Source organism: Ciconia boyciana, chromosome 1 (genome assembly GCF_034638445.1).
Source record: "Ciconia boyciana chromosome 1, ASM3463844v1, whole genome shotgun sequence".
In the NCBI taxonomy this organism is placed as follows: Eukaryota; Metazoa; Chordata; class Aves; order Ciconiiformes; family Ciconiidae; genus Ciconia; species Ciconia boyciana.
The window spans coordinates 145031438-145133636 of record NC_132934.1 but is presented as its reverse complement, the minus strand read 5'-3'; the positions used below and the strand labels follow the sequence as shown (position 1 = coordinate 145133636).

The window sequence follows — 102199 nt, the reverse complement described above, 5'->3', positions numbered from 1 at the left end:
CTAGAATGTTTATAACACATTCTGCTGAAAGACAGAAAGGGAAGAAAAGGCAAAACAAATGGAATCCTGTGTTTGTTTACTTTAACAGCAGGATTTTTTTTACAGTTAACACTGAATATTAAAATGTGTAGTTTAGATCTGATTCACTGGCTCACTACGGTGCTGAGTAAGTTTGAAAAAAATCTTGACTTATGTGAGGATTGTTCAGGGTTACATATCCTGTGTGATTCTCTACAGTTAATGGAGGCAGAGTCCAGCACTGCTGCAGCCCTTGAGTATATTTTGCCAGGATTCCACCAAGGTCCAGATAAGTGACTTCTACGTCTTTGCTGGAGATCCCACTTTTCTCACTTTTTGCCAGTCTCCCTGGGAGCATCAGGCAGCCACTGTTCTCACCCACAAGGACAATGTGCATGGCAGGCTGGCACCATAGATAAAGCCACCCCACAAAATTAACATTAAGAGCTTGAATTTGGAAGAGCATCCATAGACCGTGCAACAATGTGAAATAAGACTTCATACAGACAAATTCTGATGAATCGTGCGATAGCAAATTAACATGTTGCTACCCCCAACTACCTGGCTTTGATGGTCTGCTGCACCAGAATTAGGAGGACAATGTCTACCCCAGGCCTCAGCAATCCCTCTCCTGTGCCACAGCAGCAGCTCTAACCAACAGTGAAAGAGGGTTGATACTGTGTCAACACTAAGCAAGAAAAAAAGCCAGAGAACCTCTATCCTTCTACAGTCAAAAAGTTATCTAGGCTCTAAAAATGGCAACGTAGTAAGTGATAAGAGCAAGCAACCTTTTCTCACTGCATTCTTGGCTTTTCTTTTCCACATTAAGAGTGTGACAGAGTGAAACTTTCTAAGAGCCCACCTTTGGAACAGTGCTCCACTGAGCACCCCAACGTTAGGTGCTAGAGGCTGGGATAAAGGATAAAGAGATGTAGCTGGATGCAGATGCTGGCAGATGATCTTGTCAATTTTAACTAGGATACAGAGGGAACTGGAGTGCCCCTTTAGAACAAAAAAAGTCCTATAAGCTTAGGGAAGAAAGTAAGGGCTGCTGGGCTATGATGCAGCAAGCTGTTAAAGCTCATCTTAATTTTAACTATGTGCCTAACTCTTTGCTCTTGCTTAAATCCTACTGAAATCTGTAGGTTTTAGCATGTGCATACGGGCCTTGCTGAATCAGCACTGTAGCTTGTTATCGGAATTGCTGCCCTATTAAACATAAACTGCAAAAGATACACTCCATAAACTTTATTGTCATTACATTGCATTTTCATTTAACATTAAACTGAAGAGTCTGCCTGCCTCAGCTAGAGGCTCAGGTGGAACACAAGCTTTCCTGGCAAAGTGAATGTTGGGCAACACCCTGGTTATGGCAGTTCTCTTCATATCACGAAAAAGGATCTCGGATCTAGACTCTTGCGTAAGATCTATGAACCTGTAATTGCTAGACAAGAATATGCTTTATAGCTGAAAACTTAATTGTGCTCTGTTTGAGTAAGTGTGGTCACTACATTAGCAGCCCTTAAGTAGATTGTGACCCTCTCAGCTGCAGAATTTCTGTCAGAGATGGCTTGCGGCAAAGTTCAGAATTAATATGGGTTTTGTATTATACATTATGCTGTCCATTTTGCTTATATTAGGATATATACTTCAACTATATAGGATAAAATATATTATGGTCTACTTTCAAATGATTCTTTCATTCATTTGGCCAACAATATTTAATTTATGCCTTTTAAAAATTGTTGACTATTTAGATCTTCAGTAAAAAACTTCTGAAATGACTTGCAGTTCTGTGTAGTGCCTTTTAGGAGTGATTTTAAATGGTATGCTCTCTGTCTGTGTCTCATGTACTGCATACAACTCTGCTCATTTTTGTCCCAAACACCAGCGACAGAAAAAGATTTGTAGACATGATGTAATTTCTTACAGGGAAGGTAATTTACATGGGGAATATGTGGAAGGTCATTTCTGAACAAACAAGTTAGTGAATGTGACCTATTCAGTTTTGCTGTTTGTGCTTTTCCCTGTCATAGCATGTAAGTTCACAGTAACCTGGGGCACAGCCATACCTGTCCCTCGTTCCCACTTAAATAACCCCAACATTAAAGATTTATATCACAGTTAGCAGACTCTTTGCTGAGGATAGCTACAAAAAAATGCATTCCCTTGTTGACCAGCAGCAACTTTGTGGTTCAGCAAAGTTACTGGTGACCAGAGCTAAATTTTATATGCAAGAAGATGCTGGAAAGCCATATGTTGCTTGAAAAACAGGAGGACATTAGTCCAAAATCACCAACAGCAATGCAAAATAGATTCTAGTCCATTTTATCACAAAATTAGCCATATTATTTGTTCCGCCTGGTCTCAAGTTCCAGACTAGCTTATGTTGGTATTCAATCTGGCAAGAGTCTCCAGTAGTAGAGAATCTGCTAGAGGGACCAAAAAAAAGGCCAGTGTGATCTGAGTATGTGATGACTGCTGTGTGAAAATACTATTCAGTATATTTGTCATCTGCTTCTGCAAAAAAAGAGTGTCTGTATGAGACTCAAATGCACAGATGTCTAATTGAAATGGTTGTTTTTCACATTCATCAGTTCCTCAACACAGTTTACTACATGTCTGTACAAACATTTGTGCTGTCCCACTGCATAGGTGGTTGGGGATTTAAATAAGCAGCTGGAGGCAAGGGATGCCTTCTGTAACATTTCTGTCTTAAACATGTATCAGAACACAGCCTCAGAGAGTGAACGCAGCAGTAAAGTACCCTTCCCTTCCTTTCTGTTGAATACTACGTAAGCAATTGCCGCTCTCAGGTGTAATTTGTCTCATCGGTAATTCACAATTTCATATTAATATAGGTGATCTAATCTTAACTGGGAATCCTTTTCAACGCTTTATACCAATTCTAGATAAGTTGCCAGGATCTCAAGTGTATAACTTTTCCTGATAGAAAACATGAAATGAGCTTTTAGAAAGTAGTAGTATTTAAGTTCTTTTGTTTGGTCTTCTTGATTTTCATGTTGTAGAGGTGATATTTTCAAGGTCTTCTCTAAAACAGGATTAAAAACCTGCTTTAAACAAGACACCCTTCAGATTTTGTCACAAATATATGATTTCAAGAGCTTTAAGAGACACACATACAGAATACAATGAATCCCATTAAGAAGAAGATTGTGAAAATTTGGCTTTGTGCATTTTGGCGAGCTTCCAACAGCACAGAGCCAACCTGATTCTGCCCGGTGTTTAGAGACGTGTGGATGTGTACACAGTGAGCTCTTGCTTCCTTACACTACCTGTTCAAGATCTGGGCAGATTTCCAGGTCCTGATGTTTCCTGAGAACAACTGTCTCCCTGTGCCTTTGGGTGATGCACAAGAATGTCAAACAAGAGAAGGAAGAAAGGGAGTTAGGATCTTCTCACCTCCAGGTAAGCAGGCACTACAGAACTATGTGGGGATAAAAGCCAGCCCATACAGAGACACAGCCCATGCACACACTTTGCCTGTCTGCCTGAGGGGGACTTCTCTCTTGCTGAAACAGAATCACTGCCCTCCTGGGAAGGACAGTGGAGGTCTGAAAGGCTCCTTGCAAAGATGCATGTGCCCAGAAGGTATGGATATGGCAAGTCTCTTTTACCAAATCCTTCATAATATAACCTTTACAATGAAAATGTTTTATTTTTCAGTTACCTAGAAACTACTACCTGGGGATCACAAAGCTCTGTATTAGACTGTAATTAGATATATTTCACAACATCCCCACGAGGGAAATCACTAATTACAGCAGTTTGTTGAAATTAAAGTAAGTATAATAATGGTTGGTAGTGACTATGATATTATTGCAATTGTGTATTACTACACTTCAGGCTATGATTGTATCAAATCTCAGAAGCCAAGAGGGTTGGGTCTGGCTGGTATATGAATAGAGAATGAAGAACTGAACTAGGGATTTGCAATTTCTTAAGAAGTCATGTGCTTATAAATCACAAATCATATTATTTTGGTCTGGAATAAATATTCTGGTGCTTTGGTGTTGGGAAACACCCTGGAGCTTGGGAGGCTATGTTGTGACAGAGAGATAAAACCCACGGCCTGTCCTGATCAGCTGTAGCCATATAAAAATCCTGTATTTTTATGGGACTGATAATTTTGCAAGACAGGTATGTTGGTCATGGCAGCATGGAAAAATCCCAACTCAGAAACTTGCATTTGCCTTGCATCTGCTCATTAGAGATGTAAAAGTTACTTTCTTCTCTTGCATTTAAATACCTTTGTGAAGCATTACTGACATCAGTGATGAAGTATTTCCGTTGTAGAGCTGTCTGCATCTCAGTAGGGGAAGAAGTCTCTTTACACACACAGACTATGAAGTCCTAGGACTGTTATGACAGATAATCCATTAATGTGAGGTAACAATGTTCTGGTAATGTAGTTTTAGGTTTTGCATAGATTAGTTAAATGGTATTTTAGCTTTTAACAAAAACGTATCGATGTTATTTTTATTCCTTCTATCAATTTTTTTTTTTTTTAATGGATGTACAGAAAGAGGAGCCTGGTTGCCAAAAGATTGCAGAACTTTGCTAATCTGTGTAAAATATACACTGGTCTGGGAGGACTGTTAGACTTCAAGAGAGTGAGCTAGAAGAGGTGAGGGTGTATCAGACTCCCTGCAGTTGCAAACTGTCTCCAACTGGCCTAGCTGGACCCAGTGTGGAAAGAGCTGGTGCACAGAGGACTCAATGAAAGACCAGGATCCAGCCAGCCAGTGCCCAAGAAACCCATACGACTGGCTCATAGAGTAAATCTGCATTGTAGCTGAGATGTAAAACTGTACTTTGTGTTGTCGTTGGTAGGACTGGCTGAGCTGTTGACTTGAACTGTAGCATTAAAAGCTCAGAGCAGGCTTCACACGTGCCCAGGCATAAGGTTTTGCAGTACAGCTGACGCCAAAAAGGGTGTCATTCACCCTCCTCCTTAGCAACCATTTCTGGCCGATTGGTCTTGCTTCCTCCTTTCTGCTGTCCCCAGGGCCCTGAGCTGGGCGAGCCTTTCAGCCTGCTCAACTGGCAGAGCACTCCTCTGCTACTTTTCTGGGGCTTCTCCTCACTTCTTCCTCTTCTGCTCCTACAGCAGGAATGTCATCCTTTCTTTTACATAAAATATCTCTAAAGTTTTGTAAGTGGCTATGTATTGGGTGTAGGCGGCCAGGTTTTGGTAGCAGGAGGCTGCAGGAGTGGCCTCTGTGAGGAGAGGCCAGGGACTGCCCCGTGCCAAACACAGCCACTTGCAGACATCTCCCATGTCCAATGGATCCACGACAGGGCACAGCTGAGCCCTCAGCGACACCAGCGGCACCTCTGGGAAAACATATTTAAGAAAGGGCAAGAACGCTGCATAGCAGCGTAAGAGAGAGGAATGAGGAAGGAGAAACAGCAGTGTGAACACCAAGGTGAGAGAAGAAGGAAGGGGACGGAAGTGCTACAGGTGCTAGAGCAGGGATTTCCCTGCAGCCCATGGAGGGGACCATGCCGGAGCAGATAGCCACACTGCAGTCCATGGAGGACCCCACGATGGAGCAGGTGGATATGCCCTGAAAGAACTGTGGCCCGTGGAGAGCCCATGCCGGAGTAGTTCTTGAAGGACTGCAGTCCATGGAAGGACCCACACTGGAACAAAGTGTGAGGAGGAAGGAGCAGCAAAGAGGAGCTGTTACGGACTGACTGCAACCCCCATTCCCCAACTCCTCTGCACTGCTTCGGGGGTGGGGGTGGGGAGGTAGAGGAGTTGGGAATGGAGGGGTGAAGTTGATCCAGGGAAAGTGGTGTGGGGGGAGAGGTGTTGCTTTCATTTTGTCTTTGTTTCTCACCATCCAACTCTATTTTTAATTGGCAAAAAATTAAATTAATTTTCCCCAAGTTGAGTCTGTTTTGCCCATGACAATAATTGGTAAGTGATCTCCCTGTCTTTGTCTCGACCCACAAGCTTTTCCATCTTTTCTCTCCCTGTCCCATTGAGGAGGGGCAGTGAGCGAGCAGCTGGGTGGGCAGCTGGCCAAGGTCAACCCACCCCTGGGTAACAAAGCATCAGAGACAATTCTGAAGTCTCCCCCTCTACCCCCAGGAATCAAATCTGTAAAATCTTGGGGAAAATGTCTTTGGATGGTTGGCCAGTCTGATAAAAATTGTGATTTTTTTTTTCTCTGGGGGAAAAAAACCCCAAACAACAAACCACAACCCACATAAAAAGCCAGCCTATTTGCAAAGGAAGGCACAAAGCAGTAGGACACTGTGGGTTCTCACGCTGCCGCTTGCTGCTGGTGCTCTGACACACTTGGAAGAAGCCAAGGCAGTTCAAGAAGCAAAGCTTCTGGTGCAGTCCTCTCAGCAGCGTGAGCCCGGCATCCACACCTGCGGGGTCACACATCCAGAAGGGTGACGTGGTTGCCTACAATGCAGGTTGGTCGCATCGACAGAAAATGACTAGATGCAGGATTAGCCGGTTTGTGTTTACATGCCGCACCTGACATTTTACCTCCGACTTCTGCAGCTGAACCCGCGTACGGCTTCAGGCGGGACACGGGCTCCCACAGGCGGCAGCCGTTTCGCCCGTTAGGGTTGGTTCACGAGCAGTTACCGTGTCCTCCGACCCGCTGCGGAAGGGTCGCGCCCGGTGCCGGGGCAGCCCGGGGCCCGCTCCTGCGGGACGGCTGTGGGGACACCCTCACGGCGGGGGCGGTGGCAGTCACTGACAAACCGCTTCTTCCCGCTTCCCCCCGGTCCCCTCAGCCCTGGGAGTGCGCTGCCGGCCCCTCCCGCCTCCGGCTGGGCCTCTCCCCGTGTCAGACAGGGCCCCGTCCCCCCCGCCGGCGGCGGCGGCAGACGCCTCCCGGCCCGCCCGGTGACGGTTGGGGCGAGGCGGGACGGGGCGGGGTAGGGGGAAGTGTCGCGGTCGCTACGGGAGACGGGGGGAAACCGGAAGCGGGCGGGGCGGGGCGGGGCGGCGAGGCGCTGCGCTGGCGCGCGCTCCCAGGCTCTCCCCGCGGGCCGGCCGGGCGGCGGCGGTGCCGGTGTCGGTGCCATGGGCTGCTTCTTCTCCCGCCGCAGGAAGCCGGCCCAGGGCGGCCAGCAGCAGAAGCAGGCGGCGGCGGCGGCGGGGGGAGCCGGCCAAGACGCAGCGGCCGGCGAGGAGAAGGCGCCGCAGTACAGCTGGGACCAGCGAGCCAAGGTACCCCCCCGGCCGTTGTCCCCCCCGGCCGCGGGCAGCTGCCGCCGGGGCGGGCTGGGTCTGGGCGGGGGTATCGGCTGTCTTGGCGGGCAGCGCCTCGCCCTCTTCTGCCGCCCGGGCTTTGCGGGGCTGTAGCCGTGGCAGGGCCCCTGCGCCGGGCGGCGGCCGCTCGCCACGGGGGCGAGGGTGCGCCCCGGCAGGGAGCTCGCCTGCCCCGGTACCGCTGTTACGGCTCGGTCCGCGCAGTTCAGTGCGTTTATTTTAAAAGTAAAAAAGTATTTAGCCGAAGGATTTTACCAGGCAGTCTCAAACTGTGCCAGCGGAGAGGGCGGCACACGGGATCCTGTGGCTGCCGCCCGTGCGAGCAGCGGTGCCCGGTCAGGCCGTGGCCCGGCGGCGTCTGCTGCCGCTTCACCGTGGGGACAGGGCGGTGGCCGCCAGCTTGGCTGTGACAGCCACGGCGGGTGGGGGGGGAGCTCACGTCTGTCCGTCTGCCGTCGGGATTTCGGATGCAGCTTGGAGCCCCGTGGGTGCGTGCTTCACCGCAGCACCCCAGTGTAACGGCGGCTGGTGGGCAGCTGGGTGGCTGTTCGTGCCTCTCTGAGCTCACGTCCCGCGCCTGGTATTTCAGTGGAGGCACAAAACTTGTGTCTTATGTCCTGAGTGTCAATAACATTTATTCTTCCCGCTTGGCTGTTTGGGTTGTTTGGGTTTTTTTGTTGTTTAGGTTGTGTTTTTTGGGTGGGTTTTTGTTTTGTTTTTAAAGCTAGGGGAACTAGAACTAGCCTGTCAGTCCCTGAAGTGACAGCTGAAGACAGCTCCTTCCCAGTGCTGTTTCCTGACCTGTTGAAGGCAATCACAAAGTCTCAAGCAGGACAGCACTTAGGTGCAGGATTACATGTATTTCTTCCTACCCTCGTTTCAAGTTTCACTTCCTAAATACATCATGACATCATAGCCCTGCTAGGTCTCGCCTCCTCTCCAGCTGCCTTTGGGTGGGGGAAGGAGAAAATGGGGCAGGCCATAAACTTAATTGATGTGGTTTTAACAAACAAAATCATCAAACCTTTAGGCCATATTTTACAAGTGTAGAAAAGAAAATGTGTGAACTTATTTGAATGCTTAGGTTGCTTGTTTTTTAAACTTGGCCAGGTGCTTTAGGGTGTCCCTTAAGTCTTCCAAGTAGATTAAGACAAGCTCAGATGGAAATGAGCTAGAGAGCGTGCACATGGCCCGGAGGAATCAATTCCTTGAGGATAAAGACGATTGATCTGTGTTGTGCTTGTTGCTTTGACTTGCTAGTGGATAGTTGCAGTGCAGCGTTGGAGAGAGAAGGGGAGAATAGCAGCCTCTTACTTGTACAGAGGCTGCTCTCACAGGAGAGGGCTGTACCAAAAGTGTATTTTAGAGTAGCAGAACAAATCTTAGCTCTGTGCAAAAGTACATTACTAAATGAGCATTTGAAATCATATGATTTAATCTTAGAGCAAATTCATCAGCTGCAGCTCAACTTACATGAGACGTTTTACTCCATCTGCTTATATGGTCCTAACTTCTAAAACTAACAGGAGGAAAGTCAGGATGTAGAAACACTTGATTCAGAGAACAGCCAACCTTGTTACTAAGGAGATGGCTGTTGTTAACATGCTGGAAGTAGGTTCCAGCTAACAGACGAGGCTATTACAGCACCAACAATCTATCTCTGTGGAGGAAAAAAAAGCATGTGATGTATTGCATGTACAACAGCTTCCCCCTTTTCTATAAAAGACTGTGAGAAACCAGAAGAATCGGTGAGGTTGGGTTGTGCTACTGAACTGCGGAAGCTGTCAAATTAACCGCTTAATTTTGTACTGTACAGCTCAAGAACGGCTATTTAACATTTAAGCCCATTTCTCTTGCTCTTTGCAGCCATATCTTTCATTGGGCTTTTGGGTGTATGCTTAGTACGTTAAACCAGGAAAGCAGTACTGAGACACCTGGTCTGAGGTAAAGGAATACTGAGCCCTTAGTGTGCTAAACTTGTTGATTCCAGTTTGCATTAAGTGATACTAAGTCAGTGCTAATGTAGTAGCTTTAAGTATTGTTTCTGATACATTATCTTGTTGTCTATTGCTTTCTCATTTCTGATGCATCACATGTATTATACTTACTCATTTCACAATTTGCATTTGTACACAAAGTTAGGTTGAAGTCAGTCGGAAAACTTGTGGCATCAAGACTCCTTTTTGTTCATCAAGTGCATTGAATTGTATTCTGAACCCAGAAGACCTCAACTGTGTCAACAGATGTGCTAGTGGTCTTTTGATGTTCATTTCCCGTTACTTTTAATAATGTGTCAACGCACCATTTAGGTTGGGGATGTGTTTCTAATTCTAGGCTCTCCTACTCGTGATGCAGTTTTGGTTATATAGTGCAGTTCTGCAAACAGGTTTGGCAATTGCCTACAGTTCTTGTAAGCTATCCTCTGTACATTCTTACAGGTGTGTAAGTCTTGCTGCTCACAGACTCCAGCTGTCTTCCTGTAAACTAATGCCATGCTGATACTCTTACTGTAGGCAGAAGAATGTAGGCATGCTCATGTGCATGCTTGTCTGATTAGGGGTGTGAAAAGAGGTGCTAGCTGACAGCTGTGCTGGAAGAAGCTCTGAACCTGAGGAGTTCCTCCAGTAAAACTATTTCTTCTGCTTCTGAAGGACAGCATTGTTAGTGTAGTCTATTTTAATTGTGCTCTGGTGGCAAAAGATTATTAGTATTGGTACTGTCTGCTGGTGTAGACCTAGCCAAAGAGTAATATGACAATATCCTGGTGACCATGTAACTCCTGTGTAACAGTCCTGAAAATGGACTGTGTGGTAGAAAACTCCAAATACAAAGTATTACAAGATGGTGATAGTTGAATTGAAATTAAGGAAAGTATATGAATTTGAGGGGCCTTTTCAGATTTCTACATGACCTCATTTAAGTGAGGTCAGAAGTCTGTGTTTTTAAGGTAGGCAAAAATTAATGACATTTAGATTGCATCATAAGTCTGCTGGGATCTCTAATGCTTGCTGACCCTTGGGTCCAGAGAACTGTGTGAAGATGGTGCAATAGAAGAATCAAAGGATCGGCTTGTCTTGAAAACAGAAGAGAAAAGGATGAGTGTTCAGTTTCTTGCTGCTCTGGGATTCTTAGTCTGGGAGAATAAGTAGAGCACAGTTTATTACAGAGTCTGTTATTGCTGCACTGCATCCTGGGGACTTGTCATGTCTTGATGTCATTGGGCTGTCATGAGAGTCCCCTTCTGACCAAGTGTGGGAGAGGAACTTGGTGGTGCTTGGCCCTCCTCAGCCTTCCTCAGCTCGGTTTCCACCTGGAATGTAAGATTGTATTTCTGCTCCTGGTCTCCCTTTTCCTTTCCTACCTTACTACCTTCTGGGTGACTAATGTTGTTTACATGTGTGACCAGAGTGATAAGTACAGCAGTACCTGAATATGGCTACATATGGACAGGAACTGGGGTTTTGTGTCTTGTGATGGCAGATACACCCACTTGCTTTGACCTCCTCTGCGGGAGAAGAAACACAAAAACCTGCATCATCTTTTTTGCTGTTGTCTCATGTTTAAAGAAGTAGGATTAGATTAATTATGATCGCAACGGCATTTAAAGCTTACAGGGACTTTCCTTCCCATATGGTTTTTCCTTCTAGAAGGAACAAGTAAGGTTTTGTTTTATGTCAGCTGACTTGCAACTTAACTGTTTTAGTTGACAGGAAACATGCAGCTATTGTTGCTATATCAGGCTGTGATGGCTGTATTCAAACAGTTTAAAAAAAACCTCAGAGGTGTAGCTGTCTACGTAAATCATAGATAGTCTTTTGTTAGTTACCTTACATTTGAGGATTCTGCTAGAATGGTCTGAGCTGACGTGGACATCCTGAACTATCTAGATCTCATTTAAGTAGCCACTTTATATTTTATTTTGGAATATAAATAAAATCACTTTCATCTTTTTCTTTTCTTTTTTGTCTAACTAGGCAGTGAAATATTTTGTCCTTAAATCCAGTGCATCTCCCTTAGGCTTCCCAGTGCTCCAGAAGAACTACTGCTGTATTTCTCAAAACGTAGTCTATGAACTGAGAAACAGTCAGCAAGTTCATATTAAACAACATTTCCACTTAAGTCAGATATAGGCATGTAGTACCTTCCTTTCTTCTTCCTCTTCTCCTATCTGCAGTATTTGGCAATGGTTTGTTGCTCAGAAAGGTATGAGAATGACTGTTTTATGCTATTACGGGTACTCTGGAAGAGGGGGAAGATTACAAAGAATAGAATGAAATGTGCATTCTGACTGTTGTATTGGCCACATTTAAAGCCAAGGTGTACAGGAGATGCTCCAAGATGAAAAACTGTATGCTAGTCACTGGAACCTGTACATGTTGTCCCTCTTTCCACCTTTTCTTGTTGCCTAAGAATCTAGAAATCTACCAGGGGTGAGTAACTTCAACAAACAGTCTCCAGAGAATGTTGCAACTCAGTGCTTAAGGGCACCAATCCCATGAAAGTATCAATATGCAGAAGTGTCTAGGCCTGGGAATGCACTTTTCCTGCTTATTTCCTTTCTGTTAATTCCCCTACTGATAAAAATAGCACATAAAGCCTCTTAAGTTTGTGTGCCTACCCTATAGCTGCAGCTTTTAATGTTACTGGGTCAGCAGCCAATTCTTGTATGTCATCGACTGTATATAAGTCCATAGCTGACCCACCATCTGTTGTGATTTAGAGAGATAGGGAATGATTTTTTTGAGAATGATATTTAAAAGAGAAGACCTTAGTGTAAGTGGTTGAGAAAGACTTTACAAATTATTGTTTGCTCAGCAGGCTAGACCCAGGTACCTAGGGGAGAACCGTAATCCATTAAGAACAGCAGTACCTTCTCATATTTGTGGTGGCATATAATTGCTGACTAAAACTCCTTTCCTGATAGAACTGGTGAAAAAGTCTTAGGACATAAACTCATGCCAGAAAGAGTTCAAGAAGCTGCTGGGATCCTTGGTGATTCTAGGCACAGTTACCACTAAAAACTGTGAGGGTCTGGTACTTCTAAGTCTTCTTCCAAATGGGAGCTGCCTAGTCTTGGTGCCAGTTAACTGGATAATGGTGGCTGAAGAGATGTACGTCATCTGCAGCCTTCACATCTGGCCTCTGACCTCCTTGCAAGACAAGCGTTTGCAGGAAGGAAAGCTGCTTAATACACCTTCCACTTGTTGCAGCAGAACTTCCTAGAGTTCAAAGCAACCATGACAAACTTCTGTTTGCCTTCACTTCTCTCCTTTCTTTGTTCTTTAAAATCCCTGTTCCTTACAATTTGTCCTCCAGTCCCTTGTAACAGAGTTATCACCAATGTCACCACTGATAACCGAAGATGAGACTTCTGTACCTCTGTTGAGGTGAAAGAATATTGTGTAAGCAGGGATTACTGTTTCGTCACTGGATCTGGTTATTTTAGCTTACTCTATGGAGTAATTCCTTAACCTGTGCATAGCACTTCTGTTAGAAGGTTTCAACTCTTGAGCTGTGCCCATAGCTATTAATGCACGACTCGTATGTACTCCAAAAACTCTTTAAATTCAGCTGAAAGCATTAAAAGTTGCCTCTATAAATACTGTCATCATTTGGACTTATACCAGCCTGAGGGGGAAAAAAGACATTTAAAAATGTATTAAGGGATGGAGAGTAAAGCATCTGTCTGGGTGAGATGGGTGGATTTGGACAAAGTTCTTTGAAGCTTTATCCAAATGCAAAGGATAAATAGATGAGTTATCAAGCAGTTGATTTTTGCTGACCTGCCACATACTTAAGATTTTACAGCAAAAGTTGCACCAGATGAACAGGCAGAGAAATCTACATAGCCCTGGTTATGGTTGTATGAGGCTGCAGATGTTACCTTCTTCTGTTGCTTTTGGTTTTCCTAGCCTGCTTTTTTGCTATGTTGCTGAGACAGAGCTTAAGAAGCAGTTAGTGCTGACTGTCAGGGGAAGGAAGGTGGACGCAGTGATTTTAATATTAACCTGTTGATGATAGCTGCAGAATTCAGAGCTGGTAAGCATGAAACTCTGCAATGAGCATATTAGCAGCTGTTGGATGCATCCTCAAAATTATAGTTCTGCCTTCACATTATTTTCTCTGGCCTGTTTCTTTTACCCAGGGGAAGTGAAACATTCAGATCCGCTACAGTCTCTTGGGTTACACCCCCCCCCCCCCCCGCTAGGGCAATAACCCAGTGTGGGGAGAGAGTGTTAAATTGATTTCATTCAGTCCCTCCAGTCTGTACGGCAGTGTTAGTTAATAAATACTCTTGGTCTGTAAAAATAAAACTGCACAGTGAAATTAAATTAAATTGGCAAACTCCCTAGCATGGTGAACAAACTGAGAAGTAAGAGTTGTGTCAGTGCAGAACTCTTAATTCATGTCAGGGAAATAAAATTGAGCTCCTGAATCTGGTAACAAGCTGACTTTTTTTATCATTAAACTGAAGTACCACTCTTTCTCAAGCGCTCTCATTTGAAACGGTCTTTAAGCTGTGGGTTAGCTGACTAACCAGTGTTTTTCACCTAGGCCTAAATAAAATTGCAAGGTGAAGTTGAAGTTTCACACATCTCTGTAATGGCCGTGGTGTACGATGAGCTAGTGCTGCTTCAGAAGCTTTTTAGAGCAGAGCAATTTAGAAGGACACGCTTAGGTGCCAACTTTCAAAAAAGCTGTAAGTTCCGGAAACTTTGAACTTCTCCTTCCTAAGAGAAGTAACTGTACCTCTGTACCCTGTTTTGAAAGCGGTAAGCCTGTCTCCCAAGGTTATTAAAAAAAAAACAAAAAAACCCCAAACAAACAAACAAAAACGCCCAAAAACCCCAACCTCAACATTATATATACATAAATGTTCTAGGAGATGCCTGGGAAGGATGTGTCCAAAAGCAATTTTGATACTTACATTCTCAAGTATGAGAGAATATGTGTATAAATATCTTATATGTGAATCAAATATGTAACATTACATGAGACTTAAGACCTTGGAGGGTTTGAATCCTAATCATACTGTGTGGCTGAGTCTCCATGCTGTATCCCTTATCATTTGAGCCTCCCAATTTTATTTGTAACTCTTCCAGCTAACTTTCCTGGATGTGTATGACTGGTATTAAATATGATTGAGGGGAGATTTCTAGGAAGCCATCTTTATTGTCTCAACTTGCATTTTATTTGGAAGATTCATCAGCTGCAAACCTCCTTTCCTGTCCGGAGGTCAGATGTGTTGTCTGTAAAGGAGTATGTTTTATTGGTTGGTAGAGACTTTTAGCTTCCATTAGCTGTTCTAGACAAAAGCTACCTAGGCTGAGCTGGTTTAGTGACTGTCTGGCACTACCCCATCCTGGTTTATGCCTTTTTCTGGTCTCTAAATCTCATGTAAATGTTTGAACTGCTGAAGAGGAAGGGCAGGAGGAGGAGTTTCTTACAAATTGGGCTATCCAGAAACTGTTGTAATGCATTAACACTGATTACAGTGCAGCAAGCTTTAGGGACCTCGGGCTGATAATCAGATAGCAGGTTTGTGAGGTGGTCTTGTGTTAGGCTAGTTCAGGTACTTGTATACTTCTGAGTGCTATTTTAATAAGCTTTCACAAGAGGGCAGAGTCGAATTTGCTCTGGGAAGCGTAATTGTCTTGACTTATGTATATCTAGAAATTACCCAGCTCAGATTCCTTTGGCGTTACGACGGCACCGCCTGTATTATTCGTGCTGTCCACCTGTATCACATACCATCCTGCGTGCTGCGTGGCTCTTCAGTCTCTGCTCCCCAGCGGAGAGTCCCAGGGAAAACCACAGCCTCTCTCAAGTGACCCTCCCTGGCGTGGGGATGCTGGAGTGTGGAGGAGGAGAGGTCTGTAACCAGCACTACCAGCGTTTGCTTGTTGGTCGGAGCTAAAACAATCACGTAGCTGTCGTTAGCACACAAAAATCTTGTAGTCGTTAGCACAAGATAATGCTGTGGCACAGATAAGCAAGCTCTTTGTAGTTTGCAAACGTAATAAAGGAGATACCGCTTGAAAGCAGCAAGGTTTCCTTGCAATGTGTTGAGGTGTGGTAAAATATGACCAAGAAAGCTACTTGAAAAGGAAATACTGTGTATCTCTAGCTTTATGACTCTTCAAGTATGTTGGCCAATTCATTTATTACAGTTATTACAATAATACCCAGGACCATCATCCTTGTTGAAACAGTTCAGAGTCCACAGAGAAAACTAGCTCCCCCTGCCCCCTTTCTTTACTAGAGAACAAACTGAGTTAGGTTATTTTTTCTTGGAGCATCTCAGAAGTGTAGTTTCAATTCTTTGTTGTACCTCAATACTGTGCATTCCAGTAGTTTAGCTAAAAGAGCTTCTTCTGAGCTTTCATCACTCTTTGAAGAGTTTTCTGGCAGGTTATCCTGTACAATTCAGTGCTACCTCAATTAATGCAAGTGAATTGACATTTAGCATTATAATATTCTCTGTATGTGAAGACTTTAATGTTCCTTTTTTTTTTTTTCTTCCTCCTTCAGATTGACCCCAAAGATTACACTTTTTCCGGACTTAAAGACGAAACTGTGGGTCGACTGCCTGGAAAAGTAGCAGGGCAACAATTTGTCATTCAGGACTGTGAGAACTGTAATATCTACATATTTGATCATTCTGCTACAATCACTATTGATGACTGTGTAAACTGCCAAATCTTTTTAGGACCAATAAAAGGCAGCGTGTTTTTCCGTGACTGCAAAGATTGTAAATGCATAGTGGCCTGCCAACAGTTTCGCACTCGGGACTGCAGAAAGCTGGAGGTATTCTTGTGCTGTGCTACGCAGCCCATTATTGAGTCCTCCACAGGTATGAAATTCGGATGTTTCCAGTACTATTATCCTGAGCTTGCTTTACAATTTAAAGATGCTGGACTGAGCATCTTCAATAACACATGGAGCAACATCCATGACTTTACCCCTGTGTCAGGAGAAAATAACTGGGGCCTTTTGCCCGAGAATGCTCTAGTCCAAGATTATGTTCCTCTGCCCAGCTCTGAGGAGCTGAAAGCTGTCAGAATTTCTACCGATGCTACGAGGAGCATAATACCAATAACTCGAGGGCAGAGACAGAAAAGCAGCGATGAATCGTGTTTGGTCGTGTTTTTTGCTGGTGACTACACAACTGCAAATGCCAGGAAGTTAATTGATGAGGTAAGCAACCTTTGTCTGCATTCAGCTTTTTGAATTTCTAATTGGACTTTCCTCTTGGTAGCCTCCGGTGCTCCCTGAAGGGAGAACACAGAGGCTCTGCATGTCTGCTAACCATACCAAGCTTTCTGCACTGTTTAAAACCTTAAAGCAAGGTAAGAGACCGGAGCTCGTCTGATCAGACAGTTGTTTTACAGCTGACATCCTGTGACTGGCACATCTATCCTCTAATAGTTCCAGTGTACTTTTCCACCACGTCACACCAAAGCTACGTTCTGAAGAAAATGCGTAGTTGATGTGATGAACTTGGCCAAATGTAGAGTAAGTCATTGGCAATGCTTGTGAAAGGGATATAGCTAATTAACTTGTTAGCTTATTGCCCTGAAAATCACAGCTAACAAAACAGTCTGTCCTGAAAGTGTTTCCAATACTAACAGAGACTTTAAAAAAATAACATGTTAAATTGTATATCCCCCCCCGCCACCCAGTATTGGAATTTTTTTTCTGGAAGAGGCAGTGAGTATTTGTCATGGCTGGTCAAATGTCTTCAATTACTTAAATAGCTGGTGCTTTTTTTTTTTTTTCCTGTGAGGCAGCATCTCCCAAGCTTGGCTGAGTTTGGGCTTTCCTGGGACTAAAATCTAGAAGTGGCTGTCTGCTTTTAGCACCCTGGAGTGGCAGGGATGACAGAGCAGAGTCAGTAACCATGAGCTACAGCTTCTGAGAGAGGTATCTGCAAAAGCTGCCGATCGCAGTGTTGTGTGATCAACAAAACAATCTATGGAGCTCCTTCCCTTGGGCTTTCAACTGCAAGGAAAGAAAGCTGTAGGGTGTTCCCATGCTGCCCCCCCCACTGCCCAGTTGAATTTTTATGGAACTGAGTTACTAACACCTACTTGAGTGAAGGGAGGTAATGATACTTAGAGGTTGGGTTTTTTTCCTGCAGAACGAATAGCTACAGTAAAAAGGATCATAGATATGCTCTCCTGTGTTAGTATTTCTTTAGAAATTAGAGTTAAGAAGATGCTAAATGACTAGTTAGTGAGATTCTGTGGAAATCTTACTGCTCTGTAGATTAATGGATGCTTTGGAAGTACAAATACAGTTGCTCCTTCTCCACATGCTTTTAGTTTCATAGTAGATTGGAAGTAAAAAGCCGTGTGTGTTTGAAAGTTTATAACTTTTTTTCCCCAAAATGGAAAACTTCAGCAGTGGATAGATGAGAGTTTGAGCTAACGCTTGACTGAACTATTGCAGACTAATGAGAACTAACTGCTTGGCTCCAGATGCTGAATGCTTTTAACTCCCATTAGTTTCAGCTTGTGAGGGATTGTGGGGAAAAAACCACAACCCTAGGCCATAATATAAAACAAAAATGTTCACATTTACTCCTCTAGGTGCACCAGGGCAGAGGAGAAAATCTGGATGAATGGAATGAAAATAAACAGAAATGTAGAAAAAGCAAATGGTCTTTGAAAAGAGCAAAAAGGGTCCCTTTGCTCTGTGGCTTAATGTGTATGGGGAAAATGGGTCTATTCCAGTGTAGTCTGGATACTTGAGCTGAACTCTATGCCTTAGAAGCATTTTTAACATGAATTCTTTCTCTGTTAACAGATGACTGGCAAAGGCTTTCAGCTGGTACAGACTAAGGAAGTCTCCATGAAGGCAGAGGATGCTCACAGAGTTTTCCAGCAGTGTGCATCAGAATTCATTCCACTGCTTGAAAAAGGTGAGTTTGTGTTGTTTTCTTTCTCTTCTGGATATAGAAATCTAGCTGTCACTGGAGAGTTCTGGAGAAGAAAGAGGAATGAAGGAGAAATTTCTGTTTCAAGGGCATAGTGTAAAGCCAGTTAAGATAAGTTTTGGAAGCCTCAATCAGGCCCTAAATCAGCCAAAACTCCTGAAGGCATGAGAAAAGAGCTATTCCACATGTATTTTGCAGCTCTGCCCCCCCCTCTAGTGGTCCAACCGCATAGCTGAGGAGCAGTAGCACATGCAGATCTGAGGTGGTCAAAAGAAGCTCATGCTTTTAGACTATTTCTAACTTGTCACCGTTGCTGCTCAGCCACCTAGATGTTCAGTGTTTTTGTATACATATTTAAGCAAATCAGTATAGATATGTATAAAGCAGGTAAGTGTTAAATTTCTGTTTATAACTAGCGTACTGTCAGAGTATTTCACAAGCCTTTTTATTGATCTGACTGTAATTGGTTTTTGTCTCTTCCTGCAGAAGCACTGACATCTTGGCATCCGTTATGTGCTAAAGCTCAATACACGCTCCCAAACTTAGTAGCAACATGTAGTTTTTTCATAATAACGTAAGAGGTCTGGGATGCTCATTGCAAGAATAGGGCAAAAGTTTTTGTATTTATCAGATGACAGTCTAGTTTAAGGGCTATTTTGCACCCGTGTGGGAAGAAATAACATGTTCAGAATGAAACCAGAGAAAGGGGATCTGCAAATAGTGGGTGAGAACACGTCTAAAAATCAGGCAGTTTGCTATCTTGGGACTGAGGCAAAAACGCCTGAATGACTCAGTCCTACTCCAGATGTCTGTGAAATGGCTCACTATTTGAGCAGTATAGTCTGACTCACTTCCATGATGCCCTGTGCTCCTTAGCATTTTTGTGCCATTGCTGCCTTTCAAGAAGTAAAACTGGAATCCTGCCAGAGTCTCTGCAAAAATGAGCATGGAATTGCAGATATTTTCTTCTCAGATAACACTGTACTTTGAAGCTATGGTTAAGTGTTTTTAGTTCTTTATCTGCATTATGGCTGCTCAAGCAAAAACCATGAAATGCTGCTTGCAAGCTTCACAATCCCCTATGGGTTGAGAAATCTACTGTTTTGATGCCAAGCTTAAAAGTAATATTGATTCTGGATGAAACTGTCTTCTAGGTCCAGTGGTTGCTTTGGAGTTCAATGGAGATGGTGCTGTGGAAGGATGTCGAAGCACTATAAATGATGTTTTTAGTGGGACCAAGGTAAGCTGGTGTATTGCTTTATTGGCAGAAGATGTTACAGAACGCCTAGGATACTCCATGATCAAGCTGTAGTGTTGACATACTGCACAATCTTTTTAGGTTTCTGAATAGTAAAATCTGAATATCCTATTTTTTTTGTTGTTGTTTTGGTTTTTGTACTCAAAACTGAAGTTGCTTGTTGGAGACAAAAATTGCCCTAGGAAAGAGAGTACTAAATCCCCATATCTATTGAAGAATAGAAGATTTCCACTTAAAACTGTTATTTCACATAATAGTGGAAACAAGTTATGTAAATATAGTAGGGAAAAGCTCTGCTCCAAGTCTTGTACTGAAGTCTGCTTTGTGATGTCCTAGTCTATTAAACCCTGACGAAGATAGTATGATGGGATTTCTACTTTTTTCAAGGTTTACTTTTGCTGTGTAGGATATTGCAGAATGCCTTCCTTCAAAGGCACTTCTCTTTTTTCTTTTGTCAGCTTGTTTTGTTGTAGCTTCTTCACACCATACCTCCTCTTTGCTTGCTGGACCCATTTATCTGAATTGCAATGGTTTTGAGAAAGTTTCTGGAAACAATTAGAGCACTCCTGGTAATGAGAAAGTGACAAACCCTTTGCTTTCAAGCAGCTGTTCAAAGAAGACTAGAATGTCTTTGGGACATAGTGTCCATACAGCTCCTTGCTGTCTTTCAGTTCCTTTTGAAAGAGTTACTTGGAACTAGACTGCCCAGTTTCTGGAAAACAGTCATCTTGTTACAAGTCATCTCAAATGCAGCTAATGTTTGTTTTTTTTGTTTGCTATTGCACCAGCAAAAACCTGATGTGTAGTGGGCCTTAATTTGGTGCTCTCAGTCTGGAGAATACCAGAACTACAGTCTGGGCAGTGTTGTGATATTACTGATTCTTTCTTGTGACCCAAAAGTCATCACTGCAAATTTTACCATAAAAATGGCCTCTTTAAGCAGGCGGTTACAGTTACTTTTTTTAGTGTGGTTAGCCTATTTTTTTCCATACAGAACAAAGCTGATACTGGGCAGGTAATTCACTGGTTCTAGATCTTCTTCTCTATTGAAAGACTGAAGTGATATTAATTATTAGAACAAATTTTTTTATTTTCCTCACTAAAATGACTAGCGTCTGTTTTTATAACACTATGAATGCCCTGATCTGAGATGCATCCAGAAACCTCAGACTGTGCGCTTCATGCTGTGAAGTAAGCATTGTTCTTGAAGGTGATCTGTAGTGTTTGGGTTCTGTTCCAAAGGTGAAATTGCTTACTGCATCTGGATTTAAAACTTCTGTTTACAGCCTGGTTCCATAGTAAAATCTACCTCACTTATTAAATACTTGCTGTACTGAATTAAGCAGCAGAACTGTGGGCTTCCTGAGAAGTATATATGTTTATTTAGATAAAATGTAACTCCAAAACTTCTGATAAACACTGAGTTTGTGCTCAGATCCCTAGATAATTGAATATCATGAGTATGTATTTTTTAGAAAATGTATTTCTTTCTTGGGACATAATTTAGAAGTAATTTAGGGAGTAACAAACTTCAGACTTATTCCTACTGGAAGGTTCAGGAATGCTCTATAAAATAGTTTCACCTCATTGTTGGCTGCCCTTATCGTGTTTGAGAGCTGTTATAGTGCTCAGAAAGAATTGTAGGTATCCTTGATCAAGAAACAATGACAAAAGCTCTTAGGAAGACACGTATCCTGTAAGACTTTGCAGGAGATTAATCTGCTTTTAAGCAGGTGGCTACATTTGCATTTGAAAACCACAGTTAAAAATTATTAAATTCATCCGTTAATAACATTAATCTCACCAAGTTTTTGTTTCTGAAATAAATCCAGTAAACAACTCTAGATACTCTAGTAAGGGTAGAGAAGTTCTTCAGCAATAGCACCACCAGAGTTTTTTGAGCTGTTTGGTAGAAACAACGTGTTACAAGCAGGGCTCTATGCTGTGCACTTAAGTGGGCTTCCTATTTGTGTGGACTAGGTATGTCTGACATTCTTTCTGGTGTGACCTTCTGCACTTTTTTGGCATGCTTTCTAGTATTGTTCTTCCGTCTCATCACTTATTCATAAAATACTCTGCAAAGTGTAAATCGTAATATCCTGGTAGGGAAGGATGCTGAAAGAAGGTGTTGAACTGTTGTGACCATGGTAGCAATCGCTGGTGCACCAAACAACTGCCAAATAATTAGTAGATGTTCTCAAGTCCCTTCAAACAGAAGTCTACCATGCATCCAAGCAACAGTCTAGGAAACTACTTGCTTTGTGATTTATTTTTTTTAATCAGAAATTTACTGGACAACAGGATTTTAATCTTAAAACATAGTTTAAGTAAACCAATTCAAGGAACTGTCATAGTTTACATTCACGTGGTATTCTGAGTTGAAGCAGAGAAGTGGTGACTGTAGGAGCATAGTCATCTGGAATAACTCATTCCTACAGTCCCAGTGCACTTCAGAACAGCTCAGCTGGCTCTGCCAACACTGATGTGTTAAGACAGCGATGATTTCCTCTTGAGGTATAGAAAATATAGTAAGAATTCAATTTAAGTGTTTGATCGAGGCTATCACTTGCATGTTGAGATTGATGAACAGCCACAACACTTTGTCTGTTACGCTGAGCTATTTGGGCATTGCCTAAGGCATTTGTAGTTGATTTGCTGAAAGCTTTCAAAGATGACTGTCCTAGAACTTGGACTTTCACATGCATTGATCAATTTTGCAAAATGCAAATGTAATTGAAGTTATTTTTAAAAAATCATCTGATGAAGAAGCAACTAAGTTTTTTGGGGGGAATATAGTGCAGGGGAGTCTTTCTTACAAACTCTGCCTTTCTGTTAAAGGAAAGCTTAATGGTAGTCTAAGGTTTTTGTGTGTTTGTTCCCCCCCCTGCCCCAGACAGAATTTGACTTTACCAAGAAAAATACATCTAACTGGACACTAGCTGAAGCTGTGACCCCTGCATAATTGAGCCCCAAACTTTTAATCCCCATCAGTGGAAAGCTAGGATTACTGCAGCTAGCATGTCCACTAGGAACAGGTTACAGTAACAAAGGGTGCGTCAGGGCTGAGAGAATTTTAGGACTATTCTAACACACAGTGGAAACCAACAGAGTTTTGCCTCTCATGAAATACAAAAATAAAAATAACCATTACTGGCTCTGAATGAGCAAAGACTACTTGAACCTCTCTATTAGGGATGCATAACTATTTCCTTGTTCAATAAAACAGGTTTTTGTATCGGAGAGCAAGGCGTCAGCGTCTCAAGATGTAGACAGTTTCTACAACTTTGCTGACATGCAGATGGGAATGTGAAGTTTAACATGAAGGTGTTCACGTATGTTTTGTCTCAGCACTTGGATGTCACGTGGCTTGAATATGGCAGTAGTATCTGAGAAGTTTTGTTGTTTGGTTTTGTATTTATCCTATATCCCTTTTATAAAGCTATCGGTGGTTTTAATACCATGTTACCTGAACTGGAGTAAATGGCATAGTTCCCCACATGTGTTGTGTTTGAAACTTATATTTCGACTCCAGAAACAATGGAGGTTTTCTACTAACTTTTTACAGTGATTTCTAAACTTCTATTGACACTTGAATGTTTCTTGTCAACATCTAATGGTAAGACATATTTGAAAAGTGCAATGCTGCTCCAAATTTGATGCAGTAGTAAGCATTATCTTTAACTCAGACACATTGTTTAGAAAATGCATTTATGTGAAACTCGCTGTTCAAAACTTTCCCACATGCAAATTTGTCTTCACTGGGGGCCAGGGAGGAAGCTGTAGTCGTTGACTTTTTCTGAAAGCCTCGTCTGAAATGAATTCTCCTTATAGCATGCTTTCAGAAGCAGTGTGGCATCTGGCTTATTCTGCTTCAACATCTTTTTTTGAATAAAGTTGGTTGCAGCGGCATTTATGCTGAGAGTTGTCATAACAGCATTCTGGTAAGTGAGCACTCACCAGGCTCTGCTGCTCTGAGGTGAATGCTGAGTGGAGTGCTCTGCTGAAGATGCTCCAAGGTCCACTCACAGGGTCTCTGGCAATAAAGCTGCCTCTGGTATTCCCAAGTCATGTATGGGATATACATGAGGTTCCCTTGGACTTCGAACAATGAGTCTCTGGCACTGTTTTTGTTTGCTAGAAGGGACGTACAGCAACCAGGAGTCAGAGAAAGGCTCTGATGGCATTAAAAAATCTCTTCCTCGCTAGGCCCCAGAAGGATTTTACACTCAGTAGTAGTACTGAAAATTTGGCTGTAAAGTACTACATGCTGCTGTAGGGTTTATTTTGGATTAATTCTAAAAACAGACTGAAGAAGTGCTACTAGCATTTTGCGAGATGCATTTGAATAGTGATCAGTAAGGATGCTTATTGCTATATAGTGCATATTAGAGTGCAAATCTGTATGGATATTAAATACATGACTGATTTATTTTTTCATACTACATCCTTACTGATTTTTCTACGTGAATGTAAAGCGTATGTCCAGGTTTACAAGCCCTCTGTAATACTTGAACAGATTGTGCGTGCAGACGCACAAAACCAAATTTCTTAATTAAAATTGTGGCTTGCCAATTTATGTAGCCTTTACAATCTATTGAATGTACTGGGGCTGTGTTGAGGTGCTAAAGCAATTATTTCCTCATTATGGTCATCTGTCAAAAGGGAAGATCTTGTGCGTCTTAACTGAAAATGAGTCTCGATTAATCAGATTCACAGCTCTGGAGCTCCAAAAGTGGGTGGCTAAAAACACATCTCTTTCTAATTTTTTAGAATTAGCACATGAAAGAATCTGTTCTCCTGAAATTCACAATTCTGTCATGCCCGAGAGATGTTCTGAGCTGTCACTTTGTTGCTACTAGGCAAATGCTTGCCCTTAGTTTAAACTATGTATCAAGAATATGTCCTTAGGAGCTCTTATTAAAGTAGATTAAATAAGGAAGAGTATCTCCTGAAGTCAATAAACCATTGGCATACTGAAGGTAAGAAAAATGTCACTTTTGTGAAATGTTTTTTTGTTTGACAAAGTGAAATAAAATCATACTGCCACCAGAATCTGACTGGTAGTGGAAATTACCACTTATTTGCACTTAGCCAGCCAGGATTTTTTTTTTTATATAACGTGTGAGGAGAGGCTGTGAAAACAGCTAAAAATCTTAGATCAGTCTCCAAAGTACTAGCGCAACTTGCCAATGAACATTTGCAGGAATTATTCTAGATGCATACAGTAAATGTATTTTTCTGGTATGGACAGTACATTAAAACTGTTTAATGTACTTCAGAACCGTCATTGTGTAATTTATCTAAGCAGTGCATATATTGGACCATCTTGATCTCTAAACTTTTACATATAATATTTCCAAACTTATACGCTGACACATGATTATATGTATGTTTATAGTTTATTTTTTGCATCATCAACCTGCTCTGGAAACAAAGTGCTAAATTGATTTTTGTGACTACTTTTGCTGAAGGACGGGATGACTGATTGAAAATTAATCTAGGCTTGAAACAGTGGAAAAACTTTTCTACATGGAAAAAGCAGAGTGTTGCTTTTTTTTTCCACACTGATAGCCTGCTTACCAACCTAAAGAGTTTTTAATAAAAAACCCCTAAATAATGAAGGAGTTTCTCAATCCAATTATTTATCTTTTTACTTCAATTTCTTGCTAACAGGTGTTAAGAACACTTCTAGCCTATGCATCAGGTATTGTATGCGTTACAGAATGGTACGTGCTTCATGTAGTCTTTGTACGTTTGTTGTATAGCTTTTTATGTAATTTGTATTGTACTGTGAATGTGATTCATAATAAACATTGAAAATCTAAACTCTGGATTCTGGAAAACTTTTTAAAATTATAAAATATTGCAAAACATAATTATGTTACATTAAGTATAAAAACTGAACTCCATGTTTAAATGGGGACTTTAAATAAATACTCACAGCTAATTGAAAATAAGCATTAACTCTGCAGTCATCCATCCTCCAAAAAAGGTGAATTTTTGACAGCAGGCTTTTTTCCCCCAAGTCACTGAAGATATGATTAACTTTACATTGCAATTTTCCTAGTAAAATATGGAAGAAGGTATTCTTATATCAAGCTGTAGAAATACAAGTACAGAGATTCCTGGATGGAGACTGTTAAAGCACTTCCCCCTGATCCGTGTGTGGATTTGGTTGTTCCTTTTTGTTTTGTTTTTCAACTTGTAAAAGTTTTGTGCTTTTTAACTGTACTTACCTGTACTTTTAACTGTACTTTGGGCACTAGATGCATGCTAGTGATGTGCTCAGAGCAAAACCAGATTGTGGTGGTTATACTAGTAGAATTGTTCATTTAGAAATCAATTCCTTTGTATATACCATTTAACATCTAAAGGCTCCTGGGAACAGGTAAACATTTAATACATTTCCAAACTCAGCTTTAAACTGGTCAGAAATGAGAATCTTCCAACTAGAGATGGTCTAGGGCAACTTTCATGAAGTGTAAATGTTTGCCAAGAACGTGAAGTACTATATCAATAGAATTTTTGTTGAATATTTTCAGTTAAATTGTGAAGCTGTAGAGAATCAAAGCTTTTGGTTTACACTTAGCTATTATTGTACAATTTTACAGTCTTAAAAAAAATCTTGTACCCCAATTGGATCTGAGTTGCCTAGTAATCTTTTTTACATAGTATCTAAGTCATAGCAAAGCTGCCCTTAAGTATTTTCACAATTTTTACCAATCACATCCTCAAATACTAACATGCAGAAGCTTTGTATCTGTGCCTTAGTTGCTAGGAAGTCACCCACTTTCTTTTGTCATATCTAAATAGTCATGCATAAAATGCATGGATTTAAAAGTAATCCACATACCAGGCTGCACTTATGTAACTGGGACAGATTTTTTTTTTTTTGCAATTCCAAAAAGCAGCCTGAAACTTTTTATTACAAAATGTGTTTCAGTCATTCTGACTAATAGGGGCAAAAATGAGTTTTACTGACTTAAGCGTGAGCGAGAGCTCTGTAGCTGAATATCTTATTCTCTTAAATGCTGGTTTTTAAAATTTAGGCTCTATTCATACAGCATTCGGCTTTCTGTGCATATTTAAATTAGTGTTGTTGATAATATCTTCTAGAAGGTGTCGATTCCTCAGGCTTTTTTCCTAAAGATTCGATAAAATCTGCTGTGAAATGAATCTTTTAAGACCTAGTAGCAGCCCAGGTGCCTGCCTGAGTAGTCCCTAAACTCTAGGATTTTTGCTGTCAAGTTCTTTGTTGATTCCTTTGGACCTTTGTGCCTTTTTTTTTTTTCCCAATTAATGAGTAAGCCTTCTGAATCCATAAGTGTGACATAGGTCTTTGGAGGTCTGCAGGAGCAGCTCTTCCAAAGCATGTTTAAACGTAATCTAAAACATCTAAATTCTAGTCCAACAGTATTATAAAGCTATGAATAAGTGCCAGTTGTAAGTATTGTCTCTAGCATGCATGGATTTGAGTGGGATGGTGCAAGCGGGCTGTAGCACTTCATTACGTTGTGTGCTGTGGTACCGCGTTCTTGCTCCAATATATGTTGGAAGGCAGCTCTGTGGTGGTCCACCCCGTTCCCTGGACGTTGCAGAGCTCACGGTATGAGCTATACCAATTTGCTGAGGATAACAATTTCTGAAAAATAACAACTTGCTGTATTGCCAGCCTGGAAGTTTTTCTTAAAGCTGTCTAGTCTGAGCTCTGTCTCTCAACACAACCATCTATAGATGGGAAAACTTTACGAGCTGCAAACCTGGTAAAAGCAGGATGTACAGGCGGCTTCACTGAATGATTGGGAGTCACGGTGTGTGTAAACAGGCCAGATATTAATATCTTGGTGTCCAGTTTGATAGAATGCTTTTTACTGGTTTTACTGCTTTCATCTCTTCAGAATGCCTGGTTGCCATAAGACTGTTGCTGGTAATGTTCGTGGTCATGCAGTCTTCCTGATGCGCCTGTAGTCATCACTGGTTCTGAGTAAGAGAGAAGAAAAGGAGGGGGAAGCGAGAAGCTTTTAAAAAAGCTCTGAAGTTTTCTGAGTGCACAAAGAAAAATGTGCAACTGCTCATTCCTTTATTTTTTTTATGCATCTAGTGATAATCCCCAGCTATGTACAATTTCATGGCTAGAGTATGTGAGTACCTTCCCAGAATGTATTAAGCAACGTGACCAGCATCTGTCAAGTATGAGTCATCCTCTTTCCAGTTGCACAAGGCTTTAAAATTGCCAGTGTTGTCAAGGGTCTAATGAGATCTTCCAAATACATGTGGATTTCCCTCACATCCTTCTGTGAAAACCACTATAGAAAGCTTGTCCTTAAAAGCATCAGGTAAAGTTGATAGATAGGAAATGATGGTGAGGTTAAGAGGCTCTTGAACAGTGTTTAAATGAGTGTCCGACGTTCCCAAATTGCAGAGGCTAAAAGCAATGTGCTATTACAATTTCTACCCAAATGACGAGGCTAAATTTAAGGCTAGGCACCTCTTCAGTACTAGGAGCTCAAAGGATTCGGTGCCTGGATGACAGCGGTATGTATCTCTCTGCTTTTCCAACTTCGTTTTATCACTAGTAGGTAAAGTCCCAGTTCACAGCGTCATGTGAGAATCTCCACTTTCATTTTTAGGTACCTTTGTCCTTGTCATAGTGAAGAAAACTTGAAAAGTGGTGGTTTTGGTTTTTTTTTTTTCCTGTTTGAGCCATTAAACTTTTGTGTCTCAAAAATAAAAAAATTGAAACAAACATTTTGGGAGGGTGGAGAAGGGTGGAGTGACTGTTGACTTGTGATTTCTGAGCACTGAAGGGAGCAGCAGCCTTACTTCATCCTACTTACATGGATGCTGACTGCTGTAGGGAGATTCCCCCAAACTGCACATACAGCACCGTAGAGGCAGCCAACTTTCCAACTCTTTTAGGCAAAATACACAATTTGTTTTCTCGCTAATACACCATAAGATGTATTCTTTAATTCTTTTTTGTTAGGTACTTGCATGTGTTTAAGGTACAGAGACATAATACAGGTAGGTTTTGAAAGCTGCTGGCAGTCCTCTCCATTCTGTGTTACTGTCTTAGAAGAAGAAAGATAAATCAAAGATTTCCCTAAGCACAAAACTTTGAACTTGTCAGATCCTGGGAAGTGAAGCTGGCACATTTTGCTCTAAAAAGAGTAAATGCTTCATGATTGTGGAAGTACTTTTTTTTTTTTGTCTGAATGTGCTGATCTCTTTACAAGGGGAGACCTTCCCCCCCATTTCTCAAGTCCCTCCATAAAAAAAACACTTCAGGGGCTTTTTTTTAAACGGTTCTGGAGATTAAATGGAAGGGCTGTGCTATGACCTGAGGGCATCTTTTGATAGCTGTCCCAACAGGTGCTAAAGGATTGGATTCAGTGTTAGAGGTAAAGACAATCTTTTGAAGCTCTGAGTGCTCTTTGCTTCTATTTCTAATAGTGAGTATCAGAAACATTTTTAGTCACAAGAGGGTTTAAAGACAGCTAGCCATCCTTAGATGAGATTCTGCTTTGCATTTTTTTCCACAGAAGAAACTAAGTTACTCCACGGCGATAATTAACTCTCTTGTTTGCAGGTGGGTGTTTGTGCTTTATGGTAACACTTCAATAATTTTGCTCATTGTGAAAAGAAAATAAGAGAGTTAAGCTCTTCTGTCTCTCGCCAGTAGCTGCCAATGCTTGCTCTGGTTTCAAGGACGTTGTATCAAGGTTTCATCAATGGTAGCTGATCTACTGAAGAAGCGAGTTTGATGCAGCGTCGACACATTTCAAAGAAAGGTGGTATACCAGGCTTTGGTATCTGTGTATTTCTTTTCTTATCAGAGTCAACTAGGATCGCTGCCCATGGAGGCTTCTACATGCAGGCTGGGAATGCTGCAAAGACTTGGAGGTAAGGGGTAGGAATTAACCTCCCAGGCCTTTCTAGTCCTTACTTCCCCCCACTACTCCTCCATGATACTATGGTGTGTTTGTTGTCTTTTACTTCTCTGGCATCTGATCAGAGATAGCAGATTTTGTAGAAAAAATACTTTTTTATTGAAATTCACTGAAATACTTCTAGGTATTTCAATTAGAGATGCTTCTTTTGTGGTTCCAGTCCACGTTAAACTCTGCGTGACCCTACTTCTCAGATGTTAAACATTACTTCAGTGTAACTTTCTTAATACCCTAGTATACTATGGGCAGCCTTTGTACAGCTGAATAATGACTTGGTTCAACTTGAGTATGGTATACATGTATACATTATTTTATCCTGACCATATCTCTTATACTTCTAGTTTCCAGAGCTTTCCTCCCTTAGGAAGACTTCATGTTTGTCCTATATTTTATCAACATGTTAACATCTGGCTTTGTAAATTCTTTATACTCTCTAGGTGCATAAGAGCATCTGTAGTTCATCCTTTCTCGAGAAAATGTGGAAACTGTGTTGCATATGTCTTTAAAAAGAACAACAGTGTACAATCTGCTTCCTATTTATTCATCTTGCTCGGTGTTCCTATAGAAATGCATAGCGAATGTAAATGCAGTGCTGTGTAAATTCTTACCAAACGGTAAATAGTTTGCTAGAAGTTACACAGGATGAGATAATGAAAAATTTATTTGCACACAAAAGCATTCATTGAAATTAGTAGCCCCACGGACTTTCTGCCACAGGTTTTCCCATGTCACCTATCTTTTGGCCCTGAGCCCACCATGTACAGCTGTGGATTTACTGTAGAACTAGAGGTTTGGACGTTGTCTTCTCCTGACATGTGACAGCCAGTGCAGGGGGGTCTGTGTGATTCCAGGCATGGGAAATGAAGATAGCTGTGCAACACCTTTCCCGGGTTGGGCTGCATCTGCTCCTGATGAAGTCATTCATATATAAAGTAATCTGGCAGGAAACTTCTCATAGGAATGTTTCCTTCATTGATGGGAATATACGTTTTTCATTGTCCTTCAGAATGATGGATACTTTAAACACTATATATATATATACACTCTACTAAGCACGTTTCATGGACACACAAAAAATAGAAATTGTTTTAAAATCCAAATGAAGATATTGGTACTTGAAAATGGTTTCTGTTTAGTTTAACTCAATCGGACTTTAAATTCCTTTTATGACTAGAAAACAGGTCTTTTTCTGTAGCGCATGGACTTGGTTTTATCACTCTGAATTATCTTCATTTTGGACTTCAAATCTCTTGTCTAAAAATCAGTATTGCCTGCCGTGCTGCCTGGACCACCTGGTTTGATATAGAGGATTCCACAAGTGGTGGTGGTGGGGGGAGCATTCTTGGTATTTTACTTGATGTTGTGGTTTTCTGAAGCTGCTCAGAGTGTTTTCCTGGCAAGTATATATTAATGAACAGAAGGCAAATGAGGTGGTCGCTGGTGCATGAAGGAAGTCATACGCGTCAGCATTGCTGCTTGGTTGCGGTCTAACTGCATTTGTAGAAAGCTACACTTCATATTACACGCAGGAATATTACCCAGCTATTCAAAAGAAAAAAGCTTGTTGTTTTTTTTTTTTGCATGGAAGTCCTTGCCAGCAGTGATTTCCAGTCAGAAGCCTACGTGGATTCAGTGAAAGCTGACTTGGACAAGTACTTGGAGAAGTGATCTGTTGAGGGTTACTACACAGATGTGTGACATCCTGCTTGGGAAATCTGAGTAATAAGTAGTTGGAGGCTTGCAGAGTACTTGGGGGAAGTATCTTACTGTGGGTGCCCACTTGGGCCAGGAGGAAGTCGATGTGGGGGGCCCGTGACTTGGTAGAGCAGGTGGGAGGCTGTTGAGCTTAGACAGAACATTTGGCCTGAAACAGTGCCTCCTTTCTTACGATACGTTTCACCTCATCTTTCGACTGCTGTCTGGAAACGCTGCAGAAGTGCAGCTGAGGCATGCCAAACTATCCCTGCCATGCTTGCTGGTCATCTCTTCATTCCTTTTCCTTTGTACTCCTCGTTGTTATATTCTTGCTGTTTCTTCTCTGGGCCTGGCCTAGAGAGAAGGGCTGTATCCCAGATTTGAGACCCCAGGTTTGATTTCCTTCTCTGCCGAGTTTCTGTAGCCTTTCCATGCCTGTGTGCATGGAGAATGGGGCTGCAGCAGCTGAAGGGTGTTCTCCAGATCAATCTCTTTGCAGCAGTCCTTCTGGTAAGGAAGGCAAAAGGGGTTTGCAGTGTGTTTGATGCCAAGGGATACTTGGTAATAGCAGTATGGGAAAGGGGTGTGGGCCTAATAACAGAGGCGCTTTGCCAGATTTTTGCCCTTGTTTCCTTTATTCTACCTGGTGCTGCCCACATCTATCAAATGTTGTTTCGGTGGGGAACTCTGTCACGGGCCGAACAATTAACACCGATAGCTGGCTAAAAGCTGCTGTGAGGTGGACTCCATGCCCATCATTTCACAACCTGGGCCGCTTGTGTAAAACGTTCCCCGTTTAGTGCTGGAGCGGGCGGGGATGGGCGTGCGGTGCCCTCGGAAGCTGCAGGAAGGCAGGCGGGATGCGGCGAGGGGGCCGGTCCCCGCTGCCCGTCGCTCAGCCCGAAGCTGGGTCTCGGTAGCCCGTGGCTTCGGGCGCGTGGGCTGGGCGCTGCCGCTCGCTCTTCATCGGCCCGGGGCACCTTGAAGCGAGAAGCCGCCTCTCGCCCCGCTCCGGGCACGGTTGGCTCCCCTCAGCCCTGACGCCCGCCTGAGGGGCCCGGGGCTGAGGCCTTCTCCTCCGGCCCCTTCCCGCCCGCTCGCCCGGACGGGCCGGCTCTGCCGGCGCAGCGGGCAGGAAGGCCCGGCCCGGCCCGGCGCGGCGCGGTCAGGGGGAGAAGGGAAGGGAAGGGGAAGAGGCGGGGCCTGGAGCCCAGCAGTGTCAATAATACAATAGGGCTCTTGTGCGGCCGCCGCCGCCGGAGGAGGAGGAGGAGGAGCGGGGCGGGCGCGGGGCCGGGGCCTGGCTGCGGGCGCGCCGAGCGGCCGGCACGCAGGGCGGGAGCCGCCGGCGGCTACGGGCCCGGGCGGGCGGGCGGAGGCGATGCGCGCCGGCGCGGGACGGCACCAGCAGCCGCCGCAGGAGCAGCAGCCGCGGCGGGAGCGCCAGCCCCAGCCCTGACGGCCGCGGCCGCCCACGCCGGCGAGCAGGGGAGGAGGCGGCGGCGGCGGCGCGCCGGGCCGGGCCGTGCCGTGCCGCGCCGGCGGCGGGAGGTGAGCGCGGCCCGGGCTGCCCGCATGGAGGCGGGGCGGGGGGCGGGCGCCGGGCCGCCGGGGCCGCCGCGCCGGGCCTGTGCGCGGGGGAGGCGCCGGGCCTGCGGCGGGCGGGAGGCGGCGGCGGCGTTTGGCGCCAAGGCCGGGCAGGAGGAGGAGGAAGCAGCGGCGAGCGGGGGCAGGCGGCGGGTCCTGCGGGTACGTGGGGCGCCGGGGGGGGCGCGGAGCCGGGCGGGGGGTGGCAGCCGTGCTGTGCCGCGCCGTGCCTGTGCCGCGCCGGGCGGGCAGCGTCCCCCGGGCGTCCCGGCGGGCCGCCCGTCCGGCGTGGGTGCTGCGGCCCCGGCCGCGTCCGGAGGGAAAAGTTGCGGCGGTTCCCCCGCCCCGCCGGAGTCGGGCCGCCGCTCCGCCCCCGCCCTCGCCGGGCTGTGCCCGCGGGGGGCGGCAGGGGCTGGGCGGCGGCAGCGGCCCCCGGCGAAGCGCCCTTTTGTTCGCCGCAGCCCGGAGAGGCGGCGACCCGCCGGTCCCCGAGCCGGCGGGGCCCTGCGGAGCGCGGCTGGGCGTGGCGGCAGGGCGGGCGGGCGGGCGGGCGAACAGAGAGACGGCCGGGCAGACAGACAGACAGCCGGGCGCTTGTCCGCTGCCGAGCACCGCTCCGCCAGTATGTCGAGGAACTTGCTAGAACTGAGTTTGACAATGAAGCGCTAGCGCAGCCCTCCCGCCGGCCCGGCCCGGCCCGGCCCGGCCCGCCGCCAAGGTAAGTTTTATCCCGGGCAGCGGGCGCGGGTAGAGCCCCAGTGCCCCCGGTGCCTGCAGGGGTAGGAGCGGGAAGGACCCGGCTCCGCTTCTCCACATCGAACCTTCCTCCCTCGCCCGCTGTTTGCTCTGATGCTACTCATCTTTCCGCAAAGGCACGGCTTCGTTTTAGGGAGGTAGCGGCCGGGGATGGAGCAAAAGTAGCACTTGCCAATATTTCTGTCATGATTAACGGGAGAGTTGGGTACAGGGTGTCTTAAAATACGTCTTAATGGGAAGAGTAAAGGCTGCTTTTTCTGGTTTTTAACTGCGGATCTTTTATGGAAAGCATTTATAGTTATTGGAAGAGTTCAGCTATTGTTCACAAATTGTTTTAATGAGTGGCTATGTACTTTAATTAAAATATCACTAAATTAGTGCTATACTTTAAAGCCGTATTTTTTTTCACGTTCAGGAGAAGAGGATGCTGGAGACGGCATCCCGTTGTGATTAAAATACACGAGAAACTTGAAAGCCATTGTGCCTCTGTTAACGTAAAAGAGCCTTTGCAGTAAAACTGAAAGATTAAGAGAACTGTATTTTGTCTTGGTGCATGCAAAATGTTTTATCTGCAGCCAACTTTTTACGTCATGTTGGTGCTTGTTGTGGGCTGTTCTGTAGAGCATCTCGAGCACACCTGCTAATCTCTACAAAGCGAGACCGTATCTTAGCGATGGTTAGAGCTAACCTGAAAATGCGAGAGCCGGTGGGTTTAGAGAGGAAAGGGTGACCTGGATGAAGCCACATTAGCATAACTATCAAGCCTGCCACAGAGTTCCTTAGCAGGACATCAGAAAAGCCTTCACCTGCCCTTACTGAAGGGAGAAAATGCAATTTGAAGTCGTTTTAGTTAAGAAAGTGCTTTTTCAAATTAAAAGCAAGTTAGTGCTGTTAGGATCCAAAGTTTTGGGGGGTTTTTTTGATTGAACTTCTGACCTCTTTCCACACTAGATGTGACATGCCCTGTTTTTAATGCCAAAGAAGAGCAGAAGAAAGCTGTCTTCTGCAAAAGTTGGGCTTTGTATGCAGTAAAAGTCATCACAATAACGAGAGCTGTTTCTATTACCTGTCCTTCATTTGATGTTTCCTCTTTCTAGGTTCCTTTTACAGAACAGGCCTCCCTCCCCCTGCAGGAAAATTCCCCTGAGTTATGTCAGTCAGTGCAACTATGGGGGTTTTTTTAATTTGTTTTATTTACATTATGTACCTGTAGCAGGTACCCACAAAGATCTGCTAGAGAGCTGATGCAGGAGCACATGCAGTGGCGTTTATTGGCAAGGATGTGCGTTCATTTGAGATCTTGTTAAAATCATGAAAATCCGCTGTGAATGTAAAACTCTGGGCTAGGGGATCTCGGTGTAGTGTTAGAATAAACCCAGCTTTTTCCTTCTCTGCGGTTCTGTGGACTTCCTCTCTGTGGCAGAAAATCAGGAAGTTTGCATCTGGGATTTATTGGGATACCTGAGATTGTTGTGGGTTTATTGTTTTGGTTTTTAAAATATGCACAGTTTTCATAGAGCTGGGTGGTTCGCTTACAGAGGAGACTTTACAAATGCTGCTTGGCTACAGCTGAGTATAATTTTTACCTGTACAGCTTTATATATGTACACATAGGCATGCATGCGTGCGGTCGCTGAAGTAGCTACCATGTGCTGAGTGCTGTGGAGCATTTATCCCGAAGAGCTTGCTGCAGCTGGCCTGTGGAGTGTCTTGACTGGTGACCTGAACTCTTGACGGCAGGTGTCTGAGGCCACGGTGACAACGGCTGGGTTTGTAAGACCTGCTGGTGAGAAGTGAAGTTAAACCCTGTATGAGCTGCCTTGAGTTTGAGTTCGAAATCGATACTCCTGCGATGTTCCCCGTGGTCTATTTAGGTAGTTTATTTCCGTCTTTGAAATTAATTTCTGACCATCGTGCCCCAGAGGGTAAGGAGCACAGCATGGTGTCTGTACATTTTCTGTTAGCTTGGCGAGACCTGGGATATATCTGGAGTAGGAATGTGTACCCATTTTTGTAGCACGCCTTTTATGGTCCACGGATGAAAATGTTATATAAACCTCTGTTTCTGTGGTGTGTCTTTCTCCTTTAGTGCCTAGAAGTCTCCTTTAGAAGTTGGTATGTGGATTTGGGGGCTCTTACCTGAACAGGTTTGGTAGTGTAGCATTATGCCCACCCTTCAGAAAATACAGGGCAATCTCATAACAAAGGATGTTGTATTCAACTGAAATTTAAAAGTCAATATTTTGTTAAGTGGGTGTCATTCTCTTGATGCATTTTATAACCAAAAACTTGCTGTTTTGCCTAGATCAGTGGTGGTGTTGCTTTTTGGTTGGTGAATTCTTGCATTATAGACAGAAATGGACTTAGCCAAAAGTTGCCATTTGATCGTGCCAGCTTAATCTCTGCCCCACTCCCACAATTTTTGTGGGAGCTACAGCTAAGGGGACTCAGGGGCTTTAGAATTTCTGGAGAGGGGAACCCTTCCTCTGAAATTGTGTGGCATTTCTCTTTTCTGAAGGTTTGAAGTGCTTGTAACACTTGAGGCTTCATGTAATTGGAGACATAAATGCAATTTTGACATACTTTACTTAAAATGGAAACCAACAAGTTAATAATAGCTCTTATCGGGGATATTTAAGCAATGGAAGCCAACAGATGCTATTTGCATCTTGAAGAGCTGATGTATAAAATCTTATGTCAGGGCTCTGGCAGGTTTTATGCTGGCGGAGGCTGGGTCAGGTGGGAGTGGGAGATGCCAGAGATCTGTAGGGCTTGATGGCACCTCTGAACAGTGAGATAACTAGATGAAATTTTGCATTTTAGCACATAGCTGATTTTAATTTAATGCTGCTAATTAAAATAAAAGAGGGGGAGAGGTGATTTCTTTTATATTTATCCACGTTAAATGTTAAATTACACTGTCACTTTAAAATGAGTTTTCTTTATACTATGTTCTAGCTACGACTGCACATCTGATGTTCAGAACCCCTAAAAAGTGTGTTTATAGATACTATTTTTATTGGTACTTCAATTTATTTCAGCTATAAGGTGGTATATGGCAAAGAAGTTTCAGAAGTGTAATGTGACAGCGCAGGTGTTGACTTCTATGGAGAGATGTCAGACCCACACGTTGCTGGCTCTGCCTTTCCACGTCTGTGTAATTACTAACCACTCCCTGTTTCCCTGGGCTGTTCGCTCTTCCATATTTATTTACTTCCAAGTCGCCCTTCTCTAGATGGCATCCGAACTTTTCCAGCATTTAAGATCTTATTTCAGTGTGTAGGATACCAAGAATTTGGGGATTAGAGCAGTCTGGGACGTGTGATCTTGGGCCTAGTGAAAGCTCCTGCATTTGTAGAGCTGTAATACAAGCTTTACTTGAATTTAAAGAAATGGAAGAGACCCCGAGCTGCGAGCACGGCTGCGGAGGCTCCACTGGCAGGTGTTAAGTCGCCCTGTTCGGAGGAGCAGGAGAAGGTGGGAGGATAAGCTCATGACTGCTGATGCTATGCGTTATAACTTTCTCCTGGATTAAATACTGGGATGCTTGCCTTAGCTTGTTAAACTTTGTTTGAAAACTTTGGAGTGCTTTCCTTCTTTAAAGTACACCTGTTGCAGCATTAGATTACAGAGCTGTGTTTCTTGCTTATTGAATTGAATGCTGAACATAACATATCGTGTCGTTAATGCCTCCTTGTGTTTTAATTAGAGCTGTAGGGAGATGTTAAAAAACAGGTTTATACACATGCCTGACTGGTTGCTAAAATGAATATGCTTGTCACACGGTCTTGAGGGAATTGTGTATTATTCGGCTAATCTACTGTCCAGGGCTTTTTTTTTTTTCCCCCCTTTCTTTTCTTTTTCCTCCCCCCCCCCCCCCCCCCAATCTAAAAAAATCTTGCTGGAATATTTTCTGAGGGTCTGTCATATCTGCTGAAAGCTCCTGACTGTGTGCTAGCCTTTGCTGGTGAAAGGCTCAGGCTCTTGTTCATGTCCTAGAGAGCAGTTTCATGCCTGTGCAAGTGGTTTGATGCCCAGCAAGTCCAACAGCCTCCAAGGGTCAGCGCTGTGCGGTGGGTGAGTAGATGCTGGGATGCCTGGGATCCTCCAAGGGGAGGGGTGGTACCCCGCTTACTGGGCTGCGCAAAGTGAAACAACTGACCGGGAGCATTTATTGCAAATAGTTAATTCTGTGCGACTCTGTTACAAAGTGTTTTCCAAGCTGTGTTCTAAATTTACAGGTAGTTCTTGTTTTGGAGTATGCTGTTGGGTAGATGGTCCAGTAGTGGGAGGAAAACTTCTCTATAGGACATGTCTGTGTGCAAAGTAGCTTTTTACTTGTGATACATAGTTTATCATGTAATCCTGGATGACTGAAATTATTTAAATATGCAAATCAATGACCTGTCTGCTACAAATGTTAGACAAAAGGTTTTTTGCTAAAGATGTTTTGGTTGTTAGATTGATGCAGTTTGGTTGTTAGGTTGATACACTGCTAGGTTGATACAGTAACATGGGTGTTCACCAGCTCTTGAAAATCATGACTAAACTCTGTACTTTCATTCATACCACTTTAAAAATGTGAGTGTTGGTTTAACAGACCAGACATTTTTTAAATAATACTTGCTTTAAAGAGCATGAAGATATTGAGAAAATAATAATTTTTAATGCACAAGTATTTACATCTTCCCTGCATATCAAGCATAGCAGAATAAAATGGCAGTATTTTCTTCCTTGTGCCGCATAGAAAATCTTACGTCTTGAACTGCTGGATACAAAAATGTATAGGAGAAATGTGTATTCTGACAAGGGAGGAAAAAAATGTCCCTAGTGGGATTACTTGCGGTTTTTAATTCTCTTTATTGTTCTGCTTTTAACTGCTTGTATTTCTTTAATATTATTCCAGTGTTGATTTGCAGGCTTTGATACCGAAGTGGCTGTAGAGGACTCATTGTTTGAAATAGTGCCATGTCCCACCCAGCTTTTGGCTTTAATGAAAAGAAAAAAACAAACCAAAAACCTCATGGAGCTAAAATACGCAGTATGCGAGAGAGTTATGGAGACGCACAAGGAAATGGTAGGCTCAGCAATTATCTGGTGAGGAGGAGCCTCAGCAGAAGGAGAGGTAGGAATAATACCTTTCCCACTTTTATTAGTTCTTGCAAGGCAAGAGGAGTAACAAATTTGTACTCCTGTTCCTGCTTTCATGCCAATAGGCTCTTTTCCCAGCAGGTAACTGACTGAAATAGTGATAACAGGTGATTACTCCGCAGTGCAATGTAAACCTTGTTAAATGTTGTTTGATAGGAAGGAGAAGAAATGCTCATGTCAAGCACAGAAAATAGTTTTCTGTGTTTTTTCAAGAACGCAGACTGCTGACTGCTGTTCTGACAAGGGAAAGGTAAAGGTTACTGGTCGTCGGCGTTGCTACGCTTTGATAGCATTAACCTTGTTTGGGGGAGTTCTAGCAACTCTTCAACTTCAGCCTAATTTGAGAGCAGTGTGTTCTTTTACAAAAATCAAATTGACTGTCATTTAAGCAACTGAAAGGCAGATACTTAAACCTGATAATGAAGTTGCAGTCTTCCTTATGTTAACAACATAATCATTTCCAGTGTAGCATGAAATGAGCAATCTTAAGAAGTAAGTGAAGCATTTTGCCTGACAAATTTGAACTTGCAGCTCTGCAACAGAATGTGCTAAGAGTGAGGGAGGAACTAAAAGGTTGATCTTAACACAAGGTGCTTGTTTATGAGCAACAATATTGTAATGGTCATTGGCCTACATAGGAAGTAAAATTCACTCCTCCTTAATGGTATTGATTCTTCTGTGGAAATTATTTTTGAAAAATATTTTGTCTGCCTTACAGAAATTAATTTTCTGCACTTTCTTTGGTTAGCGCTTCTTCACCTTTTTGGGCCAAAAAAGAAAAGAAAAAGGTGAAAAAATCTGTGGGATGAAATAATTCCAAATTTTTGTATGAATAGAAATAATGCAAGATGGTTTTGTGTGCTCTTTGCAACTGGTATCCATCCATTTAGGAGGTTTTGTTTTATTTTTTGTTGTTTTTGTATTTTTTAAGATCTCATACTGTAGTTTCCTGGTGACATTTTGTGAAAATTTTAAAAGTTTTTCTTTATTCAGGTATTTTTCAGATGTTTAAGTATGGTGAAGTTGATAGTAAGCACATTTTTGATCAAAATACATTTTTATACAGCTAGCGTACAAAGAATTTACTTACAGTGGCAATTGAACGAGATTTTGCCAGTGACTAGCAGGTTACATCCATGTATGCTTCTGCATTTCTGATGGAGATCTGACTTGCTCTAATCGAATCTATATGCTTATACAGAGGTGAAATAGCTGTGGTACAACTGTAGTCAAATATAAAGACTCTGGCCTGAGGTCAATGAAAGAGGAGGAGGTTAAAAATTACTTTATGTAACAGTACTTAGTGTATTCTGTCTTTCCTCTATTGCTAAAACCCGAATATATATGGTTCTTTGCTAGATCTGACATGTGGTGTTTTCATTGTTCTTCCTCTATAAATGCCATAAAACTTCGGAAGGTGGGACGTAAGTTATTAGAAAGCTTGCACTCCTGACAATCAGCTCAGTATCAGTCAGAGCCCCGTGACTCCTGTTACATGGATTAATCTGGCTTAAGTGCTGTCTTAGATCCTTTGTTTGGCGTCTTCTGTGTACTTGTTCTAGATTTTCAGAAGCCTCTATATGTAACAGCAAACAGGGATATGCATGAATTTAGGTTGCTAAAGTCTAATATCTTTTGCAGGTGCCATTTCATTCTCTTTTTAAGATTATTGAAATAAATTCTGTTTTCTGTGCGCTTGCTTCTGCATGCGTGACTTCCACGTTTCAAACAGTCCACTCTTCAGGTACGAGTGGGTTAAGAGTTGGAAAAACATCTAAAGTAAATTAAAAAGGGAAAAAAAAAAGCCTTAAATGCACATGACAACTTGAACATGATTTATAGTTCCTACTTATCTCTCCCAGCCATGTCTTTGATGCCCTTGCAGTCTTCTGATGGCTGTCCCTTCTTCTATTTGCCTTGACTTCCCAACTTTTTCCTTGTTATTGGAGAAAACAGCATTTCTAGCGAGTGTCTCGCAGTGTTCTCGGGACCCTATAAATCGGCTAGGTCAAATTAAATTTGTCTCCTGTCCCAGACTGCAGACAGTATGGACTTCCAGATTATTTGCAAACAGCCTGAAAATATTTTGGCAGACCTTTTGGAATTTTTTTGAATAAGGTTTGTGTAGGTTTGCTAGGTCTGATAAAGAGGGGCTTTTCCCTCATCAGTGTTTTTGTGAGGTGAAATTTTTTTGTGGCTGGTACATTTGTGTGGGTTTACATATGTGTATATATAAAAGCGTTATCCACTGAAAAATCAAGTTGTATTTTTTAATATTCATAGAAAATAAAGCATTTGTGATATAACACTTTTTTTCAGTCAACACTTGTATTGATGTGATGAGTATTTTGCTTGTGTATTTAACGAAAACTGCGTTCTTATGCATGCCTGTACATATGTTAAGTTGTGCTTGGTTAAGCAAGTTGAATCTGTGTGTGCTTGGTTAAGCAAGTTGAATCTGTGTGTTTGACTTAAAGTAAATACAATTGCTGATGTGTGTTTTGTACAGATAAGTTATGTTTCAAAAGCAAACTTACTTTTATGTATGAAGAGGAGCTGCTGGAAAAACAAGACAGTGACAAAGCATTGGTTTGATAGAGTAACTTTCAGAACACTTAAAAGTAACCAGGATGCACTTGTTCTCAAATCCTTTTCTAACCATTTTCTACCCTATGACAATATTTTTTTTTTTTTTCAAAAATGCTTTTTTTCTTTCCTCCTTGAAATCATTTTAGGGAATCTGTATTAAGCTCATTCTATCAAAGAAACCTGCTTTTCTAACAATCTGAAGGTGTTGCACTAGTGTAACTCCATTATAGTGATCAGACTAGTCATACACATTTAATTCTGAAGAAGTGGCGTTACTGTCAGCACTTGCACGAGGACTATGGAAGTTGAGCTTGCTTCACTCCCATACCAGACTTCTTTGGCCGTAATAAAGCCTCTTAGGTCTATATTTTAGAGGTTTTCATGCCACGTTAGGGTACTCTGTAGCACCTCTGCCTCTTCATGAGAGCTTTAGTCGGTCAGAATTGCGAGTTTAGCTGCAGGATGGCAATTCTCAAAGGAGAAAAAGCTCAGCTCCTGTGTTTACTTTCTCTGTTGAGCTTTCCACGACTGACAGGATTATAGAAGTTTTTGTGCTTCAGGCAAACAGAAGTGATGTAAAACTCTCAGGGAGCAAACCTATTAAAGCAAGTTGTCTCCCCCCCCGGGTCATTGATGCACTTTGGCGATGTAGCACAGGGGACCTTGGTGCCATTTGTGTGCCCAAAGTGCAGAAAACCCAGCGTGTTGCGAGGGGCAGTGTTACCTGCTGTCCTCCTCAGAACTGGTGGAAGCCCATCCATGCAGATGTGAGTGGCAGTCTCTGTATGTCTAGTTTAACCCCTTGCTAAACAATGTCGAAAGCTTTGCCTCCATAAAGGCAACAGCTTTATATAGTGGAAGTCTTACTTTAATAAACTACAAGAAATCCTAAAGGTCTGTATATTTATAGACAATTTTATTAAAGGTCACATTTTTCCTTTTGACAGTAAGCTCTTCTGTCAGCGGGTGCTTTAAAGGAATAGTTCTCTTGCATTACAACTTGATCTTGCAAACCCCCGCCGCCCTTCCCCAACATATCTGCGTCAGGAAATTTTGAGAAGAAATAAACTCAGTTTCGTTGCTTAGGAGTTCTGCTAGCAAATTCATCAGATAAATGCCTTTCTAATTTCTGGGTTCATTTTGGCATTGACTTTAATTTCTATTGACTCCACCTAGGCCAAAATTTCCCTCCTTGTTTCTTGGAGCTTGTCATGTGTTTTGTCTGACTGAGAGGGAATGGCTTTGGAAAAGGATTAGTTAGTTGACACAGGTTTCTCTTTCATAGCAGTAAAGAAAACCCCAATCCTTTCTGACCATTTAAGATCATCAAGGAAGAATTCATTTTTGGTTGCTGCTGTGGAATTTGCAGCCACAAAGGATGAAGTTGAAGTCTCTTTTACTGTGTTTTTGTGTCTGCTGCTTCATTAATTGTCATTTGATTGTGCTCCAAGCCTTGTGTTATGTGGTCTAAGTGCAAAGCTTAGGTCCTTTATTTGTTTATGGGGTTTCTTTGCAGGGGGAGGTGACAGTTTGAGTGCTGGTTGTGATGATCAGATGTCTGACCAAGAAAGAACAGGGAGCCTTTCCTTATGAAATCTCACAAATACCAATGTCGTGAGTTTGATTAAGGATGTCGAAAGTACTTTAAATCACTGTGACGAGGAAGTGAAGTTAACATTCTGTTACTTTTCTCTTGCCCTTCTTTTTTTCTCTGGGAACTGACTATCATTCAGTTAAATACCGACTAAATGTTTTGATATGAGGTGAGCTGTTTATGGGGGTGATTTTTCTGTGGGCACTGAGACTACTTTCAAGGCCAGGAATAGTCAGTATATCCACACTACTTTAAGTACTCAAATTTGTCATACCCACAGCAGTTGAAACTCGAAAACGCATGTTCTGTAGCCTGTATGAGCGCCTGTGTTGTAAACTGGTGAGCATTACAACTTCGTGTATCCAGAAATGGAGACATGGTCTTTTCTTGACTACTGTCATCCAACTGTGAGATAGCTTTCCTCTTGTAATTCAGACATAAATTATTCTTAATCTTTTCTTTAAACTGACTGATGTCAATCAGTGGTGGGTGGGTTTTTTTGTTTTGTTTTGTTTTTTTCCCCCTACTTGCATTGACCATGATAGGAACAGAGGCTCAGCAGGCTTATTTGTTTTGTAAATGCCGGTGGTGGTTTGAGGGACGAGCTCCTCCTGACACTACCCAGCAATTGGTGGCCGTCCTGCAAGTAAGTGGTCGAAGCTAAACGGCACAACATAGATAGGAAAAGCTTGCACAGACTGGTCTTCCAGCAGAGCGGTGGGGATGGCCACGGGTGCTTGTGAGCCCCAGATAGGCAGCAGCGGAGTCCTGTGAGGGAAAGGGGCCGGGGTTCGGTAGCTGGGGTTGGGAGGGAGGAGGAGATGTTTGGGGCTGAGCCTCAGTGGACAGGGAGGAGGGCTGGGAAGGTGAGGTGCAGAATGAGAGACAGCCTTTGCAGGGGTGGCAACTGCTGAGGCCTTACGCGATGCTGAATGGGATGCCTGAAGAGTGCGTGTGAGGTGAGCAGAGGAGGAAGAAAGGTCCAAGCATGGATCTGATTCCCAGAGGTATCTGTTTACAGGGCTGCAAATCAGCAGTTCAGTCTGCGAGAGAGGAGAGATTTCTGGCGTCGTTCCCTCTTTGGTGTGTGAGCTGGCTGTCCTGAACGTGCTGGGTACTTTGAGTCCCACTGTAAAGACCTTTCCATTTGCTGCGTGGGGAGTTAAAGCCTTATGGGGACTGTTTCAGAGCCAGAGATCTAACCTGAAGGCATCGAAGTGCACAGTTTGGTATTACTTCAGTCTGAAGTCTAAATCTGGCCCTTCGTCTTTTATATGGTCAGTGTGTGGAGGATTCAGCAAGAAACAGTGATGCTGCTTTTAGCATTTGTGACTCTCTTGTGTGTGTGGTGGGGTCATGGGACTTGCTGCAGAGTGTATGAGAATAGCATGGCTGTGCCATCAGAAACATAACATCTGTTACCATAGTTTAGATGTTCTCACACTTGGTGAACCGCTTTATTTTTTTATTTTAAGATCTCCACTAAAGATATCCATAACTGTGCACAAATATAGTTGCATTAAATAATGGAAATTAGCTATGGGAAAAGATGCTTCTAGGTCATCTAGATTATTGCTTCTGAAATGTTCACTTGAGCCTCCCTTCACAACGTAGGATGAAATAGTACTGCCGTTGCTCAGCTTTAGGAAATGCACATGAGCACATCTGTTTAGGACAGGATGTACAAGTCGAATGAGGTGGGTTGACAGTTAAAATCTGACTGGCCAACACATGGCTGTGGCGAATGGCAAGACATGTAGTGTTCTCTTTCCTCAAGGACTGGATTTATTTTTTTTTGGCTTCAGATCCTCATAAATAGCCTGGTTTTGCTGGTCTGTGGCTCACAGCCCCGTTCTCCAGCTCCTGGTAGTAGGTAGCACCAAAATACATTTGTTACTTCTGCCTGTACCCCATTCCAGGCTTCGTGGAGTCAGGAAGCATCCTTCCAGTTTCCAGTACTTTTATCCCAATTTAGCTTTTCTGCTGCAGGCTTCTGCCACTTGCATTTGTTGTCTCTCTCTGCTATGCTCCTCTGCATTGCAATGTGACCTGCCACAGGGAATACTCACTCTTTGGAGAGAGGAGCACCCTGCACCAAGCTGAAGTAATACATCTCCTTAACGTTTTGTCCTGAAAAAGAGGAGCACATATCTGAGCTGGTGTGTGGTAACTGTCCTTGCATGCAGCTATACACTGTAGCATCCCTTGGGGTGTATACATCCCTCAGTCTCTGACGTAGGGAAGAGAGAGCTAAGGGTGGAATAGCTACTTGGGATTGCTTTGCTCTCACCAACACGCAGTGATATGCACATGTACTGTGGCGTAGCTGATGCACAGCATTTGTTGCTCCACAGCAACTTGTCTGTGTGGCTATGTGCAGTCCTCAGTGCAGACAGGCCGAACAAACCGCTTTGTGCAGTCCTCTTCTTTATACTCGGGTCCCATGTGTTGTTGCCTTGCCCTCGGGCCAGTTTGAGAAACGCTGAGCTGGAGCATGTTGTCTTGGCAGCACAGCTACCAGGACTCTTGTCCAATCTTTGTTTAAACGTCAAGAGCTGCAGCCTCCGATCCTTCCCCTGGGGACATGGACCAGCAGTTCTGGTCTGTCAGGACGTTTCCTTAATGCTAAGCCTGAACTTTTTTTTTCTTAAACTTACCCCATTACATCTGATCTCTTACAGACCCATGCCTTTGTTTCACTAATGTTAATATCCTACCAGTATATGAAGAATATAAACAACTTTGCGTGCACCTTAGCTTAGGTGTTTAAGTTAAAACTCGCATGTATGTCAGTCTCAGTAGCTTTTCCCTGTAAGGGCAGTTGTTTCAGCCCCGACTCGCTTTTTTGTATGTATATGTTAATTATATTGTGTAACAAGTAATTTCAAGCAATGAATTAAGAAGCTTTGAGTATTTTGCGGAATGGCTGGCGCTACACACGTGCTAAATAACTGCTGCGTTGGGTCACCATCTGAGTGCCTAGGGGCCCAGCACTTCAGAGCATTTCATAAAACGACTCGATGTTACTTGTTAGTTGCTTTATGAAACCTATCCTTCTAGACATCCTGCTGCATTGTTTGTCTGAAAATGGGGTAAGCCGCTGTGGGAAATTGTTTTCCCAGCAAAATTTAATTGGTTGCTGGGAATTACTAAATCACTGGTTATTATTAAGAATTGGCTTGTTGCTGTGTAAAGGTGTAATGAAATATTTTTGTGACAGTGGAAGGAAGCAAAGGTGCTAGAGAGTTGCAGGCTTTGCTAGATGCTTCCCGCATCTCTGACCTACCTTAAGGTGACATGTACTATCTTTAGATTTCTACAATGAGATTGTGAATTTATACTGAATTACTTTTTTGGCTAAGCCAATGTGGAAGAGAGGTGAAAATTGAGAAGCTGCTAAATACTCACTGTAGTTAGCACTGTTAGAAGCTTGTGAAGAAGCAGCATCAGATCACAGTTTATTACAAGCAAAAATCCAGCCCTGTTTGTTATGAATACTTAGTAAGGATTTTAGAAGACTTTTCTTAAAGCTTAGTGACTTTTTCTTTTCTACTTGTAGTCCCCGTAGGATAAGTATTGCTGGGAAGTATCTCTTTGGTTAAATATGACGGATACTGTTTTGGTATTTGGATACTTGTTCCTATTATGATTTTTCCAGAACTGTAAGGGGAAGAGAGTACCATTACCTTCCTGCTTCATACTATAATTCATTTATAATCTCAAATACTACTGCCTTTATTTCCTATGCTGTCTTGGTAGTATTAAAATCTTGATCTGCCTTTTGTAAGAGATCTGTGTAATGTTACTGGTAGTCCATGGGGATCTGGCTACATGCATTAGATATCTGAAAGTCTGTAAAAAATTGGAAATAATAAAATGATTATCTAATACCTTTCCCACATAAGCAGCTGTTATATCCATGGGATTATTTATTGTGAAGGAGACGTGAAGCCTCACAAGAGCAGCTTTCTAATTCAGTCTCGAAAGTCATTTGTGAGGTGGGAATTGCACAGTAGATGATGCAAGTTATCAGACAATGCATGTTATCAGAAGCAAGCTAAGGAAATGTGGATTAAGTGAAATGCTCACAGGAATGTTTGCAGCTGCTTAGAAAACTGAGAGGGCAGTTACTAATTAGTTTCAAACAAGACAGGTGAATTTGAGATTTAAGTGGTCTCTCCTAGGTCCAGTATTAATTAATATTTGTTGTTAATGATGCGGGTGAAGAAATGAGGACTCAGCTCATTAAATACCCGGATGAAACTAGGTGGAGCTGCATGTCTATTTGAGAAGATGCTTTGAACTTATAGTTATTTTGAGAGACTGGAGGAGGAGTCTGGAAGGAGGGGTTGGATGGGGCTGAGCAGGGGGCTGAGGGGCAGCTCTGCGGCAGGAGGGTTTGGCTGCACGCCTGCCGGCTGGGAGCGATGGGCCCAGCAGCAATAACTGCTCACGGCCAGGACGTGAGGCAACAGGGTCATGCTGTTGCAAAAGCAAATGCACTGGAGTCTGTACATAGAATTATTATCTGCGACTCACATGACAGTAAAGGACGTTGTTCTGTAACAAGAAAAGAGTATTTTCTGTGTAGGGGAGGGTTCAGCTGATAGACTTCACCCAGATTAGAGCATCACAACCTCATAGTGGTTTTGTGTGCCAGCCCTAGAAAGGGTGATGGAGAGCAGCAACCAGAAGGATCAGAAATGTAGAAAACGTGGCCTATGAGCAGAGGGTGAACGAACTGCATTTTATTTAGTCTGGAGAAAAGACTAGGATGTACTAACAAAAGAGTTAAGTGTAGTGTTCAAACATGAAGTTAACTGTAAAGAAGAAAGGGATGATCTCTTCAGGGTCCAGTGCAGAGAGAGACCTGGTAAGGGGCTTGAGCCGCGTTGAGGGAGATGCGTGCTTTAAGCGCCGGGACAAGCTTTCTGGCAGTAAGAGTGGAAGTTTCTGGCGCAGAGTGGAAGGGGCTCACCTGGAGAGGCTGCAGAGCCTCTGTTAGGCACAGTCAAAGCTCTTGGTCCTATCTCGGTGCCCTATTCCAGGACCCTTGCAGATCTTTTTTTCTGCAACCATCTCTTTTTTTGAAAATAGCAGTGCAGTGTGTGGGATGGTTAAGGAGAGAAGCACGAAGCACTGTTTTCAACCAGTGCAATTCTTGTTTTGGAGGCTTGGCTGTTGATAAGTACTATGGTAAATTACAGAGGGAATGATAGCGTAACAGTAGTGATAACTGGAAAAAATAGGTCTTTGTTCCAAATGGCTTTCTGTTGTTAAAAGTTGTATTTTAAGAAATAAATCTTCCTGATGCTTTTTCCCCTGGTGATGCTTAGTTTCTAGGCAGTATTTATGAAAAGCTACTGTGCATTTCTAAGTTTTGTTTTCTGTGTCTACATTTTCCTTTAGTTCCTATAATTTTTTGTTTGGTTGGGGTTTTTTTGTTTGTTTGGTTGGTTTTTTGCTTTTCTGTTTCTCCATGCCAGTTTCTGTTGCTGCCCCATTGCCTTTTCAAATGCACCTGGGGAGTAGAAATGCAGAGTCTGTTGGCACAGTGTGCGCGGAGAGGAGGGTGAGCATCTCCTGTGCGTTGGTTACTCCGCTACTGAACTTGCTGCTGATGAGGAGGTTGGGGGGTTGGCACCCTTCCAGGCTGGGGAGCACTCTTCTGTTTTTTTACCTACTAGTGAAGAGCCCCCTGCACGTTAATTAGAGGTGAATTAGTTTAATGTTTCTGAATCAATATCTTAAGACTGGCTTTCCAAAAAAAAAAAAAAATCACAAAACAAAAAAACCACCCCCAAGAGGGGAGTGGTATTTTGTGGGGTCAGCTATATCTTTCATGCTGTTTTGTATATTTGTACGTGGTTGTGAAATAAGTAAAGTTGGGACTGAAGATTATGACTGTATAGTGTAAGGGTTAGAGAAAGAAAAGATTTTTAGTTGAACCTTTTGGTATTTCAGAGTTCATCTTGGCATTTAACTGAGCAAACAAATGTGTTTTTAATGAAGAGTTCAAAAATATATTAGTTTTGTGGTTCAGCTGGGAGGCAAAAGCTGTGGTTTTGTTCACACTTAAAAGTTGTAGGCTGCGTTGCATTTTAATGATGCCATTTGAGCTCCCACAACCAGGGCTTTGCTTGTGTTTCTACGGAAAACTTACATTAAAGGGGTTCAATTGGGACACTAAAGAGTTATCCCATAATGAGACATCCCATAAGAAAATTTGTTCGAAGTCATGTTTGAAAAATTGATCCAGGCATTTATTCATTTTTTTACTTTGTCTCTTCCCTTTCCCTCGCTCCCCTAGTGCATTTTGTGGGTGAGGCTCTTGGGGTTTCTTAGCCGGAAGATAGAGGCAGCGTTAAATACCGGGGTTTTGCAGCAGAGCAGCAGTGGGCTTTTAAAGCGAGTGCCTCCGATCAGCCCCACTCGCTGTGTGTCGGCTCCGCACACCGTGCTTCTGCGCGCGAGCTGGGTCCCTCTGGATGGAGACTGGGGGCTCCCATCGCTGCTCGTGCCAAGTGCACTTCGTCTCCTGCTCACGGACCCTGTGGATCGCTTCAGGCCATGTGTGTGGTGGTGGCGGCGAGTGTATCTGCTTATATCAAGTTGAAAATCCGACCCACGAAGCGTGATTCATGTTTTGGCAACCTTGGCTCTGGTACTGCTTTGATCTACAGATCTTCTCGTGTTGCTCAAAATTAATTGCTTAATGTGGGGTATAGCCAGAGACTGTCAAGGAGATGGGAAGAGGAAACTGGGATGATTAAAAAAAAAAACCAACACCAAACCAGAAAAACCCCACACAAACATAAAAACACCAAAGACAAAACCTTAAATCAAAGAAAATTAACATAACCAAAACTTTAAAATTTTTGGTTTAAAATAAGGTTTACAGGAGCTATAATTATTGTGTGTTCCCCTTCTTCCCCCCCGCCACAATTGTAAGGAAATGTTTTTCTTTGATGCCACAGCCTAAGTTGAGCAACAATAGTTCTTAAGTAATAGGATCTGTGCCACTCCTCAGTGGATGGGTGGTGGTATCCTTTTCTTGTACTGCAGATGGGTGGAGAAGCAGAAATGTTACAGCATGGTGCTGACACTTTGGCCAGAAACTGCCTCATTTCAGTTAGAAAGACATTGCCGTTCCCCCCTCCCCCTTTTTATTCTTTTTCTTCTGGCAGGGTATGCAGTTATCAGTTCCATGGTTTCACTTGAATTTCTGCTCTCTAATACTTTGTTCCCCAGCTCGTAGCAGTCCTGTTTTTGTTAGCTTTTTACTCTTAAAGCATGGGGTGGACTGCCTGCCAGGACAGACCCTGGTCTAACTGCTGACATCTCCGAGGAGTGCTGCAACTAATCTGTTGGGTGTAACAACTTTTAATGCTTTTGCCATGTCCCTTACAATAGGACACAAAGCATACATGTACATGATCCTGCAGGAGGGGAATGCGGGCAGTTGGTGGAGGGAAAATTTCCTTCTGTTCCCATACTTAACATTGCTCAAGGCTTGGGACTAGATTAAAAAGGGCAAGTAAGCAGAATCCCTGCCAGGGAAGCTGAGCTATCCAGGATTGTCAAGGAGAGGTCTGAAGGAATGTCTTGAGGAATTAAGGCAGGAGCCACATGGAGCTTTCCCTCTATACTTATTTTTTGTTTGCCCTCCTATGAATTTATAAGCATGCTTGGTTCATGGAAGACCCTTTAGAAGGAAGAAAGCATCGGTGTATTTGGAGGAATTAGCCCCTTAAGTCAGCTGAATAATCTGCAGCTACCTGAACGTTTTGTTTTGTATTCCCAAAACAGGATGAAGAATATACTAATTAAAGTTTTGTTTTGTTGGTATTGGTAAAGTTGGTTCCCATTCATGTTAAGAGGATGACAAAGTCGACTTTGAGATTAGTCTTCTGAATTTACTTTTAATTGTAGTACTTTGTGTATTTATATTGTAGTATGTGTACATACAGCTGATGCGTTTAATTTTTCCATGTATTAAGTGAGAATTATGGAATTTAAGGGTTTATATTACGGAGGTATCATTTTCTTGGGAAAATTGCAATAAAAATATAATATACCCTTCACTTACTTGCCAAAAATTAAACTGTAGCTCAAACATGAAATGCCTGATGTCACTCCTACTACCTAAATAGCACTCCTTTCATTTTTTTAGGAGCTTGTGATGTCATCAGCTGAAGCGAAAACATCTACCTCATGACCTGGCATGTAAGTGAAGGAGGAACTGATATTTAAAAAAAAACCCAACAAATGTGTGTATTGGTTTTTACAGAGTGTAAATTGAACCTATATACCTTCAGCATTCAGATATCACCTTTTTAAATGAAAGCTTTGTGGATTTTAAAGGAATATAAAGTCTTTTAAAGGACAGGAGGTCATAAAAGAAGTTGTTAACAATGAGGTTTCAGCCTGCAGAACTTCTTGTAATAATTTAAGTTAAAATCTGTCTTGATGTACCCCGTAATGCTTGGAAGGCTGGTAGGCATAGACGGAATAATTTTATCTTACCGCAATATTTACATGTGCTGCTTCTACTCCTTTTTATTCTGTGTTTCTTTTCTGGATTTAAATTTTGATAGTTGTGATGAATACATACAGTAGACAGTGATACCCTTCCTAAAATTAAAAACTCTGGTTGCGCACAGGGTTTAGTTTCTTTTACGTACTCAGATACTTCACAGTAAACTTCCTGCAGTTTTGTCACACTTCTATTTTTTTTCCTTAAGTAAGCAAAAATATTTCAATCCTCTGCAGAGGCGTTTTCGGAGATTTTTTTATTTGTCCGCTCGCTCTCTGCTTTTCTTTTATGTGGCTTAAAGGATTAAAGTGCCGTCATTGCTTTGAGGGGCTGATGTCAGCAGTGAGCTGGGTATTCCTAATTAGTGCCAACACCTGTACCTCATTATGAAGCCTCGTTGAAGCTGTCCAGTGAACCGAGGTAGCTGGTCTCTGTTGCATGGCTCTAATGTGATTATAAAGCCCTCTCCTGATGGCAAGTTTTATTACTTATTCAACTTTTGGTCTGATGTGGAAAGTGAAGCTAAGCTGAGCCATTTGGCTGGCTACCAAAGATCATAAGGAGTGGCAAAGAGAAGGGATGCAGTCATCTCAATTTCAAGACTTCTGCTTCAAAGCTTGCTTCTCCTTTGACTGTTTAAATTAAAAAAAAAGGGCGGGGGGGGAGTTTTTTTCTAGTTTTCTGTGTCAGATACTCTGAATTTAGAGACCAGATCTACAGACTCCAGCTGGGCTCTGAACATCTGAGTGCAGTTGCTATTGTGCATAACCCATTGATTTTCTGCAAATAGAGCTTTGGCCTTGACTACTCTTGTACCATCCCTTTGTCTTTGAGGGGTCAGGGTTTAGCAGTTCTTTTCTACACAGAACCAGCATTGGTCTCTCCTCCCACCTGATTCTGTACTGTTAGCAGGGCTACAATGCAATGTGCTTTGCTATTGCAGTTGGAAAATACAACCTCAGACAGATTTGACTAGTAAAATTAATGGCTCAGATGGGGTGGATCGCTATCATGTTTGGGCTTTACAGACAAAAGTTTAAGCACAGTTACTCAGTTACTTTTTTCTAAGTAGTTGAAGTAGGTTTTTAAGAGTTTAGCTTACAGAATTTAAGCATGCAGCAACACAATGCTGGCTGCAGGTTTTGGGTTATTTCTCTGTGAGTGAGGAGACAGACAGAATAACTTCAGGTGTGTTTCTTGGCAAGGTTTGAGATAATAAACCTGTAAGAATTCACATGAGAACACTGTGCTAGTTATCCAGATTTGGAAAAATGGAAGGAAATGGAAGTGTAGTGGATTCTTAAACTTCAGACATGGAATTGAAAGGCTAATTATTAAAGGATTGAATCTCTGCAGAGTAGAAGCCTTGGAGGGAAAAAAAAGAGGAGCAATTAAATAGGCATAAACTTCTGCGTGTTTTTCTGTATTAAATATCTGTCAGCTTACTAACATGTCACTTACAAGAATGCCTTACTGATCAGCTTCAGGAAAGCTATAATTCACATTATTCCTGCTCTGTAAAAGTGCTAACCATCAAGCTATTATATATTCTGATTTTGGATACTTTAAAAGGTTTTGGGTCTTGAGAAATTCTCACAGCCCCTTTGGTTTTGTGGTGGGGTTTTGGTTTTGCTTTTTCTGTTTTGGTTTCTTTATTTATTTTTTTTTAAATTTCCTTATCTTAAAGTTGATCTAGCCATGTTTAAGTCCTTGCAGCACGTTCTCTTTAGCGTTCTCTTAGCTTTGTGCAACCTTCACTGCAATACCTAGAAATGGAATAAAGCATTTGTTTGCAACTATGTATGTTGGTAGATATTCATGTCACATTTAGACATGACTTACAGGAGTTGGGAATAGATATAAATAGGTGTGTCTCTGCTACTTTGTGGCAGATATTAAAAATGACAAGAAAAAAAAGACAGAGTAACAGATTTCAAAGCAGTTGTTTTTGTAAAACAGTTCCTTAATAGCTATATGAAACTCAAACCAGTGAATTTAACAATGCTTAATGGTGATTTTAAGACTAAAGTGTTTAATGTATAGAAGGCATACCTGTGCCTCCACGGGCAGTAAGGTGAGGCAGACACTGCTCTTTCCTTTGCACAAATTTGTGAGGTGCAGCAGTAGTTTTCGTGTGTGTGTGCGTGCATGTGCATATGCATGCACACTTTTTTCAGGTTGTTCCAGGATGCTTTTTGTTTATCCTTTCATTCTTTTGGGTTCTCCAAAAGAAAATCCTGAAGGGGTAGTGCTGTAAGGTGCATGTAGGCTGTATTTGCACAGCATGCTTATTTAATTTTTTTTTTTTTTTTTTTTTTTAATAAAAAGCAACAACTCTAACCTAGGGAGTGACCTAATCTTTTACTTAATCATTTTGACCAAAATAGCTCTCTACAGTGAACAGCAATTAACAAACTCTTCAGGGCAACAGTATGTCAACTGTCAGAATCTCTGGTTGTTGTGCTCATCATAATCAGAATCTTGTCTGATAAACATACTCATTTCAGTATTTACCGTGGCCCTATAGACCACCTATCTGATCTCTAGTCCACAGAGATCAGGTTGGGAACTGATATATTAAAAAAATAAAATCTGTCGCGCAGAGGTGAATTGTTATGAGTAAGTCTGGTTTCAGATGAGCTCCCTTACTGAATTAGGTCAATTAGTGTCTCTGGTAATGGTGAACAGTGGACACCCAGGGAAAGAAAGCATTATAAAGCTCTGATAGACTGTTTCTTGTAAAATTTTGACTTTGGGATTTCCAGCAGATTGACATGACATAACGTGTTTAATAGCCCTTGTCCTCCATTTGCCTAACTCTCTTCAATCTTTTTACTTTTCAACCCCTGCAACATCCTGTAGCATTGAGTTTCACTAAGTAAATTTGTACGAAATGACTTTTTTTTTTTTCTCTCTTAATAACTTTCCTTTGAAGTTTGTCTCATAACTTTGTGTGTCCCTTATCTTCTGGGCCATGAAAAGCAGTGAGGAGTCTCTTCATCCTGTTCACTTTACCGCTTGTGGCAGATCTCTCCTATTCTGCATCGTCCTTTCTCAGCTGGGTAGTCTCAGTCTGTTTAATCTCTTACCCTAAAGGCATCGAACGCTTCCCTTACAACTGTAGTTGGAGGTTCACGTTCTGCAAATACTTTTTCTCCAGTGGTGCCAGAGGGAGGGAGAAGATACTCCCTTGCTCTTAAGCCCAAATGAGTGATCTACTAGCGTTGCTCATCCATAAAGCTTTCTCCGTGTGGCTCAGTGGGTGTAGCAAATTAAACCAGACAGGCTTGTATCAGTGCTTGTCACCGCTGCTCTTGGGCCTTGCCAGAAGGACACCTCTCTTGTATCAACGCGCAGCTCTCCGTGCTGTTCTCCTCCTACAGTAGTTTCTGTTACAGCTGATTTGGGAATGCCCAAGGACCCCATTTTTAAAGGCATTCAATGAATGTGTGTTTTCATCTTCTTAAGACCTTTCAGAAGTGTCCCGCAGGTGCTGTGGCATGGCTGTGCATGTATTAACTGGGAGCCATAGTTGGTGTTGGGGTAGGCAGCAGTGCTCAGCCTCCCTGGCGAGGACGTCCGAGGGAGCAGATGGACCATGCCCGAGCTGCTCCCGGGTCACAGCTTCAGTGTGAACAACCAGTAGCTTTTGCTGTTGCAGAGCTGGGGAAGGTGGACGGTGGAAGAGGGGTCTCAAGTGGCTTTATTCTGCCACAGCCCGAGAGCAGCTTCAGTTGTGCCTTCTCTCAGTTGCAGAGCCCCTGATAACTGATACAGCTGCTGCCTGCCCCGTGCCCTACAGCTGCGCAGGGTAAGAGCCTGCAGAGAAGGAGACTTCTTTACAGGTTTATAAAAACCTCACTGACCAACTGGAGTTGCACGTACAAAACATACCAACCGTGCAGGTTTTGCATTGCGTCGTGGAGTCTTAAGAGTGACTCTGCTGTAAAGGTGTTTTTGTTTTGTTCAATTTTATAGTTGCATTTTTAGTTGTAACCTCTCCTTTTCTCTCCCTGTTTCTCAGCAGAGATTTTATTACTGCTCTTGACAGCATGGGATTCAGGTGCAGCAGCTGCAGCATGTTGTGGGCTCTTACCTATGAATAAAGATGTGGTGAGACACCTCCCTACTTCCACGGCTTGTAGGCATTTCCATTCTCCCTGTACAGGAGTGGAGAGTGGACAAAGGGAACTGCTCTGGAGTCAGATTCATTATCTCACACCCCCGCAGCTTTGGAAGGTCAGCTGTGATAGTTCCTTATCCTCATAGGATGGAAAGGATAGTATTTTCCTGTACCTTCTGACTCCACCTATTCAAGTACCAGTGCTGTTTGTGATCCACCCTGTGGGGCGGCACCTTTTTTCCTGTGCCAAAAAAAGCCACCTCTATTTACTCACTCAGCTTTAGCACAGTAGGACATGCTTTCCACTAGGAACAGTAGAAGGGTGGTGGTCTAGTCTTACTCATTTTAATCTTGTTTATTTAGTCAATGGGGAGGAAGAGGAAGGAGGAATTTAGAGGAGAGTTAATGGTCAGTCCTGATCAGTGTGTCCCCTCATTCAAAAAAAAAAATAGTAGTACTTTGGCTTCAACTTGGCTGTTTGATGAGAAATTGAACCTTATGTGGTCTTCAGGATGCATCTCTTGACTGCTTTCTCAAACAAGATGTGGCATGTTAGAAACTATGGGCAAGTACAATCATCCTTCGGTTCCCCTTTCCAGGGTGGCATCAGCCCCAGTGGGCAAGTTTGCTGTTTATTTAGCCATTGCTGCATCTTGACAGAAAAAAATAGTAATTTTTCTTTTTGCCTCTGCTCTGCGGTTAAAAATGGAGAAACATCAGTTGGTCACAGTATCTCTTTCACGATGTCTTCTCCCACCTTAATTTGGTGATTCAGATAAACCTGGAATGCTCTTTATGTTTTTGTAAATCTATTTTAAATCTGTCTGACTAAAAGACCCCTCAGTGTCTTTGATGTATTGTATATTACAGATTGTAGCACATAACATTAATTGACTGGCCATTAAAATTAATTTAAATTCATTAGTTATTAAGACAAATTGTGTTGTCTTTTTAAAAAGTTTTTTAAACTAAAAAGAAGTGCTGTAACAAATCTTGTAGTAAATTCTTGCTCACGTTTTGATGTTTTGACATGGAGAACTAAAATAATAGTGCAACCACATATGAATGTGTCATGTGTAAAATGCTAAAAAATATAGTAGGATGTCAGTATTCAACCAATGATTTGGAATATTCCAAATATTATTTTGAGTTCTGGTTGTGACAGTACATTCCCTTTAATTGTTCCTATCCAGTGATCCCCTCGGTGCCCTTTTTTTACTTGAGAAAAACTTTAGCATCCAGAATGTTTATTTTCAACTTGTAAATGAAAACCGTTTCTTGTCAGATGAGGAAAGAAATTATCAACTTAATGTTTCCTATAGGAAAATATTTGTATTCTTGCTTTCTCTTATCCTTTGAGTAGAATATAAAGACACAACTTGATGTTTCCTGCCTTTTGCAATCCTTTGGTTTTGTTAGTGATGCAAAACTTTGCAGCAAAGCCTCTTCAAAGCATTATAAGCAAGAAATAAATGAGTCAAAACAGATAAAATATTTAATGCAGGCTGCTGTTGTTGATTCTTTTATTATTTGAGATTTAGGAAAAAACAAAACAAGAATAGTGAAACCTACTTTATTTTATTAGCAAGTACCAAAAAATTAACTGATTAATTTAAGCAAGTATCTTGCAGGATATGAGAACTGTTGCCTATGCTATTAATAGAAAAGTGTTTTTTCTTAATCCCAAATATTGCATAGGTTTCTAGATCCTTCCTTCCTTTGATAATGTTTCCTGCCTGTGTTCCTGCCTTGTGATACTAGTTCCTTACCTGTGTTTTGTCATGAAAGCATGTATTAGTACAGCTGGAGAGCAGTGAAGCAGATACAAGTGGGCAACTGCTGGGAGCATCAGGCAGATAGGGCAAAGTGGCAGCTTCACTTGAACTAGTGTAATACTGGTTATTGCCTAAGTTTCAATTAAGTAGTGACGCTTCTGGTTTTTTGTTTTGTTTTGCTTTTTATCCCCCCCGCCCCGGCCCCTTGCTGTGGTGCAATTTCATCACTGTACAACAGGACGACAATACTTAGTGACTTAGTGCATCACAGGGATTTTTCTTCTGTTCGACTCCACGTGTGCACCAGCAGGAAGGGCAATGAGTGGCAAGGCTGCTGGCTACACGCTTGGAAGACCTGGATGCAGCTGCCTGCTTTGCCAGGGGCTCCCTGCGTGATGTATGGCTGCTCTGCGCCGCAGCTCTGAAATGTCAGGCCTTTCAGTGCTTGCTTAACAGGAGCTTATCGTGAGAGTAGATATGGTAAAGACTGCAAAACACTTAGAGCCAAGGTAACGTGAATCATACCAGTTCTTAAAATAGAAAGCCCAGCTAAACGCTCTCTGAGGTTTTTCTGCTCAGTCATATTGGTGAAGCGTGTGCGTGCTGCTCCTGTTTCTCACCGGCACTTGGCACGCCCATGACTGCAGTCTCCTTGCAGATGCAGTGCATGTGGCCATCTTTGGGTGTCGAACCCCCGGGGGAGCTCCTGGGCAGCCAGCTCCTTGTTTACCCGGCTTAGCACTGGGTGTGATGACCCGGTACTGGTCCATTTTTAGGAGTGCTATGTCCACACCAGTCTTTCATCAAAGCGGACATTGTCCTTAGCTTCATCTTTGTTGAGTAAGTACACATAGGCTTGTGGGGTTTTCTTTTTTCTTTTGCCCTTTGGTTATTAGATGCCTCAGTGTTAATGTCAGGTACGTGTTTTCTTCTGAGGGAGCCCTGTAAAACAGACAACACACAATCAGTAACTGCGTCTCCCCTGCTGAGCACTCTTCGGAGCGGACTAATTCCCCGAGCACATGTAGCTGGGGTCGGTGCTTTTCCGTGATGCTTGGTGCACGTGTGTAGTTAGAGGGCTGTACGCGTGCTAGCCCGTGCCTCCTGGGTGCTTCCTTCAGGGATCGATTAGCTGCTGTGGAGTTTCCAACAGCCTGACAAGAGGTGGTTTCTTTGTGTGACACTGGCCTGAGGAAGGAAGAGCTGTGATAGCTTCCCTCTGGCCACATAGCACGCCTGCCTGCCCTGTGGGTCTGCCTGCCCCGCCGGCCACCTTGGCCTCCGGCATCGACCTGCTGCGTGGTGGCCAAGATGGTTGCGCTCCACGGGCTGCCCGTGTGTTTAACGCCGCTGTGACTTTCCTGCTGAGAACTTGTTCCTCGTTTCACCGCGCTGGGGCTTTGTCGCTCCCCCAGGGAAGGCCTCCCAGCTGGGGCGGGCAGGAAGGGAGCACCGGCGGGGGGTCGCGGCCCCTCAGCCGTGCGCGGGCAGCAATACCGAGCATGGTACCCTGCTGAGGGCGGCCATTCCCTGTCCTGAGGGCCGTGCCCTCGTTTTAGCGTTTCCCCTGACTGGGAGCGATGCTGGGAGGTGGGCGAGGAGCCGGGAGGTGGGTGAGGAGTGCTCACCGGGCAGATGCACCTCAGGCGTGCGAGCGTGGCAGTGCCAGGCAGCGCCGGCCTGGTTGTGGTTTCAGGGGAGGAAGTGCTTTTTTTCTTTTCCTTTATTTTAAAAGCAGGCTTTTGCTCAAACTCAGTCTGGTATTTTGAAGGAAATAATTTTTTTGTGTCCAAATCTCTACTGGTGATTTAGGAAAACAATAGTTCTGTTAATAAACAGCTGGTGTAAAAACAGTGTTGTGTTCAGGAGCGGCAAGTAATTATGAGGACTGAAATAGAGAGGAGCAGAACCACGTACGCATTGGTGTATTTGCGCAAATTAATGACAGTCTGATGTTGTTTATTTTTTTAAATTGATTCTGCCCAGATTGATATCGTCCTCAGGATGCTAATGCTAAAGCTGAAGTGTTCAATGGGCAGAAATATTTCCATGTCAGCCTGGCCCACCTGGCTGCCCTGTGTACAGGCCAACACATGCAGCTTGCTTCAAAGACAAAAATAAGGCTGCTCGGTCACTGACGGGTGTCAAGGAAGCACAGGGAAGAGAGTGCAATTTAATTTCTTTCTGGCCTCTTAGAGAGTTTCTGTTGAGGTAATGGTGGCACTGCATGTGTTGCTAGTGACTTGCTCTTCTGAGAAGGATTTCTGATTTTTAACAACCTGCTTGGCGTGAGGTGATTTAGCTGAAGGCCTCTGGTGGAAATCTGTCCCCCCTGCCCTCGCCATGGATCGGCACATGGACGTGGCACCAGAAATTAAAAGCTGCACTTCTGTTTTCAAGGTAGGAAAGGCAGTTGTACTTGGGGTGTGCTGTATTTTATTGTATTGTCAAAGCATGTTGTAAATGTGAAGTAGCATCGCTTACCCTCTTTTTATACTCACAAAGCAAAATGATGGGCATTAAGTGCTTTGCACTAGACTGAATGATGAATCATTGTTGTAGAAGGGCACACGAAATGATGTCAGGGTTCCCTTTTGGCTCATAATCCACAAATGAATGTGTGGGGGGGTTATATTTGGGGTTTCTTCATCCTAGTTTTATGATCTATCAGCTGACTTCTGTCCAGAATTTAACTATTTCAGGGGATAAGTCATGCTGGAAGATGATGTTGTGGACTTTTTTTTTTTTCCCCTCTCATTTTTAAACTCACGGTATCCTTGTGGCAGCTGCCAAATTGCCTTATATAAAAAGGTAACGTATAAGGAAAACAGAGTTCAAGACTATGTCTAGTTGCTATTGCACTTCATATAGACCCATGTTATTAGCCAGATTTTTGTGACATGCAGTTCCTTGCCTACTAAAATTATTTATTTACCTAATGACAAAGGAATCAGCTGTCGCTGGTAGTGCTGCTTCTAAAAACTGGCGCATTCCTCCTTTGTTGAATTACAGATTATTATGTTAACCAAGACTTAGTATGAAATAGTAGCACGAAAAGTTTTGTTTTGTGGTAGGCCCAGTACAGTCTTCAGATAATAATCCAATAAGATTTTATTTTGGGGGTGAGGGGAGGATAGGATAGATGTGGTCACTCTGTTATGGGATTCTTAAGTAGAGCAGGGGTATATATTAATTTTTTAAAAATTTCTCTTTAGAGTGAAATAAAGAAACAATGTTACTTTTTTTGCTGAACTTCCTTTTCTGTGAATTGTTTCTGCTGAACCTTTTCAGTGCAGCAAATATTGCTAACCCAAGTTCAAGTGGGTGTTTTTTCCAGTTTATATAGCCTTTTTGTTAGATTGCATAGGATATTAAAAAATAATAATAAAAAACCCAAACACAAGTGATCTCTCTTCCTCTAGTTACTTGAAAGGTTGTATTAACTCTACTCATATTTCGTAATTTCCCTGGCAGTTGACTATGAAATTTGACCTATTTAAATGGTTTTACTGTACTACATTTCCTGGAGACCTTTCAAGATAATTTGCTTCCTAATCTAAATTTAACAGTTACATAAACCACATTTTGGAGACTTGGAAATTTCTACCTACTGCCTCTGCCTTTTTTTTTTTTTGTAGACAAGCCATATTGTAAAAATGTAAGTACAGAATTTTAATCTGAGATTTGCATGTAGCTTGTCATTTGATTTTCATACATAGATGCTGTTTTTCTTTTTAATAAGATAAAGAAAGTAGGTTATTTTTTTCCCCACTTGAAAGTTTCCTTAGCGCTGTGGCCAATTCCATTTTTGTCAGTCTATTTTAAAATGTGAAGAAATAAAATCTCACAGGTCTAGGATATATTTGTGTTACAGTTCCTTGAATTTCTTGGTTGCCTTTTCCTTCTGTATAGGTCTTAACAGGTACTGAGTAGCGTATGGATATGTTTAACCTTTCTCTGCAACAAACTGAAGCCAGAAAGGAAGGACTGCTACTCCTTGGAGATACTGTTTTGTTCAGAAATCTTGGATGGATTTAAGGATTCATTTTGTACGCTTGTCACTGATGTCTTGCCTAATATGCTGCGTGAATTCAGACTCTGTGAGAGTCCTCATCCTTCTTTCTGCTAACTCTGTTACTGATGAGCTATGCTGAGGAATGTGTCAGAACAAGAGGATAAACTTAATAATTTATTTGGTAAATTTAGTTGTTTACTCTGACGCAAACTGAAAAGGGAAAAGTGTCTGTTGCTGCTGTTTCTGCAGGTATTTGAAACGGGTTTTTGCTTTGACTAAGGCTCTGAAATTTTGTTAACTGTCTGCTGTTTACATATGCTGCTTGACTGGTGGTGTGTGTGTGTTTGTTTTGGGTTTTTTGTTTTGGTTTGGTTTTTTTGAGTAATGCATGGTAACTAGCTTTTCAGAAATGGGAAGTGCCTTCAGTCAGTGCAACACTGATTTTCCTTGGGGAGAGGAGAGAATGGTGGTAGAGGCAAGTGGCTGTTTCTTGTTCACTTCAGCAGTGCAGATATTTGTGAATAACCAAAAAGGAGCAAACATAATTTAGAAATCATTAATTACAAAACATCTCCCCTAGATTTTTTGAAATATCAGTGTTATCCTTTTAGTCAGATTCTTGCACGTGCTGGCTGATATGTTGATTACTCTTAGCTTGGGATCCATGTTTAATTTCAGCCAGGTGAGTGCAGGGTGGATTTTTCCGGGCTTTCCTTGAAAATGCAGTGGTGTACTGGATCCAGAATTGGTTTTGGCGCCAGGGCAAAATTCCCAATATGGGCAGCGGCATTCAGGAAACTGAGGAGATGCTGGCAGCCTGATGTTGCTGCCTGTGGCTGAGGAGAGTGCGTTTTCTGGGGTTATTTTTGGTTGAACACCCAAAAGGTTCAGGACATCTTGACCTGCGTTCGGGTGTTTAGGTGATGGCAGGGAATGAGGCCAATTTCTCCTTTTTGAGTTGTGGTTCTTGTCTTAAGCTGTTGTGAGCAGATCAGGGATACGCACGCAGCATGGCTTGACAAGTCAGAAACGTGACAGGTGTGGAATATGGTTCAAGTTTAGGAACTGCTCTGGTAATCGATATTAAAAATGATACCAGAAAATGTTCCATTGCAGTAATTGCCTGGAGAGTGGAGTATGTTTTTGCTTGTGACATGGTGATTTCTTAATGTCATTTCTGTATTTTAATTTTCATTTAAAAGATCCCTGAAGGTGAGCATCTTTGGAATTTGTATATGTTGTCATACAAAGTGATCGATCAGCTGTTAGTCCTTCTGTGGATTTTTGGGAGGGGGGTGTGTGCAAAAAAAGTTTAGATTGAGGCACGTTATGTTCTAATTTTTAATGATCATTTTTAAGGTAATCTGTGCTTGACCATAAGGCTTGAGCACATTTTGAATCCACAGCCAAAGCACCCCTACTTACCTTTTAAGGTAGTGAGAATCATTACTCAGTGACTGGGAAAGAAGGGTTTTCTTGGGGCTTTTTGAGGGGGTGGAGCCGCTTACCTCTTTTGCTCTGCAAAAACATTTCAGTGTTGAATTGCTTTGCACTCCTTGTTTTTCTTAGCTTGTACATTGGAACTGCTAGAAAGTTTAAACTTTCTAAACTGCTAAAACTAAGTTCTCAAAATTCAAACAAAAAGTTCAGTGTGCACATTTGCAAAACGCCTGGATGAAGAGAAAGAAAGTGGAAGGAGGTGGATGGTTTTAGCTGCTCGCTGTATGGCATTTCCATCATGTTCCTAATGATGGCTCATCTTTTCTTATGTCTTTTTTTCTTTATAGGTAGCATCTATTTGAGGCTGTTTTCTAAATTTGTTTTTCAACTATTCTGTGGAAAAAAGTATTTATCCTCTGTTATAAAAATTTACTAACTTTTTCATTTTGTGTGTAAAAAATAATACTATTTACTTGATTCTCTTTTGGTGTTGCCACATGCCACTCATTATAACTGATACTCTGAGGTAGGAAAAGGGCACTGGCAATCTCATTAATTTATTTCGCACCTTTTCATTAAGTCTTCATGCACATGTTGAAAAAAATTAATTGTGCTCCTTTATTCTAGGCTTTATTGTCACCATGGTTTTCAGGGGTGAAGTTAGAAAAGGGGCAAAGCTAGGATATATGAGAGATTCTACCCATTTCTGTGGGATTTTTAGTTCTGCTTGTTTGGTCTGGGTTTTTGATACATGTGGATTGCCCTTTCTTTCTACAGTTAGCCCTTTTAGGGGTATATGTGTGTGTATATATAATTTTATTTTATTGTAACTTCTTCATAGCACTTTGCAAGTGATAAAATGTAAATGTGATGGAAGAAGAAGGAATTGAGGCACAGGGTTGGTTGCAGCCTTGCTCTGGACTGTATCACCTGGCTAATAGTATCCTTATCTGAAGCTGAGGGACAAACTGGAGGGTGCTGGACTGCTTTTGGAGGGAATTGGACTGAAGCTGGGAAAGGCTGACATTGGTTTCCATGTTGTAGAGTCTGGCTTTGCATCTCCTGTCTTTCTGAACTGAGTGCTGCTGATTCTTCTGCATTCTGCAACGGCAGGTGGAGGAGTGAGACAAGAGCTTTACCACAAAGCGGGTGTTACTTTGGGGTCCCTCTGTAATGGCTAGGGGGTGGAAACTTCGTTAGTGAGCCTTTCTGATGAGCCCTCATGCTTTGGGGTGGAAGTGAGGTGGAAGTTGTGTGGCAGTCCCAGTGCACGCAAGGGTACAGCAAAGGAGTCTCCTATTAAAAACAAGTGAAGCCCCCTGCAGAGGTGGTCCTGTTGAATGATGCTGAGGCTGTTACTCCTGCATCATGTGGGGGCATACAGTGAACTTGTAGCATGTTGGTCACTTTAATAACCTGTCTTACTGAACGCAGCACACCTGTGATTTGTTGTAGCTCTGTGGGCTCTTAATTCACTGTTGTTGTGGTTAATATTGCTGCAAAAAATCAGGCAGGAATCCAGTGTTATTACTATTCGGGGCTTTTACCCTGAGTGACTGCTTTTTCTGTTTCTGTCTGCAATGATGGAGGTGTAAATCTCTTGCCTGAGCTGCTACAAATCCACTTCTCAAATACAACTTTTACTTTTTTTTTTTTTTTTTTTAGTTTTGGTTTGTTTTATTTTTTCTCCTGTGGAGTTGTTGGCAGAGGTGTGCTTTCTGTTCTGAAGTTTTTGTTACACTTGCCGTTTCTGTGTAAGCTGTCTTTGAAGTAGCCATCTCCTCTCTCCTTTCCCAGTTGCCCAGGCAGAAGTCCAGGCTTCCTGGGTGTTCCTTCCTGCAGTTATCTCTCTCAACCTCGTGTATGACCCTACTTTAACTGAATGTTCACGTTGTGCTCTGCAGATTGCTGTCTTTAGTACGGAGTGAAAAGGTTTTATTGCTGCAAGTTTATATAGACTATAAATGAGAATCGCCTGCCATAAGCTTTCAGCACCTTTTAACAACTGCTCAAAAATTCATCTGAACATAAAAACAAAGCAAGCAGCGAGCACTTGCATTTCTTGCTAAGAAATGGAAGCGAGGAATGCTGCTTGGCACACCTAGATGCGTCTTTTCATCATCTCCCAAGGTCTTGTAACATGCCCGATGGCCCGTAAGCCAGGGCAGTTTGGAACTAAAGACTGCCAGCAGAGAAGGTGTTGCCACAGGCAGAACCTGCTCCTTTTTAGGGAGGGTTGTATGCTCTGGGGGGCTGGGTTTGGCTGCTGGAGTACAAACTCTCAAATAGGCAATCTCATTTTATTTGCTCTTGATTAAAGTCCATGCCTTTAAACCTCATGAGTTGGCAAGATGAAAGTAGTCTTCTAGTCCTCCCCTCGCTGCCCAGCAGTTAACTTCAAGTCTGATCCCCCCCAAAACATGCACAGAGACAAGCCCTTCTGGCCCAAATGCCTTCTACCTGTCAAACAGCTTTTGCCTGAGATTCATGGAAACTTCTTCACCTGACTGGTGCCTGCACAAGCCACCTTACATTGCTAGCTGGAAGTGAAGTCCTGTGGTGTTTTGGGTATTTTGTTTTTGATGTCGCTCTTCTGTTGGACACTGGTCTTTGTACACAGCATGGCTGTCTTGCCTCCCCAAGGTTGCTTGAGCTGTGAGAAAGTGAATTAATGTGAAATTAATTGTTACGTAATGGGAGTTTATAGCTTGCTTAAGTGATACAAATGACACCCTTTGATGTCCCGTCCCATTGACCACTGCGTCTATCTGTCCTCCCCCCAGGTTAAATACCTGACTCAGAAGTTCTGTATCTACCTTCTTGAAAACTGCATGCATCACTTCCTTTTTCAACTTTCAGGAGTCTGGGCAATGTCTTTTTATAACAGATAGGACAAAAGGATTGTTTTAAACTTTGAGTGATCATTGCATTTAGATTCAGTAATCTCACTCTCTTAAATATAAAGGCTGCTGATAATTTCCGCTAAATTAAATGCTTGTGCTGCAAACAATTCAACTGCAATCTCTTCAAAGCCTTTGGACAGGCTTCTCTTATCTGGAAATCCTGTTTATCCCATGGTCTCGGATAATCTCAAGACCCATTGTACAGTAACTAACGTGGTGGGTTTATCAAATGGGATATTTAGCTGTGTTGCTTTTTTTTAACTGCATGTGGTTTTGTTTAAGAAATGAAGCTGCTTACGTTTCAGGTGTGGCCAGGCTGGCACTTCTAATACTGCAGGCATTTCAGGTTCAGCTGTCTGTAACCTACTTGTGCCTATCTTCTGCTAAAAAAAAAAAAATAATTATAATCTATTCTTGCAGAATCATTTTTTACTTCTTTTCTCTAATGATTTGCTCATTCAATCCATTAAAAAGATATGAGTGATTTTCATTTACTGTTATTAATTGTAAACTGTTATTGGTTTGTATTTAACAAATGTAACATTGAACATTATAGAATGGCAGGACTACATTGAATATTACAGAATGGCAGGACTTATATGAATGTATATGGATTTCTGTTGGCACTTGTTTAGAGTATATAGCTGATCACTATTTTGATCCTTCTTTTATTAAGTAGTGGTGCAGAATTTTTTTCTTTCCTATTCTCTGTATGTGTTACATGTTCAAAAATCAATTTCAAAAAGCTCAGTATCTTTTTCTAATGGAACTAGCACAGCGCCATGAAAGTATTTCACAGCGATACCCTTGATCACTTCTCAGACTTCTGAAAACCACATATCTTGTGAACTAAGCGGTGATCAGATGATTTAAATTAAATGGCATCAGTCACCATTTTCTGTGATTGTCCCTATTTAAAATCTGCCTTTTGTTTTGCATGGATGCATTTGGGTTTTTTGCTGCCCCTCCCCCCCCCCCTTTTTTTTTTAAGGTGAGTTATATTTCTAAATCCTTGCCTCTCTGTGCATCCACCTTATTTCCTGGCCTCTACCTGTGTCTCAGCTAGCGACTGCCACCATGGCAACTCTTCCTCTGGCTAAACAGATGGGACATTGAGTCTCCTCCGAGAGCAGAGCGCTGCTCATGCCCTGCCGGGAATCAGCTGGCGGGTTGCACTCCTTCTCTGCAAAAATTAAAGCAAGCTCTGCCCAGCAGAGGAATGCTGGTTTTGAGGGTGCTCAGTTTCACAGATAATACCATGGTCTAATAGTTTGCAGAAATAAAATGTAGTGGCTGAACTGGGATTATTTCTGTGCCTGAAAGCTCTTCAGAGCAGCTTTGCCTTTAGTGCGAAGAGCTTGGTGTCAGCCAGCAGCCGGTGATTTTCTGGTAGAATGGTTGCCATCAACTTTTTTTTTCTCTTTAGGATGCGTCAGGATGAAACGCCACAGGCATCTAAGCACCAGTGACAGTTCAGACAATGAGAGTAAGTAATACCTACTAGTTTTTCTTTGGTCTATCACCCCCTTGTGGTTTCCTTCTGTGGTTTGAGGGCAAACCGTTTCACCTCTTATAATTAAAAAAAAATGTTTCTTGCTTGATTTCTTTTTGTGTTCTGTGGTCTTTGGTGTTCCAAATCCTGTTATGGGAGGAAAATGAGGCGAAGTATCCTGTAAACCTGGGGGGAGTTTTGAGTCTACTTAGAATTTGAAGAGAAACTTGTATGTCCTTCCCTTTCAGAGTTGGGAATAAGAAATCTGTAATTCAAGAGAAATTTTACTGTACAGGGTCCTATTTTGTAATTATTTTTTTTTAAAGGAGTCCTGTTGTCTCTTCTTGTGTAGAGCCTCAACTTTAAAATTACTGGGGGTGGCAAGCTATTCAAGTATTGATATGTTAGATTTATATGTAAGATAGAGTTATAACTAATATATTCATTGTTGTGTTATCTCATACTGATTCCTGATCTATTCCACTTTGGTCTGTTATACGACTTAGTAAAGTTATATTTTAAATGTTCCTTGGCACACATCTGCCTGAGGTTGCATCTTCCCATTTTATCTGGAAAAAACCGCCTGTATGGCAGGGTCTTGTTTTGTTTCTTATAAACCTGTGCCTATCTAATAACTCTATACATAATGATGTTCATTGTCATATTTTTTGTGAGTCATCAATATATCCTGTACTGAAATAACACTTTGCCCAGAAATGTCTAGACATCACACTACAATTTTTTGCATCTATCATCAGCAGGCTTTAGTATCATTGCTTTTTTGGTTTGGTTTTTTAGCACTTGCAAACTCTGTCCTAGGTTTTGCTCCTCCTTCCACTTTGTTAAAAAGGAAATGAAGGGAAGTGGTCTGCCTGCTTGTTTCTGTTTACTCATGCTTGTATTGGGCAGAGCAGAATGTACCCATAAACTCAATGTGCTGTGGTTTTACAAAGAACGAGTGGAACAGGAGGAGCTGTAATCAAGCCTACAGACTGCCTAAGACTTTTTTGCCCACGTCTTGTCAAAAAATTATGGTAATTCAAGAGATTGGAGTGCCTTGTGTTTTACTGAAAAATTAAATGAATTGAAATGAGCTATAATGGTCCTTTTTTATTTCTTTTTTTTTTTAACAGGTCCTTCCACTTCCTTTTCTTCTTGTTCTAAATACAGGAGCAAGTCAAAAACACCAGCAAATGAACAAAAGAAACCTGCTGAGGTAAGATCCAGGGTTAAAGATCGGTCGCTGGTAGTTTTTTGTCATGTAGTTTTCATGTTTCTAAGCCTTGAAATTGTGAGCTGTGAACTAGTGCCAGTGAGTCCTTTTGTCACCTGTCAAATTATCCGTGAAACTGTGTTTTCCCCACTGCACGAGTATTATAGGAGCTCTGGTGGCATTTGGTTTGGTGTCCCAAAATGACTTATGACATTTGCAGACAGTAACATGTAGTTCGTTCTTCTGCTGAAGTTTAGTCTCATTTTGAAATTGGAAAAGCTGGGATGGTCTTATGATTTGAGAGCATGCCACAGAAAGAAGTAGTTTGTGTGTATAGGAAGGATACTTTCTTTCTGCTTTAGGATAAAACAGTGGGACACTTAAGTGGGCAGGATATGCATGAACAGTGCTTACTCATCTTCTGCCACTTTCTCACTCTTGGCTTTTTATCTTCAATAAAGCTTTTTTACACTGCCATCCCCACCTGTCAGGACCTCTACACCTATCACCACTGTCACTGGATCTGTATTCACCAATTGAATAAATTGGCATTTATGCACAATCCAGTGCTCAAACAAATCCATCCTATCAACCATTCCACTGGTAGCCCTTTTTGAGGAGGATTTGTTGGCTGCCTTCTCCATATTTGTTGCTTGCTTTCTTAAGGGCTGAAGTCAGATAATAACTGCAAATGGGAGAAACGTTTCTTGTAGCTAATTCCCATTACTTGCTATCGCATTCCCTCTAAATGAGTCCTTCAACATGCTAGTATGAATGTTGATGCCTGAGGTTACTGAAAAAAAGACTGATAAAACCCACTTTGCTTCTCTAGAATTTAAAGCTGAGAGTTATGTCCCAGAAGTAATTTTGTGTACTATACCATCAGCTTTTTACCTGCTTAGATACTACTGTGCAAGGCTGCATAAACTATATAGATTGTCCTCATACAGCAAAAGCTATTCAGCAAACATACTTAATGCTTCTTTTCTAAATGCTGCTAACTAGACGAGTTTGGTTTGGTAAGAACAAGGTAAATGTTACAGAAATGTCCTTTCTTTGGAAGCTTAATTTTTATTACAAGTTAATTGAAGAAAACTCACTGATTCATTTCTAAAAGAGAATCTTGCGTGAATGTTTCAATAAAAGCAAAATTGGCCACAACGAGCTACATAGATAGCGTTTTATTTACAGCCACCAAGAAGGTTAAGAAAAGCCTACTATGCTTTTTACCTTTAAAATGTTGGACTGAGGATTATGGTTCTGTAAGAGTTTTAATCTTAAAACAGCTCGTGGCTACTGAGGTCTTGTAATTATTGCTCATGTTTGCCTAGGCAGTAGCTTTGTTGCTAGCCAAGCTGGGCAAATGGGAACTGAAACACATACACTGCCAGACTTGTTGCTGTTTCAAATACACCTCAGTGCTAGTCCCTTACCAATCCCTTCTTTCTGCCCAGCCATCCAGCTTTCTTCTTGTATCTCTTCTTCTTAGAGATTGTCCTATTACTATTTTCTTTGCCTTTGCTCCATGCTGTCTTTATGTGCATATGTACATTATAAACAATAATTATGAAGACGTGGTCCACGTATATAGCATACAAGTGTTCTGTTTACATAACTTCTAGGAATTAAAATGAGCAGTGTTTTCAGTTCCTCCTCTTGAGGTCTTTGCTGCTTTCTGCCTGTTCCAAGACAAAATCTTGAGCTCTTTAATGCTTTAAAATATGAAACTTTAAAGAACAAAATCTGGAATATACACTTGGAATTTAAAAAGTGTATTTCATAACATCATCCTTCCAGTAATACTTCCATCTTTTTGTCATCTTTCATTTAAGATACCCCTCCCAGAAAAAAAGAAAAAAGAGAAAATAATAATAATAAAAAAGGACAGAAATCTCAAGCCTTAGAATATGTCCTCTTCTGGAGGAGTGTCCCAAGTACAATATTTAAAAGAATCCTGAATAAAAAAAAAAAAATTAAGTCCTCTGGGAAAGGGAATGGAAAGGAAGGTGACAGTAATAATCTACCGCTTGTACGTAAGACTCTTGGCTATCCTTCCAGTTTTCCCTTTTCTTCTGCTAGAAGCAAGCACTCCTTCCAACCCCTTGAAAAGCATATGCTGGAGAGTGTATTACATGAAATGCTGTTGTCAGCAGAGCATTGAAATTGATTATTTATGCACCAAGTGGTGACAAGGGTGTAAAGCAAAGACTGAAAAGAGACCCCACCACACACCCTTCCAAAAATCATGTTGTAATTCCACAAGCTTTTTTGTAGTAATAGTTGTCTAATATCTTATGCGATAGAAACTTAAAATTTCAGGCTGACAGCATCCCTTTAGCAAGGGCTCTCTTTAACAAGTTGGCATTGCTCTCCTTTCATTCACCTCTGCTTGCCAGGCAGCAGGCTGTTTCTTGAGTTAGTGATGCAGAAAATCTAAAAGGTCAAAGCTATAAATAGCTGTTTGGGAATATTTTTGCTCGTGGTCTTCATACATTAATTTTTCTCTCATGCCAGTAAGCCTGGCTTTCTCAATTAAATTTCATGTGAATACATATGCTTTTTTCCACTTCCTCAACCATCTCCAGCCCAACCCAAGTACCTGGGTTCTCTCCCCAAATAAAAGCTCAGTGTCGGTACCGTGACCAACAAGGAAGTTAGTGTATCTGTCAGTCGCTTCACAGGACTTGTCTGTATGTGCCATGGTCCTCTGTGGTTGCCTATAAAAAATGGTGAGTGGCTGCAGCTGAGGACTGCTCTGCCTTGAATTGCCTCCCAGGTGCTTCAGAATCGAGGTGGGTGCAGGGATGGCCTCAGTGGAGTGAGGTTGTCTGGTGTTACTGGGGGGCAAAGGGGTGCAGTGTTAGAGTGCAAATGTCAAAGCCCATTCCCAGAGCCTGACTTACCCCAGGGGTTTACATCAGTGCAGAAGGGATGTTACGGGGTCAGACCTGGGGTCCGCTTACCCCATTCTCCTCCTTGGAGAAGAAGGTGAGAACAAGGCAAGCCTGTAATGATGCTCCTTCAGGCCATGGTGTTTCTCTGTAATTTCAAAAGCGAAACTGTGGCTCTTGGTGTTCCCCTTCTGGATCACAATTGATCAGAAACTACTGAAACAGTGACTTAAAAATTCTGCTATCTGATTAGCTTTAGCATTTACTTTGAATAAATAAATTATGTTAAGGTTACAGACACACCAGTTGTATAAATCATAACAGTTTTTCAGACCTTTATGATGATGTTGGCCGCATGCCATTCATATTGTTACCCCTCACGGATTTAAACCTAGACAGGAGGGGCTCGCAGGCCTAAGCAGTAGGCTGGGTGGGAGTAGCAGGGTAGGAGGCATTTGGATGTCTGGCTCAGCATGAAGCCTGTACTTTGCAGTTTCCTGTCTCCTTGGAAGCTGTAGCAGAAAATGATGGCAGAGTAGTTGGAATCATTTTTGCAGGGAAAACCTATTAGCCTGACCGTCCTGAATGACTGACCATTTCTTTTCCCTGAGGTTAGCGGGGTCACAAATGAGCCAAAGAGATCTTTATGACACTCAAGCTTATATATATATTCTTTTCAGTCCTCTCTCCCTCTTGAAACTGTAAAGCAGTTAAGTTAGCATTGTGCTTTTTTTTTAACCCTTCCCATATAAGATGGCAGTATTTTACCTCTCTTTGCAAATAGGGTTTTGAATCTCACAGCATAGTAGTTTTTAATCCCTCATTGCTGATAGTGACAGCTGTGTTGTTATGTGAAATGTAGCTTGTCTTCCACAAGTAAATGGTCTGCTTTCATTACTTGCGTATGTGAAACTTTTTTTTAGTGGCATTTAACTGCCACATAAATCGTAGGTTTTGATCCTGAGGATCACCTTGTAAGACTAGACTCTTGGCAGAAAATAGATTCTTTTTGCAGTTTGAAAGTGGTCGGTTTTATTCTGTGAATGAATGGGCAACACGGTTAAATTGTATCGCTTTGCGTGTACCACGCATAATAGAATAGGAGACTGTTACCTTTATGTGTGTGCTTACCTTAGAAAATCCTGAATTAACTTGGACATCTCTACAGGCTTCTCAAGACCTCTGGGAAACATGCCTAATGCGTTTCAATGAGCCGCTTTTTAGCTGGCTTGGGTTAGTTGATTAAAAAAATAAAATTTACAATACTTTTATGTAAGTCAGAGGTGCAACCTCATTGGTTATTTTTATGATCTTTTTTTACTTTGAGATACTGTCTCAGGCTATTTGAAGTCTTTAGCAAGAGGTGACCTGAATGCTAAGGGCATGAACAAGCTTGCTTGTGAAAAGGCTGAGCTATTTTACCTTTGGAAGTGAATGAGCAGGCATAACGGTGAAGTATGAATGGTCTGGAAACAGCAGAGCTAGAGCTTCAGTCCTGCCTGTCCTTGTGATGGAAGAACTGGGGAGGAAAGGTGGGGCAGGGCGGTGAATGAGGCCAAAAGTTAGGAAATCTGTAGCAATTAAAAGGATATCCTCTCCATGCATCATGTAATTACTGTGAAGCTCATCTGCTACAGGAAGTTGTTGAGACTGAGAATTAAACAAGATTAAAATTGGACAGATGATAATGAGTACAGATTTTTCTAAATATCTGTATAAATTAATACCACTTTTAGAATTGATTGTTAGGATTAAACCCCAAATCCGAAGCTTATGTCTGATTAGCAACCAGAAGGAAAATTGACATGTTCTTGCACATTCTTCTGGCTCGTGAGATACTGTCAGAGACATGATGTTAGGTAGGGTTGATGTAGTATCTGATATCCTGGCTTTTCCTATACATGCTTGTAAAGGAGGCTAGGAAGATTCATGGCTACTTAAAATAAAAGTACAATATTTCATTTGCTTGAGTCCTGGATAATCCATAAAAATAGTTTTATGGTGTAGGGGTTCGAATGTTAGGATTTACTGCAGTGCATGTCCAAATTTGTATGGATGTTTGAGAACTACAAATTTAATGCTACCCTTACTCCTTTCTGTCCCAGCTTTTTTAACATCTTAAGTTTTTCAGTCCAGTCAGCATACATGCCTGGAACTGTAGCTTCGTTTCCATTTTAAAATTATGTTGCCTTTTATTTACTTTGCTACCAAAAAAACCTCAACAAAACAAAAAACCCACTCTGTCTTGAGTCTCCAGACTCCTCTACAATAAGGTGCCTTAATTCAGAAACTTCATGCCCAGATTGCAACATATTAACAAGAAAAATTCTACCTTGCCAGGATGAGCCCACCAAATTTTGTCCTTAGAGCTTCATCCTCTGTAAATGGGCAGTCTTTTGCACATACTGTGAAACATCTATACAAAGATTAAACTATCTATGCTCAGATACTATGTGGCTACATTACACTTGTAAGAGGTCATATTACAATTTGGCTTTTGTTTTATTATTTATGAGGTGATTTTAGGTGTAAACCGCTGCTTTATAAGTGTGTTTACATTTTGCTGAGAGTGTTCTACTTCAGACCTGCAATAGTAGAGTAAGCTTTAATGCTTATGGGTGCTTATGGGAATAAAAAGTTACTAGATACTTTCAAAGGTAAATAAAAAAAGATGATTTGACCCCAAATATGATGAAAAGCTCATGTGTAACGTACTTTACAGAAAGTGCTCAATGTAGTTTGAGTGTTTGGCACCTAGAATTTCAAAGCTGGCTTTGGGGATGGGTTGTGTAGGAGACCAAAAATCCAGGAAAATACTGGCTGTTTCTGCTTTCTCTGGTCAGAGAGGATATTGGCCCTGGTTCCACTCTGTTTTCTGTAAAAGATTTCTGAGAGTATACCCTTGAAGGGGACAGGACAGGACATAGTAGTTCCCTCCTGCCTTTTAAAAATCATGGCTCTGTGTTTCTGGGGCAGTGGGTCTTCTGACTCCCTAAGCGGTGGGCGTGAGGAACAGAAACGCGTGTTGCTGACTCAGTCCGGGCTCTGCCGGGCACAGGGAAGCCTTAGGACTGAAGCAATTAGATGCAATCCAGCAGAAATCCCGCTTTGATTGTAACAACAGAGAAGTTAACACATAATTTACTTAAACCTTTGAGGTGTGGTTCCCAGTTGTGGCCTAGGCACCTGTGACAAGCGGCTTACCCTTGTTGGGGGTTTGTAAGCAGGTGGTCAAAGTACCCGAAAGCTCAGAGAATGTCACAAGAAGAAATATCAGTTTTCTTTCAATTTTCAAGAGATGACACAAACCATTTGTTTTCCCTCACGCTTGCATTTGGGCAAGACAAGGTGATTGAGCAATGGCATCAGTCAGCTTCAGTAGTAGCTTGCAGAGGGGTATTGGAAAAGGTATTTGACTTTTTTTTTTTCACCTCCTCTCCCTCTCTCTCTCTTTTTTTTTTAAAATGTGGTTTTAGGTTTGCAATGGTCATGAACAAAAGGTGCCTGACAGTCTGTGCAGATCTGATGTTTGAATTATTCAACTAAGATGGGGTTTGTAGAAGGGTGTTGTATTGTCAAGACCCACTCTCTGTCTTTGATGCTAATATTTTACTGTAATTCTCTATAGCGTTACTTGTATCCTCCCTGATATCTTTAGTGGATAAGGATGCTTCATACAAAATAGTGTTCTTTGTTTTCACAGCCTTGATTTATTCACAGAGTAAGCACAGGAGGGTCCTGTGAGGAAGATTATATATTGAATTTTCATAGAGTGCTTCCAGGAGTTCGGGTTAAAGTCATAGACAGCTTTTGGTGAAGCATTTATAAATGGATTCTAAGAAGTTAATTTTCCTTGGACATACTCTTGTAACATAATTTCCAAATAGGACTCAGAAGTCTGAAAAACAAATAAAACACATGAACCACATCTTTCCTTTCGCAGCTCCATGATATCGTTATTGCTTGGTGTGTTAGTGCCATGGGGGAGCAGAGCATCCTTATTTCTGGAGAATTTTTGTAGAATTTAGCTTTTAAAGGCTTTAGAGATGGCAGTGCATCTCTGCAAAGGTGACTAGAAAGTTCTCATTGTCTCAGCAAATCCAGGCAGACTTTTACTGCAGAACAAAAAGCTAATCTTGACCAAAGAACAAGGTCTCCTCTTCTAGATTTAAGCCCCAGCTCTAAAGTGTGAAATAATTATTAGAGTTTCTCAACAAAATGCTTAAGATTATTATTATATTATGATGAAAATGATGATGACATAAGCAAACACATTTTTCATTTATGTCACTCACTCAAAGTGCTGCACTGTTTTCAGCTGAAACTAAAAATTCCTGGCAGCAAAATGAAATGATAAGTTCAGACCAAGCAGTCTTGCATGGTAAGTAAGCAGGGCTAAAACTCATCTCTTCTTTCATGTTTTCAATTGCTAAAAATATTTTTTTAAAAAATCCCACTGTGACACAGTAACTTGTGCAAATGCTTACAGCAGTGGGGAGTTTCCCATTTCTGTGTGTACAGACCTGTCTCTGCTAGCTGTGGTTGGTTGGTTGTAGTTCAGCTCTGCAAGGCCCTTCTCTATCATGGTAAAGACATGCAGCGCTAGCGGAGTCTACTCTTGAGGAGTGATATATCTGGATGGGAATGCCTTGTTAGCCTAGACCTGGTGTGCTTATTTTTCAGGTCTTCTCAATATTTACAACATTACAGATGATATTAAAATAAAGTTGAAGGATTGTGTTTTATGTATGGTAAGAAATAGAACTGCTTTTGGGTGACTGAAAGGTGACCACTGCACTTCATGGGCTACCTGGAAGTGAAGGTGGTCCTTGCCAAGAGGAGAGTGTGTGCTGTGGAGTGGACTAGCTGTTGCTTTATGGATACAGTTAGTAAAGGAGCTGCATTGTTTTTCAAATAAGTGTCCAAAAAGAAACAACCACGAGGAAAAGCTGGCTATCTAAATCCTGAAGGCGTGTGTCTGCTCTTTGTTGAGTTGGCTTAGTTCATAGCCTTGAGGCTGACTGCTGAAGTAAAATTTACTTGATTTGTCAGAAAACTCTCTTTGGGTCCCCTGAGTGTTCTGGTTTATTTCCACAACAAAGAAAACACAGAATGAGTGATCAAGGCGCGTGTTCTCATACGTTTTCCTCTGAGAGTATTTTACTGTTGGAAGACCCTGCTTGGCCACACGTGAAGAAATGAGTGATGAGAGCTAGAGATTGTAATGATTCCAAGCGTCTGCAGGAAATACTCAATTGCACTGTTATCACAAGTATGAATAGGCAATTCTTAGGAAGTCTTGGTTGAGTTTTGGGGTTCCTTAAGGTTTCAACAGTTATGTTTATATTGGCTAAATCTTTGACCTTCAGTGGTACCTCTTGTAAATTTTAGAAATCTGAAGCAGAGAACTTAATACTGCGGTGTGGTGGTCAGTACTATACAACAGTCAAAAAAACAACCAAGTCCATGCTCCAGGGGATTTGTTCTCTAAAAACAGAGATGATACAGTTCACATACATAATGGATGATCAGACGATGAATTTGCTGCTAAGCAATGTAGTTAGAATACTGATGCCTTTAATAGCATTTTTCATCTAGTGTTTGAAAAATAGCGGGCTTGATATGAAGCATTCTACTTCTGTATTCTGTCAGTGGCTTAAAAGGTAGTTTGTAAAGCACTTACCTCAGATAAGGTTTGAGGAATATCGTTTCTGATAATTAAACCAGTCATTGCACTTCTCGGTTATTGGATTATTTTTTCCTTCTGGAGTTCTTTGGAATTGTGCCATGTTAGTGTTTCTCATAATCCTGGTTCTGTACCTGTAACACAGAAAATGAAAATCCCTTTTAAGTGGCATAAATCATTTTACGTTTTATTTTTGGTGTGTGCACATACTGCTTGGAAAAAATGGATGCTTGCAGTCTTAATGCTTTCACTCTTGTTATTCAGATTTTAATACAGGCCTGTTAGGTACCTGAGGAGTTTTACACAGAAGGCAACAGTGAACAGTCTGGTCTGAACCAAAGCAGATGACACATCAGTAGCAAATAAGAGAGCCTTGAGTCTGTGGTTTTGAGTTCCCTCGGTCAGCTTGCTCTCCTGGCAGCCCATGTGAGATGCGGTTGTAGGACATAATGAAGTAACACTGATGTTCCAGGTCACCGGCAGCCTATTTCAATACCTGTTTTTAGCACAGAGCCTTTTAAAATAATGTTTACTTGATGATTTCCAAGAACAGATGAGAATTTTTGCAGTAGGCATAACCGGTCTGGTGCTGTCAAATTGAAAAGGGTACACGAAGATATTTGGCTCTGAGATATTTTATTACTCTCCTGACTATAAAACTGAATTAGTAAGAAGAGAGTTCAACCTGCCACAGCTTATTGCAGGGATATTTTCCGTTTCATTTTATTGCCCTTTGAGGATTTGATTTCTCGTTATGATAATACAGTTAATTAGTTGTGATGTCTCCCTAACACCAAGCCACAGTCACTGTTTTGCTTTTATGAATGTTAAACTGGTGCAGTGTAGCAGTGGAGAAGAAAAACTATAAAGGATGCATATGCTCTTTATTTAAATTGTATGTACCTGTATTTGACAGACATTGACATTAAGTAAGCTTTGAGATGACTGATAATCATGTTTGCATGCTCATAAAAACTTAATCCTCTTGACCCGAGAGTTGAATGCTATGGTTGGAAGTTTGTCACTGGTGGGTTTGCTTTGTTTCACAATGGCGCATTTCATCGTATAGGTTAAAGGGTGCTGAGGCTGGATTGTGTTGCTGTGCCTGCATCGCTGGGGTTCATGCGCAGAGCAACACAGGTCTCGTGTTTCAGTAAAGGCAGCTGTTCATCTTTGATCCCTGAGACCCGACCAGTAAAGCTTCAAGTGGTTTTAATAAATGAACAAGTGCCTATACATCAATTTTGCTATGGCAACTGTTCGTAGCCCGTGATGAATATGACAGTTTAAAGTAGCTAAACTGAGTGAAAGAAAAGGATATGCTACCTTGTATCTAAGTTGGGGTAAAGCCTGCAGACTAGCAAGTAAAATAAACTGTTTGAAAGTGATATACTGAGGAGTCTTAAATCAGATGCAGGCCTCCTTTCTCCTCTCCCTGGTTGCCTGTAACAGCCTTCTTCCTTCTGATTAGTCTTCAGGCAGCAGTGTGGTTTTGAGCTGGCGTAAACTTCTCATCATACTGCACCTGATACACTGAGAGTTAATAATCTAGGTAATTTCAAATTGACTTGTTTGTGTGTTGGTACTCTTTAAAAAAAATTATCAAGGTATATGCATTGTTTCAGTGTAGATTAAGAAAAATACCTACTGCTTCCTTTAGTGCAATGCTGTTTCTCAAGCCACTCTTTTTCCTGGTGTTTCTTGCAGGTGTTCCGCAAGGATCTCATTAGTGCCATGAAACTACCAGATTCTCACCATGTCAATCCTGATGAATACTATATCTTTGCGGACACGTGGAAACAAGAATGGGAGAAAGGGGTCCAAGTTCCAGCCAGTCCGGAAACTATTCCACAGCCTTCTCTCAGGTAATGGTGATCAGACACAGATCACATGCACAAAACGTTGACTTAGAGAAGGTGGTCTCTCAAAAATAGGTTGTCTAAATGCAGTCAGCTTTTCTGTGTTGTTATATTTAAATCTCCAGTGAAGCAGCCTTCAGGCATGTTCTTAAACCAAACAAGTACCAATTTGGAAAACATTTCTGTGGCCCTTCAGTCCAGATCTGGTTCTATCTGTACACTGTTATAGTATCTACATTGTGAGTTTAACAAGGGGATCTTTTTTCCTGAGTCATATCATGCTATGGATTAAAAACTGTTTTCTCATTTGAGTATGGTGAGTTTAATAAATTAAAAATAAACCCAAATCTTATACATGTTACTTGAAAGGCTTCCCTATAAAGCATGATGATATAGAGCAGTAGGCACACAGTAGTTACCAATACCTGATAAAGTTACTCACTTGTTCATATAATTTAATTTTGGTTATTGTTGCCAAAGGTTTAACCCTTTCTGCCTTCTCTCGCCACAAATAGCTGCTTAAAATTATAGAAGTTTAGTGATCTCAGTTTCAGGGATAGATAAGTAACCTTTTGTTCTCTCACACTGTGCTTAGCCTAGGAAAGCATAACACTGTAGTCCTGCAACCCTTCCTGGTGGAAACAGAGTGTGTTTCAACATAGAAATGTTATTGCTAGCATGGTCTTTGAGACGAAGATAAATGAATTGTCCAGTGAAAGCGCTGATGCCAGCATAATTTAATTTCCACTGGGGCTATTGTCAGTACCAAGTTATTAAAAATAAATATATTGCATCTCATACCAGCAGTATTATATTAGAGGAAAAAATTGCTATAGATTTGGCTGGACCAGAGAAAAGAAAAGCTCACAAGGGAATGAGAGGAAAAAATGAGCAAGGTGAAGGGGGAGGAAGAATAGCAGAAGAACATTGTTTGTGCCAACATTGACAACCCACATTGTCCAGTAAGAATTATGTGGGATACTGCTTGACTGCTGTCTGCTCCTTCTTTACTCCTCTTGCCTTATTTCCCACAGCTTTGCTTTTCTCCTTGTCCTGTGGAGGGTTAGCTCTAGAAAGCATGCAGAGCTGCTCACGCGTGGCGCTGTTCCATTCAGTCTCTCCCTGGCTTCCTTTCACATGCAGGGCCTCTTGCATTGAATTCAGAAAAAGATTGACTTTATCTAGCTAAGGTCAGCCTTTCCATTCCCATAGGCTAGTTTACTAATCAAACGCTGAGTTTTATCTCTTAAAATAATTGAAAGATTGAAAACACCAATATTTTTCTCCCTTGCTTCCTAGGTGATTTTTAGCTGTTTTTTCCCCTTTACATTTTTGCTTGGCATCAGAATGGTTCTTACATAACAAAAATAATACATTTGTAACATGGATAAAGTGTCATTTACAAAATAAGGGTAGACTGTTTATCCCAAATGAAGAGCAAGCATTTCTCCTCCCCGACACACACACTGCAGTAGAATAAATTAAGCTTTCGTGAAAAAGCTGGTATTTTCAAGAAATCAGTTGGCAAGATTTCCTTCTATCATTTAAGAAGAATATAGAACAAAGATTGTAGGGGTTTTTGTGCATAATGCTTTCTGTGGGTTTCAAAAACACTTGCATCATCGCACTAGTAGCATTTGTTAAATTGAAAATTATATGCACAGGCTTACATTTTAAAAAGGATTCTGTATACGTAGCAAACCTTAGCACATTTTGTGTGAAGAAATGACATTTACAGAATCCTGTCTCCCTAGCCTGGCTACGCTACCGGCTAGTTTAAAATCTGTGAAACACTAGTGTTCTTCACACTTATAGCAAATATTCCATGTCTTTCAAGGATGGGTCTTAAAAAGCTGTAACTCTATTTCTTTTTTTACTTTCACTCTAGGGTTGTAGCAGAAAAGGTGAAGGAAGTACTGTATACACGACCCAGGAAATACATCCACTGTTCCAGTCAAGAGCCCACAGAACCAGGTTACATCAACATTTTGGAACTGGCAGAATCTGTGTGTCGCTATGACTTGGATGACATGGACATCTTTTGGCTTCAGGAGCTAAATGAAGAGCTTACAGAAATGGGTAATTTCACAACACATTCTAATTTTAAAAGCAGCAGTTAATTTCTGCTGTTTGAGTTGTAGTCTGCTGTGTGAGATCTCTTAAAGATTGCTGAATGAGAATTGAATGGAAATGCTAAGAAAAACAGGAGGTAATAATGACTTACTCGATCTGTTAATGTTTTATGTTTTACCTGTTGTGCCTAAAAACTTCTTCACATCCCAAATCACGTGCAACTTCTGCAGACTGAGGCAGGAGAGAAAAAGCCCATACCAGGTGGAATTAATTTTAGGCTTCAAAAGTTAAAAATTTTGTGTAGGAAAAGCAGATGTTTCCTTTTCTTAAACTTGAACATATTATTGCTACAAATTCAGAGTTCTGAGGAGTTTGCATGCTGGGTTCTTAACAGAGTAATTAAGTTTCACATGTTAGCCCATTTAAAATCAGCTAAGTAAACTTTCTTTTTTCCATGCAAGTTGTGGGTATAGAGGGCTATGAGGGGGAGTGAGCTACGGAAAATAATCTTGGAATTATCACTGGAATAACTGAGTTGTGGTGGAATAGCCTGTGTGGCTGGCATTCTTCCATGGATGATTGCATGTCCTTTAGGAAGAACAGGTGGGCAAAAGAGGGGGATATTTGGCATCTCCTGGATTTGCTGTTCACAAACAAGGAAGAACCTATAGGGATGTGATAATCAATGGCAGCATTGGCTGTAGTAGCTATAAGAAATAGTGGTGACTGGGAGCCTGAGGGGAGTGAGGAAAGGAAGTAGCCTTCTGGTCCTGGACTTCAGGAGAGCAGGTTTCTACTTACTCAGGTAACTGGTAGGTGGGATCTGGGAGGCAGCTCTGAAAAGTGGAATCGCTGAAGAGAGCTAGCAGGACTTTAAGGATAGTCTCCTCCAAGCACAAGAAAGATCCACCCAGACATTCAGGAAAACAAGTAGATGTGTCAGGAGACCAGCTTGGTGAAGGAGGAACACTGACTGAGGTCCAGTGCCAAAGGATGTATGTAAGAGGTAGAAGCAAGGACAAGTTTCCCAGGCATACAGGGATGCTGTTAGCGAAACAAAGCTCTTCTGGGGGCCAGATCTCCATGCGTGGACATTTTCAAGATATGACTAGACATACCTCTTGAGCAACAACCAGTCTGGATTCACTGTTGGCTCTGCTTGGAGCCAGGGATTAGCCTGGAGCCCTCTGAAGGTCCCTTCCCACCTGAATGATTCTGTAATTCTTTTAATTCAGTGAGTAAGAAAATATCCAGGCAGTGGAGAGAACAGTTTAATAGCAGAAGACACTTTGTATCAGCAGTCATTTATCTTTTCCATCTCCCTGTTTATCGGTTGCAACAAGGAATCCAAATTAGTAGCCATATTCTTGTGCATAGTCCAGCAGCTGAAATGTTAGCCTCTGGTATTAATATTACATGAATATCCCAACCCTTGAAGGTCTGAGTAAATAGTGAACTATGGACAGCATCATAATTTTTGACTGAGGATTTTGAGAGGATGCAGTTTGGAGATTTCTTGTAGCTGTGAACATCGTAGGGTTTCTTATGCAGTGTACGTCCTGAAACTGCAAGCTGAGGACCAGTCTCATAGCAAATACTTTTTAAGTGGTTCTGCTTACGCTAAGTTTGATTAGTAGTAAGTGTATATAGCATGTGTAGTGTTCAAGTGAACAGACAGTATGGATTGCCAACACTATATTTATCTACTATTTTATTTTAAAAAACCCAACAGAACAACAAAAGCACTTTTCATATCAGTCGTGCTGATCACTCAAGTAGTGTACTGGATGGTACTGGGTGGTGGCAACTTCTGTATCTTTATAAGATCTTAAGTGTTCTTGATAAGTTTTATTTCCTAGGGACTTAGTCTTCTGAAGAACATTGTGTGTAATTTTGAAAGAATATTGTGTGTGATTTTGGATGTCATTAGTGTTTCTTAAAGTGATGGAGGTGGAGGGGAGGGTTGTATGGGAGCAGCTAGCAGTTACAGAAACTGCTGTCTGTCTTTTATGCTGTAGAGTTTTCTTCAAAGTGCAGTATTGTGTTTTATGTACAACTTAAACTTTACTCCAGTAGCAGTTCTACTCGCATTTATAAGATGCTACAGTTAGCCAGTGAGTGAAAAAGGTTTTCTATTTTGTTTTTATTTTTTTATTTTCAGTATGCGTGATGGGAGAGAAGATGCTGTGTCTACTGCTTTAGTTGTCAGAACTTGTCCTTCTTTCTTCCTGCATCTCGGACTTGGTTGGAGGCACCTGACTGTCCTCTAATTCCCCTTCCCTATTCTTTGTTGCAGGATGTGGGCCCCTGGATGAAAACACAATGGAAAAGACAATTGAAGTGCTGGAACGGCACTGTCATGAGAACATGAATCACGCTATTGAGACTGAAGAAGGATTGGGTATTGAATATGACGAAGACGTCATCTGTGATGTGTGCCGGTCCCCTGACAGTGAAGATGGGAATGACATGGTGTTTTGTGACAAGTGTAATATCTGTGTCCATCAGGTTAGTGCCTGTAGAAATGTTGACACTGTTCTGTGGTCTTAGCTTACCTTGGCAAGTGTGGAATTTGAACTAGTATTAAATGCTAAGTAGAGAGCTTTGTGATTTTTCTAGGTATGAAGGGTGATACAATACTAAGTTGAATTTTTGTACCCTGACAGTTACAATAGATGAAGTGGCCTAGCATGGTAAATATGTGGACATCTACAGTCTAATAGGAACACAAAGTGTGTTCTTGGGTCTTGCAAGTACTTCCTCTGTGACCGTAAACAATTTTTCCCCTATTATTAAACCTGCTTTTGAAGATAAACAGGACAGGAAATGCTGGCTTGCCCTATATGTGAAGAATTTAAAGATCGTTTGTTTCAGAGCTGGGGTTTTTCCTCCTTGACTGACTAGTTAATTGGCCAGACATGGCCAAACTGATCCAAATTTAGCCGTCTGAAACCACATGTAGGCACTTTAACAGACTGTTCTTTTTTAGAAGGCATAAGCACCTGCAATAACCGTGCTCTCAGTCTGAATGTTGCTCGTGTTTATAGTGTTTCAGACGTAGCCAAGACTTTACACTGACTGGGCTCAGCGTAGTCAGGCAGAGGTATCCTTATAATCAAAAAAGGGATATGAGTCCTGTGGTTTCTGTGCGTCCTGTTCTGGAAAGGGTTTTTGCTATAAATTGAAAAGAGACTAAGAAGGGGTTTTTTTTAAAGATGTATTTTTGTACCGCCTGCAAGTAATACTCGGAAAATGTATCTGGCTGAAAAAGGACCTGTCATCTCCCTGCTCGCAGTGGGCTGGCTTCCAGCCTGGCCACTTTCCTGATCTGATTCACTGCGTGAAGCAGCCACGTGAGCCTGAGTGCCAGTAACGCAGCCAGTGACAGGAATACGGCTGTCAGCTGGGCCGCCTGCTTCAGCCCCTGCTTGTGCCTGTTCAAAAGTAATGATGAATTTGCAGTCGGAGGCTCATGGTTGCCTGCTGACAGTTGAGCTTGAACTGATGGCCTGCTGTCTCCTTCCTCCTAACCCTTCCCCATGCCGGGCCTGCCCTAAACAAACTGAGGAGCATGTCTGGGCTACAGCTAATCCTAACAACAACAAAAAATAATTCTGTTTTTAATCTGGATCGGCCCTGGTTCACCACGTAGCCTCAGGTCTGTTTGTCATCACACAGTTTGGATGTGGAGGGTAGGAGGAGTGCAAGAGATTTTCCTCCTTCACGATGCCCTCCTCACGCCAGCTCAAACACATAGTGAAATTACTGGTTTAGTAGTCTAGGCCTCCTCCACTCGTTAGCTGGATTAAATTAGAAAATAGTTTCAGTCCATTTCCAACTAGCTAAATGTGATCTTAGGTGTAATACCTCTTCTGCATTAGTAATAGAAAGAATGCTGGTGGGAATGTGCCACATAAGAGAAAAAAAAATCACTTGTAAAATTTAGATTACAGCTCCCCCTGTTGGGTTTTTACAACAGTTGTCACATCAAAATAGCGTTTAGGTGAGTCAGTCTTGGCCTTTCCATAATGCAGGGTTTAATTCAGGAAAGTCCCCATCTCTACAGGCCTGACATAAATGTGCAATGTTTTATGATATTGCTTCATGTTAAATACTGTGATCTTATAATCAGAAGGCTGGGAAGGCAAGTGTGGGAATTTTATACTAGATTTGAATCTGAAAGACTGGTTACAGCTAATGATCCTGTTCTGTTCAGGCTTTCAATATTACTGTTCCCAGAGACGGTGTTAGGAATGGTGGGATTTCCTCTGAAAGCCACCCTTTTGATAAAGCTTTTATTTGGAGCAGTTGAGTGGAAATAGACCTTGGTGGCAGCCAATGGTTTCAGATACACTCAGCTTTAATATACGTGTATGTATGTACAGCGGGGTATATCTAGATACATGTGTAGTTAGCCATTAAGAACTGCTAGGAATTTGAATCAGAAAGCAGACTGATTTTTTTCTTTCAGTTTTCCTTTTTGTTCTTAATTCTCAAACCTAGCAAAACTTAAAAAATTTCTCATTTTCTGAGGGGTTAAGCGCAATACACAGGCAATAGGCATAAAACCCAGCACCTCATAATTTCAGTATATGCCATAATTTTTGCTGCAATATTGTATAAATATTTAAAGTAACAAACAATTCACAGAACTATAACCACAAAGGTGATTTAATGTTGCAGGAAACGGTCTTCAGTCAAACAGCTCATATCCCTTCATGTCTAAATAGAATTATGTTAGAGTGTAAAGTTATTAGTGGTAGGAAATTGTGATTTTAAAAAGGATTAGATGCAGAAGCTAACTTAAAGAAACGTCTACATTTTTTGCTTCAGAAATTTAAAAATCACTAAAAGGAAAGATGAAGGTTCTTAACACCAGAGGTGTTGTGCAGTCACAATAGGTATGTTTTACACTATAAACAAATAATACCAGCACACATTTTAAAAAGAAACTGGCATAAAAAGACTTTGCTTTAGAGACTGTTTATCTCTTTGATCACTTGACTGTTTTTAAGGTAAAGAAATTAGAGAGAGATTAAATAAAGGCCAAACTGTGCCTTTAGTATTTGAAGGCTTTGGTCCATATGAATATTAACGCTTGTGTGTAAAATCATACCAGCACAATGATCTCAATACCTGTTTTCCTCCAAGGCATGCTATGGAATCTTAAAAGTGCCCGAAGGGAGCTGGCTGTGTCGCACCTGCGTCCTGGGAATACATCCTCAGTGCCTCCTGTGTCCCAAAAGAGGAGGTGCCATGAAAGCTACCAGGACAGGGACCAAGTGGGCACATGTGAGCTGTGCTCTCTGGATTCCAGAGGTAAAACTTAATTTCTGCCTCTTTCTTTTGTATCATAGACTCCTCTCTGTCCTCCTCCTCCTCGTTCCCTCCTCTGCCTTTTTATGTTCTCATGATTTAAGGTGTCTGTCTGGCTTAATACCAGACTTTATTCTGATGAGTCTGCACAGTCTGTGAGGACTGGGAGAGAGTCCAGCTTATGTTCCATTAATTAATCACTTTGTCCCCTCCATTTACTTAGCAGTCACTTCTTGGTGTCATTATGGTATCTGAGTGACCTGCTAGAAAGGGTTACTGATGTAAGCTAGTGTTCACTGTACAACTGCAGCTTCATTGTCTCTCTTATTTTCTGATGAATTTGTCTGCTCAGTTAGGTGTATAATTTGCATGCATACATCCACTCTTTCAAAAAACAAAAAAAAACCAAAAAAAAAACAACCCCCCACACCCCGCCCCCCGCCCCTTGCATTATTTGTGTAGGATGGACTCTTATAGTTAAGGGGTGGTGGGGTTTTTTTGTTTGTTTTTTTCGTTTTCTAACTAAAACTTTTCTGAATGGTGGGGAGATGAGGTTTTTTATCTTCTATGTTGTATTTTATAAGTAAAGGCTTTTTTGATATATCTGTGCATACATATATGGAGAGTTTAATAATGAAGCTTTACACTTCTTCCTCTATTTTGAATCAAGTTTAGCATCACATTATAATTCTGTAAATCGGAATGTTCACTCCTGTATAGATGGGGTTTGTGTTTAATTTTGTATTTGGATTCTATTTTCTTTCTGGTAAGATCCATTACAGTGGGTGGTTTAATGCAAGGCAGTAGCCAGATCTTTCAGCACCTTATTTTCTGAACCTTCCGCTCCAAGCGCAGCCAGGCCTCATGTTTGCAAAACTTCGAGGAAGATGTTAAGATTCTGCGTTGTTTTTTTTTTTTAAAACATAGCAGCCAGATGCAATGTGTAATTCCTAGCTCTGTCTCAGGCATATATCTGCTTTTCAGGGAGGTTATCTTTGCAGTTGCACTTTCCTTTCAGGCCTGCTTGTAGTTCCTGGCATCTCTTCCACCTTTAAGGAGAGAGGAGTTGAGAAAAAAACAAAAGATGTATTTTAAAATTAAAAAAAAATAATAAAATCTCTTGACTTTTCCTCCTGTACTTATGAATTGTCTTGGCTGGAAGCTCTTGTGGCTCTGAGCAGACTGGTTTTCCTAAGAGATCCTTTCTGAATGTGGTTGCCTTAATGCTCTCACCAGCAGAAGAGGAACCAGCAGGTTTGGGAAGCAGGTGACAGCAGGGCAAGGAGCACATGCTGCCTTTCCGCCTGCCCACCTCCCTCTGGCTGAGGGAGAGAAGCTGCTGGGGGAGAACTCAGGTGGGAGAGCTCGAATCTGGCTGCTCCCACAGCCCATTCAGTGGCTCCAGGCCTCGGGCACCTCCTCCCCTCCACACCAATGCCAAGTGTGTCAGGCATAGTGAGGAGGTGACACCTGCCAGTAGGGGTGGGAAGTGCCTCTTGGATCCATTCTCTCTCTTGGTCTCCTGCGTTGTCACTTGTAAAACAACTTTCTGTGGAGAAGCCAGAGAAACCTTTGGGAATCTCTGCTAAAATGGCATGTCAGTTCCTGTCTGGAGAGTCACTGTGGCCTTACTTGCTGCAGGGGACAAGAAAGACCCAGAGCTCAAAGACCTGGGGATGGATACTTTAGGGGAGAATGTGTATTCTCATATACTTATTTTTCTTCTCCCAAGATAGTAGCACACTGGAACTCCTCAAAAAGAAACAGATGAATTATAGAAACAGATGAATTATAAAGTCACTGCCATTTCCTCTTGTGGCCCTAATAAAATGGAGCAAGGCAGAATGCAGAGAGGAATGGGCCATAAACATGTCTGTGCCTTGTGGCAGAAGGTTCAGAGAGGGACTTTATGAGCCACCAAGTATAAGCTAGCATTGTTGCAGGCAATTGCACCAGGTATTTTCCTTCATTAACTCATTCAGCACTGTCTTAAAATGTTTTTTCTTCCCTCCCTTCCTTGTGAGCTAATGCTATCAAAAGGCTTTCTTGACCCTCACTTGACTGATTGGGACATTTGAAGGTTTTTACTTTCCAAAGAGTACTCATTGTTGGTTTATATCCTTTTATTCTTCTGCTTTTATTGTCTTTTAGTGTAAATATGTAGTCTATTTCATGTTTTCTTAAAAGGTGTTCTTTTAAAAAAAATTTTAAAAAGGAAACACTGAGACCAGAAAACTTATACCAAGTGTTTTGAATTTCAAGGTCCTTCCCTGCCTTAGATAACCCACTACAGTTATGTCCTCCCTCAATCAATGTGGTGTTAGCTGAAGCAGAAAGTTATTTTTCCTTGCTACAACTGGAAGGGTATCAAATTGACTATCCTTAGCTGGTGTTGTGAGTGGCTGTGCTCCAACCACTGGGCTGCCCTTCCCAGCCACCAACGCAGATCATTGTGCACTCATGCAGCTGCTGGTGGCAGGTTAGCAGAGGAGCAGAGGACAGCAGGGTGATGATGGAGATGGGAACTCATGTGCATAACAATTACAGGGAATAGGCTTCAACAGCCCATTGTCTTCACTCTCTCCCACTCTTAAAACATCTTCAGAGTACAGCAGTCAAAATGTAACCTGATACAAGCTGAAGAAATAACAGAGAAAACAGCTACATGTTACGGCAGATGGATCATTTCTGCCTTGGGATGGGAGGTTTTGGGGAATGAAAAGGTTGGCGTCTCTGCTCTCCGGATCCCTTGTGAGCAGCGAAGTTCAAACAGACTTTGCCTTGACTCCTCTCTTTGAATATCAGAAACATGCAGGTGGCATGAAGCCAGTATAAATAAATCACACCTGACTGTAAGCGCCTTTCTGTGCTTTTACAAAGTGGGGTAATATAAACAGGCAGCGTTACAAGCTGAATGGACAGTATTTCGAACATAAATGTTTCCTGATCTTATGAGTCCCCTCTGGGGAAGGTGCAGTGAGAGCATTAAAAGGAGCAGAGAGGGACAGGGAGAAGGCCTGTGTCAATTCCCAGCTCCTGCTGGGAAGCACAGTGGAAAGCTGGTATTATTCAGTCTCCAGAAAAATTCACTGAAGATTCTAGTTTCTTTTTGAAAGGAATATAGACAACCTGACAAGTTGATATAATCCCTTAATTCCCAAAGGAAGTCTTGCTTCTTAGTGTAGTGGTAACTGGGACGAGAATTGCAGTCAATCTTTGTACAATATTGTTTCAGAAATAACCTGTGCAACTTGTAGCCAGCTCTGTTTTGAGCAAGATCAAGTTAGGTTGACGAAAGGCTCTTTCATTTTGGAAGCAAAAAAGCTACATTTGATGATGTTTAAGATTGCTGGACATGATTTTGTGGAACCATTCAAGCATTTCAGGGACAGCTTTGTCACTTTTCCACCAATTTATAGGAAGGTCACAACAGATTAAATTGTTTGTCATCTCTACCTGATGAGGGCTTCACATATTGCCTGCCTATTCTCCTTTTCTGGTAAAACCTGGACCCTCTCTGAAGCATCTCACTATCTTCCTAATGAAGATTTCTGGAGATGCCATGCAGCACGTTTACCTCAGTATATTCCAAAAAATGTGGCTTACAGTTTGGGGGGACCAGAGGGTGAAGTACTATAACAAATATAAATCTTACTAGAGTCAATTTATGTCATTTAATTCATGAACTGCTGATCAATTTTTTTAAATGTGGAAATGATGAACCAAGTAATCTCTTGCAAAGCTGGTTTTTCCACCTACTTAAATGATCCCTGGAGCAATGCAGTGATAAGGAGAGATTAGCAAAAATACTCAGTTTGAGCATTGCAACTATGACTCTTGGACTTGATCAACTTGGCACTGCTTTCTTTGGATAAGTCTGCCTCACAGAGGAGGTCTGCTGAAGCAAAGCCTTTCCTCCTCAGGAGTTAAGCAGGTTTTAAAATGGATATGTACATCAAGTGCATGTTGACGTACCCCAAAAGGGAAGCTAGGAAATTCAGCTTAGGCTACTGGCTCTTATAAAGTCAACAGTTTAATTATCACATGTTAAACTAATTAATATAACCTGGATTTCCCTAGGAGAGTCTTATTATGGAAGTAATCTATGAAAACTACTGTAGCATAATGCTCTTAAAGTTTTCTAGAAAAAAAAAAAATTGCTGTTCAAATCTCAGCCGTAACTGATTTCTTAAGGAATCAGCTTTATTCTGGCCTCACGGTGCCACAGAGCATGACCTAGGAACCTCCTTTCTTTGAATGCTTAGATCTGACCCCTTTGAGAAGAGGCCCCTATCCCACCACTGGAAATACAGGTCTGCTCTGTTCAGGTGAATTGTTAATAGAAAGTATGGAGATCTTCCTAGCTAGAATCAGCATTGTATTTCTGCTTCAGGCAGGTAGCCCTCCAAAGCACACAACTGCTAAGTTCAAAGAGTGCTGTGTAAGCATCAAAATCCAAGCTTTTGGAGACTGTTTTTCTTGGGACAGAACAGTTACTTCACTGAAATCGTGTGCCATGTGCCATTCTCATACTGGCCCAGTTCTGCATGTTGATCATTCAGAGCTGGACAACTTTTTTGTTTCTGCCCTTGGATAAATCCTGTTTGTCAGGAGTGGCTCAGGGATGCCTACAGAGATAATTTATGTCTGTTTTGGTGTCCAAACTATGGAGGACAGTCCTTGTTTCCCAGCATGGACAACAGGCAGCTGAGGCATTTCTATCACAATGGATATGTGGACGTTAGTGTAACAAAGAATAGGAAAAGGTATCCTATGCTTATCTGAATTTTTTTCTTTCTTTTAGTATTAATATCCATAATCTGGTCTACCAGAGACAAATAGATCATCCAGACTAAGTATGTGAAAAGTGGCACAAGAGAATATACCATGCTTTGCAGTAAGAGAAGCCTGTTGTATTCTTTCTCAAATTATACTTGATACAATCTGTAGTTAGGAAAGTGTATTAGAATCACCTCTTGCATTGGGAGCGCTCAGTGGAGAGGCAGAGCTGGGAAGCGAGGCTTTCCCTGGCTGCTGACTGATAGATCTGATTCTGCCCCACACTGTGAGCTGGCAGAAGTAGCTATTGTAGCATATCTGTGGATCTTAAAGAAGGAACTTTTCAGGTAAGTGTGAGTAAGTGTTCCTGTTTTCTTCTGAGTAGCTTGTATTTTGGTACTTTTTAAGTTAGACCTGTTAAAGCAGCCCAGAAAAAAAAAAGAATGGGAAGGAAATAAACTTAAGCATCACTTACTGCAGTCTCTCAACTGTTTTGTAACAAGGCATGTTGTAGATGCCTCAAATGTTTTGAAGAATTGTAACTTCTAGCCACCAGGTTAAACTAGTAGTATTCCACAATATTGTTTTCATGTGGAATCTTTTAGGGTCCCTTGCTAAGAAGTATGAGCACATGGAGATCTCACAGTGAGATAAAGGTGTGGTCATATTTCTTCTGGTATTAATGGAGAGCTTGTTTTTATGGCCTTGATAACTGCTTTCCATGCTGTTTTTTTGTTTACAGGTTAGTATTGCTTGCCCAGAAAGGATGGAGCCAATCACAAAGGTGTCTCACATTCCACCAAGTCGATGGGCTCTAGTGTGTAGTTTATGCAAACTGAAAACCGGTGCTTGCATTCAGGTACGTACTTGTCATGTGGTAACTCTTGAGTCTATGTGAGAAGGGCAATTTCGGTTTTGCATTTTGTTCTTCCTGTGTTCAGAGACGCTTTACAATGCAAATAACCGTTGGATAGATGCCTACTTCTTCATAGCCATTTGCTATCAAATTAGTTCACTAGCACAGAGATTTAGGAGTTAGTCCGAGTTGCTTTCTTTTGAATAAGGCTGAGATGTGTAAGGACTGCTGCTATGTGGGTCAGAGATGGATAGAAAGGTCCTTCCGTTGAACACTGTTCACAAACGAGAAAATACTAAATTGGATGATACCAACTTCAAAGAGATCAACTGATATTTTTAAGAGTGCTTAGGAAATAGGTTTTTGTAGGGATGGACTTTCATGTAATTAAGATAATTCCGTCCTTTTTTTCGGGTTTGTTGCTACTGTTAGTGATTAAGGTTTTTTGTTTTATTTTGTCTGTAGTGCTCTGTGAAAAGCTGTATCACTGCCTTTCATGTCACCTGTGCCTTTGAGCATAGTTTAGAGATGAAGACTATCCTGGATGATGGGGATGAGGTCAAGTTCAAGTCGTACTGTCTAAAGCACAGCAAGAACAAACAGAATTCGCTGCCTGATGTTGATGAGCACCCCAAGAGCATGTCAGACCAGAAGCAAACAGAGAGCGAGAAAACCAGTTTGCGAGCCCAGAAGCTCCGAGAGCTGGAAGAAGAGTTTTACTCACTAGTTAAAGTGGAGGATGTTGCAGCAGAACTGGGCCTTCCTAAACTTGCTGTAGACTTCATCTACAATTACTGGAAATTAAAGCGAAAAAGTAACTTTAACAAACCATTGTTTCCTCCCAAGGAGGATGAAGAAAATGGCTTGGTGCAGCCAAAAGAAGATAGCATTCATACTCGCATGAGGATGTTCATGCATTTGAGGCAGGACCTAGAGAGGGTAAGAGTTTAACTGGTAAAGTTTTGAAAAACTGTTTGCAGGTGAGCAAGGTCTTTGTTCACGGATGAAAGTGGGAATGGGGGAAGCACAGGGAGGTGATTTTTAAAACAAAAATTAAAAAAGAAAAAACAGTAAGGCCTTCAACTCCAATCTTTTGGTATGCTGCATTGCCTGCTGCAGAGACTTTCAGGAGCTGTCCCTTCTCAGTCCAGTGAGAGATCGAATGTGAAAGGAGTGCTTCCTGACTTGCCTTAGAGGTTGTTCCTTTATGTATTTTAAGATGTATGTTTCTATGCACAATGGACATGTTTGCTAATTGACTCTTTGATTTCAACTTCAATTGAGCAAATGTTTAAAAAAATTGAGTAAATTTATTTGACTCAGCTGTAGTAGTTGCTAGTGATACAGATTCAGTAACAAAAAATGTTACTTTTATTAAACGAAAGTAAGTGCAAACAGCAAAGGAATGGGGCAGGCTTAACAAATCATTATCTTCCACCTTCTGTCTTGGGATGGAGGGACTCTTGTACTTAAAAAGGTGTCTTGTAACAGTTAGAATGGTAAATATTAGCCAATTCTGGGTTTGGAAAAATCAATTTGCATAGGTAAAGCAGTAAGTATTCTTTGGTGAGTGTGCATTAAGCTTTTGGAGAATCCTAAAAGTATATTAAAGCAGAACTTCTCACCCTCATGCTTTGAAGGCAAGTAGGTGAAGTCCTAGCTGGTTAACTTCTGTGGTGACTTTTTGACTCCACACACACAGAAGAATAATACTGGCCTGTACTCATACCACTTCCTGTGACATCTGATTCAGGAGTCTTACTCACCTCTCTTCCTCACCAGCATGCTGGTGTCAGCTAGCCCCAGGTAGCGGGCAGGCTGAATCACTCATCGCTCTCTTGACCTAGATGCTTTCACTGCACGTAGCTGCCTTAGGTGCTATGGTTGGTTAGCGGTCTGAAAATAACCCACTGAATCAACCACTGCTTGTGGCTTTACTGAGAAGGAGGAAAAGGAAATTATCATTTTATCAGTAGCTAGCTGGGCTCTTATCAGATTGCCAGCTAGCTGGTAGTTTGAAAAGATGGAGTCCTTCAGCAAAATTCAGAGTAGGAATTTATTAGGAAGGCATACGTAGTGCCTTTTTCCAGCAGCTGATGGGGGAGGAAGCCAGGCTTGTTACCACTCAGAGCCTGCCCATTAGGTTGGCCTGTTAGCTAGTGATCGCCTGCAGTTTTCAAGTGCCTAGAGATAGGTAGTGAATGTAAAAAAAAAAAAAAAAGGTAACAAAATAACATAGATGTGCTAAATGTGATATGGAGATGACACATTGGAGGAGAACAGAAGGAAAAACAGAAGAGAAAAAATAGTGTTGTAAGAAAAGAGAAAACAATATTTGGGAGAGAAGAGCATGAAAATACAGGGAAATGAGTGTTGGCCTGAGATTTGCGCTTGTCAGTCTAACTGGCGTCTTGAATCTAGTTATAATCAAGCTCAGATCTCCTTTTCCAGGAGCACTTTGGATATGGATCCTTATTTAAAAAAAAAAAAACAAACCAAAACCAAAAACAAACCAAAACATAATATGGCTTGAATGGAGGATTGGGATTTTGGTTGGGTTTTTTTTCTTTCAAGAAACCATTTCAAGCTTTTTCTTTTTGCTTGATGAGTGGTGGATTTGCATCAAATCTTGTTAAAATTGATGTACTTATTTTGAGTGGAGGTACATAACAACAACCCCATGCAATGCTACAGGCTTGGGGAAGAGTGGCTGGAAAGCTGCCCGGCGGAAAAGGCCCTGGGGGTGTTGGTCGACAGCCGGCTGAATGTGAGCCAGCAGTGTGCCCAGGTGGCCAAGAAGGCCAATAGCTTCCTGGCTTGTATCAGAAATCGTGTGGTCAGCAGGACTAGGGAAGTGATCATGCCCCTGTACTCGGCACTGGTGAGGCCGCACCTCGAATCCTGTGTTCAGTTTTGGGCCCCTCACTACAAGAGAGACATGGAGGTGTTGGAGCGTGTCCAGAGAAGGGCAACGAAGCTGGTGAAGGGTCTAGAGCCCAAGTCTTATGAGGAGCGGCTGAGGGAACTGGGGTTGTTTAGCCTGGAGAAGTGGAGGCTGAGGGGAGACCTTATTGCTGTCTACAACTACCTGAAAGGAGGTTGTAGCGAGGTGGGGGTCGGTCTCTTCTCCCAGGTAACAAGTGATAGGATGAGAGGAAATGGCCTCAGGTTGTGCCAGGGGCGGTTTAGGTTGGATATTAGGAAGAATTTATTCAGCGAAAGGGTTGTCAAGCATTGGAACAGGCTGCCCAGGGAAGTGGTTGAGTGACCATCCCTGGAGGTATTTAAAAGACATAGACGTGGCGCTTAGGGATATGGTATTGTGGTGGTCTTGGCAGTGTTAGGTTTATGGTTGGACTTGATAATCTTAAGGGTCTTTTCCAACCTAAATGATTCTATGATTCTGTACTTCGTACTTTGAAATGGCTGTCTCAAAGTTTCTGAACTTCCTGTGCCACAAGATTTTTCTGCTCACTTATGTCTTGGGATTAAAATAAATTTGGGAATCTTGGAATCTCCTTTCAGGGAGAGAGGTTCCAGTTCTGAACAAATGGAGTTCAGTGCTGGGGCAATTATGTTTGGCAAATACCTTTCAACCAGCCCCTACGCTGTTTCTGTGTTCTGAAAGCTCTTTTAAATGTTTATCAAGAACTTTCAGTGCCTCTTCCTGTTCTTATTACATTAACTGGAAATATTGCTGTTAACTCAAACAAATAGTGAAAGTAGTATTATGTGGAACTGAATCATAGAACCATAGAATCACAGAATGGTTTGGGTTGGAAGGGACCTTCAAAGATCATCTAGTCCAACCCCCCTGCCATGGGCAGGGACATCTTTCATTAGATCAGGTTGCTCAAAGCCCCATCCAACCTGGCCTTGAACACTTCCAGGGAGGCATCCACAACTTCTCTGGGCAACCTGTTCCAGTGCCTCACCACCCTCATTGTAAAAAATGTCTTCCTTATGTCCAATCTAAGCCTACCCGCTTTCAGTTTAGAACCATTGCCCCTTGTCCTGTCACTACAGGCCCTGGTCTCTCTCTTTCTTATAATCCCCTTTCATAAAATGAAAGGCTGCAATAAGGTCTCCCCGGAGCCTTCTCTTCTCTAGGCTGAACAACCCCAACTCTCTCAGCCTTTCTTCATAGGAGAGGTGCTCCATCCCTCTGATCATCTTCGTGGCCCTCCTCTGGACTCCCCAACAGGTCCGTGTCTCTCTTGTGCTGAGGACCCCAGAACTGGACGCGGTACTCCAGGTGGGGTCTCACGAGAGCAGAGTAGAGGGGCAGGATCACCTTCCTCGACCTGCTGGCCAAGCTGCTTTTGATGCGGCCCAGGATACAATTGGCTTTCTGGGCTGTGAGCGCACGTTGCTGGCTCATGTCCAATTTTTCATTCACCAGTATCCCCAAGTCCTTCTCCGCAGAGCTACTCTCAATCCATTCATCCCCCGGTCTGTGTTGATCCTGGGGATTGCCCCGACCCAGGTGCATTGACCTTGTGCTTGGCCTGTTGAACTTAATGAGTCATTGCAAAGGAGTCAGAAAATAAACTGCTAAATGGGTCAGCCAAAATGTGTACATTGCACAAGAAGCCAGAGCCTTATTTTAGAGGTGATCTACGTGTCAGTTTTGGTCCAAACAGGCCGGCTTTCTTGGGTAGCTTTGTAAAAAGTATTACTTTATAATGTTGCAATAATTTTAGGGGAAACAAACATCATTTAGCTGTTAAAAATCATTCTATGAAATACTTTGCAGGGAGATTCTGGGAGAATCCAGTACTACCTGCAGTAACATCCCTGGCATCCTACATAGTGGAAGCAGGCTTACAGACCAGCAAGTCTTAGAAATTACTTACTTCTCTTTTGACTGGAATTTTGTGTGCACTCACTGTTCCTATAGATGAAAATATATTCTGCTGTCTTGCAGAATATATTCAAGGCATTCATTAAATTGGCAATTAAAAAAATTCCAGGTTAATTTTTTTCATTCATAGTTATGTATGTTCAGTACTATTCACAAGAACTTTGCTAAGGGATTTTGCACATAATATTTTAATTCTTTTGTTGATGCACTTTTTTTTAACTATGTCAGGTTTTATTTTCTTACTGCCTATTCAGTCTCCTGTTATTCCTCCATAGGTAAGAAATCTCTGCTATATGGTAAGCAGGAGAGAGAAACTGAAGTTGTCTCACAGTAAAGTACATGAACAGGTCTTCAATTTGCAAGTCCAGCTCATTAATCAGGAAATTGCTGCAGGTAATCTCATAAATGTAAAATATTTACAAATTCTATCTGTATTTAACCTAAAAAATGTGTTCTCTTTATGTTCCTGCTTAGTGTTTTTAACATTGTAAATCTGCCTTTAAAAACTTTCTTCAAGTACAGAGTCAATGAAAGTAGCAACATACACAAAATGCTTTAATCTCTTAAAATATTTACTTGGATATTTCTTTATTTTATGGCCATTTCTGGTATATGCGTATTACTTATTGATTGCTATGGCATCCAGATAGCAGAAACAAGCTGGTGGTGATCTCTAGGTTTTTGCTTCCTTGGCTGCTGTTTTATGATACTGTTTTCCCACAGCAAGCTCTGCGCTGCTGCTTGGTTCTCCAGCTGAGAAGGTTTTTTGCTTGCTGCCAGTAGTTGGTTCCTTCAGGCAAAAGAGAAGAGCGACTGATAGGAATCGCTGTTGTCTCATGTTGCCTTGCATGCTTGATGAACAGCGCAAAGAGGCATTTCTTAGCCTGCCATCTGCAGTTACTCTCCTTCCTTCAAAAAGAGTTTGAGTATTCTGGTTTTTAATAGTGAATAGTAACTGCTTAGGAATGCTGATGTACCAAAACCCACTCTGCCCTTCATTTTTATAGCAACCGTCTTGAAATAAGGAACACAACATTTGGAAAGAGGAAGAGTATATACTACAGTGCAATTACTTCTTTTTTTTTTTAAATAGGGAAGGCAGCTATTTCTTCAATGTGAAATTAAGATCTCTCTGTTCTTTCAAGATACGTATATTATGTTTTTCATGACCAATTTAGAGTGAAGTCTATGCTTTTTTCCTCTGCCCTCGAAACATGGATAGATTTCATTAGTACTGACAAGGTGGTTTCTTAAAACTGTTTTAGATCAGACAAGTACTTTGTGGAAGCAGCAGTACTCTAAAGCACTTTGGTTTTGTGCAAATGCATTTTTATAGAAATATCTACTAAATTTATTTTATGTCTTTACAAATACAAGTGCTTTTTTAATGCTTATTAGAATAGCTTGATAGCTACTTTGCAATGGTGCTGTACGCGTATAATATCATAAAGACTAATATATTGGGGTGAAAAGACTTCTAAAGCGTAGAGAATTTTATCATACAAAGCAGAGAGTTGAACTAAGTCCAAATTGAAACTCAGTTTGAAGCATTGTTTTTTTCTCCATCCAAAACTGAGTATGAACCTTTTTTATAGCTTTGTTGGAACTACTTCAGTCATATCTCAAAACTGGTTCAATTCACTGGCTTAAAGCCCTGCAAAAAGGGCACATTGTTGTTAATGGAAATGCTAAAATGCTTACCTAAATTCTGAAACGGTGGATAATTTGGAACAGTTCTCTTTATCCCAACTTCTTTTTAATGTCCTAAAATAATTTCACACTAATTGTTTGCAAATGCTTCTTACTGTTGAATGACCTTCTAATGGACTATAAAACTTGTTACAGATAACAAAACGATTACCCTCTTTTAAAAAAGCCTTTTTTTCATCTGCCCCCTTGTCCCTTTCTCCTGTAGGCCATACCCTGACAAGTGCACTAGAGAACACACTGTTCTACCCACCTCCCAGGATCACCCTGAAGTTAAAAATGCCCAAATCAGCACTAGGAGATTGCAAAAATAACTCGCTGAAGCCTGGCAACAGACCGCTTTCTCCTGACAACAACAGCACTGTTTACAGCAAACGGAGCGTGCCGATGTCAAAGGAATCATTTGAAATTAAAGCAAAATCTTACTCCAGGTATCAACATGACAGCAGAAGTAACGGGTTGCTGGCAGGGATTGGCAAGCCTCGGAGCGAGGTGAAGGATTCTGGCCCCACGCAGATGCCGGAGTTTCACCGAGGCCAGCCGTCCGGGAAGCCCTTAGCGCTCCAGGCTGCTTTGCACGGACAGTCTTCCATTGGGAATGGGCGGGTGCAGCAGGAGAACTCGAGGCTGGTGGCCAAGTCCAACGGTCTGATGGGCAGGGCTGGAGACGTGAGCCAGAGAGACAGCTCCAGCCAGACACCCTACGAACAAGAGTCTGTGCTCACGGCTCACTTGGCCAGCCAGAGCGGTTTCAGAAAATCCACCATAGAACATTTTAGCCGGTCCTTTAAAGAGGCTACCAACAGCCTGGTGAGGACCACGGAAGACCTCCGGTGCTGTGAAAAGCCAACAAGAAGACTTGCAACAAAAGATCGCTTGTGGAGCAAGCAGACGCTTGAAGGTGCTCCGTACCAGGACAATGACGGGTACTGTCCTGACTTAGAGTTGAGTGACTCTGAAGCAGAAAGTGATGAAAACAAAGAGCAAGTGAGGTTAAGACGAAGTAGCTCAGAGAGAGAGAGCCCAAGTAAGGACTTTGGAAGAGATTGTCACAATAGAAACAAAAAGAATATGATTTCTCACAGTTCGGTACAAAGGTGATTAGAAGCCCCCACGGGGTAACTCAGCCTTTATGTATTCCAGTGTACCAGTGCAAAGTTCAGCATCAAAAGGTTCCAGAAAATAGTCCAGGACCTATGTTAGGAAGAGTTGCAGTAGGGGATGGGGGGAGGGGAGAGAAATCAGAGTAGTTTTGTTCAACTGTGAATTGGCTTGCAGTCTTTGCAAGGTTAACTGCGTTGTTGCAACGTCATGTTGAAACTGATGTGTTTTATAAGAGGGTAACATCTGGGAGAGCACAAAGTGGTTAATCTTTGTGTGAATTCAGGAAACTGCTTCCCCCTTGCCAGCATATGTATGAGGCAACATGTTCATGTTATGTCAATCTTGTGGTGGTGGACAGGTATTAAAGAAGTCCTTGCATTGCTCTAACGTGTTGCAAGAGACTGCAAACGGAAACACTGAAACTGCATCCTTACGGCACCTGCAGTATGGCTTTGATCCAGCAATGCACTTGCGGATGTGTTAGGAAGTTAAGCATGTGAAAAGTCCTGCTGGTTTCCCCCGGGAACGTTTGTGCTCAGATCTCCGAGCGCATGCCGGTGTGCTCTGCTGGATCAGGCCCAAAGTGACTACTAAGTGACGATCCTCTTCTGCAGGAGGCTTTGGACTGCAGTGGCGTTTGCAGGCTCCTTGCGGAGGGTGGAAGCAGGCGTCGCTGGCGCTGCCAAACTCACTGACCTCTAGATGTGCCCCCATTCCCTGCTCTTGCTGAAGGTTGTGTCTTCTCTTCACAATAATTTGCTTATTTTGTAAATATACAACTTCTAGTACTTCATTTTTTTTTAATCTCTGTACATAGTTGCTTGTTGTGGGATGCACTTGTAAATATTTTACCCAGCTAACAAGTACAGATGGCTAATTTTGTGGATAGTGTTTACAAAAGTAGATGTACTACTTCAAAGAAAAATGCTATTTGACACTTAAATTTAGGCAATCACCGGTGATGCCAGGTTCCTCTTGAAATTGAGATTTCATGTCCAGAGGTGTTTGTACCTGGTATTTTTAAAATAAGCTGACTTAGAAATAATTTTGTCTGAACTTTTTATGCAGGCACAAATTTTCAACCCTAGTTGCCTGAATACAGGTGTAGGAGCCTTATTTCTGGCATCTAGGTCTGTAAAATTTTAGCCAGTCATCATTTGGAGTATGTGTTTTTTTTAATTGCTGAAAATCTATTATATTATTAAGCTGCTTTTCAACCTCTGGATCAGTTGCTGTTTCCCAAACTAACACTTTTTTGTATGTCCTTTAAAATCAGCAGTTGTTAAGTAGTGATTAAATTTCAGCCAGTACTGAGGAAGCGAGAAGGGAGGGGAATCCTTTTCTGTCCATTTCAATGGACAGGGGATTTTTGTTTGAATGCAAACAAGCTTCTTGTTTTCCAGATGGTTTTTTGTTGATCAACAAAGTAACTGCACTGTTTTTCTCTGAAATGCTGTACGTCTCATAAATACGCAACATCCTCTGTCCCCGCATCACTGTCTGAAACGGGCCATAGGTTGTATAGGGCACGTTACACGACTCCTTTCTGTCGAGGGTTCATTTTGCCTAGAAACAAAAGGTGTTCCCCACCCAGCGTGAAGACTGAAGACTATGCAGAATCCAAACCAACACCTGTTTTTCTTCATAATCTTAATTTATTGCTTTAGCTTGGGAAATGGCAATGACATTTTTAGATTTGTTTTAAACTTTGAAATCTCCCTAGTTGCAATAGGACTAGCAGGTCAGGGGCTGGAGGACTTTCAGTAGTGAAATAAAAAAAAAGTATACTTGGCAATTCTGCTCTGTTTGCTTCATGCATCTTAATTTTTTTTTTTTTTTTTACTTCTTGATTTTATGTATATTTGTGTAATTGATCTTTCTAGAGCTGTATCTTCAAAATTATTTCTTTTGGTGTAAATATGCAGTAGCATTTTAGGTTTCCACATATTTTATTTTAATGGGAAATGCTTTGTGTTCTAAGCCATGGGTCATTCAGAATAAGTAAACAAATGTTTCTTCATTTGTATTCCAGTTCTGATTCTCTTAGTTCTCCTTCGGTATTTATTAGTAATCCTCTCTCGCTGGTCATGAAATTTTATGAAGCTTGTATTGGTAACACTTATCTGGGAGGTCAGCAAAGCGTTCATGTTATTTTGTGGCCGGAAGCCTACAATAGAAGGGAGGGAAAATGGTGCTTCAGCAAAACTCAGCATTTCTGCTCTTCTGGGGTTATTAATTCAGTTGTTTCCAGTCTGGGCAAGGGTTTTGCTAATTTTTACATGATTTTAATAGATATATGAAGGAGCCCCTGGTTATGTAGTTCTCAAGTATTGTCCCCAAAGTGCATTTGCTAGTTTTTATTGTGTGTTCAGTGGCTAACTGTTTGAAGTATTACCTCTTAACCTTATTTGTCAAATTTTTTTTGTGTTTTTGCATTTTGTTTTATATATATATAAATATATATATATTCAATTTTCCAAGATGGACTCGGTCTTTTTCAGATGTCCCCTTTTTACAAGTACTTTTTCATTAAATTATGAAACTGCTAACAGTATTTTCATTTGTTGTGATTTATTCAGGGCTTTACCCTCTGTGTCTGGCAGGTTGTTAAACTCATCAGTCTAACAGCAGTACTGTGTCCATCAGGAGTAAATTATTTCTGCACAGTTGGCAATACTTTAACAAGTTGAAATGTCAAGGAAAACCTTTCCCCTTCAGCCTCCCAAAAAAGAGTCGCTGAACACTAATTTGCTGCGTATAGCA

At 41.9% G+C, this 102199-nt stretch overlaps 2 protein-coding genes across 8 annotated transcripts; both read left to right on the top strand.

The window, feature by feature from the left end:
* The first annotated feature begins 7020 nt into the window (after window positions 1-7020).
* Window positions 7021-25302, top strand: RP2 (RP2 activator of ARL3 GTPase). Its single transcript, XM_072849595.1, has 5 exons — window positions 7021-7243; window positions 15818-16483; window positions 18095-18209; window positions 19379-19464; window positions 22709-25302. Exons 1-5 carry the CDS (start codon window positions 7097-7099, stop codon window positions 22790-22792), a joined length of 1098 nt encoding a protein of 365 aa, XP_072705696.1. The 5' UTR covers window positions 7021-7096; the 3' UTR covers window positions 22793-25302.
* A 7125-nt stretch (window positions 25303-32427) lies between these two features.
* JADE3 (jade family PHD finger 3) lies at window positions 32428-101949 on the top strand. Of its 7 annotated transcripts, XM_072849590.1 has the most exons (13): window positions 37470-37547; window positions 38377-38595; window positions 50978-51030; window positions 67023-67082; window positions 68222-68304; window positions 78586-78743; window positions 80626-80816; window positions 83107-83318; window positions 85962-86129; window positions 91648-91764; window positions 92227-92700; window positions 96901-97018; window positions 98541-101949. In XM_072849590.1, the coding sequence occupies exons 4-13, from the start codon at window positions 67034-67036 to the stop codon at window positions 99431-99433; spliced, it is 2463 nt and encodes an 820-aa protein (XP_072705691.1). In that variant the 5' UTR covers window positions 37470-37547; window positions 38377-38595; window positions 50978-51030; window positions 67023-67033; the 3' UTR covers window positions 99434-101949. The 7 variants fall into 7 exon arrangements, with proteins under 7 accessions (XP_072705690.1, XP_072705692.1, XP_072705695.1 ...); XM_072849589.1 differs by lacking the exons at window positions 37470-37547; window positions 38377-38595 and adding an exon at window positions 32428-32678; XM_072849592.1 differs by lacking the exons at window positions 37470-37547; window positions 38377-38595 and adding an exon at window positions 33280-33432.
* Window positions 101950-102199: the final 250 nt, after the last annotated feature.

Bases quoted from the DNA above. Each gene is read 5' to 3' on its own strand.
- JADE3 (XM_072849588.1), top strand. From the start codon at position 38,439: ATGTCCCACCCAGCTTTTGGCTTTAATGAAAAGAAAAAAACAAACCAA. The intron at 80,817-83,106 runs GTAATTTCACAA...TCTTTGTTGCAG, and splicing joins TGAAGAGCTTACAGAAATGG to GATGTGGGCCCCTGGATGAA. The intron at 97,019-98,540 runs GTAATCTCATAA...TTTCTCCTGTAG, and splicing joins TAATCAGGAAATTGCTGCAG to GCCATACCCTGACAAGTGCA.
- RP2 (XM_072849595.1), top strand. From the start codon at position 7,097: ATGGGCTGCTTCTTCTCCCGCCGCAGGAAGCCGGCCCAGGGCGGCCAG. The intron at 16,484-18,094 runs GTAAGCAACCTT...CTCTGTTAACAG, and splicing joins CCAGGAAGTTAATTGATGAG to ATGACTGGCAAAGGCTTTCA. The intron at 19,465-22,708 runs GTAAGCTGGTGT...TCAATAAAACAG, and splicing joins ATGTTTTTAGTGGGACCAAG to GTTTTTGTATCGGAGAGCAA.